Consider the following 121,896-nt stretch of genomic DNA (forward strand, 5'->3'; position numbering starts at 1 on the left):
GACGAGAGACAGAGGAGGAAGCATTTTAATCAGCAGTCAATTAAACTTCAATCATAGCTATGAAAAAAAAGGTCACACTTCACTTGGATGGTCCCGTGTGGATGATCTACGGATGAATATGTTATTAACAAACTTTCTGGTGAGGCTCAGTTGATGATCAACAACATTATAGTCAGGGTTAGGTTTAGGAACAGGTGTAGGCTTTGCTTGATGCTGGGGTCAGATTTAATAGAACCTTTCACACACAACTTCAAGTTCAGCTGCATTAAATAGACATTTGGTTGAATGATAGTTAAAGATAAACTGAGCATCGACAGTTACCATCCAAATAAAGTGCTGCCAAAAACATATAAAAGGTTTAAAAGATTGCAGAATAATAAGACAATGAATAACAAGAAATAAATCATGAAATTGTGCAATTTCATAAAATACAGAAATGTAGGAGCATTATTATGGTCATCTTTTAATGGGCACTGTCCAACAATATTTTATAGAGATATGTAAATATTATTATAGAGGGATTCACTCGAAAGAGACCCCGAATATTCTCTAATAACTCTCTGTAGGACGAAGTAATCTGAATGAAACAGGGTGCAATGTGCTCCTCAGGATATGGAGCTTCGGACAAGCCAGGATGCCCCTGAGTTGGAGTGATGAGGTAGGCGCCGGACTGCTGTCGCAACATTTAACTTCTGTTTGTAACTGTAAAGGGTGCAGACCCCCGAACCCCTTTATGTGTGAGATCACAACCAGCATCACATGTAATGCAATTGATTACACATACGTCAATGTACGTGGTTCAGATGCTTCATCCTAACAGGAGTTACAACAGAATATTCAGGGCCTCTTTTGAGTGAATCTTCCTATATAATAACACATTTGGACTGGTTTCATTTAAAGCAGCACTATATATATTTGCATGTAACATGTGCACATCAGAGCCGCTTTATAAGGAGCCTGGCCACTTCCTATTGCCCCTCCCCTCATTTCTAAAACAGGACTGGTAAACAGCAGATACTACTGTCATCATATCTTCTGGAGTGGACCTTCTTTTTGAGTCTGGCTTTACAGGGCAACTCGCAGCAGCGCACATTCACCATATTTCAGCCTGATTTTATTATCCTCACTCAGTAAGGACAGTAACAACAAAACCCAATTAAAAAAATATACCACCTTTTCATGTTGCTACACATTATAATAAATAAGTTTCCAGGTCAATTATGACAACGAGGAGCTAAATAGAGTCTGAACTGAAGAAGGTCTGAACTCACCAGGTTTGACTAGATTGTTGCAGGCTTCACACTTCGGGATGTCCTCGGAAAAGATCTTCTCTGTGGGTTAAACAGGGTCAATTTAAAGTTACATTCTGTAAAGGGAGTGTTCAGAATACAGTTACCTTCAACATTTTAGGGGAGTACTTTTAAAATAACTACCCAGTGAGTATTCTTTCAAAGAAACACCATCAGTGCATGTTATGTACCTATTTTAAAATCAGCACACAGGCTGTAAAGATTGATGATAATCAGTCATTAATCTGATAAATTAAGACTGATAAATCAATGTGATCGGTTATTAATCTCAGCGTTACTGAGCTCTGCTAAAGCCTGAGTAGACTGATAAATCAATGTGATCAGTTATTAATCTCAGTGTTACTGAGCTCTGCTAAAGCCTGAGTAGACTGATAAATCAATGTGATCAGTTATTAATCTCAGCGTTACTGAGCTCTGCTAAAGCCTGAGTAGACTGATAAATCAATGTGATCGGTTATTAATCTCAGCGTTACTGAGCTCTGCTAAAGCCTGAGTAGACTGATAAATCAATGTGATCGGTTATTAATCTCAGCGTTACTGAGCTCTGCTAAAGCCTGAGTGGACTGATAAATCAATGTGATCGGTTATTAATCTCAGCGTTACTGAGCTCTGCTAAAGCCTGAGTAGACTGATAAATCAATGTGATCAGTTATTAATCTCAGTGTTACTGAGCTCTGCTAAAGCCTGAGTAGACTGATAAATCAATGTGATCAGTTATTAATCTCAGTGTTACTGAGCTCTGCTAAAGCCTGAGTAGACTGATAAATCAATGTGATCAGTTATTAATCTCAGCGTTACTGAGCTCTGCTAATGTCTGAGTAGACTGATAAATCAATGTGATCGGTTATTAATCTCAGCGTTACTGAGCTCTGCTAAAGCCTGAGTAGACTGATAAATCAATGTGATCGGTTATTAATCTCAGTGTTACTGAGCTCTGCTAAAGCCTGAGTAGACTGATAAATCAATGTGATCGGTTATTAATCTCAGCATTACTGAGCTCTGCTAAAGCCTGAGTAGACTGATAAATCAATGTGATCGGTTATTAATCTCAGTGTTACTGAGCTCTGCTAAAGCCTGAGTAGACTGATAAATCAATGTGATCAGTTATTAATCTCAGCGTTACTGAGCTCTGCTAAAGCCTGAGTAGACTGATAAATCAATGTGATCGGTTATTAATCTCAGCGTTACTGAGCTCTGCTAAAGCCTGAGTAGACTGATAAATCAATGTGATCGGTTATTAATCTCAGCGTTACTGAGCTCTGCTAAAGCCTGAGTAGACTGATAAATCAATGTGATCAGTTATTAATCTCAGCGTTACTGAGCTCTGCTAAAGCCTGAGTAGACTGATAAATCAATGTGATCAGTTATTAATCTCAGTGTTACTGAGCTCTGCTAAAGCCTGAGTAGACTGATAAATCAATGTGATGGGTTATTAATCTCAGCGTTACTGAGCTCTGCTAAAGCCTGAGTAGACTGATAAATCAATGTGATCGGTTATTAATCTCAGTGTTACTGAGCTCTGCTAAAGCCTGAGTAGACTGATAAATCAATGTTATCAGTTATTAATCTCAGCGTTACTGAGCTCTGCTAAAGCCTGAGTAGACTGATAAATCAATGTGATCGGTTATTAATCTCAGCGTTACTGAGCTCTGCTAAAGCCTGAGTAGACTGATAAATCAATGTGATCGGTTATTAATCTCAGCGTTACTGAGCTCTGCTAAAGCCTGAGTAGACTGATAAATCAATGTGATCGGTTATTAATCTCAGTGTTACTGAGCTCTGCTAAAGCCTGAGTAGACTGATAAATCAATGTGATCAGTTATTAATCTCAGTGTTACTGAGCTCTGCTAAAGTCTGAGTAGACTGATAAATCAATGTGATCGGTTATTAATCTCAGTGTTACTGAGCTCTGCTAAAGCCTGAGTAGACTGATAAATCAATGTGATCGGTTATTAATCTCAGCGTTACTGAGCTCTGCTAAAGCCTGAGTAGACTGATAAATCAATGTGATCAGTTATTAATCTCAGCGTTACTGAGCTCTGCTAAAGCCTGAGTAGACTGATAAATCAATGTGATCAGTTATTAATCTCAGTGTTACTGAGCTCTGCTAAAGCCTGAGTAGACTGATAAATCAATGTGATCAGTTATTAATCTCAGCGTTACTGAGCTCTGCTAAAGCCTGAGTAGACTGATAAATCAATGTGATCAGTTATTAATCTGTGTTACTGAGCTCTGCTAAAGCCTGAGTAGACTGATAAATCAATGTGATCAGTTATTAATCTCAGCATTACTGAGCTCTGCTAAAGCCTGAGTAGACTGATAAATCAATGTGATCAGTTATTAATCTCAGTGTTACTGAGCTCTGCTAAAGCCTGAGTAGACTGATAAATCAATGTGATCAGTTATTAATCTCAGCGTTACTGAGCTCTGCTAAAGCCTGAGTAGACTGATAAATCAATGTGATCGGTTATTAATCTCAGTGTTACTGAGCTCTGCTAAAGCCTGAGTAGACTGATAAATCAATGTGATCGGTTATTAATCTCAGCGTTACTGAGCTCTGCTAAAGCCTGAGTAGACTGATAAATCAATGTGATTGGTTATTAATCTCAGTGTTACTGACCTCTGCTAAAGTCTGAGTAGACTGATAAATCAATGTGATCAGTTATTAATCTCAGTGTTACTGACCTCTGCTAAAGTCTGAGTAGACTGATAAATCAATGTGATCGGTTATTAATCTCAGCGTTACTGAGCTCTGCTAAAGTCTGAGTAGACTGATAAATCAATGTGATCAGTTATTAATCTCAGTGTTACTGAGCTCTGCTAAAGCCTGAGTAGACTGATAAATCAATGTGATCGGTTATTAATCTCAGCGTTACTGAGCTCTGCTAAAGTCTGAGTAGACTGATAAATCAATGTGATCAGTTATTAATCTCAGCGTTACTGAGCTCTGCTAAAGTCTGAGTAGACTGATAAATCAATGTGATCAGTTATTAATCTCAGCGTTACTGAGCTCTGCTAAAGCCTGAGTAGACTGATAAATCAATGTGATCGGTTATTAATCTCAGCGTTACTGAGCTCTGCTAAAGCCTGAGTAGACTGATAAATCAATGTGATCGGTTATTAATCTCAGTGTTACTGAGCTCTGCTAAAGCCTGAGTAGACTGATAAATCAATGTGATCAGTTATTAATCTCAGTGTTACTGAGCTCTGCTAAAGTCTGAGTAGACTGATAAATCAATGTGATCGGTTATTAATCTCAGTGTTACTGAGCTCTGCTAAAGCCTGAGTAGACTGATAAATCAATGTGATCGGTTATTAATCTCAGTGTAACTGAGCTCTGCTAAAGCCTGAGTGGACTGATAAATCAATGTGATCGGTTATTAATCTCAGTGTTACTGAGCTCTGCTAAAGTCTGAGTAGACTGATAAATCAATGTGATCGGTTATTAATCTCAGTGTTACTGAGCTCTGCTAAAGCCTGAGTAGACTGATAAATCAATGTGATTGGTTATTAATCTCAGTGTAACTGAGCTCTGCTAAAGCCTGAGTAGACTGATAAATCAATGTGATCGGTTATTAATCTCAGCGTTACTGAGCTCTGCTAAAGCCTGAGTAGACTGATAAATCAATGTGATCGGTTATTAATCTCAGCGTTACTGAGCTCTGCTAAAGCCTGAGTGGACTGATAAATCAATGTGATCGGTTATTAATCTCAGCGTTACTGAGCTCTGCTAAAGCCTGAGTAGACTGATAAATCAATGTGATCAGTTATTAATCTCAGCGTTACTGAGCTCTGCTAAAGCCTGAGTAGACTGATAAATCAATGTGATTGGTTATTAATCTCAGTGTAACTGAGCTCTGCTAAAGCCTGAGTAGACTGATAAATCAATGTTATCAGTTATTAATCTCAGCGTTACTGAGCTCTGCTAAAGTCTGAGTAGACTGATAAATCAATGTGATCGGTTATTAATCTCAGTGTTACTGAGCTCTGCTAAAGTCTGAGTAGACTGATAAATCAATGTGATCGGTTATTAATCTCAGCATTACTGAGCTCTGCTAAAGCCTGAGTAGACTGATAAATCAATGTGATCGGTTATTAATCTCAGCGTTACTGAGCTCTGCTAAAGCCTGAGTAGACTGATAAATCAATGTGATCGGTTATTAATCTCAGCGTTACTGAGCTCTGCTAAAGCCTGAGTGGACTGATAAATCAATGTGATCGGTTATTAATCTCAGCGTTACTGAGCTCTGCTAAAGCCTGAGTAGACTGATAAATCAATGTGATCGGTTATTAATCTCAGTGTAACTGAGCTCTGCTAAAGCCTGAGTGGACTGATAAATCAATGTGATCGGTTATTAATCTCAGAGTTACTGAGCTCTGCTAAATCAATCCTCCAGTCAAAAACACGCAACCCATTAACTTAATGCTGCATTCATGACCAGGAGGGGAATGTGAAGCTTCCATCCTCTAAGAGGGAAAAATCCATTTGAGAGGCCTGTCCACCTCCCAAATCCCAATGGGAAAGTCAGAATTCATCAAGAGTTCTGACTTGTCCTAGTTGCTGTTTCACATAGAATAACATCAACAGCATGTTTTCAGCTTTTTAAACCAGCTTCATCTCAGAGTTTTTGTTTGCGTATTTAATGCTTTTTGTACATGATGTTGATAAACACTGGGATTATTTAAGGTTAAGCCTTCCTGTACTTTTTCAGCACTATGTTAACAATACAGTAGTATAACAGTGGTAGCCTACATCCACTTTTTCATTCATTTGCAAACTCATTTTTTGCACATGCAGTCGCAAAACAAGAGCTACCTTATTGTGAGCCTTTTAATGACCTAAAACAGATTAAGTTTGGTTTTTTTTTTTTTTTTTACATAGGATGTAGGAGATTCCAGAATGGGAAATTCCAAGCTCCCAGCTGTTATGAATGCAGCACAAATTCCCATCACAAGTAAGAAAGCATATTGAACCTTTCATCCACTCCATGGTGTACTCCTTCCGGCAGAAGAAGCTCACACAGTGGGAGGTGTGGAAGGTGCCATGGGCTTCAACCAGGTCCTCTCCTTGCAGCCCCGCCACTCTCTCTAAAGTATCAATGTTCTAAACAGATAAAGAAACCTGGATTGGACATCGCTAGCCATTGCACGACTTCAGTGGACAGAGAAAAACTGACCTGTGAGTAGCAGCGTCTGAGCAGGCCTTTATCCTTCAGCATTCTGATGAAGTAGTGACACACTGTGGGCTATAAAAACAAAGACAACGTACAACTCAGAAGTGAAACACTAGGGTGATTTTGAAGTGAAATTCCATACATGTTTCAAAATTTATGGAAGATTAAGCAGTCAAGATGTAAACAGAGTCATTCATAGTGGTTTGGTGTGAAATGCTCTGTTCTAGAGTAACTAACAGAGTCAGAACTCTTCCTGGTGGTGGTGATAGGAACCAGACAAACTTTTCGGCCTTAAAATCCATTCACGGTGGAGGGATACATAATATGCAGGGTGCTGTGAGGCAAATTAGTTCCCTAAAAAAACGTATTATTTCACTATTTTCCTATCATAAATATTCCATATAAACTCAGAAGACCTGTCTAGGTTCACTGGTGGTTTGGGATAGCAAATAAAATGTCTATATTTGTGTTGTTGTCATGGCGACCCCTGGTCCCCATCACCACCATTGTAAAGAAATTTCTCTGCAGTTCTAAGTTAAATTCTCAAATAAAGCATAAACCAGCACTTCGGTGATTTCAGACATCTGTATATTCGAACAACCACCTATTATCTCTAGTCCAGTGCTTCCCATTCCTACCTTAAACTGTCCTGGATACAGCTCCCTGGCCAGAGCAAAGAACGGCTCCGGATGTTTCTGATGGAGAAAAGGAAGAGAACAATGACAAGTCCCCTCAAACCCAGTTGGATCAATGCTGAATGCAACTCCACTGATTAAAGGCACACCTTGAAGTAGTCGATCTGAAAGATGGCCTCAGGATAGGGCAGGTTATACTTCTGCAGGTTTGCATAGAGACCGGTTCCTGGAGAGCGGAAGTCGGGGATGCCAGCCGCTGTATGAGAGAGAGAGAAATCGGTTATTGGGCTCATATTATGTGATGATCCTGCAAACTACATGCGCTTAATGTGGACTAACTTGCTTCTTGACATGATATTATTGAGCTAATGGTGTTTAGCACTTTAGAACTTCATTATAGAGACTGTGTACTCACATGTTGATATTCCTGCACCCACCATGCAGATAATGCTCTTACCTACATACACAGTGATAAAGACAAGGTTAAAATCCTGAAAGTCTTTTATCTGAAAAGGAATTTTATTATATACAATCTGAGTTTCCAGTTGCCTTGTACCTTTTCTCATTGGCAAATTTAGAAATATCTACTATATAGATGCACTTTGTAGGTGTACAGTTATAGAATAAGGCTGCTCAATTATGGCAAAAATCATAACTGTGATTATCTGTCAATAAGTAATGATTTTGTAAAGATCATGAATTATATTTAATTTATATACACAAACACACACATACATATATATATACATATATATATACATATACATTTTATATATGTTGGAAACGTTCCTCAGAGATTCTGGTTGGTTATTTGAGTTCCTGCTGTCTTTCTATCATCTGGAACCAGTCTGCCCATTCTCCTCTGACCTCTCACATCAACAAGGCATTTTCGTCCACACAACTGACCGCTCACTGGATATTTCCTCTTTTTCTGACCGTTCTCTGTAAACCCTAGAGATGGTTGTGTGTGAAAATCCCAGCAGATCAGCAGTTTCTGAAATACTCAGACCAGCCCGTCTGGCACCAACAACCACGCCACGTTCAAAGTCCCTTAAATCCCCTTTCTTCCCCGTTCTGATGCTCGGTCTGCACTTCAGCAGGTGTGTATATATGTGTGTGTGTGTGTATATATATATATATATATATATAGTTAACATTTTATATCATTTTTATATCACAATCCAAGTTCAAAGAGTTCAAATCATAAGAGCTGCAGTTTTAATTCTGCCTTGCTTTATTTAAAATTGTATTAACAAGTTTTAGGTGGTAAAATGTAAGCTAATAATGCAGAGCTCCTTAACTGCCAGTCTGCTGCACTACATTCAGCAAGAAAGTCCAAAAAAAGATATTTTTATATTTAAAAAAAAATATTTCCCTCAAAGTCATTCAATTCTAGAAAGAAGGGACAGCAAGTACATAAGTATATGATAAATACACAATTTTAAGTTACTCCTTTACAGAGAACGTACTACTGCACATTTTAATGCACCATTACAGTTTATTTACCAAAAACAACATATTGGGGGAAAAAATAAATAAAACTAACTGTGGGGTGCGTTAAATTCTAGCCTTTTACAGATTTTTTTCCAATTTGTTAAACTCAACTACTAAACACAAACCCTGCAGTAAAGCATATAGACCATCATTCAGCATCTTCTCTGCAGAGGATGTGATCACTTTTGTGAGGATGTGTTCATTTATACTTTCGCAAATGGCTGCATACACACGTGCACATCTTATGCGTACAGCCCTCCACTGACACTGTGACATTAGCCTCTGTGGTGAGCTTCTGTGCGGTTCTACAGAATTTCTCTGAATCAGCATGTCTTCTTAATACAGCCACAGAGTGTAGAAAAACACCATCAGCTACAAAGGACAACGTCTAATACCTACATTTACCGCTCTGCATGTAGCGGGCAACCCCCTCGAGGCTCAGCTCATCAAGAACTTTCTCTCCAGGACTCAGGCCAAGAGTCCGAGAGAAGAGATTGCGCAGGAAATCCACTAAAGAGGAGGAAAGGACAGGATGAAATCGGGTTGAAAGCTACACATTTGCTATGTACACACTAAAAAATGTTTCTTTAGTAAAGGGAATGGCTCAATTCTATACAGAACCCTTGTCAACCCATTTTCGCCTGAAACGGTGTACCTAAAGTACAGGGGGTGCTGTGCCCACATACTCTGGGCTACTGTCAACATCTTGGCCTCATCAGAAAGGAAACACTCTCAGGTATTTTTCCCCCATCAGTCAGAATAACTGTCCGAAATACTGACTCAGAGTAACAGAGTCTAGAAAGGAGTTTGTCAGGCGTTTATGTCCTCCTGACACAAAGATCTCTAAACTGATCTCTGACTCTTGCCGTGTTATCAGACCACATGTTTTGGATTATGGTGTCTCTGTGGAGGCGGTGAGGCTCTGAAGGTGAGGACAGACCAGGACCAGATTTCCTGGTGTTTGCTCATTTGGTGCTGATGCTGCAAATGAGATGATTACACCTGCTGGAATCAAACCCTTAGATTTCTAGCTTTTTAACAGTATCACTGTTTAATCACAGTATTATCATTTAATGCATAAAAATGATGTAAAATAGAAATGCAAGGGAACACAAGAAAGGGTTCCAGTACCAGTGCAGTGAACTAGATAAGGTTAAATTGTTCTTTGCCTTGTGAAATCATTCTTCAGAATGATGGAGAATGTGCTGCATATGGTCCTACATAGAACCTTTTTTTGAAAATGATTTCATACAGCAGCAAATATCTATAGTTATGTGCCTGACAAACTTTTTGGTGCTTTTTAGAACCACACTTAACACACTCTCCATCCATCTGAAGAACTATTTCAGCATGACATGGTTGTATATAGAAGTTTTGTTTGTAAAAAGAACCACCGCATTTACTAAAAAGCCTTGAAGAGCCATGTTTCTAAGTGTTTAGGCTGCTGTAATCAGAAGCAACACCTACTTTCACTGTCTCCACAGGCTTCACCCTCGTCACTGCTGTCGTCCGACTCACCCTGCAGAGTCAAGAAAGAAATGAAGAAAATAAAACAATACACGTATCAATCCACAGAGATATGTAGGAAATATACTAAACTTTATTACTGCCCAGGAAGCCCATCCACAGAGTTGGACAGCAAACTTGAATTGATGATTTATGCCTCACTACATGGCCAAAGGTATGTGGACACATACAAACCAAATATCGCATATATAAGTCGCCATGACTACAACACAGATATAGACATTTTATTTACTATCCCAAACCACCAGTGAACCTACATGAGTCTTCTGAGTTTTTACATGTAATGCTAATGATGGTAAAACAGTATACAATCTTAAATATAAAGGTGCCATAACATTTTGAAAGGATTAAAGACGGTTTATACTCAAAATCTCAATTACATAAATCCAATGATAGGTTTTTTAAGAGTGTATGTTTGCCTTGGTGACTATTCTACATGTACTCCTTCGCCATGAATGGATTTTAAAATTACTATCGTAAATTTAAATCGTAAATAGCGGTGCAATTTCACCACTTCAGAGATCTTAGGCTTGTACGCAGCTGCTTGGCCATGGAGACCAAGTTCATAAAGCTCCCAAAGCCTAGTTCTTGTGCTGATGTTGCTTACAGAGGTAGTTTTTTAACTCTGTAGTGAGTGGTACAACAGAGGGTAAGTGATTTTTCTGTGCTTTGTGCTTCAACACTCTGCGCTGCTTTGAGAGATTGTGTGGTCTACCGCTTCATGGCTGAGCTGTTGTTGCTGCTAGACATACATTTCATAACAGCACTTACAGTTGGCCGGGGCAGATCTAGCGGGGCAGATCTAGCAAGGCAGAAATGCCACAAACTGACTTGTGGCAAAGTTGGCATCCTATGACAGTGCCCTGTTTAAATCACTCAGCTCTTCATTCTCTTCCCATTCTACTGCCAGTGTTTGTCTAAAGAGGCTGCACGGCTGTGTGCTTGAATTTACAAACCCTAGAACTCAAAAATTAGGAAGGTGTCCACATATTTTTGGCCATATGGTGCATGTGGGATGACGGAAGCTGTCATGGGCTTGGCTGAAGTCTCCTAACAGGGACTTTGCCGAAACAGTATTAACTGGATATTAATGTGGATGGTAAAATATACTCTATACCTGCAGATCTGGTGTATCAGTCTCCTCTTCTGCTCTTTTAGCCTGTTCTATAACGGAGGGCAAACATCAGGACCAATATCACAAACAACACCAGGAACCATATTCGGCCTGGCTACTCGCTGTCTTGGCAACAATCGCTAGGAGACACTTTAATTTACAGTTTTATCATTTGCGGCTAATTCTGACCGACAGTGAAACGTTACAGTAAACATTACCTTGAGACTCAGACATCTATCCGTCTTCTCTAGGCCCGAAAATAATATTAAGCTTGATTTACAGGTTTTTATTGATGTTAAATCCTTAAAAACGGTCTCCTTCTTTAAAGGGACTGCTGCTGCTTTGTTGTTGTGCGTCCGAGTAACCCGCCGGGTGGAAACACAGAGCGCTGATCAAAACCAGGACACGCAGTCGAAGGGAAGCTGTCCGCTCATTTGAGGTAGAATCATAATCATTTTCCCGCAGATTGAGCTAAACAGACCCAGTCTTTTAACTCTCGGTCTTTATGCAAAATGACATCCTGTATAAATAAAAATAATGCGTGGCCACGATTTGGTAAAGCGTGGGAACGAGATCCTAATGCGTGGCTACGACTTAGTAAGCCGCGATCTCGTTCTTACTAAGTCGTTAGTATTATTTTTTTTAATTTATATTATATTTATTTTATTTATACATGATGTCACCAGTGGGGCTCCGGTTACAGCACAACTTGGAACGACGTTCTCGGATACCGAGCCCCGCTGATCACATCTTGTATAAATAAAAATAATGCATGAGAACGAGATCCTAATGCGTGGCCACGACTTAGTTAGTCGTTATTACCTTAGGTTCCCATTCCCACACTTTACTAAGTCATGACCACGACTTAATCATCTCGTTCCCACACCTTAGTAAGTCGTGGCCACACATTATTTTTATTTATATAGAATGTCACCAGCGGGCTCCGTACTCGATGATTTGGATTCGAGCACTTCTGATCTGTTTGAATACTCAAACAGGAAAACTGTTATATTTGTCATGTATATATAAAGTAATATTCTTGGGAAGACCTACAAAAATGATTAGTAACCAAACCGGCCATCGTAAAAGGGGAAATCCCCCTATAATTGGGTGTGTAAACAGATGTCTTTACAATGGTGATGATGGGAACCAGGGGTCGCCATGACTACAACACAAATATACATTTTATTTACTATCCAGAACCACCAGAGAACCTACACGAGTTTTCCGAGTTTATATGGAATGTTGATGGTAAAATCATCTGAAATAATGTTTTCTTTGCCTCACAATGTCCTGCATGTGTCCACCCACAATGGATTTACAAATACTCATGTATTCATAACCATTTTATGTAATAACTTTCTGTGAAGGAGCTCTTAGAGGTGGACGTCTGGTCCCTATCACCACCACTGTGAACAGTTTCTGTAGAACGCAGCATTTCAGACCAAACCACTCTAAATGAGCCTGTTTACATCCTAAATACTTAATTAATCACTTCGTATCTTCGCTATATTTTGGTAATGTTGGAGAAGTGCCCAAACACCCTAAGCCCCCGCACCCAAAAATTAATTTGGGACTGCAAAGAAAAACCTCTACCTCGTCTACGAGCCGTTATTCCTCATTTCCCGCATCATGGTCTGCCTGGCACCAGATCCAACATTCACACACTTCCATAATGAGGATTATAGGATTTACCACACTCTCCTAATTAGATCTGACACCTGCACAGACTTCATACAACCAGACCAAAGCAGAGGAGGCCCCTACCTGTACTCTTGATACTTCTTCAGTAAAGGGAATGGTTCTATTTATATGTACATACATTTATTTATATGTAAATACATGTACATGATTCTATAAAGCACCATAAAGGGTTCTGTTACTGCTACAGGCTTTACAGTGTAAGAACAGTCTCCAGTGTTTTGGCACTATTAAGAACTATGCACATGTATTTGGTTCTATACAGTACCAAAGAGGGCTCTGCTATTGTTACAAGCTCAACATCATAACAATAGAACCCTTCTGGTACTATATAGAACCAAATACATGTAAATGTCTTAATATAGCACTACAATGGGTTCGGTTTACAGCTACAAGCTTGACATTGTAACAACTGGAGAACCTTTTTTTGACCCTACAAAGAACCACATGTCAAATCCAACAATGCACACTGTAGGTACATTTTAAATAGCTATTTTTAAATCACAAATAATGTCACAAAGAAAGGTGTGCAGGTGTTCAATTGAGCAACAGATCACAGAGGGAGTGTGTTATTGCAAAATAACATCACGGCTGTGATTTGGTCGCCGTAGATCATCCCAGCCGTGATGTTATTGGTGATAACTCCCTCCTTGAGTGTTCTACTGCTTTAATACAACAGTTAAATAAATAATAAATAGTATGTATAAATAAAGAGTGAGAAATGAATAAACTGGCCGTTTAATGTTTTAATGTTCAGTTCCTTCCTCCAAATTATAGCTCCTTAACGAGCAGCAACTCCACCCACTCGCAGCACAGCCGGCAGTTTGTTCTCCAGCTCTACAGACCAATTTAGTGTCATCTCATATTCAGAGTCTGACCAAATCGGTCTAATGTGATCTTAAAAGTGTCCGTTTTCTGTTTCTGGAAAAGTAAGAAGTAAAAATGTTCAAATGGCCTGAGCGTCTCCTACAACTGTCAAAATCGTTGCTTAGCAACGGCGTCTCAGCGGAGTGATACAGTGTTTGTGAAAAGCCTGTGATGTTATGGGGAAATACCAGCACAGTTAGAACGCCTCATAACTCTTAGCTTGCATGGCCGGAACTTTTGTATAATGCGCAATACACTTCAGTTAAAGACACAGAATAACATCAGCTCCTAAAATGCACATTCAATGCTATTGCACTCCGTTTTCATCAGACTGCAGGAATACAGAACATTCTAAAATGCTTAAAGCTTAATGTGGACTGATGTATGAAAACAATGACAAAACAACATCAAATGTATCTCACATCCTAATAGCCATAAACACTGTCTCATGCCAAATAAACACAACTGTTATCCCAAAACAAAGTGATGAATTTTGCTTCCAAGATCTCCAACAAAACCCAATATATCAAAACAGCAGTGCAGCTAAATGTATATAAATGAACTACACATATCAAATTTCTATCACGTTATTGGTCATAGATTCTGCCTACTGCTATATGACCTCTTAACACAGTTAGAGCTTTTGAATATTAATATGTTACTGTTTCTTTACAGTGGATTTTAATGGAGAAGAAAAAGCTTCAAAGCTCTGTCATCCTTTGGCCAGCAGACAGTGATGATGAGCAGTAAGGTCACCGTTTTACTACATTTAAGGGCTCATATCATGGAAAACCCATATTTTATCACTTTTTTTAAAAGAAATGTTTTGATGTGGCATGTAATCATTGCTAAAAATAAACACTGCTGGAAACTAAACAGCAAAATCAGCTCATTTTGAATTCACTGTATTTTTGATGTCATAAAAACACACATACTGCATTTTCACATGTCCTCCCATTCAGCTTACAGCCATTTAGCCCCACCCTTTCAGGCTACAGCAGTTTACCCTACCGTTTCAGGCTACAGCCGTTTAGCCCCACCCATCCAGCTGACAGTAGTTTAGCCCCACCCATTCAGCCGACAGCCGTTTAGCCCCACCCATTCAGCCTACAGCCGTTTAGCCCCACCCATTCAGCCTACAGCCGTTTAGCCCCACCCATTCAGCCTACAGCCGTTTAGCCCCACCCATTCAGCCTACAGTCGTTTAGCCCCACCCATTCAGGCTTCAGCCGTTTAGCCCCACCCATTCAGGCTTCAGCCGTTTAGCCCCACCCATTCAGGCTTCAGCCGTTTAGCCCCACCCATTCAGGCTACAGTCGTTTAGCCCCACCCATTCAGGCTACAGCCGTTTAGCCCCACCCATTCAGGCTACAGTCGTTTAGCCCCACCCATTCAGGCTACAGCCGTTTAGCCCCACCCATACAGCCTTCAGCAGTTTAGCCCCACCCATACAGCCTACAGCAGTTTAGCCCCACCCATTCAGCCTACAACAGTTTAGCCCCACCCACACAACAGTTTAGCCCCACCTATACAGACTACAGCAGTTTGGCCAGACCCATACAGCCTACAGGAGTTTAGCCCCACCCATACAGCCTACAGCAGTTTAGCCCCACCCATTCAGCCTACAACAGTTTAGCCCCACCCACACAACAGTTTAGCCCCACCTATACAGACTACAGCAGTTTGGCCAGACCCATACAGCCTACAGGAGTTTAGCCCCACCCATACAGCCTACAGCAGTTTAGCCCCACCCATTCAGCCTACAACAGTTTAGCCCCACCCACACAACAGTTTAGCCCACCCATTCAGCCTACAGCAGTTTAGCCCCACCCATTCAGCCTACAGTAGTTTAGCCCCACCCATACAGCCTACAGCAGTTTAGCCCCACCCATACAGCTAACAGGAGATTAGCCCTAGTTTTAAGCCAGAGTGACCCTTTAAAAGACCCTTTGACCCACATTAAGCAGTAAAAAGACTAAAGTAAAAACAACTGCTTTGTCTGTGGATTGCAGTTTTGTTCTTTTGGCATGAGAGAATTTTTATGGCCAGTAAATGTGAGAAGTTTGGTTTCCTGCATGATTGTTTTAGCATATTAAGCCACGTTAAGCACTTCAGACTGTCCCCGAAATGTGATTAACTGTCAACTGCTTGATTTCATAAAGTAGGTTGTATATCCACAGGGAGAGGACGTGATTTACAGTGTCCACAGTCCCATCACCACATTTGGATTTTTCTGTTTGAGGCAACTATTTGTGCCTCACTGGCTCAGCTTCCTCTACGTTGTCGGTGAGGATAAGTCCCTGTTCATAATCTGCTCCAATGACCTCGCAGTGGGGCAGCATCTCCTCCAGAAGGATGCGCACCAAACCAGGGTTCTGCAGTCGTGGGAGGGAGGAGACGTCCAGCCGTCGCAGCTTCCTGAAGATTGAAATGTTTGAAATGTTTTCACAACACAACGCTGAGCTTAGATAAAGAGAGTCCTTTAAATAACAAACATTACTCATCACCGCTTCTGCACTAAATCCTATGTAGTATCATTTCTAGTTTACATGTCTGTAATGTAGCCAGGTCAGGTTACCGGAGGTGCTGCAGTGCAGCCAGGCCGCCTACAGTGATGTGAGGACAGTGGGACAGGTCTAACCACTGCAGGCTCTCCCCAAACACATGCAAGCGAGCGAGGAACCAGTCATCCACCTCCGGACAGCCCTGCAGAGAGAGGGAGCGCAGCTCGTTCTGACTCACTGCAGAAAGGAAAACAGAGGCCAAGGAAACTGGTCATGACTCTAAAGGACACAAGGTCATTTCAAACTGAAAAAGTCCCTTAACCTCAACTTGCTTCAGGGTGAACATGACTGGAGCATCGCTATGGCTCGCATGGAAAAAGCAACGTCATCTAAAAACAACTAAAACCAAAAAACAACCAAGTAAAACTGGAAATTAACTGCACAGAAAAAAAAAATCATCACACCCAGGCAACACCAGTGGTGGACAGTAACTAAGAAAATGTAATTGTTTTCTGTACTTAAGTAGTTTTTTGGTATCTGTACTGAAGTTTTTCCGTTCTGGGCGACTTTTTCCTTTCACTCCACTACATTTCAGAGTCTAATATCCGACTTTTTCCTCCTACATTTTGAGAAATCTGTGGTTCCTTTTGGTTTCTGTGTGTATAAAAACATAACATGTCAAAACGAAAGAAGCGCAAAGCCAGAGCACCAATCAGGGCCCAGCGGTCACTTTGTTTAGAGCTGGTTTTGACCTGTTGGTCAGACCGACCCAGTGCAGCACGCGGTTCAACGTCAGCGCAGCAGCGTAAAACTTTGGGAGAGTCTGTTCAACATAAATGATGAACTAACCTAACTTTGTGTAAATAGAGCTCAATATAGAAATATGTCCACATATGCAGTCGAGACTGACGCGGCTTTTTTCTGAATTTCTACAAACACCATTTCATTTTATAGTAAATGAGTTTGGGCTGGTTTATGTTTATGAACAGACGCCTACAGATCAACATAGTAAAGGAGCTCATCTGTGATCCTGAGTTTAAAGCCAGTTTTTATTCAACTTAAACTTGGAACTAAGTTGTAAATAAATCTGAAACTGAAACTTTGCTTGTGTGTAAAAAGTGATTTCAGAGCCACTCGGTTCTCCCTGATGGAAACTGTTTACCTTCAGTGTTTTGTGCTTCTGATCATTTTAATAGACGTCAGCGTCACTAATTAATGACGTTCTATTAAAAGACTGGTTTACCAAGAGAGACGCTGGAGGACTTTCACCTGAAATGAGTTCATGAAGCCAGTCTGGTTATAAAAATGATAACAGGACATCAGAGCCAGAATTCCTCTTTTAGTACTTTTACTTTATACTTAAGTACATTTGAAGGGGAATACTTTAGTACTTTTACTCAAGTGGAGGTCTAAAGGGAGGAACTTCTACTTTTACTGGAGGAATATTTTACCTTGGGGGTCTCGACTTTAACTCAACTACATGATTTGTGTACTTCGTCCACCACTGGGCAGTGCACTGCTACCATACCGCACTGTTGCAGCTGAGAAGACCAGGCTTGACGTCCCTCCAGCGTATTGTAAACTTCATAAAAATTACGACAAACACGTCTTCTGAAGATTTGTTTATGTATTGTGTTGTTATCCCATTGTCTTGTGTTGTAGTCCCATAGACAGTTGTTTACAGCATTACATTGCAGTGCATGCTGGGGATTGTAGTGCAGCACATTGTGAAACAGGCCAATATTAATAGAAAATCAAAATAATTTAGTATTTAGTAGTATTTAGTTTTTTGCTCATTGCTGCAATTATATGCTGTTATATTTAGGACACCCTATATGCTTAAAAAAAGATGGTTCTTCAAGGGTTATTTAATAAAGGCAATGGTTCTATTTAGAACCTCTATATAGAAGTTCTTTGATTGATGGATAATGTGTTGTATGTGGTTCTATAGCACCAAAAATCCTTCTTGTACAAGCTTGACATAACAGCAGAACCCGTTTTATGCTACCATGTACAACACATTCTCCATCCATTTCAAAGAACCATTTAAATATTAAATTGTTTATTACATGCTACTCAGATTTGTAATGATTTGAGATGTAGATGCAAACAGAATTTTGATATCTTGAAGAATTTGGTCACTGCCTTATATTTTTTTGTATGGTAAGTGAGCTGCGTGCATCTTCCACTGTGTGACGTCAGGCTTACCAATGTTTTCCAGTCCAGCGTGGTTAATGAGCGTCCTGCTTAGGTCGATCTCCTCAATAGTCGAGTTGGGTGTGTTGAGGAAGTCGTAGCTAAATTTCCCCCTCGAGTCAGGTCGAAACCAATCCGAGTGACCTGCAAATCTGCAGACCACAGGGTCGTGGAAAACAACAGTCATAACGTCCCATCAAACGTGTTCGCATCAGCATCAAGTGACAGTCCTGGAACCACTGCAGTGGCTTTCGGGGGAATTAATGATGATCTTAAATAATAACTTTATATATGTGGCACCTTTCATACATTAAAAATGCAGCTCAGTGCACTTCACAATTCAAAGCAGAGAAAAAGAATCAAAAACAAAACACAAATAATAAAAACGCAACAAATAAAAGCAATAGAAAAAAAGGGGGGGGTATATTAATAATGATTAAATTCAGATGCACAAGATAAAAGTATAAATAAAAATACAACTAGCAAGTAACATTATAGTAAAAAAAAGGTAATATTCAAGTAAAAACAAGGCAAACAAAAAGGTTTCTTAGTTAAATGTTAACGTAATCTATTTTTAACTGTTTTTTTTCTTTTAAAAACGGATGAATGTTTATTGGTAACATGTTCTCCTGCATTTTGCTCAAGTTGTTTGTTGTTCTTAAAGGACATCCTATGAAAAAAAGCATTACAGCAGTCAAGTTGAGAAAAAAAAGGTATGGATGGAAATTGACACCAATTTTTCACATTTTCTACCCCAATCCAGTGAGTGAGATGTAAACATAGTGGTTGAGATGTCTTTACAGTGGTGGTGATAGGAACCAGGGGTCGCCATGACTACAACACAGATATAGACATTTTATTTACTATCCAGAACCACCAGAGAACCTACACGAGTCTTCTGAGTTTATATGGAATGTTGATGATGGAAAATAGTGGAAAACCTGAAATAGTAAGTTTTGTTTGGGGACTATTTTGCCTCACAGCGCCCTGCATATAATATATCCCTCCACCATGAATGGAGTTTAAGGTCAAAATCTTCTCAAATCTATCATAAAACAGCGTCTCAGTCTTCAGGCAGTGAATTCATAGCCATTTCATGTAGGAACTTTCTGTGAGGGAGCTTTTAGAGGTGGACGTCTGGTTCCTATCATCACCACTGTGAATTATTCTGACTGTAAGTTTGTCTAGAACAGAGCGTTTCACACCAAACCGCTCCAAATGACTCTGTTTACATCTTAACCATCTAATTACACAGGATTGTAGATCACCCTTTAACAAGTGCACTGTATAAGCAGCCCAATGTGTGATATAATTAATATATTAAAATATATTATGTGATATTTTACAGTAATGTTCAATACATCAGAATATAGCTTTGTTGTAAGAGTCACTGTACCTGAAGCCTCCTCCCAGACCCAGGATATAATAAGCTGCTGCCACGTTGACTCCAAACCTCTTCTGCGTGTAGCCATAGAACCTGCAATAGAGAGAACATCACTAAACACAACGGAGCAAAAAGCTCCACAGATCTAAATCCATCATTTGATAATGAAGCGAGATCCTCTTTAAACACTACCAGGCAAAATGAAGTTACCTACACTAAATGGCCATTTTATCAGAAACAGTCACCATATTAGGTGCATAGTTACAGACTGTAGCTTATCTGATACTGCAGTTTATGAGCCACCCCACTACCCCACACCCCAGGACCACCAGGACCACCACTGACCAGATATTACTTAGGTGATGGACCACTGTTACAGCAGTGATGCTGATAGGGTGGGTGCTGTGTTGGTCTGAGCGTATTTTTAAATACCTCTGTGGCTGCGAAGCTAAACACAGTCCGCTAACCAACGCTGTCCAGCCAGCAGTGATCCTGTGGTCAGAAACTGACCATTAAAAAAGGTCTAGACAAAGGCTAACACAAACCATACATCAGCAGATGAGCTACAGACTCTAATTACACACCAGGAAGGTGGTTCTACAAGGAAGGGGTTTCTGATAAAGTGGCCGGTAAGTAAGTAGTGGCCACTGTATTGCTACTGGCAGCAGTGTGTCAAACTATTGACTTAGTGTCTCAAAATAATGCCGTTTTCTTAAAATACTGACATAATATCTCAAAAATAATGGCCTGTTGTCTCAAAATATCAACTTTGTATCTCACGATAATTATTTGTTTTTGCAAAATAATTATTTATTAATAGTCATTAATAGACTTAATTAATTAATTAGACTTAATACTGACTAATTTTTCCAAAAACAATGACTTCTCAAATTACTGATTAAAAAAAAAAATACTAACATCTTTTCTCAAAATATTCACTTATCTCCAAATATTTACTTTTTCTAGAAAGACATTATGACATTGATATTAAATCAATATTTTGAGAAAATAACTTCAGCAATTATTTCAGTATCTCAAATTTTTGACTTACTGTTGCCAGAAATGGAATCGTACGTGATGTTAGGCTTCCATAAATCTTATATTACTAGGCGATAACAGAAAATAATATCTGAGAACTGCAACACTTACACGTTCTTACGTCTAACCACTCGGTTCCTCAGCCAGCTGCTCCAGTTGATGAGATGTTCTACATCATGGAAGTGCTGGTTGAGCTGGAAAAGGAACCTGCTGAAGAGAGAGGGAGGAGACGGAGGACTGGAAGCGTATTCTCTTCTGACCACAGAGAGGTACGCCACGACTGGACACCGCCGTCTCATCTGGCACTGACAGGACAGATGGACAGAGGGAAGAGACAAATTAAAGCCATAGTTTGGAAACTAATTGAATTTCCCCAGTTTTCCCCTCTGACACCAAAAACCAAATACAGTTGATCGGCTGAGACAGTGTTCGATGTCTGCTTCCTCTGTTTTATACTGGAGCTATAAAGCTAATGTAGCTAACAAGTCATGTAGCCTATAGCCCACCAATTAGCACTGTGCTACCAGCATATCTATTACCCCATCTACCGCACTGTTACTATGGACTGAAGTACATTAGCATAAAGTTAAAAAATGAGCAGCTTCTTTCTGAGACTGAATTTTTATTTGAGATTTCAGATCAGATTATTAAGTGTAAACACACTGAACCAGTAACTGACACAATCTGATTTACTGCAGTTATCAGATTATTAAGTGTAAACACGCTGAACCAGTAACTGACACAGTCTGATTTTCTGCTGTTATCAGATTATTAAGTGTAAACACACTGAACCAGTTACTGACACAGTCTGATTTTCTGCAGTTATCAGATTATTAAGTGTAAACACACTGAACCAGTTACTGACACAGTCTGATTTTCTGCAGTTATCAGATTATTAAGTGTAAACACACTGAACCAGTTACTGACACAATCAGATTTTCTGCAGTTATCAGATTATTAAGTGTAAACACGCTGAACCCGTTACTGACACAGTCTGATTTTCTGCAGTTATCAGATTATTAAGTGTAAACACACTGAACCAGTTACTGCCACAATCTGATTTTCTGCAGTTATCAGATTATTAAGTGTAAACACTGAACCAGTTACTGACACAATCTGATTTTCTGCAGTTATCAGATTATTAAGAGTAAACACACTGAACCAGTTACTGCCACAATCTGATTTTCTGCAGTTATCAGATTATTAAGTGTAAACACACTGAACCAGTTACTGACACAATCTGATTTTCTGCAGTTATCAGATTATTAAGTGTAAACACGCTGAACCCGTTACTGACACAGTCTGATTTTCTGCAGTTATCAGATTATTAAGTGTAAACACACTGAACCAGTTACTGACAGAGTCTGATTTTCTGCAGTTATCAGATTATTAAGTGTAAACACACTGAACCAGTTACTGACAGAGTCTGATTTTCTGCAGTTATCAGATTATTAAGTGTAAACACACTGAACCAGTTACTGACAGAGTCTGATTTTCTGCAGTTATCAGATTATTAAGTGTAAACACACTGAACCAGTTACTGACACAATCTGATTTTCTGCAGTTATCAGATTATTAAGTGTAAACACACTGAACCAGTTACTGACACAATCTGATTTTCTGCAGTTATCAGATTATTAAGTGTAAACACACTGAACCCGTTACTGACACAGTCTGATTTTCTGCAGTTATCAGATTAAGTGCACGTAAACACACTCAGTAACTCATATTTACAGCGTCCAAATTCACTGATTCTGTTACAGAACATTCATACAATTGAAATAATCACCAACAGCTGCAACTTATCCAGTTTAGATTTTATTTACTGTGATAAATTCCTTAAATAATCAGAATGAACACTTCATACAGAATCAATTTCTTTATTTTTAATTTATTTGAAGCAGCTGATCAGAGAGAGAGAGAGAGAGAGAGAGAGAGAGAGAGAGAGAGAGAGAGAGAGAGAGAGAGAAAGAGAATAGACAGAGTTCTGCGATACTATGACAAAATAAAAGTCCCTGATTCTGTAGTAAATGGCATCATCTGGCGAGATCGAGGAATAAATGTGTATCCGTTAATTTTGTTAATGCATTTTTAAGTAAATTTACACAACAGATGCAGAATCTTCTAATGTTCTTTTCACTTGATAATTAGAGCATTTTATTAATGAGAATTTCAGCGTTTAATGCTAAGCTACTTCTTTCATGAACGAAGCTGAAATATCGTCTCGTCTAAATTTGGAAAATATCGCGATACTGAATTTCCTGAATCAGCCCGAAACAGCTCCTCGCCCAGTCGCTGCTCTGGTTTAACAGTTAAAGCCTGCGATTGAGCTCAGCTCTAACACAGCCACTGTAATAAATAGAGGCGCTAAAGCTGAGAACAGAAAGAAAAACGATGGAAGAATGAAGAACTCACTCACCAACACGGGGGCAGCCATTCTGAACCACTACCACAGCTGTGGAGGGACAAACTACATCTCCTCACGCGTTTCTGTGTCCTTCTCGGAATGAAGCTGCAGGGGGCGCCAGAGTAACGCGGAATGACTGAGGCACTGCGGCGTGTTTAGGCCTGACCGTGGAATAGAGGCTGCTTGACACCACCAGCAGGGATTCCTTTATTTATTTAGATTCAGGGCCATTTCTGAACATCTGGCTTCTATAATCATAACATTTTGTATACCAGAAATAATAAATAATTCATATTTAATTAATTTAATCAGGATAGAAGTTTAGCAAATACCATCAAAGCATGAATGAAGCACATACAGGGGAAATAGACGAGGCAAACAAATAATATGTCAGTGTAAATATCATTAATTCATTCATCGTATAAGCTGCTTATCCTCCTGAGATAATTTATCTATATAAATAAAAACATATTAGTAAAATAAATTCAAATGTGCAGTTAAGTGGCATAATTACTGCAGCTATATATATATTTTTATCAGCAAAGTCAACGACATGTTCATAGAGATTTGTTTTCTGATGCAAATGATAAACATAAAGATGGATGTAAACACACACACTTCACTGTATAAATGTACTAAGTTTCTACAGTGGTTTTAAGCTCCGATTGTGAACCTTAAATCAGTTTTTCCAGGTGAAAAGTTTGTATTTGTTCCTTTCCATAACCGAATGTTTTAAAACAGAACAGTAGAGTAAAAGCCTGGAGGCGAGGCGGGGCGGGGTGTGTGGAGTCAGTCCAGCTTAGAACAGATCATTTCAGTGAATTATGGTTCAGTTATGTTCCCTGACTAAAGGTACTTAGATGGAGCCTTGAGGATCCCACCCCAGTGACAAGAGGGGAATTGACCCAGAGACAGTTTAGCACCTTTATTTCTGAGAGTGAACGATCAAAGCTGTCATTATTGATTATATCAGTAACCTACTATTTACTTTGAGTACATTCCAAAAAACTATTTGGGAAAACATTTACTTGGAAAGCTTTAAAACATACAAAACCACTGGGCCGAGAAAGAAATGCATATAAATGGGTGTTTCTATCACATGAAGGTTCAATACTTCTTCTCTCAAAGAAATCTGGTGTTGAAGCCATTAGATATTCCATGAGAGCAGGAACCACCAGCATCCAGAGTCCGATCAATTTCCTGATTCATATCCGCTCAGGCGTGTCTCTCTCTAATTGAAAAGGAGAATGAGGTCAGAAACCCCAGAAAATGGACACAAACAAAGAGATGCAGCATCTCAAACTGAAGGTGGTGAAAACAGGACGTCAGGTGGACACACACTTTTAATCACTTTTCATTCACTCTGGTCTGATATACATTATATTTCCAGAAGTATTCAGTGACCCATCCACATCACTGAATCCAGGTGTTCCAGTCACTTCCATGGCCACAGGTGTATAAAGCCGAGCCCCTCGGCCTGCAGACTGCTTCTACAGACATTAGTGAAAGAATGGGTCGCTCTCAGGAGCTCAGTGAATTCCAGCGTGGTACCCTGATCGGACGCCACCTGTGCAGCAAGTCCAGTCGTGAAATTTCCTCACTACTAAATATTCCACAGTGAACTGTCAGCGGATGCTGAGGGGCATAGTGCGCAGAGGTCAGCAACGTTCTGCAGAGTCGATCACTACAGACCTCCAAACTTCATGTGGCCTTCAGATCAGCTCAAGAACAGCGTAGAGAGCTTCATGGAATGGGTTTCCATGGCCGAGCAGCTGCATCCAAGCCTTACATCACCAAGCGCAATGCAAAGCGTGGAATGCAGTGGAGTAAAGTGCCGCCGCTGGACTCTAGAGCAGTGGACACGAGTTCTCTGGAATGACCAATCACGCTTCTGAGTCTGGGTTTTGGCGGTTGCCAGGAGACGGTGCTTGTCTGACTGCATTGTGCCAAGTGTAAAGTTTGGTGGAGGGGGGATCATGATGTGGGGGTGTTTTTCAGGAGTTGGGCTCGACCCCTTAGTTCCAGTGAAAGGAACTCTTAAAGCTTCAGCACCAAGAGATTTTGGACAATTTCACGCTCCCAACTTTGTGGGAACAGTTTGGGGACGGCCCCTTCCTGTTCCAACATGACTGCACACCAGTGCACAAAGCAGGTCCATAAAGACGTGGATGAGCGAGTTTGGAGTGGAAGAACTTGACTGGCCTGCACAGAGTCCTGACCTCAACCCCATAGAACACCTTTGGGATGAATTAGAGCGGAGACTGTGAGCCAGGCCTTCTCGTCCAACATCAGTGTCTGACCTCACAAATGCGCTTCTGGAAGAACGGTCAGAAATTCCCATAAACACTCCTAACCCTTGTGGAAAGCCTTCCCAGAAGAGTTGAAGCTGTTATAGCTGCAAAGGGTGGGCTGACATCATATTAAACCCTATGGATTAAGAATGGGATGTCACTCAGGTTCATATGCGTGTGAAGCCAGATGAGCAAATGCCAATTTTGGAATATAATGTATGTACAGACCCTAGAACAGGTTTCCCAGGCATTTCCTTATACTTTTAAAAGAGATGGTTCTTTAGCAAAAATTAATGGTTCTGTATTCTATATCCAGCAGCCAATCCCCAGTTAAATTGTTCTCTGCAAGGTAAAATCGTTCTTCAGATTGATGGCGAAGGGGTTGTATTTGGATCCATATAGAACCTTTTTGAAAATGGTTCTATACAGCACCAAAAACGGTCCCTGTATTGTTAAAGGCTTGACATCGTAACAACAGCAGAACCCTTTTGGTGCATATACAACACACTCTCCATCAATCTGAAGAACCATCACAGAGGACCATTTAGGCATAACATGGTTCTATATTGAACTCTTGGTTCTAAATAGAGCCACTCCTTTCACTCGGCACAGAGAACATCTGCTCAGTCGATGGCAAGGGTAAAGAGTCAGAATGTATGGGAATATATTACAGTAGTAATATTAAAAGTTTATATTTTTTCCCATTTGTCACTCATCACTTTTTAGAAATAAAGTCACTCAGTAAAAGGGGCCTCATAAGTGATTAAGTCTAGCAGCTCAGGCAGGGATTGAGGAAGAGATACATTCACCACTAAAGATTCAGTGGCTGTATGAGCCCATAATTCATATTCATATTCATGTTAAATATTTTGGCAGTGAAAAGATCCATGGCTACAGACAAAAGCCCTGTGGCTGCAGCCAAATATCCAGACCCTAAACTCACCCCTGAGCAGCTCCAGATCTGGACAGACAGACACGCTGCTATCAGGATATGTGTATGTCGTATATGGAGGCTGAAAAAGTGACGTAGATTAAAGTGATGCTCTCTTTGTGGATCTCATGGTGGCTACATTCAAGAAGATTGTATGACCATTCAAATCAGAGCCGCCTGATCACCTGGTAGGCGTTTCAGTTCCGTAACTCCAACCCTACTTTAACCCCTGGGTGACCTTGTGTCCTGAAAAGGCGTTTGTGGTGATGTTGTGGACTCTCTGGACACTTGCAAGCTTCTGGTGGTGTTTTACACAGCAGTGCTCTGTAAAACTAGGCAAGAGAGTGGTAGGAGTGGTCAGTAGAGAGCAGCAGCCCCCTCTGCTGGCCACGATACGCCTGCCTGTCTGCTCTGCTGCAGGTCTTTCTTAGGACCGCTGTGTTTTCCCAGTAAAAATGGGGACGCTTCCGGGGACAGCTCCAGCCGGGAACAGGCCACCAAAAACAGGGAGTCCCCCAATTAAGAACAGGTGCTTTCCAGTGCATCCAGTGAACATTTTCTCCAAAAGAAATTGGTGAAGGATGGCGACGCGCATGTTCTGCTTTACTCTGACATACATGCTAAACAAACTAGATTAAACCCATTGCCGGTTGTTTTTAGCTCTACATTAATGCCTATTTCTATTTGTCTGAGGGTTTTACTGCAGGTTTAGTGACATGGCATAAACATTTAATGTGCAGTACAATGTCCTATAGAGAAACGCCACTAGAAATTAGCATGCAATGCTTTCGTTAAATATTCATACCAAATAAAGATGTTTGGCTTGAAGAAATACAGCAAACAACACAGCATTACCATCTAATCTGCATATGTTTGTCAGAGACGTTATTAATTAATGCACACATTTGAATATGCGTTTCATTTTATCTTACTTTGTGTGTTTCGTGTGCCAGCTCATATCCCAACAATCAGGCTGCTGCTACTGTTTTTAGCTTTACGCTAACGTACTTCAGTCCATGTTTATAGATAACAGGGTATCATGCAGCGTCAGAAGCCACATGATCAAGTCCATTAGAGACACTGAACATCTCCATGTGCTTTGAGGCAAATGAGTGCTGACATAGGCCTGATGTTAGCAGCATGCTAACTGTTAAAGCTCTTTATTTGTAAGCCAAAGTTCCAGTGATAATGCTAAAGAGCCTTCAGACACCAAAAGTGTCCACACAGACATTCTGATGGGTCAGTTCAGCTACTTTAAGATTCCCTACTGCTGACACAGCTTGTATAGTCTCCATAGAAAAGCAATGACTAATAGAATGGGATGCTCTGAAGCAGCCTAAGGTCACAAGGTGAGCTTAATGCCCAATGCCAAGTGTAGGCTAGAGGGGTATAAAGCCCTCCAGCATTGGGCTGTGTTCTCTGGAGTGATGGAGCTCCATCCAGTACCTTTGGGATGAGTTGGAGTGATCCGGAACTGACCATCCAACATCAGTGCCTGACCTTACTAACGCTCAGTCAGATGCTCACAGCAATGTTCCAACATCTAGTGTAAAGCCTTCCCAGAAGAGTAGAGGCTGTTACTGCAGCACAGACTCACTATTAACACCCTATGATTCACCTTTGAAGAAACGTCACTGCAGACGTTCCGAACACAGTCAGAATCAGCAAAAATAGGTTTTTGAGTTTCGTGTTGCAGCATTATTACAAGAAATAAGCACTGCACTCCCTCAGGCTCTGTTCTAGTTAAGAGTTGCCAAATTGCATCCTGGCCTTCACAGAGTGGATGCCTGGCAACAACACATGTGGTGGCCTCGAGGGGAATTGGTGGGCCGTTTCTAACCCGTCCCACCAGCTGTGTTCCAGCAGTGAGTGACTGATGGTAATTCAGGTCACCACAGGGCTGCACAACGACAGTCATTCTTACCTCGCTGTGAGAAGCAGTCTGTCTTTGGTTCCAGAGGACCAGCGAGCTGGACGGTCACTCAGTCATTTTAAACCTTTACTCTCTAACCACCTCCACTCTGCCTGCATTATATATTCATTTTTTTCCTTCATTATTTTATTATTTATTTGTGAATACTCTTATTCTCATTTTAATTATGATTATTTTATTGTTGCTTTAGTCATTTTAATTCATTTTTAGTTCAATTTTTGATCTCATCCTCCTTTTATTTTATTTTGATTTAATTTGATTTAATTAACTTTTACATTTTAGCTACATTTTAATTATCGTTTTATATTTTCTGCTGTATTTTTATTATTAATGTTGAACTGAATTTACTTTCACTATTTGATATGTTCTCACACGTCATCAATCCCTTTACCTGTATCAGCTATGCAACATAGTGCATGAGGGTTACCCTCAATGTTCTCTGAGGTTAAATAAAGGTTGATTGATTGATTGATTAAAAATAAAGGGGCTGTTTAAAGCATCATATCTTCCAGAAGGTCTAGAGTGACTTTTTTTCTCTTAAAAATGGACCCACCCACTTTACATTAAACTGATTGGATGATTCCACTGACCTCCTAATTATGTTAATGGACAATTTGTCACTTTAGGCCTTCAGTTCAGCTTCTGCAGCCACAACCAATGGGAGAGTTCACTTTGCTGGATCTATTTGAGCAATAAAAATCCTGATTGGATCATTTTCTGTTGGGTGTTTAACTCTTGTGTTTCCAGCTAAAGCTTAACAATGAAATTACTACAGCATTAAACTGCTTGCAGAAGTCAAAAACAGCAAGCATTACTAAATTGAACTAAAGATTACATACATGTATTTTTATATAATTCACATAAATCAGTAAAAGGCCCTGTATTGTATTGTAGTGTAGTGTATTATATTTTATTGTAGTGTATTGTATTGTATTGTATTGTAGTGTATTGTAGTGTAGTATAGTGTAGTGTAGTGTATTGCATTGTATTGTATTATAGTGTAGTGTATTATATTTTATTGTAGTGTATTGTAGTGTATTGTAGTGTAGTATAGTGTAGTGTAGTGTATTGCATTGTATTGTATTATAGTGCATTGTAGTGTATCGTGGTGTAGTGTACTGTATTGTATTGTAGTGTATTGTATTTTATTGTAGTGTAGTGTATTGTATTGTATTGTATTGTATTGTATTGTAGTGTATTGTAGTGTAGTGTAGTGTAATGTATTGCATTGTATTGTATTATAGTGCATTGTAGTGTATCGTGGTGTAGTGTACTGTATTGTATTGTAGTGTATTGTATTTTATTGTAGTGTAGTGTATTGTAGTGTATTGTATTGTATTGTATTGTAGTGTAGTATAGTGTAGTGTAGTGTAGTGTATTGCATTGTATTGTATTATAGTGCATTGTAGTGTATCGTGGTGTAGTGTAGTGTATTGTAGCGTAGTGTATTGTATTGTAGTGTATTGTATTATATTGTAGTGTATTGTATTGTAGTGCATTGTAGTGTAGTGTATTGTATTTTATTGTAGTGTAGTGTATTGCATTGTATTGTATTGTAGTGTACTGTATTGTATTGTAGTGTACTGTATTGTATTGTAGTGTATTGTATTGTAGTGTATTGTATTATATTGTAGTGTATTGTATTGTAGTGCATTGTAGTGTATTGTATTGTATTGTATTGTAGTGTACTGTATTGTATTGTATTGTATTGTAGTGTACTGTATTGTATTGTATTGTATTGTATTGTAGTGTACTGTATTGTGTTCAACTCTGTTATATAATACTTCAGTATTCCTTCTCTGGTGTTTTTTCCAGGAGCAGTACAAATGGTGTAAAGAGTCAAATGTTATTTTTAAAATGTAGTTCAAAATATACAATTACTAAGCTGAACCCAAAATAAATACTTCAGTAGAAAATATGATCTCTACCTTATTTTTATGGATCTTCAGTCACCTTGTATGGGTGGTGAGCACAAATACACTATATGCTCTTTAGCTAATTTCTTGTTCCTTGGAAAATGTATTTGTTAGGCTTTGAAAAAAACTTTTATTATGGCGTTTGTGGGTCATTGATGTCTCTTGGAGAACTGGAGTATTGGAGAATGTGTAGAATATGATTCAGCCATAACGTTATGAGCACCTCCTCGTTCCTGTGCTCACTGTCCATCTTATCAGCTCCACCATGACCGTATAGCTGCACTCTGTAGTTCTACAGTTACAGACTGTAGTCCATCTGTTTCTCTGATACTCTGTTACCCTGTTCTTCAGTGGTCAGGACCCCCATGGACCTGTCGGGACCAAAGAGCTCCCCGTTCTCCGCTCCGAAGTTCCCGACGATGTGGAAAAATGTTACTAATTAATTAAAGTTAAATCAAAGTTTTACTTTGAATTTAATCTCATTTAAATTAGTTTTCTAATTTAAAAAGAGTAGCAAAAGAATTGAGAAAGCGTTTTTGCAAAAGTTAAAGAAAAGTGAAGAGTCGATCTTGCAAAAAAGTCAAAGTCAGATGAAAAAAAACCAAACTTCAGCCGCAGGTTCGGTTTGAAGGGAAGAAAAGGCGTCTTTATTAGTTCCAATGTGACCAAATGGCGCCCGAAAGCCAAAATGTGCAGACAATACAAACACATTACATCTTATACCCAAAGATGAGCAACCTTATCACCCCTCCAGGGGGTGAGATCATCACTCCACCCATTTTTGATACATCCTGAAATCACCTTGGATACCAATGGAACTGTTTTTTCTAGCTTTCTTAGGAAGCCTTATTTCTCACCCCACTCAAGATGTTTTTTTAATGAATTTTCTCTGCCTTGTTTTGTCAGGCCTCCCTGTCCTCCCTGTGTCCCTTGTTTGTAACACTTTCTCATTAATTTGGCTCAAAGACCAGTTCTTACCAACCCTTATCAGCTGACCTTCCTATTCCCAGCTAACTTCTACTGTAAAAACAGTTTCTCACTCTTTCTGACTTTTGATGGGTTTTTCCCACCACAATGGCTCCTTTCATTACACTACCCTACTTTGTGTCTGGAATAGAGTTCACGTTATCCCATATATGGAAATATTGGGCCTACTTTTCCCAGTCCCTGTCTGCCTGCCTCAGTTAAATGCCTATAGGCCTGTCTGTCTCAGTTTAGTGTTTATAACTCTGTCTTTAATCATTTCTAAGTTAATGATTATTACAAACTTTTATTAAAAGGTGCTTTCAGGACATATTTCTTCAAAAACCCCGACACACCCTCACAGAGCAGGTACTATTTGGGCAGTGGATCATTCTCAGCGCTGCAGCGTCACTGCACACACGTGGTGGTGGTGTGTTAGTGTGTGTTGCGCTGGTGCGAGTGGATCAGACACAGCAGTGGTGGAGTTTTTAAACACTTTGTCCACTCACTGTACACTCTATTAGACACCTTCTTCTTTGTGATAAAATCTCAGTAGCTCACTGCCTCTCGTGGCTTATTGCTTTATTATTATATTTTTAGCTTATACAAGCACATTAGCACATACTGAGACATACTTACAGCCAAGTTACACTGATAAAATGGACACAAAATATGTGGACATGAAACACTTCTAACATCAGGGTTGCTGACCCCTGGTACAGGTCTACTTATTCCTAAAGCAACAGATGGATCAGACGGGTGGGAGGATTGTAGTGGCAGCACTGGTGTTTCAGGTGTGACTATATAGTAACTGTAAGGTGTCCATGACTCTTGGTTTAGGTAGGAGGACCCCTTTGTTGATTTTTGCTTATGGCCCCACGGCGGTCAGGCCCGGCTCTGCTCATGGGACTTGAGGCAAGTCGGTATCGCTGCAGGCTCAGAGCGAAGCTCTCATGCTTGGTTGTTTATTTTTTTGACTCGGACAGATTGTTTTCTGAGTAGATCATCTCGAATAAAGCCTTACACGGCCAAGGTCCCAAAATAACACACCAAGCATGACTTTTTAAAAGCATTCATATATTTATTCCTTCTTTACACTATGGTTTCTTTCAACTGTAAAATGACTTCGGAAATGCTGCTTGTTGAGGGAGAGACAATAAAGAGAGGGCATGAATTATGAATTTAAAATGAAGTCAGACTGGAAGCAGTAGAATACAGGCACTGCGGAGCCATTGGGCAGTGTGTTCTCTGATTCTGTGACCTGTAAGCACATAACTGTAAGTTTTGTTTTCTGTTGTTGGTCCGTGTTCAGACTGCAGGCAAATCGATTACGTTTCTCAAATCAGACCGTCTGAGATTACCGCCTGCTGTTATTTGCAAGTGATCAGATTGGATTTGTGTGTCCATACATCGCCAGTCTATCTGAAAGGGTTGCCATGGTAACAACGTAGGCGTCAGCAAATGTATAGCTATGCTGGTGATGTGGATTTCAAACGTGGCTACGGGAGAGACGGGTGAGCATCATGTTGTCCTCCAAACTCTTCAGGATTCTCTTCATAATCATGAATCTGTGGAGCTTTTCTTGAATCCCAGCACTTCGTCACTCTGGGTTTGAGATCGTGGTTGTTTGTCGCATTGCGAGTGGCACTAAAGACACCTTGGAACTCGATTTGAGTGCCCAGACTGAGACACATCTGTAGGGATACGACAGAGGCCATTTTTAAAAATTCTATTTGTTTGGAATCGTGTTTCAAATCACCTCCATGGGTGGTTTTGGATTTGATTGTGATTCGGATTTTATGTGTCATGTGTTTTTTTTGCTGGCCAGATAATCAAAAATCCATCTGGATACAATCTGGATATGAAAATATCAGATTTGGGCTAATAGTCACAAGAACAAGTCCTCTATCTCTCCCCTTCACAGGTGTGCCTGCTTTCTGCCATCCATCATGTGGAAAGATCTCTGACTAAACAGAATCCTGGCTGGAGCAATTTGGGAGTAGAAGCCTAAGGCTTAAAAGGAAGCCTTCAAGATGGCCAAAGGGAGTGAGGCCTGCTACCACATGTGTGCTGTGTTTTAGTTTGTGTTTCGGATCTCTTGTGCTTTTATTTTAGGTATTTTACCAGCACTTCATTCAACTTAATGTACAAGTGCTCATCTCTTGTGTTGGGGGGGGGTACTTTGGGGTTTTTTATTCTTTCAACTCACCCTGCCCTTACAGGGACATTACCTTTTCTTTTTCATTTCACTAATAAAATCACACAAATGGTCATTTGTTCATGGTCATATACTGTATGTGGTACCACATCACTTTATATCAGTGAACCCCCCAAATTTCCTTGACCCACAGCATCCCCTGCCCACCCGCCAACCTATAGAAATGAAAGGAAAGAGACATGAATGGCTTTGAAGTCAGAAATTTGACCCACATTTACCAGCACATACCAAAATAATCTACAGTGACTTCATGTTGTTCACAGTCTAGATGTTCCTGTAATTCTCAGTAAGGATTTATTGTCTTTGCAGAGATAAAAATACGTTTGGTTGTGTGCAAGAACTTGAACACCCCCTGTCAAATTCTGTGTTTTGATTTTCTAAGTGGAAATAAGTTAAAACGGCCTCTACAGTGAACACACCTCTGCACATCTGAATGTCTATATGCCAAATTTAACAAATTGAGGAAAAAATAAAATATAGGAAACAAAACAGACAGCATTTTCTGCAGGTATTAGGGCACAATTTTTATTATTTAACATAATGCAGAAAAAAACATACAACCCCAATTCCAGTGAAGTTGGGACGTTGTGTAAAACATAAATAAAAACAGAAGACGATGATTTGCAAATCCTTTTCAACCGATATTCAATTGAATACACTACAAAGACGAGATATTTAATGTTCAAACAGATGAACTTTATTGTTTTTTGCAAATATTCACTCATTTTGAATTTGATGCCTGCAACATGTTCCAAAGAAGTTGGGACAGGGGCAACAAAAGACTGGGAAAGTTGAGGAATGCTCAGAAAACACCTGTTTGGAACGTTCCACGGGTGAACAGGTTAATTGGAAACAGGTGAGTGTCATGATTGGGTATAAAGGAGCATCCCTGAAAGGCTCAGTCGTTCACAAGAGAGGACGGGTGAGGTTCACCACTTAGTGAACAGCTGCGTGAGCAAATAGTCCAACAGTTTAAGAACAACGTTTCTCAACGTGCAACTGCAGGAATTTAGGGATTTAATCATCTACAGTCCATAATATCATCAGAAGATTCAGAGAATCTGGAGAAATCTCTGCAGGTAAGCAGCAAAGCAGAAAACCAACACTGAATGCCCGTGACCTTCGACCCCTCAGGCGGCGCTGCATTAAAAACCCACATCATTCTGTAATGGATATTCCCACATGAGCTCAGGAACACCACTGTCATGCAAAGCGAAAGCCACATATCAACACCACCCAGAAACGCTGCCCACTTCTCTGGGCCCGAGCTCATCTGAGATGGACTGAGGCAAAGTGGAAAAGTCCACGTTTCAAACTGTTTTTGGAAATCATGGACATCGTGTCCACCTACAAAGCTTCAACAATTAGTGTCCTCAGTTCCTAAATGCTTATTGAGTGTTAAAGGAAAGGTGATGTAACACAGTGGTAAACATGCCCCTGTCCCAACTTCTCTGGAACGTGTTGCAGGCATCAAATTTAAAAGGAGTGAATATTTGCAAAAAACAATAAAGTTTATCCGTTTGAACATTAAATATCTCGTCTTTGTAGTGTATTCAATTGAATATAGATTGAAAAGGGTTTGCAAATCATCGTATTCTGTTTTTATGTTTTACACAATGTCCCAACATCATTGGAATTGGGGTTGTAAACAAAGGCAACGTTTCATGGTTTATTTTTTCCCCAATATGTTCAATTCAGTAAACAAATATTCAAATGTGCAGAATTGTGTTCCCTGTAGAGGATATGCTACTTATTTTCACTTAGAAAATCAACGCAATGTTCCATCCAGCGTTCGGAGGGGGGATTTCCAGTGAAAGGAACTCTTAAAGCTTCAGCACAAAGAGATTTTGGACAATTTCATGCTCCCAACTTTGTGGGAACAGTTTGGGGACGGCCCCTTCCTGCTCCAACATGACTGAGCACCAGTTCACAAAGCAGGTCCACTCAAGAGGTCACATATGGGTGTGAAGCCAGGTGAGCGAATACTTTTGGAAGTATATTGTATGAGGTGGTTGCACAAAAAGGAAGCATGCTGCATCAACACACAACACAAAGTTTACTTATTTTGACAATTATTTACTATTTATTATTATTTATTATATATTATTACTATTTATATAATACATTTTATTCATTTTAATTGGAAGCATCATTTCTTCCTCGTCTACAAACACAGTGGCTTTATAACTGAATATTCTCCTTTGGTTTTTTTAAACTCCACTGTGAATGTCACTCCTCACCTCTGGCGCCTCCGTCATATTCTCTCTCTCTCTCTCTCTCTCGCTCTCTCTCTCTCTCTTTCTCTCTCTCTCTCTCTCTTTCTCTCTCTCTCTCTCTCTCTCTCTCTCTTTCTCTCTCTCTCTCTCTCTCTCTCTCTCTCTCTCGCTCTCTCTCTCTCGCTCTCTCTCTCTCTCTCTCTCTTTCTCTCTCTCTCTCTCTCTCTCTCTCTCTCTCTCTCTCCCTTCCGTCTCTCTTTACACTTTCTCCCTACAATCTCTCTCTCTGTCTTACTCTCTCTCCATGCTTCTCTCTCTTTTCTCCCCTCTATTCTTTCTTTCCATTACTCTCTTTCCTCATTCTTTCTGACTGCTTTTTTCTTTCTCTTTTCTTATCTTTTCTTTCTCTCTCTCTCTGTTCCCTCTCTGTCTCTCTCTTTCTCTTCTTTCTCTCTTTCTATCACTCTCTACACTCTCTTTCTGTGCTCTCTCTCACCCTCTCTATCTCTTTCTCTTCCCTTCTCTCTTCCTTCCATCTGTCTTTACATTCTCTCTCTCTACAGTTTCTTCCCCTCTCTCTCTGTCTCTCTCTCTCTCTCTCTCTCTCTCTCTCTCTCTCTCTCGTCCTCTCCCCAGTATCGTCTCTCTCTCTTGTTCTCTCCCCAGCCTTCTCTCTCTCTCTCTCTCTCTCTCTCTCTCTCTTTATCTCAGTTTCCCCCAGAGACAGCGGTCATTACTCCAGCTGAAGGTTGGTTATGCTGGCAGTGCAGTGGTGATGGGTTTTAAAGGCTGTGTGTTTTATGTGTTTTATGTGCTTGTGCTGCTCATCAGTCAGCCGCCGTCACCCATTCAGCACCCAGGCTGTAGCTGTGGAAGACGATGTGAGAAAAGCACGAAGCTTATTTCCATCTGGCGAGGGATCATGATGTTTCTTCAGTGCTGCAGACAGACATAGAGGGTATACTGACTACCTGAGCTGATCTTCTAGCCTAGCTAGCACATCATAACATAACTAAAACACTCGCATAAACAAATACAGATCCACAAACGTCACATTCGTAGTGCAATTTTACTTATTGTTTTTTCCGCATCACATAAAAACAAATACATTTCTTAATTCAATGTAGATTTATGTTGTAATTCTTCATTCGCCATATAGTTCAATAAACAAATTCCAACATTATTCACAAGAACATAATGCTAATTCTGCATTTCTACACTAGCAATATATCACAGGCTGTTCTGATTTATGTTACCTAGATGTGCAACACGTGATAGACGAGATTACTAGAACTGCTGCTTTGTCTAAATTCAGTGAGAGGAACTTTATCTATTCCTTTTTTATTTGGCTAATGCATCCATAGTTATATGCCATCAGCATAGCAAGGAAAGCAACCACAGATTGCTGCACAGATAGGACAATTTTAGTGGTCCTAAAACAGAGCCTTGTGGGACACCACACTATACCATTATTAAGTTCAATTAAGGCAAGGCAAGTTTATTTATATGCATTTCTTACACAAAGGCAACCAAATGTGCTTTACATAGATAAAAGCAAAGGGAACGTGAAAAGGAAAAATAAAGAGTGATTATGAATGAAATAAAATCAATATAAAAAGAAAAACATAATTAAAAGAAATTGCAACGTACATACATTAGAATGCACTGTGACCAGAGTGCATATAAAAAGTGAAATTTTAATTTAAACTGGATTGAAAAATCACTACATTTGTGGCTCAGCTAAGACCTTTTGGCAGCTAAATGTTGTTTAGTCTGGACTCGACTAGCTGTCCTGAAGCCACAGATCTAAGAGATTTGTTTGCTTTATACTCTTTAAACATATTAGAGTTTCATTCTGGGCTGAAACCAGAGATCTGTAGACTTGTTCAGTAAAAAATGAACCAGCAGGTTTGTTTGAATTGCAAACTGAAAATAAATCAGCATTAAATAAATGAATTGTTATGTTTAAGTGACAGAAATTACATTTCAGTGAATGAGAACTGTTTATGCTGTTCTAAACAAAATTGAGTTCCAATGAAACCCAAATAATTTGGCCTGAATGTTTCGATTCTGTCCCATCAACTATTTAGCTCCGTTCTGAGGAAATAAAATCTGAGCACACGGACTGACTCAGTCTGACTGACTGGAAATGTGTTGAATAATTGAATTAAGTTCATGCAGCAGTTTATCTGAGTGAGTGTAGCAGCTCTCAGTCAGTGTAGAGATTTTAGAGCCACAGTGATGTTCTCGGTTCTCCTGGTCCTGCGTGAAACTCCAGCGGTAGCTTTCTGAATGAGCTGCAGCTGTTTAATGGTCTTTTGGGGAGGCCAATCAGGAGACCATTACAGTAGTCCAGCCTGCTGGTGATAAAACATGGATGAGCCTCTCTAAAGTCTTAAAAAAAGAGGGTTCTTCAAAGGTTCTTTGGTTAAAGCAGTGGCTTTACTTTGAAGTTCTAAATAGACCTGTTTCATGCTTCTTTGCTTCTTTGCATGGTGAAATGGTTCTTTAGATTGATGGAGAATGTGTTGTATATGATTCTATATAGCACCAAAAAGTGTTCTTCTATTGTCAAGACTTTTTCGTGCTATATACAGTAGAACCATCTTCAAAAAGGTTCTATTGGTAATGGACTATTCTGGTTTAATGATTCAGAAAACCTTTTGTATACAGAAGCTTCTGTCGGAGAACCAGACGAGTACCAGTCTTCTGATACAAACAATAACAAGGATGGTTCTTTAGTAAAGACAATGGTTCTATATGGAACCTTGAACACTCAAAGAACAATTTGCATGCTAAAAAGGTTCTCTGTATGGTGAAATGGTTCCTCTGTAGTACCAAAAAGGGTACTGTTATTGATACGACATGAGCTTCTAACAATAGCAGAACCCTTTTTGGTGCTCTATAGAACCCCTTTCAAAAGGGTTCTATATAGTACCATATACAACACATTCTCTATCCATCCGATGAACCATTTCACCATGAAAAGAATACTTCAATCATTCAAAGGGTTCAGATCTTCATGGTTCTATTTAGAACCACTTTCTTTACTAAAGAACCATCTTTTTAAGTGTGTATGCAATTAAAGTGCACTTTTTGTTGTTATATAGAACCATTTTCAAACGGGTTCTATGCAGAACCATATACGGCACATTCTCCATCAACCTGAAGAGCACTTTCACAAAGCAAAGAACACTTTAATCATGCAAAGGGTTTATGGTTATTGTCTTTACAAAAGAAACTTTGAGGAACCATCTTTTAAAGGGTGTATATAATAGAAGAACCCTTTTGGTTGGTATATAGAACCAAGCGCTAGGAGGATAAACGCCAGCACAGGCTTCCTCCTGTGAAGCACCGCCGCATCTTTTCGGGAACGCTGCTCACGCAACGGACAGCCAACAATCTGAAGAGCCCTTTCATGAAGCAAAGAACACTGTAATCGTGCAAGGGTTCTTTCAGTGTGCTCCTTCTTTACTAAGGAACCTTTGAAGAAAATGGCTGGAAAGCCAGGAAAATGGCTGGAGAAACTGCTCTGGATGGGGTTAATGCCTGAATGAATCCTCTAATCTGGTCATGAGATGGTCATCATCATCCAAGTTTGACTCCTCTTCCTTATATTCAGCTCATGCAGGGTTTCTGCCGATGGATTTAAGCTCAATGGTGGGTAGCGTTTCTCCTTAGTGTCCCTCATTCCACTGGGAATCTGTAATGGCACATATTGTTCAGTATTAGTCATTCAGATATTTCGAGATGTTCATCGTTGTTCTTTAATAAATCTGTTGACTGCAATTCACCATGTAAGGACTTAGCCAAATGCTACTGGCGGAAGCTCAAAAATGCTATAAATGTAAATCAGACATGTCGCACTGCATTAACTATGGCCTTGACCAAAGCAAGAGCTCATGACTTCTATGCACATTAAAACCATTAATGGTAGCACTTTACTGTGGGTCAGTGTTCATGAAGCCACACCAGCTCATCGTAAACCTATGTAAACATTTAACTGCTGTTGGAACAAAACCTCGTATCTCCAAAACGGTAACTTTACAGGAGAAGAAAAAAAAATACTTTTAATGTAAGTCAGTGGAACCAGAATTTTTTCCAAGTCATTTTGGGACATTTCTCTTGGCCCATCTTTCATGAAATTTACACACAGTGTAAAGGAGAAGGCGTATTTTCAAATTGTGTCAAAAACTGAAAAACGACAAAAATGGAGATACAAGGTTTTGTTCTGACAACAGCAAATTATAGGTTCATTCCAATAGGCATAGTTTGCCTTAAAGGCTGTTTTTATCAGGTTGTCCGTATCAAATGACATGTTGGGTTGTCATTGCACTTTTCCAGGTAAAATGACTTTGCGCATTATAACGACTTCCTTTATCTTTGTGCTTATCACAGTGATGATGTGACTTAAAGATCCTGAGAACATAAATCTATATTTCACCATATTGCTCTCCTCTCTATGTAAACTGGGCGGTCCTAATTGTGGGTAACGCCTCAGGAAGCATTCCCCTGACCAATCACAAGAGTGCATCTCTTGCCCCGCCCACACAAAACAGTTTCAGAGGCAGAGAAGCTTAGCGAGCTAAAGCCAACCCAGAAAAACCAAAAGGTAGCATGGTACATCACCTGTCTGTAGCTGCCCGGTCTCTCGTTCATTTGTTTATCCAACATCAACGTTGTTCCTTCATTTGCGCTGGGCTTCATCTGTTTGCTTGGTCACCCGTTCATCCGTGACAAACCTTGAGCTCAGATCTGTTTTCTGGCCTAATCCGTGACCTGATCTGACTGAACACGGACAAAACATCAATTTAAATCTGCAGAGTGATATGAATCTATAGCTTTTATGTTTGTCAAATCTAAACACTTCCCACACACACAGTCTAAGCCGCTTCTCTTTCTGGGTCGTGGGGGGAGCCGGAGCCTATCCCAGCGGTCATCGGGCGGAAGGCAGGATACCCTGGACATGTCGCCAGTTCATCGCAGGGCAGGCAGACATACACTTTCACTCACACCTACGGGCAATTTACCATGACCCTGTCCAATTAGCCTGTCTGCCTGTCTTTGGACTGTCGGACAAAGTCCACGCAGACATGGGGAGAACATGCAAACTCCACACAGAGAGGACCCTGGTCGCCCGGCCGGGGAATAGAACCCAGGCCCTTCTTGCTGTGAGGCAACAGCGCTACCCACCATCTACACTTCAGCTGCTATGAAATGATCTTGTTCAGTTGGAACGTTAGTAAAATTGTGTTAGCAAATCTACAGAAATGTCTGCACATTTTAATTGTTACTAAAACTTTCCCTCAATATCTTGCTGAGTGATAATGCTACCGAAAACGTTAGCATCCTCCAAACCTGCTCACAGGTTTATCTGTGCAAATCTGCACAGCGTTGCAGATTTAGGCACAAAAATCTTGTGCAGTTAGCCAAAAAGTGTCAGCATGCTCTGCTCGCTAAAGCGTGGGCGGACCCTTGGACCCTCGGACGGAGGAGATGTGAATAAACCCCGTCGTAGGAGAACGCTGAGCCAGGCCCGGACTCAAGGCCAACTTCATCAGCACACACTGTGAGCAGAGTGATTACGTAACTCGGCCGTATGTGAGTGGAGTCCTCCCGTTAGCCACGCCGGTGTTTCCTGTCTGATGGTCAGGATGCTTTTGTTGAGGGTTCAGGTGGAAGAAGACGAGTGTGAATGAGTGCTGGCTCTGTGCCAAGCACGCTGCAGCCTGTGTGTGTGTAAGGAAGGCTGTGGCATGGTGTCGTGCCTTGATCCTGGTGCCAAACGCTCGGCGTGAGGCAGAGAGGGCGAGGGTGCCGTGCCAGGCTGGTGGCTGATTGGTGAGCGCCGCGAAATCTGCTACAACCGATTAGCGCACGCTTCACTGAACCGCAGCCAGCCTGCAGCTATCACCCGTCTGTCGCCACTGCAGTCTCTCTCTCTATCTCTCTCTGTCTCTATATCTCTTTCTCATTACGTCTCGTCCTTTTTTTCTTCATTTTTCTGTTTTATGGCTCCATTTATGGCTCCATTTATCAGTTCCGTTTTCAGTGAAAATGTGAAAAATGTGCTGAATTTTCCTGATTTGTAACAATTAAAATGTTGTTAATATGTTCACTTTATGTACCCGGTCAGGGACTTTGTTGCCTCAAAAGGTTTTAGAGGGCAGTGATGAGTAACATTTGTTTATGTTATGTTTGTTGATGATGTCTTTAGAGGGCGACAGTGAGTAATGTTTGTTTATTTGATGTTTGTTAATGACGCCTTTAGAGGGCGACAGTGAGTTATGTTTGTTTACTTGATGTTTGTTAATGAGGCCTTTAGAGGGCGACAGTGAGTAATGTTTGTTTATTTGATGTTTGTTAATGATGCCTTTAGAGGGCGACAGTGAGTAATGTTTGTTTAATTGATGTTTGTTAATGAGGCCTTTAGAGGGCAGCAGTGCATGATGTTTGTTTATCTGAAGTTGTTTAATAACGCCTTTAGAGGGCGACAGTGAGTAATGTTTGTTTATTTGATGTTTGTTAATGACGCCTTTAGAGGACGACAGTGAGTAATGTTTGTTTATATGATGTTTGTTAATAACGCCTTTAGAGGGCGACAGTGAGTAATGTTTGTTTATTTGATGTTTGTTAATGAGGCCTTTAGAGGGTGACAGTGAGTAATGTTTGTTTATTTGATGTTTGTTAATAACGCCTTTAGAGGGCGACAGTGAGTTATGTTTGTTTATTTGATGTTTGTTAATGATGCCTTTAGAGGGCGACAGTGAGTTATGTTTGTTTAATTGATGTTTGTTAATGAGGCCTTTAGAGGGTGACAGTGAGTAATGTTTGTTTATTTGATGTTTGTTAATAACGCCTTTAGAGGGCGACAGCGAGTTATGTTTGTTTATTTGATGTTTGTTAATGACGCCTTTAGAGGGCGACAGTGAGTAATGTTTGTTTATTTGATGTTTGTTAATGATGCCTTTAGAGGACGACAGTAAGTGATGTTTGTTTATTTGATGTTTGTTAATAACGCCTTTAGAGGGCGACAGTGAGTAATGTTTGTTTATTTGATGTTTGTTAATGAGGCCTTTAGAGGGTGACAGTGAGTAATGTTTGTTTATTTGATGTTTGTTAATAACGCCTTTAGAGGGCGACAGTGAGTTATGTTTGTTTATTTGATGTTTGTTAATGATGCCTTTAGAGGGCGACAGTGAGTTATGTTTGTTTAATTGATGTTTGTTAATGAGGCCTTTAGAGGGTGACAGTGAGTAATGTTTGTTTATTTGATGTTTGTTAATAACGCCTTTAGAGGGCAGCGGTGAGTGATGTTTGTTTATTTGATGTTTGTTAATGACGCCTTTAGAGGGCGGCGGTGAGGGATGTTTGTTTATTTGATGTTTGTTAATGACGCCTTTAGAGGGCGACGGTGAGCGATGTTTGTTTATTTGATGTTTGTTAATAACGCCTTTAGAGGGCGACAGTGAGTTATGTTTGTTTATTTGATGTTTGTTAATGATGCCTTTAGAGGGCGACAGTGAGTTATGTTTGTTTAATTGATGTTTGTTAATGATGCCTTTAGAGGGCGGCGGTGAGCGATGTTTGTTTATTTGATGTTTGTTAATAACGCCTTTAGAGGGCAGCGGTGAGTAATGTTTGTTTATTTGATGTTTGTTAATGACGCCTTTAGAGGGCGACAGTGAGTAATGTTTGTTTATTTGATGTTTGTTAATGAGGCCTTTAGAGGGTGACAGTGAGTAATGTTTGTTTATTTGATGTTTGTTAATAACGCCTTTAGAGGGCGACAGTGAGTTATGTTTGTTTATTTGATGTTTGTTAATGATGCCTTTAGAGGGCGACAGTGAGTTATGTTTGTTTAATTGATGTTTGTTAATGAGGCCTTTAGAGGGTGACAGTGAGTAATGTTTGTTTATTTGATGTTTGTTAATAACGCCTTTAGAGGGCAGCGGTGAGTGATGTTTGTTTATTTGATGTTTGTTAATGACGCCTTTAGAGGGCGGCGGTGAGGGATGTTTGTTTATTTGATGTTTGTTAATGACGCCTTTAGAGGGCGACGGTGAGCGATGTTTGTTTATTTGATGTTTGTTAATAACGCCTTTAGAGGGCGACAGTGAGTAATGTTTGTTTATTTGATGTTTGTTAATGATGCCTTTAGAGGGCGACAGTGAGTTATGTTTGTTTAATTGATGTTTGTTAATGATGCCTTTAGAGGGCGGCGGTGAGCGATGTTTGTTTATTTGATGTTTGTTAATAACGCCTTTAGAGGGCAGCGGTGAGTAATGTTTGTTTATTTGATGTTTGTTAATGACGCCTTTAGAGGGCGACAGTGAGTAATGTTTGTTTATTTGATGTTTGTTAATGATGCCTTTAGAGGGCGACAGTGAGTTATGTTTGTTTACTTGATGTTTGTTAATGACGCCTTTAGAGGGCGACGGTGAGCGATGTTTGTTTATTTGATGTTTGTTAATGACGCCTTTAGAGGGCGACAGTGAGTTATGTTTGTTTATTTGATGTTTGTTAATGATGCCTTTAGAGGGCGACAGTGAGTTATGTTTGTTTACTTGATGTTTGTTAATGACGCCTTTAGAGGGCGACGGTGAGCGATGTTTGTTTATTTGATGTTTGTTAATGATGCCTTTAGAGGGCAGCGGTGAGTAATGTTTGTTTATTTGATGTTTGTTAATGACGCCTTTAGAGGGCGACAGTGAGTAATGTTTGTTTATTTGATGTTTGTTAATAACGCCTTTAGAGGGCGGCGGTGAGTAATGTTTGTTTATTTGATGTTTGTTAATGACGCCTTTAGAGGGCGACAGTGAGTAATGTTTGTTTATTTGATGTTTGTTAATGATGCCTTTAGAGGACGACAGTAAGTGATGTTTGTTTATTTGATGTTTGTTAATGATGCCTTTAGAGGGCGACAGTGAGTAATGTTTGTTTACTTGATGTTTGTTAATGACGCCTTTAGAGGGCGACAGTGAGTTATGTTTGTTTACTTGATGTTTGTTAATGACGCCTTTAGAGGGCGACGGTGAGTAATGTTTGTTTATTTGATGTTTGTTAATGACGCCTTTAGAGGGCGACGGTGAGCGATGTTTGTTTATTTGATGTTTGTTAATAACGCCTTTAGAGGGCGGCGGTGAGTAATGTTTGTTTATTTGATGTTTGTTAATAACGCCTTTAGAGGGCGACAGTGAGTAATGTTTGTTTATTTGATGTTTGTTAATGATGCCTTTAGAGGGCGACAGTGAGTGATGTTTGTTTATTTGATGTTTGTTAATGATGCCTTTAGAGGGCGACAGTGAGTTATGTTTGTTTAATTGATGTTTGTTAATAACGCCTTTAGAGGGCGACACTGAGTAATGTTTGTTTATTTGATGTTTGTTAATAACGCCTTTAGAGGGCGGCGGTGAGTGATGTTTGTTTATCTGATGTTTGTTAATGATGCCTTTAGAGGGCAGCGGTGAGTGATGTTTGTTTATTTGATGTTTGTTAATGATGCCTTTAGAGGGCGACACTGAGTGATGTTTGTTTATTTGATGTTTGTTAATGACGCCTTTAGAGGGAGACACTGAGTTATGTTTGTTTATTTGATGTTTGTTAATGATGCCTTTAGAGGGCGACACTGAGTTATGTTTGTTTATTTGATGTTTGTTAATGATGCCTTTAGAGGGCGACAGTGAGTAATGTTTGTTTATTTGATGTTTGTTAATGACGCCTTTATAGGGCGGCAGTGAGTAATGTTTGTTTATTTGATGTTTGTTAATGATGCCTTTAGAGGGCGACAGTGCATGATGTTTGTTTATTTGATGTTTGTTAATGAGGCCTTTAGAGGGCGACAGTGTATGATGTTTGTTTATTTGATGTTTGTTAATGATGCCTTTAGAGGGCGACAGTGAGTTATGTTTGTTTACTTGATGTTTGTTAATGACGCCTTTAGAGGGCGGCGGTGAGCGATGTTTGTTTATTTGATGTTTGTTAATGACGCCTTTAGAGGACGACAGTGAGTAATGTTTGTTTATATGATGTTTGTTAATAACGCCTTTAGAGGGCGACAGTGAGTTATGTTTGTTTATTTGATGTTTGTTAATGATGCCTTTAGAGGGCGACAGTGAGTTATGTTTGTTTAATTGATGTTTGTTAATGAGGCCTTTAGAGGGTGACAGTGAGTAATGTTTGTTTATTTGATGTTTGTTAATAACGCCTTTAGAGGGCGACAGTGAGTAATGTTTGTTTATTTGATGTTTGTTAATGATGCCTTTAGAGGACGACAGTAAGTGATGTTTGTTTATTTGATGTTTGTTAATAACGCCTTTAGAGGGCGACAGTGAGTAATGTTTGTTTATTTGATGTTTGTTAATGAGGCCTTTAGAGGGTGACAGTGAGTAATGTTTGTTTATTTGATGTTTGTTAATAACGCCTTTAGAGGGCGACAGTGAGTTATGTTTGTTTATTTGATGTTTGTTAATGATGCCTTTAGAGGGCGACAGTGAGTTATGTTTGTTTAATTGATGTTTGTTAATGAGGCCTTTAGAGGGTGACAGTGAGTAATGTTTGTTTATTTGATGTTTGTTAATAACGCCTTTAGAGGGCGACAGTGAGTTATGTTTGTTTATTTGATGTTTGTTAATGATGCCTTTAGAGGGCGACAGTGAGTAATGTTTGTTTATTTGATGTTTGTTAATGATGCCTTTAGAGGGCGACAGTGAGTAATGTTTGTTTATTTGATGTTTGTTAATGATGCCTTTAGAGGGCGACAGTGAGTTATGTTTGTTTATTTGATGTTTGTTAATGACGCCTTTAGAGGGCGACAGTGAGTAATGTTTGTTTATTTGATGTTTGTTAATGATGCCTTTAGAGGGCGACAGTGAGTTATGTTTGTTTACTTGATGTTTGTTAATGACGCCTTTAGAGGGCGACGGTGAGCGATGTTTGTTTATTTGATGTTTGTTAATGACGCCTTTAGAGGGCGACAGTGAGTTATGTTTGTTTATTTGATGTTTGTTAATGATGCCTTTAGAGGGCGACAGTGAGTTATGTTTGTTTACTTGATGTTTGTTAATGACGCCTTTAGAGGGCGACGGTGAGCGATGTTTGTTTATTTGATGTTTGTTAATAACGCCTTTAGAGGGCGGCGGTGAGTAATGTTTGTTTATTTGATGTTTGTTAATGACGCCTTTAGAGGGCGACAGTGAGTAATGTTTGTTTATTTGATGTTTGTTAATAACGCCTTTAGAGGGCGGCGGTGAGTAATGTTTGTTTATTTGATGTTTGTTAATGACGCCTTTAGAGGGCAGCGGTGAGTAATGTTTGTTTATTTGATGTTTGTTAATGACGCCTTTAGAGGGCGACAGTGAGTAATGTTTGTTTATTTGATGTTTGTTAATAACGCCTTTAGAGGGCGGCGGTGAGTAATGTTTGTTTATTTGATGTTTGTTAATGACGCCTTTAGAGGGCGACAGTGAGTAATGTTTGTTTATTTGATGTTTGTTAATGATGCCTTTAGAGGACGACAGTAAGTGATGTTTGTTTATTTGATGTTTGTTAATGATGCCTTTAGAGGGCGACAGTGAGTAATGTTTGTTTACTTGATGTTTGTTAATGAGGCCTTTAGAGGGCGACAGTGAGTTATGTTTGTTTACTTGATGTTTGTTAATGACGCCTTTAGAGGGCGACGGTGAGTAATGTTTGTTTATTTGATGTTTGTTAATGACGCCTTTAGAGGGCGACGGTGAGCGATGTTTGTTTATTTGATGTTTGTTAATAACGCCTTTAGAGGGCGGCGGTGAGTAATGTTTGTTTATTTGATGTTTGTTAATGACGCCTTTAGAGGGCGACAGTGAGTAATGTTTGTTTATTTGATGTTTGTTAATGATGCCTTTAGAGGGCGACAGTGAGTGATGTTTGTTTATTTGATGTTTGTTAATGAGGCCTTTAGAGGGCGACAGTGAGTTATGTTTGTTTAATTGATGTTTGTTAATAACGCCTTTAGAGGGCGACACTGAGTTATGTTTGTTTATTTGATGTTTGTTAATAACGCCTTTAGAGGGCGGCGGTGAGTGATGTTTGTTTATCTGATGTTTGTTAATGATGCCTTTAGAGGGCAGCGGTGAGTGATGTTTGTTTATTTGATGTTTGTTAATGACGCCTTTAGAGGGCGACACTGAGTTATGTTTGTTTATTTGATGTTTGTTAATGATGCCTTTAGAGGGCGACACTGAGTTATGTTTGTTTATTTGATGTTTGTTAATGATGCCTTTAGAGGGCGACGGTGAGTAATGTTTGTTTATTTGATGTTTGTTAATGAGGCCTTTAGAGGGCAGCGGTGAGTGATGTTTGTTTATTTGATGTTTGTTAATGACGCCTTTATAGGGCGGCAGTGAGTAATGTTTGTTTATTTGATGTTTGTTAATGATGCCTTTAGACGGCGACAGTGCATGATGTTTGTTTATTTGATGTTTGTTAATGACTCCTTTAGAGGGCGACAGTGTATGATGTTTGTTTATTTGATGTTTGTTAATGACGCCTTTAGAGGGTGACAGTGAGTTATGTTTGTTTACTTGATGTTTGTTAATGACGCCTTTAGAGGGCGACAGCGAGTTATGTTTGTTTATTTGATGTTTGTTAATGACGCCTTTAGAGGGCGACAGTGAGTAATGTTTGTTTATTTGATGTTTGTTAATGATGCCTTTAGAGGGCGACAGTGAGTAATGTTTGTTTATTTGATGTTTGTTAATGAGGCCTTTAGAGGGCGACAGTGAGTAATGTTTGTTTATTTGATGTTTGTTAATGATGCCTTTAGAGGGCGGCGGTGAGTGATGTTTGTTTATTTGATGTTTGTTAATGACGCCTTTAGAGGGCGGCAGTGAGGGATGTTTGTTTACTTGATGTTTGTTAATAACGCCTTTAGAGGGCGGCGGTGAGGGATGTTTGTTTACTTGATGTTTGTTAATAACGCCTTTAGAGGGCGACAGTGAGTTATGTTTGTTTATTTGATGTTTGTTAATGATGCCTTTAGAGGGCGACAGTGAGTGATGTTTGTTTATTTGATGTTTGTTAATGACGCCTTTAGAGGGCGGCAGTGAGGGATGTTTGTTTACTTGATGTTTGTTAATAACGCCTTTAGAGGGCGACAGTGAGGGATGTTTGTTTACTTGATGTTTGTTAATAACGCCTTTAGAGGGCGACAGTGAGTAATGTTTGTTTATTTGATGTTTGTTAATGAGGCCTTTAGAGGGCGACAGTGAGTAATGTTTGTTTACTTGATGTTTGTTAATGAGGCCTTTAGAGGGCGACAGTGAGTAATGTTTGTTTACTTGATGTTTGTTAATGATGCCTTTAGAGGGCGACAGTGAGTTATGTTTGTTTATTTGATGTTTGTTAATGATGCCTTTAGAGGGCGACAGTGAGTAATGTTTGTTTACTTGATGTTTGTTAATGATGCCTTTAGAGGGCGACAGTGAGTAATGTTTGTTTATTTGATGTTTGTTAATGATGCCTTTAGAGGGCAGCGGTGAGTGATGTTTGTTTATTTGATGTTTGTTAATGAGGCCTTTAGAGGGCAGCGGTGAGTAATGTTTGTTTACTTGATGTTTGTTAATGACGCCTTTAGAGGGCGACAGTGAGTAATGTTTGTTTATTTGATGTTTGTTAATGACGCCTTTAGAGGGCAGCGGTGAGTGATGTTTGTTTACTTGATGTTTGTTAATGACGCCTTTAGAGGGCGACAGTGAGTAATGTTTGTTTATTTGATGTTTGTTAATGACGCCTTTAGAGGGCGACAGTGAGGGATGTTTGTTTACTTGCTGTTTGTTAATAACGCCTTTAGAGGGCGACAGTGAGTAATGTTTGTTTATTTGATGTTTGTTAATGACGCCTTTAGAGGGCGACAGTGAGTAATGTTTGTTTATTTGATGTTTGTTAATGATGCCTTTAGAGGGCGACAGTGAGTGATGTTTGTTTATTTGATGTTTGTTAATGACGCCTTTAGAGGGCGACAGTGAGTAATGTTTGTTTATTTGATGTTTGTTAATGACGCCTTTAGAGGGCGACAGTGAGTTATGTTTGTTTACTTGATGTTTGTTAATGATGCCTTTAGAGGGAAGCAGTGAGTAATGTTTGTTTACTTGATGTTTGTTAATGAGGCCTTTAGAGGGCGACAGTGAGTGAGGTTTGTTTATTTGATGTTTGTTGATGATATTTTTTAGTGACCTTTGCTTATTTTAGCTTAAGCAGCTGGAATTAGCCAGACGTCTGTGGTCAGTTTCAAGCTCCTGAGTATCGACAGCTGGGAAGTGAGAGAAAATAATCGGATCCTCTTTTGGGGCTCCACAGCAAACTCGTCACATCGAGTCTTTATGGATCTGCTTTGTGCTCGGGGCCTCAGTCCTGCTTGAACAGGACAGGATCTTCCCCAAACTGTTGACACAAAGCTGGAAGTATATAATTGGGTAAAATGTCGTTGTGCTGTAGCATCAGCATCACCCTTCGCTGGAACTGAGTGTCCCAAACCCTGAAAAGCAGCCTCAGCCTATCCAAACCCATTATTTTTACCATATAGGGTATTTTATTTATGAGCAACTGATAACATCTTTGAATCACATCCATCCTATTCAGCACTTTGGATCACACTGTTGTCTGTCTCTGTTGTTGGTGTTACATTAGGCCGGTTTCTCTCTTGCATCCAGCACCAGCTACAAATCCACACACTACATTGTATTCATTGCCTTTGTTCACTGGTGTACAGGAGCACTCAAGACTAGACACTCAGGAAAAACATGCTGTTTGCAATTAAGTCATTTTCATAATTTCATACATACAAAGCACTGACATGCGGGCTGTACAGCACAACACAACAATATTGTGTTAGGAGAACATAATCCTGTGCGAATGCGGCCCACTATTATTCATAATCAGATATTCAGGAACTTTATGCAAAATTCACAGGGCTCAAGACAGAAGAGTAGACAAGGAAGATCTCAGTTAATGTGAGGAAGAGGGCAGACAGAGACTTTACAGAAGAAGAAAAATATTTTGGTGCCATTGAAGCTTCGGCGCCGCTATGGTGAGTGAGCTGCCAGACAACACTGGAGTAGCCAGCCAACAAAGGACCCTCTGAATGCCAGGGGGGGATTTCACATGATGACATCCAACATTGTCCCACCGCACAAGCTACCTGCTCATGTATGTGAGCTGTGACACAGATTCAGGTCTTGTGTTTAGGGCAGTTGTAGTCCATCAGGTAATACGAACACTAGAGGGCACGTCTGGATGTTTGTAAATAAAGGGTCTCACAACGACAAAATGCCCAGAAGTTGTTAAGTTGTTGGGGCTGTAAAGTCAGCAATGATTTAAGATCTTCCTGTTTGCCTGCTGAAAGAATAACTCCCCCTAAATGTGTCTCTCTAATCGAAAGCTGTGGCGCCCCCTACAGTTCTTGCTGACTTTACTATGTTTAGCCTACACCAGGGGTCGGCAATCCAAACCCTTTCAGCAAAAATCGAAACACTTTGGGAGCCACAACATGTTATGTCCATTTTACCGTCTGGGCTGTAAATGTGTCTCAGTATGTGCTGCTGTTCTAGTATAGGATGAATATCTAATATAAATGAAAACACACACTTACAAGCTTCAGCTCAGCTACAGCTGCTTTTCTCACATCTCCAGCTGGAAACTTTTCCTCAGAAGTAGAACAGTTTCTTGTAAAATGTCTCTCAGCATTCTCCTGTCCCACCTTAAAGGGGGCCTTAGGTGCCAGCATGTAACTTCTGCACAATTTAAGGTATAACGGGACAATTCAAACAAGGACCTGGTGAATGAGAAGCGACTTAAGCTTCACATCCTTTTATGGTTTGTCAGTTTCTCAATTCATCTCTAAATTATCAATGCTCATCTTAAATAGCTAATAGATAGGCGAGATTGTTGTAAAGAGATCGTCAATACCCTGGCCTAGACGCTACCATTATGGTGAATTAATTAAAAGTCTTGTTTTAATTACAGTAAAGCTTCCCTTTAGGTAAAGTTAACCCATTTTGTAATTTATGAGCCCAACCATACATGCATTCCTGCTGGTGTGGCTTGCTTCATGCTCAAAGATGCAGAATAACACTACTTGAGGACTAATAGCTTGCCCTTGTGGGAATCTCAGTCTTTGAATTATTGAATTATTTGTACATTTCAGAACATGAACCTTAAAATAGAAACTTTTACACACTGCTTCTATTTTTTACTGTTAAATTAATGTCGTTCCCTTATTGGTATCAAGACTCTTTAAAAGCCTTTTGTGGAAACGTTCACATTCTCTGTTTTACACACACCCAAACAGAACAAAACTAATTCCATCTTCCTGCCTTTTTCCCAATAAACTTCCACCCACTTGTCTGTTCTTTGAGAGTTCATGGTTCTGTACAGAACCAATGTCTTTACTAAAGAACCTTTTAAGACCCACCAGGTTCTGTTTCCGTTACAATAGTACTGCATGTTCCTCCCTGGGTTTCTCCACCTGTTTGAAAGTACACTTGCATCTCAGAACTTACCTGCTGATTGGATAAGGTGCACAAAGCCCCCCCAGCGACCCTTCAGCTAATTAGCACTGATTTTCCAATGAGGGACTGTATTGTAATGCAGTAAAGAGACCAGTTATGAATCAAGTATGGCCAAAATAATGAGAACATACTTTGAAGGCTATAGTAATTGATTTTAATCAGTTCTGATCAGACCGATCAGTGCTAGCAGAGATGTAGCGAAGATCTCCGCGCTGCTGTTTGGCTCTGTGGTTAATGGTGCTGATGAATGTGAGGTGGCGTGTTCAGGCCTGCAGGTGGTGACAGTAGTGATCTTGCTCTTGTTGGAGGGGGTAAAAGGCCCGTGATCCCTGCCTCCATCTCCGGAAGTGACGCGCTGCCCTGGCCATCTGTCTGCACAATAATCCCTGCAGCGCTTAGCGATATTACCAACTGGCTTATCGCCGTGGCAACAGGCCTTCGATCCCAACTCGCCGCAGCCCCCACGTGACTGGGAGAGGGCGCTTGGGTGGGGGGGGTGAGTTAAATGTGAGCGCACACACATACATGCACATATATATATGTGCCCATTCACCTTTTCTCTGGCTGGCTGTGACGACTGTAGACTATGACAGAAGGGCCGTGCACTCGTTCTTCTCACTGAGATCCGTATCATTTATAATCCTCAGCTCGAGACCGGCGATTCCATTAGCCTGGACTTCTCATTATCACTCTGGTGATTGCTATTGGCTCCTGGCAGCTCTATTAGGATAAATGACCACCAACAGTCTGTAAAGCAACCTGGCTTGTATCACAAACTCACTGCATTGGGCTGTTTTTCTATATTTGTCTTTGATATTCCTTCGATATCTTATTATATACCAACAAAACCTCAACTCCAAAATGGTAATTATGTAAAAAGAGGGCTTAACTTAAATGTATGTTAAGCCCTTAAATGGTTAGGGTTAGAATATTCGTCGTGCATACAGTTAGTTCCAGCCAGGCTGAGGTTTTTTTTTTTACAAACAATGCATCACTCCGCTGAGACGCTGTTGCTAAGCAACGACTTTGACAGCTGTAGGAGACGCTCAAGCCATTTGAACAACCTGGAATCAGCCAGAAATGAACCCATTCGCCAAACTATGGTTCTGTAAGAAGATTTACAGACTGGCTGTAACAAAACAACACTAATACTGTATTCTAATAAAAATCGACAAAACTGAGCTGAACTTGATATTGCGGCAGTTTTATGACTTTTATGACTTTTATGAGTTTTTAAACACGTCAATGTTGCTGCTGGACTGAGAACTGTCCACTAACCAAAAATATCCAGCCAACAGCGTCCTGTGGGCAGCGTCATGTGACCACTGATGAAGGACTAGAGGATGACCAACACAAACTGTGCAGCAGCAGATGAGCTATCGTCTTTGACTTTACATCTACAAGGTGGATGGACCAGGTAGGTGTGTCTAATAGAGTGGACAGTGAGTGGACACAGTGTTTAAAAACTCCAGCAGCACTGCTGTGTATGATCCACTCCTACCAGCACAACACACACTAACACACCACCACCACGTCAGCGTTACTGCAGTGCTGAGAATGATCCACCACCCAAACAGTACCTGCTCTGTGAGGGTCCATGGGGGTCCTGACCACTGAAGAACAGGGTAACAGAGTATCAGAGAAACAGATGGACTACAGTCTGTAACTGTAGAACTACAGAGTGCAGCTATACGGTCAGTGGAGCTGATAAAGTGGACAGTGAGCGTAGAAACAAGGAGGTGGTCAGAACGTTACGCCTGATAGGTGTACATATATGTACACTGCCAGTCTCCAGACAATCCAACTAAATTCTGTCCAATTTGGTAGTAAACTGTCAAATCTGGCAACATTGATCTTAATCTCAGAAACAAAAAAGGAACATTTTTTGCCATTTTTAATGTCAAATATGTAACTTTTGTGAAAACAAAACAAAAAAGTAAAGACTCTCTTGTTGGTCCCAAAATTGCAGGTTATTTCTCTTGATTTTTTCCTTAAAGTGTACAAAACAAACACACACACACACACACACACACACACACACACACACACACACACACACAAACGTACATAGTGGAGAGTCTGCGCTCGTACAACATTCAAGGTGTTTAATTCAGTCATCATGTACAGTACACAAGTCAGAAACATACAGAAACCAAACCTTCAAAAAAGGCCAGATATATAAAAAAAAACAGCTCCAAACAGCAGATTTTCTTTTAAAAATCACAAACAAGTAGTTTTTTTTCCTTGAAGAAACCCAGCAAAGACGGTCAGAGGGAGGTGGTGAACCCCTCTGGTCTGAAGAGGAAGAGTGAGGCTCAGCAGAACGTGTCCCTGAACACTCTTAGATGTGTGACAACATGTCGAGAGCTGTGTGTACATTAACGAGCGGAGCAGATGGTCTCAGTGTCGCAGCCGTCAGTGAGAACTTTCGCCTTCTCTGCTAAGGATAGAGCCTCACACACTTATTTTAGCAGACACAGTAGAAGACTACGGCTGTGATGTTCTCAGAGACCTGGTTTGAGGTGAACGGATTGCACACTGAGGTGTCGCGCGACATCGTCTGCATCACCTCGACGGGAAAAAAAAGATAAGAATGCATAAAAAAGCTCCAAAACCAACAATCCCATGCACTTCTTTTAATAAGATGATGTCATTACTCTATTGATATCGTGATATTGTGGATTAAAGGGTTGCAGATTGACCTTGTAGAAGCTAAATGTGCCTGTTCCCGAGTAGGCCCTGGTTCCAGCGTGGAGTTTTAACCAGGAGAGTGGACGATGCACGGTGTGGTTTCTCTATAGACGGCAGTACAATGCCAGTGCAATACGTTGCATATAAAAAACACCAGCTAGTTCCTAATATGGCTTTTAGATGCGAGTCCAACTTCTAGATTCTTAAACGATCATGTCTTCTTTCTTAAAAGGCCCTTAAGATGCGCCATGGCTTTGGGTATAGTTTATATTGTGACAAATTTGAGATTATACTGCAAAATATGATATAACGCCAAGTGAAAACACCTTAAATTTACTCAGCATGTCTAATATTTCTCATTTTGAGACTCATATGTCTCGTAAATTATTGTTATATATTATTATTATATATATATATTATTATATTATTTTGCTTGTTTCAAGACAGAGCGGCAGTAGAATAAGTCTAGAAATACTAGAAATACTCTTATGACAACCTTAAAGTTAGAAATATTCAACATATCAACTGGGTTTAAGATGCTTTCACTCGCCAAGAGGTCATTTTGTCGCATTACAGGCTTGGATTTGACTTGTAAAAGCAGCAATTTCAAGCTGAATGGCCCTAAATTACATCTGGATTAAGCTAGATGGTGTCACACCAAATAAGCTCCCCTTTCCCTTGATGAATTTCAGTGAGGTAATCCATTAAAGGATCAGCAGCCCAAAGGGACCGAGTTCAAAACGAGCAGAAGCTCCATCCATTCTGCGTCAGCACATTCTGGGGTTGGTTTAATTGAGCAGTTTAAATCGTTTTGCGATCTGAACCAAGATGTCATCCAGCCAGAACTCGCACTGCTGCTAAAAAGGTTAGAATCAGTGTCTTCAGTGATATAAAATATGTATAAAATGATTGTTTTCTGCTCCTCCTGAGCGGCTTCACAGGTTTCAGATCATCAGTAGGACTCTAGGAGGTTTGCTGAAGAGTCTAAAATGATTGTAGAACATCGAAATGAGCTTCCAACAAAAATAACATCCAGAATTCCTCACATTTCGAGAGAAGTGACCAAATATCAAGCTGGAAAATTTGCCAGTTTGAATGTTTAGACTGTATTATTATTATTATTAATAAAAATCTGAATAAAACATCTTGAAATACTAGTTTGCAGTCTATAAATCTGCATTAGACCGGGTTGTCCTGTATGAAATAACGAAAACCTTAAATGTGAACCGTCACTTTTTTTTGATCCGCAGTGTATTAAAGTGAGGATCAGCCTTCATGATTCGTCCTTAAGGTCTTTTATCGGCGTAATAACTTCACAGCAGTGTGATCCCGACATGTGATCTAATAAAATATCTGCAACTTAGTTGCGAAGGTAGTGCTGTTACCCTGGTTACCAGAACATACCCTGACTTCCTGCGCTGCGCTCCCTGTGCAATAAAACGTTTTAATAATAATAATAATAATAATAATAATAGAATAAACATAAATCATCACTGTCATATCAAAACAAAGCTTGTTTGTTGTTGTTGTTATTTTTGTTTTTGCCAGCTGGGTGAACATTTCTTAACCAATGGACCAACAAAAAATGCTCCAGAAATATTTGGACTGAAATGTCTGAAATGCACAGCTAGCATTTTGTTACGACAGTGGTGATGTGTGCAGATCGTGACTTGCTGGCTCGTGTGTTGGTGTTATCAGATCTCCTGGAAGGATGGGCTGATTATTCTTTGCCAAATTGTGAACCGGTGTCTATGCAGGTATGTGAGTTTTTGTGAGTTATTAGGATTCGGAAGTCTTAGTTTTGACTAGTGCACTCAACGGCTGGTAGGAGGCGACCTTTAGTGCTGATCTATGGCCAGTTTTAACCAGAACTTGGAGATTGGAAAACTGGCCTCAGATCATTTCGAAAGAGCTCCAGAGCTCCAGACATAAACGATTCAAAAACTCTCCAACTTCTGGGTCTTTTCTAGTCTTCGTATCTAATATTTCTCACTGTGAGTTTGTTGTGTGAAGATTAAATGATTATTCAACCTGTTTTTAAAAAAAAATTATACCTGTAATTTTATCTACAACCTTAAAAGGGGATCTTCTAAGGCCCAGTCCCATTTCACCCCCGGCCCCTGCCGCTCAGCCCTTAGCCCTCCGTTTTGCACGTTCAAATCTAGGGGTAGGGTGTGCCAATTTGTGTTGAGATAGAGGAGTAGAGTGAAGTGTTAGGGCTACATGACCCTCCAAACGAAGACTCCAAGCAGAGTGTTGTGAGAAAAACAGAAAAACCGGAAAGACGGCTGAGCGAGTGACCAAAGAAACCCACAGATGTGAGAATGTGAAAATTAATTAAATTAATTAAATAGTCTGACAGTATTGATGCCTGAAGCTTGAAAACAAGGGGTAGGGGTAAAAAAAGAAAGAAATGGGACTGGCCTAAGCTTTTGACAACTCCAAGAACCATCTGAACGTTTAAATGGTTCTTCTCTCTTTTTTGACAATTTTATGAATGGACCAATGAAAATGTTCCAGAATGAACTGGAAAAAGTTCTGCGCCTGTAAAGTTCTGTTTTTTTTATTTTGGGCAGCTACGATGTGATTCTTTCATCAACCTTTTACTATGTGCAGAAAAGGGTTCCCAAATCAACCAACCTTTTATGGTAGAACCAACCAACCAAATCAACCAACCTTTTACGGTATTCTGTAGAACCTTTGCTGAGAGTGTAGTAAAATTGATTCCATTGCTGTTTTCTTCGGAAATTTGTCCCCTGAAACCAACAAATTTCAGTGGATAAAGTGACTTAAAACGAGTAAAAATGGCTCGAAATCAGAATCATCGTTATATATTTTTACATCAATCGCATTCTGAGAAATATCAGACATATTTACTAGATCCAGGATTATTTCACCTATTAAAATGTCAAGAGTGGAGGGGAACGAAAGGGACCCAGAGCTGCTGAGGGTGAGTACACTAGGACCTGGCAGGCACCGAGAGAGCACATTAGGACACGGCAATGGCTCTTTTAAAGGGATTAATGCGTGGCATCGTAATCCGAGATTCTGCACTAGTTAGCTTTGAGTGCCTATTAAACACTGTCCTTTCTACACGTCCAACTAAAGTCTAAATCCACATCGGTGTTCCTTGGCTCGGTCGAGGAGTACGAGACAAGCAGGACATTTCTTTGATCACGAAACAGTAGCTCCTCTTCAGATATGAATAAATGCTGCACAACACAGACGCTACGAGTTTTACAATTGGTCAGAAAGTTTATAAAACGAGGGCAGACTCCCAAATGGCTTTTTTTAAATACTAACAGTACTAATTGTAGAAACAGTAGAAACAAGGACACTCCAAATAGTCAGGTAAAAAACTTCGACATACCTGAGACATGTTTTGCATGTGCGGTAGACATGAGCGCTGGTCCACTACCTTCTCTGAGGGCTTCGTTGACATTATGACCTTCGGGAAATATACGTATAGAAAACTAATCCTCACCGAAGAGTGAAAGATTAGACCAGTGGCAGTGAACAAGGTCTTACTGTCAGCGAAAGCTCAGACGATGCCTACACACATATCAATTATGTCTCCAAACGTTTTGAGGAAACAATGGGCCTCGTTCACCAACCTTAAAACCCACTTATGCAGTTTTCCAAAGGTGAGAACAGTTCTGCGCGTTAACAACTTCCTTAGAAGAATTTCCTTAGAACCTTTCTCAAGAACACACTTAAGAACAAACTTAGGAAGATACTGGAGAATGAATCTCATATAAAAACCCTATGGCAGTGACAGGCCGTATGCACGGTTGCACAAATCCTCCACATTTTCAAAAGCAATAATCCATAAATAAAATACTAAAAATGAAAACAAAAAGCTCTGTGCAGTAGATCAGGCGGTGCACACATTTAGTTTCAAATGCTAACATTGCACTTGTTAATCTTAAAAAAGATGGTTCTTTTGCAAAGACAATGGTTCTAATAAGAGCCGTCCATTTAATGCCTAAGGGTTTCTAAATTGCAACAAAAAAATGGTTCTGCTACTGGTAAGATTGTCACAATAGCACAACATTTTTCTGCAATTTTAACTGCAATAATCTAAACATGACTATGGAATATATAAATTAACTGACACAAAGGAAACAAATTGCAAATAAATATTATGAAATATAAAATGAAAGTTCCCCAGGAGTCGTGTCACTGGTGTGACCGCATAACAAAAATCTCTTATTTCGGAATAAAAGTCACACGGATGTCACTCGACTTCATTTGACCTGTTTTCTGAGGATCTATGGAGAAAAGCTCATGGTGAGTCCACTGCGTCTTTCAGTTACCAGAGATCTTCTCATTCAGCTCATGATCTCATATGAAGCTTTTAGCTGACGTCACTGGTGTGACCGACTTTACTCTGAGGTCATTGTGAAAACATAGAGCACAAATAGATTCAATTCCATATTGTAGGGGATGTTCTGTGATAGACAGCCTGTGGTTTGATGTTCTGTAGCAGCCGTTTAGTAAAATGTATTTTCCATTAAAAATGTCTCTGGTGTTACCTTTATTATGGGTGACGCCAATGACTGACTCCTTTGGCGAAATAGAAAACTGGGTGTTTCAGTAAAATGATCCTGCTCTGTAGAACTATATACATATTCACCATCAATCTGAAGAAGCATTTCACCGTGCAAAGTTCTTTAAGAGTTCATAACTCGATTTAGAACCATTCCCTTACAAAAGAAAACCCGGAAAACCATCTTTTTTAAGACTGAGTAAAGATGAAGTAGCATTACTTTCGAATTTCAATTGTGTTTCCTTTGGGCTAACTAAGAGTCCAGGTTGCTGTTAAGCACCATATAAGGATGAAAGTCCATTTTTGGGGGGAAATTCTACAGCTAAGCTCACTTTTGCCAGGTTTTTCCTTATTTTTCCTCAAATGTATACAAAAGAAAGTAGAAAACATGCTTATTCCAACAATGTAGTATAACGCATGCAGGCCTATTAGCTTCTTTGAGAACCCAATTCACTCACAAAGTTGCATATTACAGTACTTTGGCAAGGGAGCTGCTCCCCAGGCAAATTACCCTCTTTTACGTAATGCAAATGCCCCAAAACGTCATGTTACAGCACTGTACAGAAAAAAGAAAAGAAAGAGTGACACAAAAAACGCACAAGCCAAAGGAAAAAAAACAAAAATAGTCCTTGCATAACTTCTGTTTAAATGTTAAGAGGTTCATACTGTAGAAGAGACTGGGGAGAAGAGTGGGCTACCATCACTATCAGCTGAAGAAAAGCTCACTTAGGGAAGCAGCTGTTTATAGCCTTTCTAAAAATGCTAATCGTTTCTAAAAGTTAATCTCGCCGAGATAAATTCAGGTCATGCAGACAGACCCTGCTTTCATGTTTAGGGTGGAGACGGTGCGGCTCGAGAACTGAGAGAGAACTGAAGTCGTTAACAGGCTCAGGATAGATGATACCTGCTTCCCCCTCACAGCTTTAGGCCTTTCCTTAGGGTTACGCCACCCAAGGTAACAGGAACAGTAGGTCCTGACCTCAATCACCAGCATCTGCACCTCTTCTTTGAGCGAACTGGTTGAAAGCAACACTCTTCAGTCAACAGTATCACCTCGAAAAACACAGCACCAAATCAGGTGGTCAAAGTAGGATCATCACGTTTGAGAGATATAAAGATCATTTGATTCCTGAATTGTTTGCAGAGCAGTCAAACAGCTTTGTTCCAGTTTGGTGTTGGTTTTTGTGTTTTAGAAATGCTAATCCTGCTAAAAAAATGGTTTGGAGGTCATTCAGCTGGTCATCCATCTGGGTGACCCGTGTATCAGCATCCCAAATACAACATCTATTGGTTTTGATGTTTTTCCAGCAGGGATGTCTTAGCTTGGCTGTTGTGGAGGAACGTTGAACGTAGAATTTCTGTATGTTGAAAAAAATGTCTTTTCCTCAACATGTTCTCCTATAAGCTACACTCTACACTCAAGATGGTTCTGTGAAGGTTCTTCGGTGAAGAAAATGGTTCTATATATAACCACTAACACTTAGAGAACCCTTTGCACGAATACAGGGTTCTTCACATGGTGAAAGGGTTCATGCGTGCTGTATATGGTATGTGCTGTAAATGGTTCTCCTTTTTGAACATAGTTCTGAAGTCCAGATAGTAACAACAGAAGAACCCTTTTTGGTGCACTAGAGTACCCTTTTAAAGAGGTTCTATATAGAACCATCTACATTACATTCTCCATCAGTCTGAACCTTTCACTATGCAAAGAACAATTTACTTATGCAGTTGGTCCTCAAACTGTTCATGGTTCTAAATAGAACTATTTTCTTTTCTAACAAAAAATTGTATAACACCAAAAAGGGTACTGCTGTTGTTACGATGTCAAGCTTGTAACAAAACATGAACCATTTTGGTGCCATATAGAACTAGTTTCAAATAGGTTCTATAAAGAACCATCTACAGCACATTCTCCATCAATCTGTTCCCTTTTCACCCTGAGGGAGCCTTTAGGGTCCCACCCCAGTGACAAGAGGGGCATTGCCTCCATGACAGTTTACTACCTTTATTTCTGATAATGTGTAGAACTGTTTCCTTTACTAAAGAACCCTTGAGGAACCATCTTTTTAATATCCTATCTGGGACTCGGCTGCAGTATTTGTCGATCCAAACCTAAACAGTTCCTCTCCACGAAGCACTCTGTGTTCGAGACAAGCCAGAGAAAGAACACGTGCCTGTCTGAATGTCTCTCTCTCTCTCTCTCTCTCTCTCTCTCTCTCTCTCTCTCTCTCTCTCTCTCTCTCTCTCTCTCTCTCCCTCTCTCTCTCTCTCTCTCTCTCTCTCTCTCTCTCTCTCCCTCTCTCTCTCTCTCTCTCTCTCCCTCTCCCTCTCCCTCTCTCTCTCTCTCTCTCTCTCTCTCTCTCTCTCTCCCTCTCCCTCTCCCTCTCTCTCTCTCTCTCTATCCGTCTCTCCTGGCAGTATTTTTCTCTCGGCCTGTGGTTTGTCTGAGGGCCTGTCCACACTAGTTGCACTGGCTTGTCTCTGCGCTCTTTCATTGGTGTCTGTCACTGCTCTTCTCTGCACTTGGAGAGCGAGTCGGAGTGGGGGGGGGTTGTTTGTTTGGGGGGAGGGGGGGCAATTGAGAGTGCTGGCTCAAGCACTTCTGCTCAAGTGTGTCTAAGGCAGGGCTAATTGTGTCTGAATGGAACAGTAGCTCCAAGAGTTTGAGACCTTGTGCCCTGCTTTAACCTGTGGCACACAGGGGACTGATGAGGTATCACAGCCCACCTGGACAGGAATCTAAATGAGATTAAACCTGGAGAAATTGGCAGTTTTAGGAATCTTGTTTTTCTCTACCAACCCTGAAAGCGAATGAGTGATGGCCCACATGACGGCGCTGGCTTCTTCTAAATCTGGGCGCTGTAAAGTTCACTTAGTATGACGTTTTCAGTTGTCGCAAGCCGAATGTGATTTAAATTGATTAAGCTACAATTTAAGGCTGGTTTCCACTTTGGTGTGTTTGCATATTTGTGAGCATGGCATGCTCAGACTTTCGCATAGGTGTCCGCCAAAATACTTGCACATGTCCACTAGGGGGCAGTGCACAAACCAGCAAAATGATACAGAACACGGAAAGTCTCAAATTTTTTCCTCTCTCTGTGAAGGACGAATACTTACGCCACAGTTTATGTAATACTTTGAATTCTCTCCCAGCTGATTCTCGAACTGCTGCATTTGATTCTGCTCCCATACACCCGCTCTCTATTCTCTCTGCAAAGACACTAAGCAGTGGAGTGGTATACTGAGTACCGTCACTCATTTAAACCAAATTTTTCCACTAAAGGCCAAAAAAAGACTTTCTTCTAAGAGGTTGAGCTTGTGCGTGTCACTTCTTGTTGAATAACACTGAAGGCTGCTTCTAAGTCCTCTATTCTCTGTCTGCTTGGCCAGTGGACTACGATGTGCCTCGCTACAAGAGTGAGCCCTTCCCACGGTGAGTCCCCCCAGTCTCTCTCATAAACAAAGTGCAGCGCATACATGCATACATACGCGTATCCCTCCCCGACATCTTTTCTTTTCTCTTCTCATAAAGGCATGCGGACCAACACGACGGACGAAGAAAGCGAGCTCATAAAAATGGAATTGAAAACACGCTAAAGTCTCTCTTCACTCACGATAAACAACACGTTTCCATAGTGCTTTGTAAACATGCCTTTTCAAATACCTTTACGTCTCCTTTTTTTCTTATAAAATCAGTGTCGGTAGAAAGAAAAGCTTTGAAACAATAATCATTTGTATATATGAAATCTCTGAATAAATAATAGTCTTGAGCATTTCCCCCATAAAGATAAATGAATCTACTTAGATAGTGATTTGGTAACTAAATATGATATATAATCGAAACAGAAAAGTCATTTAAAATGATGGCACCGAGTCATGTCACAAAAAGTATAATAATATAACAAGAGTTCTTCGTTCAATTCTCTAACATTCCTGCTCTCTTGCTTGCACAAAGGGAAGGTGGAGGGTTGCTAGATCGAAATGGAGACAGCGAGGGTCTTCTGGAAGGGCACTGTCAAGCTGAGGTATAGTCCTGTGTGCCACTGTGGAGTCTACAGAGAAGATAGGGGAGTCAAAGTGGAGCTGCTGCCAGCGCTATAATGTTTAGATCCATCCTCATTGTTTTCTTTAGCACGATTCATTGACAAGAGACCAAGCATAAACAGTAATTTTCCTCTGGCACCAGTTCCATGGTGGTGATTCATGGCAGGAACGGCTGTGACGCTCTCCCATTCCCTCCCCCTCTATACCTCTCCAGAAACGAAGAGGAGCTGTTCCAAGAACTTGTTGTTCCTTCAGCACGTTGCCGTGGATATCCATCACGTTGCCCTGATGGCCCTTCCGCTCTTCTGTCCTCTCCTGGCCCTATTTTACTTGATATTTTCCAGGACCAAGAATCCAGGTCTTCTCAACTCTCCTCAATCGTCCCCCTTCATTCAACAGCCCAACACCGCACTCATTTCCTTCTCATTCTCAGTCAGAGGGAGGGAGTGGCTTGTGGAAATGGGGTGTGGCTTAGTAGAGCCACTCCCTCTCCCTTACTTTGACCATTCATACATTCCGCCCACAGTTGCCCAAGCGATGGGTATAGGGAGGATCAGACGTATGCAGATTCGCTAGACTGGGTCCTGCCCAGGTTGGGTGGCTGTGACAGGTGAGCCATGTCCTTCTTGCGGATCTCGCAGATGGACTTCCGGCGTGCCTGCACGCCGCGGATCGCTGCCTTGATCTTCCTCCAGCCAAGGTGGTTGAGCTCGGCAAGGTTGAGCACTACACAGATGCCGCTCACAGCGAACATGAACACCAGGAAAACCGTCTTTTCAGTGGGGCGCGACACGTAGCATTCCACCTCCTTCAAGCAAGGGTAGCGGTCACATTCAAAGATGCCCGGCACACTGAAACCATACAGAAAGTATTGCCCCGCAAGGAAGCCGATCTCCAGGGCATTGCGAAACACCACCTGGATGATGTAGAAGCGGGAGATACCTTCTTGCCGGCGTACCTTCGAGCTCTTGCCATGGGTCAGGCCTCGTGGTGCGTTGGGAATCTCTTTGACCTCCAGACAGTCGGGCTCCTCCTTGCCTCCGCCACTGTCTGGGTGCTGCACCAGGATGCCATTGATGTTGCGCAGCTTCCGGGTGCCTTCGCGGCTGTAGTCCTTCTCCAGCATTGGGTACAGGAAAGAGTAGCGGCGGTCACGCTGCTTGGCCGACTGGTGCACGGAATAGGTGATGAAGCACAGGCTAGGGGTGCACACTAGGATGATCTGGAAGACCCAGTAGCGGATGTGCGAGATGGGGAAGGCCTTGTCGTAGCAGGCCTGGTTGCAGCCCGGCTGAAGGGTGTTACATATGAACATGGTCTGCTCGTCCTCGTACACTGTCTCGCCCACGATAGCTACGATTAGGATCCGGAAGATCACAACCACTGTCAGCAGGATTCTGGAAGAAAGACAGAGATAAAGAGAGTTACGAAAGCAAAATAAAAAAGTCTCCTTTGACGTAATCTTTTCACTGTTAGTGATTGAGAGCATGCTAATTAGCCATTTTTTCCCTATTTATATGAGCCTTTATTCCTCACTCCCTTCTCTGCTCGTTTAATGAAGTGGTCTAATTTGAAAGTGAGAGCTGATGTAGCTGCTCAGGCTCTAATTTTAGCAGCTCCTTCCGTGCTATTAAACAGTGTTAACACGGTAACCTTCGGTGCTGATGTTTCACTCATTATTTTGCTAAGCACATGATCGCAGTCATGCCACTTTCTGCTCTCTCACTATGGCAACAGGCTGTGCAGCACACCTTGATCGCTAAGCTTGCATTGCTATTTCAAGAGGAGTGTTGGATTGAAAGGTGAGAGAGTGAAAGAATCAAAGGATTGTGAGTGCCGTCAGTGGTTTTCGCGGTTATTGTAGAACAGACAGACCTATAACGATTGAATTCAGCTGCTTTAAGGTGTTCAATTTCCCTAGAAAAAGCACAGACCAATAGAATGGGATGCTCTAGAGCAGCTGCACATGAGCATAAGGTCTCTATGCCCAGTGCCAAGCATGGGATATAGGGGTAGAAAGCCCTCCAGCATTGGACTGTGGAGCAGTGTAACTGTGTTCTCTGGAGTGATGGAGCTCCATCCAGTACCTTTGGGATGAGTTGGAGTGACCCAGAACTGACCATCCAACATTAGTACCTGACCTCACTAATGCTCAATCAGATCCTCACAGCAATGTTCCAACATCTAGTGTAAAGCCTTCCCAGGTGAATAGAGGGGGGATGAACTTCTGAATAGTACTAATGATTCACAAAACTCAATTTGGGTACAAAACATTTTTAGTTTGTTCAACATTATAAAAGAACAATAAAACAGTTTTACAGTGTCCCAATCTAACACTCAATGCCCAAGCTAATATGTTAGACCCAAACTAATACACTAACCACATCCTAGCATGCTGGTTGATAATATATAATATATTAATTCAAAACAATAGACGCAAATACAAATCAACATAATGGGTCATTCTACAGAAATGCACGTTTTTGAGCCCCTAGTGTTTACAGATGTATTACACTTGAAAAACAGGTCAGTCATTTCAACAATTACACCTTCTTGGGCCTCAATTTAGCAATATTGGTTTTCAAATCAATCATATTGAATTCCAAGCACCACAGAAGAGCTCGTCCTCACAGTCATGCATAAAGGCTGAGGTCATATTTTGAGGTAAAAAAACATGTTTTTTCTGCAATTTTAACTGCAATAATCTAAACATGACTATGAAATGTATGACTTAAATGACAAAGAAAACAAATGCCAAATAAATATTATAAAATATATAATGAAAGATCCCCAGGAGTCGTGTCACTGGTGTTACCGCGTAACAGAAAATCTCTTATTTTGAAATAAAAGTCACACGGATGACGTCACTCGACTTCCTTTTCTCTGTTTTCTGAGGATCTATGAAGTAAAGCACATGGTGAGTCCACTGCGTCTTTCAGCTATCAGAGATTCTCTCATGCAGCTCATGATCTCATATGAAGCTTTTAGCTGAAGTCACTGGTGTGACCGACTTTATTCTGAGGTCACTGTGAAAAAATAGAACACAAATGGATTAAAATGCATATTTTAGTGGATGTTCCATGACTGACAGCCTGTGGTTTGATGCTCTGTAGCCGTTATTTTGTAAAATGCATTTTTCATTAAAAACGTCTCTGGTGTTTCCTTTATTATGTGTAACACCAATGAGGATCGGTAACACCACTGACTCCTATGGAGAGACAGAAAAGTGGACGTTTCTGTAGAAGTTATTGAAAATAACAGAAGGTTATTGTCTATAAATTCTGAACCTATGAATATCGTACTGGGACTGGATATTATCACTGCCTTCTCTGATCCAGTGCAGCAGAATGAATGAAGCATTTAGTTTGGAACAAATGATGATGTTATCGTTTTGCTAGCAGTCCCTGTTCGGAAACAGTTTCTCTGGATTTCTTCTCTTCCCTGTGCGGCCCTGTCTGACTGCAACAAAGTCGCTTCCCTCATTTCATTCATTTTTAAAACGGACACAAAGGCAGCGTTTGAGCACGCTACACCGCCCAGGCTTCGCCTGAAGCAGTCTGCAGCACTGAAGCTAAAGCACGTTCACATAGAGGAGCATTTACTGCACATGTATGGAGCTTCAACCACCACAATTAACCATCTGGGCACTGAGGCCACCTGTTCATATAGACATCATGAGAATCAGGCTAATGCAGAATCTGTTATAGTTGTGGTTATGAATATTCAGTCATATCCAAAAGTTTTAACATCTATACAACCATATGCATGTGAGAAATCAACCCAGCATGAAAGTCTGGAACTGGAATATTTTCAAGAAGCGAGAGTTACATTACATTAAATGTAACTCCTCTGACCTCTCACATCAACAAGGCATTTTCGTCCACACAACTGACCGCTCACTGGATATTTCCTCTTTTTCGGACCGTTCTCTGTAAACCCTAGAGATGGTTGAGCGTGAAAATCCCAGCAGATCAGCAGTTTCTGAAATACTCAGACCAGCCCGTCTGGCACCAACAACCACGCCACGTTCAAAGTCCCTTAAATCCCCTTTCTTCCCCGTTCTGATGCTCGGTCTGCACTTCAGCAAGTTGTCTTGACCACCTCTACAGGCCTGAATGCAGTGAGTTGCAGCCGTGTGATTGGCTGATCAGCTATTTGTGTTAACAAGCAATTGAACAACCACTTATTATACTGTAGGGAATACTCAGGGCTTTCTGGGCATTCAGAGGTGTTATACTTTTTTTTTTCTTTTTTTGTGAATTCAAAGAAAATCTGTTTGTAATTTTTTGTTTTTATATAATCATCATGGTTCTTCTGTTTAATCTGTGGGAGTATTGCAGTAACACTCTCATCCCTTTGGTAAGTTCTGGTTGGAAACAAAAGGGTTCAACATTTGAAACATCCAAAAAAAATGATCCATGCAGGATTGTTCTATATTGAACCACTTCATGCTTAAATGCTTCTTCACCTGGTCAAATGGTTCTTCAGCTTGATGGAAAATGCGTTGCATATGATTCTGTACAAAACTTTCTTCTGTTGTCAGCAAGCTTGACATCGTTACAATCGCAGAACGCTTTCTGGTGCTATAAGAGTGATAAGAGGAGGAGCTGGAGGAGGTTCAGACTGAGACCTTGTACAATTACATAATAAACTTTATGCTCATTTAAACCATTTACAGTTCACTGCATTGATCTGTAACGATTTACATTTGAAAGAAATCATTTTGAAATCGGATTAATTTTTTTTAAATCACCCTGTGTCAGATTTATAGTTGAATTGCTGCATTGATGAGTCAGATTTATCGCTGCAACACTTACAAAGCACATTCAACGCTTAAATTCTGTAACGTTACTGATCTATCTGACCAACAGCCACTGGCCCGTGCAAAGGTGTCAGGCCGGATAAAATTTTGCATGCGTTTAGACAAATTCCACCACCTTTCGTTTCTAATCTAAATCGAAATGGATTTGTGCGCCTGGCTCGTGCTCCAGCTGTGGGGTCAGGAGGGCCCGGATTTAATCTGCACCAAATCAGCCACAGCAACCCGTCCTGCTGTGGTGGGCAAAACGAGAAAGCCACCTGTAATCTGGATTCAATCCAAGCCAAAAAATGAAAATGCATTTTGCCCTTGTGAGGACTCGAGGAACCCGTCCGTGTTCTGTGGGTTTGTTTACCAGTAAAACTGCAGGAGAGGAAAGTGTGGCGAGGGACAGATACGTACACATAACAAAGAAAAACAGTACATTTTCTCTAAATGATATTAAAAAAATGCCAATATGGAAAAAAAGCAATGTAAAATAAAATTAAAAAAAAAGAAAATCTCATCAGAGAATGAATTATATAATGGCTTCCACACGCAAAACCCTCAACCTTTAATCTGTACTGCAGCCAATAGAGGGATTCTTGCATTAGTAGTTTTTTAATGCCATCCAATAGCTTTAGATTATCCATGGCCCCAACCCCCACCTACTCCTCCTCTACACGAGCTCCCTCTCTCTCTCTCTCTCTCTCTCTGTCTCTCTCTCTCTCTCTCCCTCTCTCTCTCTCTCTCTGTTTTCCCCTACGGCGCTGTAATAAAGTGTGCTCCTAAAAGAGATTATTTTATGGGGCTTTTCTCAACCCCTTGTCTAGAGAACATGTTAAACACTACATTAAATCTCCTTTGTCTTCAATCTTTCATCCCGTAGGGGCTAATCAGTCCATCAGATCCAATCGAAATGTATCTTGTTTGTTCATAATTTACAGAAATTAATTTGTGGTGTGTTTTTATACAGGCTTTAGTTAAAGGCTGGTGCTTTGATCCTTCGGTTTAGTCTTTAAATGAGACTGCGTTATGGGGTGACAGTTGAGCTCTTCATTGTTTTTCTTTCTCACGATGTTCTGAAAATAGTTCTGGCATTGTCAGCTTCTCACATGCAACACTGTAAATGTTAAAAGCTGATGCTAAAACAAGCTGACACTGTACAAAAGTTTATTTCAAGCTACTACAGTTGTAGCTCTATACTACAGTCTCAATGTTTAGCCAGGCAGCCTGCTGGTTAGTACCAGAGAAGAGGGCCACAACGTGTAGATACAAGGTTGGGGTACCTAATAAACTGCTTTGTGTAGAGTCTTAATATTGTGTATTATTATTATTTTACTTTGCTGCAACGCACAGATAAGACTGAGACGTCTGCCAAGGTGCAGCAAGGCTAGACCAACAAATCACTAGCAAAACTAGCAAATCACTGCTATCAAAAGAAAATCTTTTATTGATTTATGCTTTATATGCTTTACTTTTAATGTAAGTCAATGGAACCAGACTTCCGGGTCATTTTGGTCCATTTATCATGAAATTCGCACAAAGTGTAAAGGGCAACAGGCATTTTCAAATTATGTCAAAAAATGAGAAATTGGGATGACGTGTTTTGGACACTGGTCAACCTGAGCTTAAGCAAAGCTTAAGCTCATTATGTTTGCATCATAATGCAACTCATTTGCAGGGGAACGCAACATCATTAACAGCGGCCCCTAGGGGCTCCACAGATTCCACGTATGTGTGTGTTTTTTGGTCATAATTTATAGCAATTAATTTATGGGTCAGATGTAACGCCACACAGGCTACTGCGAGACTAGTCTTCTCTAATTTTAATACTGTCAACTATTTTTATTACAACAGAATTTCTAGAACTGCATCCTGGTTTAAACTGAACTGTCCAAAGCAAATACTCCGCTGTCATGATGATCTTACCAGGTGAAATGACCCTAAAAATGTTCATTCTTTGAATAAAAGCAAGAGACAAAGCCTTACACTGTACATGTAAATGAATCAAGAAAGTGAAACTTGTGTGGTTTTGAATAATAGTGTTCCTGTGTCAGCTCTGCAGACTGCTTCCAACCGCATCTGACATCAAGAACTATTACCCTTTACAATATATAGACTATAATGAAAGGTATAAAGTGACATTAAATGCAGATGACATATATAACGTTTCTCATTATGGCCTGCTATATTTTTCAACCTATTTATACTTATTTTTCTTATTATATTTTATATATTATATAGTGTATTATTACTATATATTAAATATTTATTTTTAAAAAAAAATTTTCTGAACTGCTCTCAAAATATTTTTGTTAATTAAGCAGTAGAGTCTGAGAGGGAGTGTGTTATCGTGAAATAACATCACGGCTGTGATCTGGTGGCCGTAGATCATCACAGCCGTGATGTTATTGGTGATAACTCCCTCCTCGAGTGTCTCTACTGCTTTAATACAGCAGGTAAATAAATACAGTAAGAATTGAATAAACTGGCCGTGAACGCGGCTTTAATATGTTTTAATGTTCAGCTCCTTCCTCCTAATTAAAGCTCCTTAACGAGCAGCTTGTTGCTACGTCAGAGTAACGAGCTCCGCCCACTCGCTGCTCAGCCGGCAGTTCGTTCTCCAGCTCCTTACACTAAATTCCCAGACTGTCGTCTCCACTGAGCAGCTTTTCAGTCGGCAGCTGTGACAGAAGAACAGCTGAACAACCTGGAATCAGCCAGAAATGAACCCAACACCATTCGCCAGACGGGTCTGATCTTCAGAGTCGGACCAAATCAGACTGAGCTATAAAACTGCTGCAATATCAGGTTCAGCTCAGTTTGGTCAGTTTGTCCAGATCAGTATTAATGTTGTTTTGCTCCAGCCGGTCTGCAAAGCTGTAAAGCAAATTGGTGTTGGGTTCATTTCTGGCTGATTCCAGGTTGTTCAGCTGTTCTTCTGTCACAGCTGCCGACTGAAAAGCTGCTCAGTGGCGACGACAGTTTGGGAATTTAGTGTCGTCTCGTCTTCAGAGTCTAAGTAAATCGGCTGTCAGTCAAATGTGATCTTAAAAGTGTCCGTTTTCTGTTTGTGGTACAGTAAGATGTAAAATTGTTCAAATGGCTTGAGCATCTCCTACAGCTGTCAGAGTCGTTGCTTAGCAACAGCATCTCAGTGGAGTGAGACATCGTTTCTAAAAAAACTTTTAATATTATGGTGAAATAACAGCACAGTTAGACAACTTCTCAACCAATCAGCTTGATTGGCTGTTACTAACTGTTATATAATATTAAATAACAAGAATAGCAAAGTTTCAAGTAACATGGTACAGAAGAGCAGTGCTTATATTATGTTGATGTTTGTTGGATTAAGGCTTATTTATGTCAGTGGTCATGAAAAGCTTGTATAGATGTCATAGAAATGCTGCCATTTAAATTAAGTGTTACTGAATTAGGTTATGAATTAAGACACATATTTTGAATGCATGATCATAGTGTATAATGCAATACCACTATATTTATAGTTCATAAAGACTAATGACAGTGCGAAAACACCAGCTTTTGACCACAGCTGTACCAAAACAAGCTGCAAATTAATTTCTGTACAACTAACTGCAACAGTAGGTCATTTTACGTCTTTAGATAATAATATTTTAAAGAATGAATTGTTAAGATCAACCAATTTTACATAAAAAAATCACCTTACATTGGCAAAAATGACCAGAAATGTGTTGAAGATGCCAGCAGATCATTTTTTGCTGAAGTGGATGGAGGAGAGAGAAAGAAAAAAGGGGGAGAGGGAGCAGTCTTTTTACCCACAGCACCCTCTCCCTCCTCCTCATGCCTAGCTCTGTCTCTCTCGCACCCATCTTCCTGCGCCTGTTACCACGGCAACAGCACAGGGGCAGAAAGAGAGCAGGAGAAAGAGGGAGGAGGGAGGCTGACTGTGCGCTGGAGCAGTTACTGTATGAGATAACGAACAGCTTCACAAAGACCTGCAGCTTTTCCGCCATTAACCGCCTTCTGGAAAGATTTTTCACACCTGCTGTAGCTGCAGATTTACATATGCAGGCCGTGGGTTTTGGTGAAAGCACAACTACTGAATGTACAGCCTGTTAAAAAAGAACACACGTGAATGCCTCCTCCTCAGTGAAGTGGCCCGTGAAATTGAATTCTGTTCAGTGAGATCCTTCGCCACCTTCTGAATGCAAAAAAAAGACTGTAGAAAAAATGTTTAGATAAAATAACTAAGATCAAATAAATAAGACTAAAGAGAAGATGACCAAAAAAGTGAGACAATGAGAAAATTACCAAAAAGAAAATGGCTAGAGAGAAGAGCTGAATAGAAGAGCTAAAGAGAAGAGTTAAAAAGAAGATGGCTAAAGAGTAGAGCTTAAGAGCAGATGGTTAAAGAGAAGAGCTAAATAGAAGAGCTAAAGAGAAGATGGTTAAAGAGAAGAGCTAAAGAGAAGCGCTGAAGAGAAGATGGTTAAAGAGAATAGCTAAAGAGAAGAACTGAGAAGAGCTAAATAGAAGATGGTTAAAGAGAAGAGCTAAAGAGAAGATGGTTAAAGAGAAGAGCTAAAGAGAAGATGGTTAAAGAGAAGAGCTAAAGAGAAGATGGTTAAAGAGAAGAGCTAAAGAGAAGATGGTTAAAGAGAAGAGCTAAAGAGAAGATGGTTAAAGAGAAGAGCTAAAGAGAAGATGGTTAAAGAGAAGAGCTAAAGAGAAGATGGTTAAAGAGAAGAGCCAAAGAGAAGATGGTTAAAGAGAAGAGCTAAAGAGAATATGGTTAAAGTGAAGAGCTGAAGAGAAGATGACCAAATAGAGAAGAGCTACAGATGATGGCTGTTCTGCTAGAAACACCAGCATACACCAGCATGTCCAGTCACCAGCAAAACAAGCATATGCTGTGTTTTGGATGCTGACACGCTGACCAGCTAAACCAGCACTGGACCAGTACAATCCAGTTTAGACTAGCAAGGAATAAGTGATGGTCTGTGCTGTGTTTTCATGCTAAAAAGAAAATAGCCGAAGAGAACGTCACTAAAAAGAAGATGGATGAAGATAAGATTAGCTAAAGAGGAGACAGGAGAGGAGATGTAAAACTGTATATCCGATGAAGAGAAAGGGAGGATTAGAACCTGAAAGGCTCCAACTGAAAGCTGACGTTTGGATTCTGGTGAAGCTGCAGCCTGTGGCGCTCTCAGCCAAAGCTATTCTGCCCATGACAGCCTGTGGCCTGTGATTTTCATTTACTACACCGTGCAAATCCAAACCCCTTTGAGAATCTATAAAACCGGTATGGACAGATTCCCGGCTCTGAATAAATTAATTACCCACAGAGCAATTTATTTCTCTGTTATGCTAATTTTGCCTCTCTTTTGCTCTATGGACTACTCTGTCTTACCTTTTCCCTTTTGGCCTTGCATATAATAACACCAGGCCCAGATTCAGGAAGGCTTTGTGTCTGTATTGTTTCTGAGTCCTGGTTTTGGGGTTTAATAAGCAGCATATGCTGATACAACATCACAGTACTGGTGCAGAATTAGAGCAACAGGAGAAGAAACTGTGAACATCAGGGGCCAAGAGCACCAGGTATGCTTAAGTTCAAACGTAGGCTACACTCTTAAAAAGATGGTTCTTCAAAGGTTCTTAAGTAAAGACCTTGGTTCTATGTAGGAACGTGAGCACTTAAAGAAACATGTACATGCTTAAATGATTCCCTGCATGGTGAAATTGTTCTTCAGACTGACGGAGAATGTGATGTATACGGTTCTGTATAGTACCGAAAAGGAATCTAACATCATAACAACATCATAACAATGACAGAAACCTTTTTGAAAAGCTTCTATTCAGAACCGTATACAACGATTTCACTATGCAGGGAACCATTTAAGCATGCAAACAGTTCTTTGAGTGTTCATGGCTCTATGTAGAAACAAGAGAATTAGAATGAGGTCCACTGTCTTTGCTAAAGAACCCTTGAAGAACCTTCTTTTTTTTAAAGAGTGTAGTTGTAATGTAACTGTTTGCTAATTTTTGGCTTACGCATCAAAACTGATTTCACCAAACAAACTAGTTTTTACTTTGAGCTTAATAGTTACTAAATACAACCCCAATTCCAATGAAGTTGGGACGCTGTGTAAAACGCTGTGTAAAACAAGTAAAAACAGAATACAATGATCTGCAAATCCTTTCAATTGAAGTCACTTGAATACACTACAAAGACAAGATGTTTAATGTTCAAACAGATAAACTTTATTGTTTCTTGCAAATATTCACTCGTTTTGAATTTGCTGCCTGCAACACGTTCCAAAGAAGTTGGGACAGGGGCAACAAAAGACTGGGAAAGTTGAGGAATGCTCAAAAAACAACTGCAAGGAATTTAGGGATTTCATCATCTACAGTCCATAATATCATCAAAAGATTCAGAGAATCTGGAGAAATCTCTGCAGGTAAGCGGCGAGGCAGAAAACCAACATTGAATGCCCGTGACCTTCGACCCCTCAGGCGGCACTGCATTAAAAACCCACATCATTCTGTAACGGATATTCCCACATGGGCTCAGGAACACTTCGGAAAACCACTGTCAGTGAACTCAGTTCGTCGCTCCATCTACAAGTGCAAGTTAAAACTCTGCCATGCAAAGCGAAGCCACATATCAACACCACCCAGAAACGCCGCCGGCTTCTCTGGGCCGAGCTCATCTGAGATGGACTGACGCAGAGTGGAAAAGTGTCCTGTGGTCTGACGCGTCCACATTTCACACTGTTTCTGGAAATCATGGACGTCGTGTCCTCCGGGCCAAAGAGGAAAAGGACTGTCCGGATTGTTACCAGCGCAAAGTTCAAAAGCCAGCATCTCTGATGGTGTGGGGGGGGCTGTTAGTGCCCATGGCAGGGGTAACATGCACATCTGTGAAGGCCCATTAATGCTGAAAGGTCCATACAGGTTTAGGAGCAACATCTGCTGCCATCCAAGCAGCGTCTTTTTCAGGGACGTCCTGCTTATTTCAGCAAGACGATGCCGAGCCACATTCTGCACGTGTTCCAACAGCGTGGCTTCGTAGTAAAAGAGTGCGGGTACTAGACTGGCCTGCCTGCAGTCCAGACCGTCTCCCATTGAAAATGTGTGGCGCATTATGAAGCTCAAAATACGACAGCGGAGCCCCCGGACTGCTGAGCAGCTGAAGCTGGACATCAAGCAGGAATGGGAAAGAATTCCACCTACAAAGCTTCAACAATCAGTGTCCTCAGTTCCCAAACGCTTATTGAGTGTTAAAGGAAAGGTGATGTAACACAGTGGGAAACACGCCCCTGTCCCAACTTCTCTGGAACGTGCTGCAGGCATCAAATTCAAAATAAGTGAATATTTGCAAAAAACAATAAAGTTTATCCATTTGAACATTAAATATCTTGTCTTTGTAGTGGATTCAATAGAATATAAGTTGATATATAATCTAAGGGGCAGGTATTCTGTTGTTAGGTTTCGTCACACTGCCTCAAATAGGCTTCATTTCATTTATGGTGTCCCACAGGGCTCTGTAACTGGTCCAGTTTTGTTTTCTTTACATGCTTGTTAAACTTTTAGGCATCTGTAAAGCAGGGTGACACCTCATGTTCTAAATTTAATGGCAGACTGCATGGCTACATTAGTGAATGTTGAAAAGAAAAAAATATATCCTTATTACCACAACAAAATATAATGAAAGGTAAATTTCAGCCCTGAAATGTTACTTGACTCTGATTCTAGTATCCATTACTTTTCTGCTTGTGTGTATTCTGTACACTAAATACTAAGACAACGTGTAATTGGTCAAATCAAACTGAGAAGATGGGGCTTATCTGAAGTTTTTTTTACAAATTCACAGCTAATTTTAGGTATAGGTGAAACCTGTACAGTTGATTCTTTCAGAGATGGGACTAGTTTTTCAAAGGGACACATTTGTGGTGATTTGCTACCAGCATAATGGTGCAGATGGAGTTTTAAGGCTCAGCCTAATCACCATGGGTATCAGAATCCCTCAGGAAAAGTATAATTAAGCGTAATTGTTTTATTGTGATTCTCCAGCATTAGAATGTGGGATAAAACATCGTTAAAAGCTTTGGTAAGAAACACCTGAACTGCTGGAACAGCAATAGTTGTGATAGACTAGTGATAGAATTTGCATTATATATGGTAGCTTTACAGAAGGAAAAAGCATACTCTATTTTTAATGTAAGTCAATGGAACCAGATTTTTTCCAAGTCATTTTGGGTCATTTCCTTCGGTCCATTTATCATGAAATGACAAAAATGAAGATACAAGTTTTTTTTCTGACACCAGCGCTAAGCTTGTCATGACAACTGACATAGGCCTACATAAATGTTTATAAATACTGATTTCAGTAGGTGTCATATGTTATGAAGGCTACTTAGCTAACTTTGATCAAAACTGGCAAATGGAACCTTCATAGGTTTTATGTCTAATGGACTAAGCATTTATAAACATTTATGTGGGGTTAAGCCAGTTGTCATGGCAACCTTATGTGGGTGTTATATAGCCTTAACATAAATTGGAATTCAGAGCCAATTGACTTCTATTACAAGTGAGTTTTGAGTCAACAGGTTTTCTGTTCTTTTAGTAAGAATGGGTAGCGGGCATTATTGTCTGAGATAGTAAACCATTACTGAAGCAGTAGCTTCTGAGATATTCCTTAAATGAATATGACACGTCAGTACATCTATTGACTTAGTATCATGGCATCATACTCAGCAACAACATATCGCTGTTATCAGACCAAAACCTCGTTTCTCCAAAATGGTAACTTTACAGGAGAAGGAAAAATCTTATTTTACTTTTAATGTAAGTCAATGGAACCAGAATTTTTTCCAAGTCATTTTGGGTCATTTCTTTTGGTCCATTCATCATGAAATGTACACACAGTATAAAGGACAGTACGTATTTTCAAATTATGTGAAAAACTGGAAAATGTCAAAAATGGAGATACAAGGTTTTGTTCCAACAGCAGCGATATATATTTCATATCATCTTTCTCAGATGAACAGAAGGAAGTGAGGAGACAGGCAGACCCTCAGGCACATTATATAACTGCCTGTACTGTATGCAGGAAAAGTCCTGATCTCTTTATTGTTTCATTCTGGAATTTCATCGCAGATTAAACGGTTGTCCTGAAAGAAGAGCTACAGAGGCAAGTTGATTTATGATCATTTAATGTTTATTAAAAGATCTCATTAAGATTGCTCATCTTATTGAATGAACTTGTTCTACATGTACCCCCTTTAAACAGTTCTCTTCAGCATAATAAACTTGTGGACTCGCGTGCAAATTAAAATGTGATGGTTGTCTAATGTCTACACAGATAAGCTGGTTCTGCTTCAATAGCATGATTTATTAAAGCTGTTGTTGCATTGATTTTGATGAGTAAGGGACGTGAAAGCTGAAAAATGGGAAATAAATGAGCTCACCCGACAAAAAATGAGTCACGTGTGACTGAACTGTACCTAATAGTGTGTAACACCTACACAAGCACGAATAACAGCTGTGATTTGATTGGGACAGGACTGGACAAGTTTCTGTCTCTTGAATCACAGAATTGTGCAGTTCAGACAGATTTCATGGAGCCTTCTTCTGGCATCTTCCTTGTTGTTCAATTCAAACCTGGGGATTTTGTGGGCCAGTCTAGATGCTCCTCAATGTTTATCATGCCAAACAGTCACATTTGCAGCCCTAGGAATGCGAGAACTATCATCTTGGAATACTGGGATAGGAATGTTATGGTCCTGTAAGATGATGAGCAAATGGCAAAATCTGGTTATCCAGCAGCTCAATGTTGACACTGTGGATCAAATTTACTGTCACCTCAACCGAAGGACCCATTTCTGTGTCATTAAAACCCCCCTAGAACAGCACAGAGCCCCTCCAGCTTGAACCAACCTGCACACAGTCCTCACTGAAGCCTTCCTGAGGTCTACAATGAATACGACACCAAGCATCATTCACTCAGGCAAAAACCTTCAGAAATTGGTTGTGAAGAACCTGCATTGACTTCTAGAAGCAATTTCTGCCTGTAAGTGAAGCAATTTTTATACACAAGCCATGAAACATGCCAGCAGTCACTGTCCGTCAGTTTTGTCTTTTGGCCACAATTCTGACAAGAATTTCCTGAAGGCCTTGATTTTTGCCACTGCTGGTCGACCCGTATGACCATACGCTTTGATACACCTGCACATTCAGCTACTTCCTTTACACTGTGGTCTCTGGTGCCCAAATGCAATCACTCCTTTTAGCCAATCATTAATATCTGCTTTGCGACCCATTTTCTACACATCGAATAAAACATCCATCGCACTGTACTCCCTTTTCTCAATCTATGAATCCCGCCACACACCCTGCAGGTATATATATAGGACAATCATTCTCGTGCAACAGCATCTGCAGGAATCTGGAGTTACTACCACCTTAAACACACAAGGTGACAAATTTTTTGTGGAGCTTATGAAAATACTTCACACTTCAGTGCCCTTGCATTGTTTCCATAGCGATGGAAACTGTGTTCTGAATGTTGCAGTGCATCCAATAAAGGGAGCAGCTTCCTTTATACAGCGATAGGAATTTACAGTAATTTACAGAAAGCTCCAATTCTACATGCTGATCCGTTTTACTGACCAATATGGATATGCACACTCACCAACCTATACAGCAAGAGGATAGAGGACCACTGTTCTCTAGCATTTTCTGGGTAGCCCACCAGTCGTTAAGCAGTGTGGAGAAAATATCACTTTTCATCCACTCACAGTCCAGTTTACTGATTTTTCCTTTCTTTCTTTCATTGTTATCCTTTGTAAGTTAGTGAAATAAATTATTTTAATAGCAGTATCATAAATAAAGCTGGTAATACAGCTGTAGCCAATCTTGCACAGTGTCAGCAACATTTTCAACTAAATCATTTTACATCAGGTCTAGACATTTTTTTCTAGCTTTTTTTCTCTCTTTTCCAAAATAAAAGTCTGTGTGCATTAATTCAGCTTGCTACCTGGGAACAACTGAAATTTTAGGGTTAATTGATCTCGTAAATGTCAACAGTGTAAAAAACAGTCATTCTATTTGTTTGTATCCATATATTTTTATTAGTATATTTCTTTGTATATTTTTGAGTCTCAATCCTTGTCGTGTTTGGTTAAGCCTCAGTCAGTCTTGCTCTTAACAGTTTAAGTAAAGCCTATATTATTTATACAGAATGCACTGCAGCGCACAGTGAGTAACAGCACAGCCTTTGGCCTGGAGTAGCCCTGACAGCCGTTTTCAAAACATATATGAACTAAAAGCAGGAAAATTACTGCTCTGAGGTATGGGCCAGCCAAGGGGGTCAGTGCTCTCTTTAACATGTGTGTATTCCTGCTCTGTCATGGTAAAAGGAAGAAAATGTTGACCTCTGTATGAAGACGTCTTTAATACACTCAATTTAAAAGGCTAAGTTCTTGTTTTCCTGTAATCTTCCATCACTGCACACCAGCAGACGGCACAAATATAATATTAACCAATGATATGATGTTTCAGCCATTGCTTTAGAGAAAGAGACAGATGCTAATGGTAAGTAAACTGATACCGAGCACGAGGAGAGATCTCATCATGATGAGGCCTCACTGGCGAGAGGCCACCCAGGTGCTAGTGCAGTCTCTTATCATGTCGAGGCTTGATAACTGCAACTTGCTCTTGGCTGGTCTTCCTATGCAGTCCATCAAGCCTCTGAAACTCATCCAGAATGCGGCAGCATGGCTTGTCTTCAATCTTCCTAAGTTGAGTCACATCCCACTGCTGCGCTCCCTTCACTGGCTTCCTGTGGCTGCACGCATCAGATTTAAAACCCTGATGCCAAAAACCAGGCTCTCCCTACTTCATGGCAATGGTCAAAACTCAAACTGGACCACGAGCGCTTTGAGTACAGTTCGGCTTGACCCGCCATCTTTCAAGATGTGTTGAAGACAAGCATCAAGACTGTTCTCTGTACTCTGGCCCCCAAGTGGTGGAACGACCTCCCACTGGCTGTCCGAACAGCAGGGTCTCTCTTTTGTTTCTAGCAGTATCTGAGCTCAGGACCAGCTTTCTCTTTAACCTACTGGAAACCAGCAAAGATACTTTCTCTAGATAGACAAAGCACCTTTGTAAGTTGCTGTGGGTAAGAGCATCTGCTAATGCTGTAAATGTAAATGAGTAATGCTAAAAGCTTTATTTCATTTCATTTTTATGAGTGGACTGTAAAAATGAACTTTAACCTGGTTATTTTTGGCTCTGCGTGCATTCAATAGCACCGCTCTTCTACGTGATGCTACACTACACAATGGGTGGCCTTAGCACAACGTCACTGGACAGCTCAACGTGTTTGGGTAACTACTCATGGTAGACCAAACTCATGGTATGATAACAGGACCAACACTCAGACAGCTGCGCAGCTCTAGAGACAGTATTATTCATATAAGCAGTTGCTGTTTTGGTAAAACTGCCCTGTGGCTCCTTCACTGCTCTCAGATGTGCTGGATGAACATGGTGGTTTGCTGATGCTCCATCAGCCCGAGTTTTGAGGGGGAAAGAGCAGCAGGTCCAGGAGAATGGAAGGGCGCCCGTAATCCAGATTAAAGCCGCTGCTCTGGACAATCCCACCCGCCCCGCATCCCACTGCTGGCCCGCCAAAATCTCACATGCCAATCCGAGGGGGAGGACGACTGAATGCCAAACGCCATACTCTTAATCACCCTCCAATCAAACGAATGAAGAATGCAATCACATGATGGTCACTCTGAAAGTCGGCTATGTACTGACCTGTTTATTTTAGAAATTACTGGAAATGCTGATAGCCTGACCGCATGGGTGTTGCAGCTATTGCCTGAATCACGTTTGCACATGTTTGGAGTTTTGCTTCTTTAGTTTTAGCACAGATGATATGAAAGTAATTTAGCCAACAAGCAATGGAAGCTTCCATCAATGTGTTAGCATGGTGCTAACACATGAACACACAGTCAGAATGGGATCATACCCAGGGAGCAATATAAACATCCTCCACTTGCATCAATATTTCATTCCTCTTGGAACAAAACCTCACATCTCCATTTTTATTGTTTTTCAGTTTTTGTTATAAACTGAAAAAACGTGTTCTGTTTTATGTTGTGTGAATATTTCATGATGAATAGACAAACAAAAACAGCCCAAAATGATTTGGACAAGAAGTCTGCTTCCATTGACTTACATTAAAAGTAAAGTATGTTTTTTCATTCTCCTGTAAAGTCACCATTTTGGAGATACGACATATAGAGATATATAATGATATACTTCATTAAACATCATTTGTTTTTATGAAACCACCACAATGGGTCACTCTCAGGAGCTCAGTGAATTCCAGCGTGGTACCGTGATCAGACGCCACCTGTGCAACAAGTCCAGTCGTGAAATTTCCTCACTACTAAATATTCCACAGTCAATGGTCAGTGGGATTATAACAAAGTGGAAGCGATTGGGAACGACAGCAACTCAGCCACAAAGTGGTCGGCCACGTAAAATGACAGAGCGGTCAGCGGATGCTGAGGGGCATATTGCGCAGAGGTCACCAACTTTCTGCAGAGTCAATCACTACAGACCTCCAAACTTCATGTGGCCTTCAGATCAGCTCAAGAACAGCGTAGAGAGCTTCATGGAATGGGTTTCCATGGCCGAGCAGCTGCATCCAAGCCTTACATCACCAAGCGCAATGCAGAGCGTGGAATGCAGTGGTGTAAAGCGCCGCCACTGGACTCTAGAGCAGTGGAGACGTGTTCTCTGGAGTGACCAATCACGCTTCTCCGTCTGGCAATCCGATGGACGAGTCTGGGTTTGGTGGTTGCCAGGAGACGGTACTTGTCTGACTGCATAGTGCCGAGTGTAAAGTTTGGTGGAGGGGGGATCATGGTGTGGGGTTGTTTTCAGGAGTTGGGCTCGGCCCCTTAGTTCCAGTGACAGGAACTCTTAAAGCTTCAGCACCAAGAGATTTTGGACAATTTCATACTTCCAACTTTGTGGGAACAGTTTGGGGACGGCCCCTTCCTGCTCCAACATGACTGCACACCAGTGCACAAAGCAGGTCCATAAAGACGTGGATGAGTGAGTTTGGTGTGGAAGAACTTGACTGGTCTGCACAGAGTCCTGACCTCAACCCCATAGAACACCTTTGGGATGAATTAGAGCGGAGACTGTGAGCCAGGCCTTCTCGTCCAACATCAGTGTCTGACCTCACAAATGCGTTTTTGGAAGAACGGTCAAAAATTCCCGTAAACACTCCTAACCCTTGTGGAAGGCCTACCCAGAATAGTTGAAGCTGTTATAGCTGCAAAGGGTGGGCCGACATCATATTAAACCCTATGGATTAAGAACGGGATATCACTCAAGTTCATATGCATGTGAAGCCAGACGAGCTAATATTTTTGGCAATATAGTGTATAGTGTATGTAAATGAGCTCTGTTCTGATTGGCTGCCCTCATTCTACTGGGAGTCTTAGCTGCACCACTCCATATGACTTTAGCAAGAATGGGCAGAGCTTATCTGAGTAGGTAGACATGTGTAAATGCATTGGTTTTCATGATGTCACGAAACCAGTATATTAAAAATGGGCTGTTTTTGCAGGACCGCTGGGCCTGTAGGGATAGAGGAGTGAACACATTACACAAACTAACCTATTTCATAAACAGTAAAGAGCTTTCGGTCAACTGTGATATGGGCCCTTTAAGAAATCTGACAATCATATCAGTCAGAAAAGCACTGATTAATTGAAATTAGGGGAGTCGGATTCATTCATTTGTTGGAATTTTCAGCTCCTTAATTTTTATGGGTTTCATAAAGTCTCGTTACAGTGAGCTGTTGGGGGCTGCTTGGCTGTGGACTGATCGCTTGGACTGATACATGTTGACGAATATTATCATCGTGTTTGTTTCTGTAAAACTGAGGATAATTGTTTAATTCAGTGTTAGTCTGTGAAGGTTGAGATGGTATTAGACTCTATGGTTCTGGTTCCAGTCCTGGCAGCTTTACACTGGACTTAAATATAGCTTCCTCACAGTTCTGGGTGTGTGGGGGGAGTATGTGTGTGTGTGGGGGGGGTGGCTGACCATCTGTCTGTTGGACTGAGGCATGTGTCTCTGCGCATATGAATGAGTCGTAAGTGTTTGTGCTGGGTGACGTGTGTGCATGTGTGTGTGTGTGTGTGTGTGTGTGTGTGTGTGAGTATGTATGTGTGCATGTGTGTGTGTGGGCTTGTGTTTGTTTTTATTACATGTTCTATCAGGGTGGCTGTGAGAGTGTGAACATGCCCCCCTTACATCCCCCACACAGAACATGTCATTACAACACAGCAGCTCCTTATGACCCAGAAACTCGAGTCAGCGAGTAAGAGTCACGTTTCACTTAGGTGGCATGTTGACTGACTCATGACTCAGACTCACCCTTAAATGGCTTGTGACTCGACTCAGACTTGCAGTTAATTGATTCACAACTCAATTCTGACTCCTCCCTAACTGATTCCCAACTCAACTCGAATCCACCCTTAACTGATTCACGACTTCACTCAGATTCACCTTTAACCGATGTACGACTCGACTCTGACTTGCCCTTAACTGACTCAGGACTAATCTCAGACTCACCCTTAACTGACTCACAACTCAAATCTGACTCACCCTCAACTGACTCAAAGCTCGACTCTGACTCACCCTAAACTGACTCACAACTCGACTCGGACTCACCTTAACTGACTCACGACTTAAGTCAGACTTGCCCTTAACTGATTTACAACTTGACACAAACTCACTTTTAACTGACTCACAACTCGACTCTCACTCATCCTTAACACTCGACTTGGAGTCACCCTTAACTGACTCATGACTCGACTTACAACTTGTGTGATCGCCCTCAACTGACATACGATTCGACTCAGAGTCACTTTAAAATGATACAAAGCTCGACTTGGACTCGCCCTCAACTGACTCATGACTCAACTCGTGTGATCGGTGTTTAATAAGTTTGCTATTGTATTTTTTTTTCTGCTTTTGTAAAACTCTCCATTACAAACTCGAGACCAAAGACTCAAACTCGCATGTGACTCGTGAATCAGAGGTCTGGCCACACAGAGAGAATTACATATATGCATGCACTGGTGTAAAATGTGTGTTTGTACAGAGCTGATTGGGTCTTGAGTTTATGTGTACATGTAGTTTATCAGTAGATGATCTGTTTAATCAACAGCCTGTTGATTATCATGTCGTCCCTCACTCTGACTCGTGTATACAGCAGCCGCTATAGCTTACAGCTTACATGTGCACACAGAGCCACATGTACAATAGGAGAATGAGCTCAGGCCTGCATGGACAATACGTGCACTTTTAATATAGCTTGATATTTATAAAACATCCTGCTTTGATGAAGCGATCATTATCAAAAGCTTTTAAAATCATGCTGCAATGTTATTGATATAACAGACAACACTAACACAGTCTACAGGTATCATTATGCTGGGCACTGGTTGCCAAGTAACGGCTCAATAATACTGTAGCTAACCATTATTAGAAATGGATTATGGCTATTTGTGGTACATAAAAGCCCACAGATGAAAGTGGGCCTAATGATATACAGGAAAAATGAGGGATACGGGCCCTTTAACTTTCATTAGACATTAGGAGAGTTAAGCATGTTATCATTTCAGTGATGAAATGCGAGTGCGCAGGGAGGGCGGGGTGGCGCTGCAGCGGTGCAGTGAGATGAGTGCATTTATAACCTGGGTAAGCCTGGTTGACTCACAGACTCAGGTCCTATTAAGAGCTTGGTGTAAGCGTGCACTCGCACCGAAGAGACAAACAAAGTCTCCAGTCACTTCAGGGCCAGGCTAATCTCCTTCACACTCGCTCTCTTTACTCTCTTGTACTCCATTCTTTAACCCTCTGTGTTCTAAAGTGTGCTCTGGATTTGTTCATCTCTTCTTAAACTCTCCTTTAAAGGCTCTTCATAGAATCATTTCACAATGCAAAGAACCATTTAAGCATGCAAAGGGTTCTTCATGGTTCTATATAGAAACATTGCCTTTACTAAAGAACCCTTCAAGAACCATCATTTTTAAGAGTGAATAGTGGCCATTATTGATCAAAGTTGTGTCAAATCTGACGATAAAATCATTTTGGTTATTGATCAGTTTCGTCTTTGGTGCATCTGTCCAATCTAACTCATATATAGTAGTGTGTAAATATAAGTGTAAACATTTAACAACCTGTAAAACATACTTGATTTGCAGTTAACTAACCAAAACTATGATCAATATCGTCTATAATTCAATAAAAGGAAAAGAAATATAAAATAAATAAATAAATAAATATAACAATAACACTAATCATTTGCAGTAGAAAGGTGGATGCCATTACTTTACATTCTCACTGATATAAACAAATGCTGCACCTGTTCCATGTTCCATTTAAAGACACATTAAATGGTGCTTTTGTGTTATTCTACTGACTCCGCCCACAAAACAAACAAAACAGAACACAGCTAGTGTCAAACAGTGCAATAATACAGCGATTTAATATGATATCATAGGTAAATAATCACATGACACACACGACTCCACCAGCTTAGAAACACTAAGATGTTTATGTCACATTTAATTTTCTCCAGTGGTTTTAGTGATTTTAGCACTAGGAAGTTTGGTCAGCAGGGGGTGCAGTACACTGGCCGTTCCACCTAACTTCACCTACAAGCACAGCTATTGGTTCATGAGCTTTCCTTTTATTCCCTCGCAAAACATCTGCATGAATTAGGGCAAGCTTCATGTAAATGATTTGTAAATGAGGTGCTGGTAGGCTGGCGCTTGATTTCACGCACCGAAGCTGATTGTGCTTAGATCTCCACTCGTCCCCAAGTTTGATGAAGTTTAAGGAATCAGACAGAGATTAGTTTGTATGCATTAAAGTACACGACTTTGATGAATTAGGGCTCATAAGAGTTTTATAAAAGTCCAGTGTCCTGTTTAGGTGTCAGTTCTCTAAACTGGGTCCTTCTTATCAGCAGGTGTTTCTGTACTTCAGTATGTCGAGCTCATTTGAAAAGAAGCTGTACACGGCGATGTAATCAGAGAGGGATGAAAGGGTGAGTAGATGCAGGGGCCGTAATTAAAGGGTATGGCAGCTGTCCTCAGACTGTGGGTCACGACGTTAATGCATGAACAGATTAATCCGTGTGAGTAAGTGAATGAAAGTGCAATGAAAGGGAATCAATGAATGACTGGAGGATTGTCTGCCTGCTCACTTGACTGAAAGGAGAGGTAGATGAATGGATAATTTCATTCTTCACAACAACACTGAGCCCTCCTGGCTCCTGGCTATGTCTATGACTGCGTACGTGCAGACTTTTCCATTTCGACAGCACAAAAGCTGTCGATACACAGTTTGTGTAAGCAATCCCTAGTCCTTTATCACTGGTCAGTTTCTGACCCCAGAGCCGCTCTTGTCTGAATAATATGTGTTGGTGGACCACTCAGAACTTATATACCAACAAGGTGAACTAATGAGGTATGCATTTCTAATAAAGTGGCCAGTCAGTGGAAGCGCAAGGTGGGTGTTTCCAATAAAGTGGCCACTTAGCGGAAGTACAAGGTAGGTGTTTCTAATAAAGTGACCAGTTAGTAGAAATTCAAGGTAGGTGTTTCTAATAAAGTGACCAGTTAGTAGAAATTCAAGGTGGGTGTTTCTAATAAAGTGACTGGTGAGTGGAAGTGCAAGGTGGGCATTTCTAATAAAGCAACTGGTGAGCAGAAGTACAAGGTAGGCGTTTCTAATAAAGTGACCAGTGAGTGGAAGCACAAGGTGTGTGTTTCTAATAAAGTGGCAAGTTTGTGGAAGCACAAGCTGGCGTTTCTAATAAAGTGGCCACTTAGTGGAAGCACAGGTATTACTTGAATACACAGGATTTACGACAGAAACACAAAATATCAACAGATACATCCTGATTCTGTGCTCCTATCAGATGTCACCTGAATACTAAATAAGCCGTGACTATATTGACTATATGACACATTGTTTTAGATACTCTTTGTATACATTCAGTCATTTTACTATGTTCAGATTTGTGGAGTAAGACTGAAGCTCGTGGTGCTGTCTGAGTGTGTGGTAGTCTGCAGTGTCTAACTCTGAAGTCTGCAGTGCCTACTTGAAACGAATTCAGATGAACGGCGTTATGCGCCAGATTTCTCTCGCAGATGATATAAAGAGCACTATGACAGCGTTCAGCGAGCATAAACTGTGCCATCAATCACACCCCGCTGTCTTACATCATTAAGGTGAGTTAAGGTCAATTTCAGAGTGCTCTGCTGATGTATACTGTCTTCAGTGATGTACGCCACAAAACACGCATATCGACAGAAACATCCATTTGGAAATGTATTCTGAATGAGAAGTAACGTTTCAGTTAAATATGATTTAGAAACCATATACATGTACATACAGCTGCACAATATGGACAAAATACTAGTGTTTATTTTGCTACGTATTGTGAGTATACAGACATCGTGTGACATGGTTTAAGACCTGTTAAGGCCTGTCTTTTTCCAACCAAAATAATTTACTTGTGTTGGGCTACATTAGCTATATGTCTAAACATACACGGTACACCTGTAGAACAGACTCGGTTTATATCACAATACCTACATTTAGAGCCAGTTATTCATTCAGTCTAATGAGAAACTGTAGAACGGACTCGGTTTATATCACAATACCTACATTTAGAGTCGGTTATTCATTCAGTCTAATGAGAAACTGTAGAACGGACTCGGTTTATATCACAATACCTACATTTAGAGTCGGTTATTCATTCAGTCTAATGAGAAACTGTAGAACGGACTCGGTTTATATCACAATACCTACATTTAGAGTCGGTTATTCATTCAGCCTAATGAGAAACTGTAGAACGGACTCGGTTTATATCACAATACCTACATTTAGAGCCGGTTATTCATTCAGTCTAATGAGAAACTGTAGAACGGACTCGGTTTATATCACAATACCTACATTTAGAGTCAGTTATTCATTCAGTCTAATGAGAAACTGTAGAACGGACTCGGTTTATATCACAATACCTACATTTAGAGCCGGTTATTCATTCAGTCTAATGAGAAACTGTAGAACGGACTCGGTTTATATCACAATACCTACATTTAGAGCCGGTTATTCATTCAGTCTAATGAGAAACTGTAGAACGGACTCGGTTTATATCACAATACCTACATTTAGAGCCGGTTATTCATTCAGTCTAATGAGAAACTGTAGAACGGACTCGGTTTATATCACAATACCTACATTTAGAGTCGGTTATTCATTCAGTCTAATGAGAAACTGTAGAACGGACTCGGTTTATATCACAATACCTACATTTAGAGCCGGTTATTCATTCAGTCTAATGAGAAACTGTAGAACGGACTCGGTTTATATCACAATACCTACATTTAGAGCCGGTTATTCATTCAGTCTAATGAGAAACTGTAGAACGGACTCGGTTTATATCACAATACCTACATTTAGAGTCGGTTATTCATTCAGTCTAATGAGAAACTGTAGAACGGACTCGGTTTATATCACAATACCTACATTTAGAGTCGGTTATTCATTCAGTCTAATGAGAAACTGTAGAACGGACTCGGTTTATATCACAATACCTACATTTAGAGTCGGTTATTCATTCAGTCTAATGAGAAACTGTAGAACGGACTCGGTTTATATCACAATACCTACATTTAGAGACGGTTATTCATTCAGTCTAATGAGAAACTGTAGAACGGACTCGGTTTATATCACAATACCTACATTTAGAGTCGGTTATTCATTCAGTCTAATGAGAAACTGTAGAACGGACTCGGTTTATATCACAATACCTACATTTAGAGCCGGTTATTCATTCAGTCTAATGAGAAACTGTAGAACGGACTCGGTTTATATCACAATACCTACATTTAGAGTCGGTTATTCATTCAGCCTAATGAGAAACTGTAGAACAGACTCGGTTTATATCACAATACCTACATTTAGAGCCGGTTATTCATTCAGTCTAATGAGAAACTGTAGAACAGACTCGGTTTATATCACAATACCTACATTTAGAGTCGGTTATTCATTCAGTCTAATGAGAAACTGTAGAACGGACTCGGTTTATATCACAATACCTACATTTAGAGTCGGTTATTCATTCAGTCTAATGAGAAACTGTAGAACGGACTCGGTTTATATCACAATACCTACATTTAGAGTCGGTTATTCATTCAGTCTAATGAGAAACTGTAGAACGGACTCGGTTTATATCACAATACCTACATTTAGAGCCGGTTATTCATTCAGTCTAATGAGAAACTGTAGAACGGACTCGGTTTATATCACAATACCTACATTTAGAGCCGGTTATTCATTCAGTCTAATGAGAAACTGTAGAACGGACTCGGTTTATATCACAATACCTACATTTAGAGCCGATTATTCATTCAGTCTAATGAGAAACTGTAGAACGGACTCGGTTTATATCACAATACCTACATTTAGAGCCGGTTATTCATTCAGTCTAATGAGAAACTGTAGAACGGACTCGGTTTATATCACAATACCTACATTTAGAGTCGGTTATTCATTCAGTCTAATGAGAAACTGTAGAACGGACTCGGTTTATATCACAATACCTACATTTAGAGCCGGTTATTCATTCAGTCTAATGAGAAACTGTAGAACGGACTCGGTTTATATCACAATACCTACATTTAGAGTCGGTTATTCATTCAGTCTAATGAGAAACTGTAGAACAGACTCGGTTTATATCACAATACCTACATTTAGAGCCGGTTATTCATTCAGTCTAATGAGAAACTGTAGAACGGACTCGGTTTATATCACAATACCTACATTTAGAGTCGGTTATTCATTCAGTCTAATGAGAAACTGTAGAACAGACTCGGTTTATATCACAATACCTACATTTAGAGTCGGTTATTCATTCAGTCTAATGAGAAACTGTAGAACAGACTCGGTTTATATCACAATACCTACATTTAGAGTCGGTTATTCATTCAGTCTAATGAGAAACTGTAGAACAGACTCGGTTTATATCACAATACCTACATTTAGAGTCGGTTATTCATTCAGTCTAATGAGAAACTGTAGAACGGACTCGGTTTATATCACAATACCTACATTTAGAGTCGGTTATTCATTCAGTCTAATGAGAAACTGTAGAACGGACTCGGTTTATATCACAATACCTACATTTAGAGTCGGTTATTCATTCAGCTTAATGAGAAACTGTAGAACGGACTCGGTTTATATCACAATACCTACATTTAGAGCCGGTTATTCATTCAGTCTAATGAGAAACTGTAGAACAGACTCGGTTTATATCACAATACCTACATTTAGAGTCGGTTATTCATTCAGCCTAATGAGAAACTGTAGAACGGACTCGGTTTATATCACAATACCTACATTTAGAGCCGGTTATTCATTCAGTCTAATGAGAAACTGTAGAACGGACTCGGTTTATATCACAATACCTACATTTAGAGTCGGTTATTCATTCAGTCTAATGAGAAACTGTAGAACGGACTCGGTTTATATCACAATACCTACATTTAGAGTCCGTTATTCATTCAGTCTAATGAGAAACTGTAGAACAGACTCGGTTTATATCACAATACCTACATTTAGAGTCGGTTATTCATTCAGCCTAATGAGAAACTGTAGAACGGACTCGGTTTATATCACAATACCTACATTTAGAGTCGGTTATTCATTCAGCCTAATGAGAAACTGATGCAGTACTTTGTGCTTCAGTTTAAAAAGACTACTTTTTGGGAAAAAGACCTACACCTTCTAATATGCTGGCTCCACTCCTGAAAGCCTGTCCAACCTTACAACAATAGCTATAAAAGAACCTATATGTGGGCACAGCATGGACTGAGGAATAGATAAGCATATAGAAATGTATAGAAATCCATAGAAGAATGGATCCCTTTATGTATGAATCCAATTGGGTAAAGATAAAATGAGGTAAGTGTTTCATCCTTTTGTTTGAAATGCTTTAAACAAAAATGCTTTTTGGAAAACAGGCTCTCAGTGCAGCAGACAGTGCACAGGAGCAAGCTATTCATTACAGACAGGTGCATATGAAAGCAGTATTGCTTGAAAGGTTTGGATCCCATCTGCAATGACTAATGGCTAAATTAAGTGCCCTCCAATAAACAAGAAATCATAAAGGGCATTTTCCATTTCAGGATTCAGTAAAAGACCTACTGTAGACTAGCCCTCATTACATAACCAATCACAAATGAAAACCACATGCTCATTTATGTAAAACTGCAGTAATACATAAATCAAAACAATTGCAAAGAAGCAGCTGATTTGAGCTGTGAGATATAAGCAGGCAAGTTCATGTCGGACTCCTGCGGCCTTGGCAACCAGATTTAATCTCGGGGCCATAAAAACAGAAATAAACGAATTCATCATCTGGACAGCTTCTTTCCACAAGCTGATTCTCTTATGAACCGGTTTCACCCTCAACTTCTTCTGAAGTCTGAGGTCATGTGCAGTTATTTGTAGACAGTGTAGTTTATGGTAGTGATGACGCATACACACTACATTCGCTCTCTCTCTCTCTCGTCCATGCATATATCATCACAGTCAGGACAAAACCTTGTTTGATGTTGCCGCTTTTCGTTTTTTGACGTAATCTGAAATTGACATCTTCTCTTAGCATTAGAACAAAGTCTGAAGACAAATGGGCCAACAGAAATGCCCTGAAATTTTTATCCATTTCTTCATTAACTTTGACATTAAATCATCAGATGAAAAGTTAAGGATGTTTCTTTTCCCATAAGGTTATCATTTATGAGGTTTTTTTTGGGCTGCGTGCATCACTGGGATGACCGACCCTTGAAGGGGGGCTGTGTGGCGCTTCCACTGAACTTCTCAGAACGTCTCCCAGAATGCCACATGCCTACGCACAGCCTGAATTTAGTTGAATTTCATGGTGTTATTTATTAGTTGTAGTATGTGTTACAGCTGGGCTCTGTTTAATCATGTCCTTTTCAGCTATTTGGCATGCTGGTAGTGTTTTGCCATCTTCATGCTGTGTGTGTCTGATGGTGACCTCCTAATCACTTGTAGTTAACTTCACTGTTAATTACACTGATATATAACTAACTACCTGGTGTCATACCTACTGGTAATTACAAAATCCAGGACCAGAAACTGAATTCAAGGCCCAGATTTGAAGATCTCTAATTTATCATGTTCATATGATCCACACAGTCGCTCTGACAGACTGTAATACACTACAGGAAGCGTAGGGGGCGATACGGCTTCTACTGTTTCATTTAAAAAGCTCTATAATGTTCATATGATCCACACAGTCGCTCTGACAGACTGTAATACACTACAGGAAGCGTAGGGGGCGATACGGCTTCTACTGTTTCATTTAAAAAGCTCTATAATGTTCATATGATCCACACAGTCGCTCTGACAGACTGTAATACACTACAGGAAGCGTAGGGGGCGATACGGCTTCTACTGTTTCATTTAAAAAGCTCTATAATGTTCATATGATCCACGCAGTCACTCTGACAGACTGTAATACACTACAGGAAGCGTAGGGGGCGATACGGCTTCTACTGTTTCATTTAAAAAGCTCTATAATGTTCATATGATCAACACAGTCGCTCTGACAGACTGTAATACACTACAGGAAGCGTAGGGGGCGATACGGCTTCTACTGTTTCATTTAAAAAGCTCTATAATGTTCATATGATCCACGCAGTCGCTCTGACAGACTGTAATACACTACAGGAAGCGTAGGGGGCGATACGGCTTCTACTGTTTCATTTAAAAAGCTCTATAATGTTCATATGATCCACACAGTCGCTCTGACAGACTGTAATACACTACAGGAAGCGTAGGGGGCGATACGGCTTCTACTGTTTCATTTAAAAAGCTCTATAATGTTCATATGATCCACACAGTCGCTCTGACAGACTGTAATACACTACAGGAAGCGTAGGGGGCGATACGGCTTCTACTGTTTCATTTAAAAAGCTCTATAATGTTCATATGATCCACACAGTCGCTCTGACAGACTGTAATACACTACAGGAAGCGTAGGGGGCGATACGGCTTCTACTGTTTCATTTAAAAAGCTCTATAATGTTCATATGATCCACACAGTCGCTCTGACAGACTGTAATACACTACAGGAAGCGTAGGGGGCGATACGGCTTCTACTGTTTCATTTAAAAAGCTCTATAATGTTCATATGATCAACACAGTCGCTCTGACAGACTGTAATACACTACAGGAAGCGTAGGGGGCGATACGGCTTCTACTGTTTCATTTAAAAAGCTCTATAATGTTCATGTGATCCACACAGTCGCTCTGACAGACTGTAATACACTACAGGAAGCGTAGGGGGCGATACGGCTTCTACTGTTTCATTTAAAAAGCTCTATAATGTTCATATGATCCACACAGTCGCTCTGACAGACTGTAATACACTACAGGAAGCGTAGGGGGCGATACGGCTTCTACTGTTTCATTTAAAAAGCTCTATAATGTTCATATGATCCACACAGTCACTCTGACAGACTGTAATACACTACAGGAAGCGTAGGGGGCGATACGGCTTCTACTGTTTCATTTAAAAAGCTCTATAATGTTCATATGATCCACACAGTCGCTCTGACAGACTGTAATACACTACAGGAAGCGTAGGGGGCGATACGGCTTCTACTGTTTCATTTAAAAAGCTCTATAATGTTCATATGATCCACACAGTCGCTCTGACAGACTGTAATACACTACAGGAAGCGTAGGGGGCGATACGGCTTCTACTGTTTCATTTAAAAAGCTCTATAATGTTCATATGATCCACACAGTCGCTCTGACAGACTGTAATACACTACAGGAAGCGTAGGGGGCGATACGGCTTCTACTGTTTCATTTAAAAAGCTCTATAATGTTCATATGATCCACACAGTCGCTCTGACAGACTGTAATACACTACAGGAAGCATAGGGGGCGATACGGCTTCTACTGTTTCATTTAAAAAGCTCTATAATGTTCATATGATCCACACAGTCGCTCTGACAGACTGTAATACACTACAGGAAGCGTAGGGGGCGATACGGCTTCTACTGCTTCATTTAAAAAGCTCTATAATGTTCATATGATCAACACAGTCGCTCTGACAGACTGTAATACACTACAGGAAGTGTAGGGGGCGATACGGCTTCTACTGCATATGATCTGTTTCATAAAAATCCATCACTGCCAGCAGAAAATCCTGCCTTGTCACACATCAATAATTTGCTGATTAAAACGAGTAAGTTTGTCTTTGAGAGTTGTTACTTTTATGCTCCTGTACTGTTCAAATATTTAATTACACAGTGAGATACACTGCTATTTTACATTCATATGACAACATCATCATATTCAAATTAAAATAACATGTCTTTTCTTATACTTATAAACACTAATGTGGTGTGGATTGAAAGGCTTGTTTCAGTGAGTCCTAAAAAATTATATAAAACTACAGCATGCTTTTTTGCTTCAGCCATTGCTGGTGGTATCTGTGACTTCTAGGGGTTAAGACATGCTCTTGCATCTCTAAATGAGACCAATCTATGCAGAAAGAACTACTTTTTAACAAACTGAGCTATAGCATGGTGGCCAAGGTCATACAGCGGTTTTCCAGGTCAGGGTCCATTCAGAACAGGCCTCAACAGGGTCGACCAAAGAAAGTCCACATGTTCAGCGTCATATCCAGGGGTTGGCTTAAAAAAAAAAAAAAGAAAACACATGAGCGCTGCCAGCATTGCTGCAGAGGTTGAAGAAGTGGGAGATCAGCTTGTTAGTGCTCAGACCTTACGCCGCACAATGCATCATTTCAGTCTGCATGGCCATCGTTCCAGAAGGAAGCCTCTTCTGAAGCTGACGCACAAGAAAGCCCGCAAACAGTTTGCTGAAGACAAGCAGTCCAAGAAAATGGATTACTGGAACCATGTCCATGTCTGATGAGACCAAGATAAACTTGGCTCAGATGGTGTCCAGCATGTGTGGTGGCGCCCTTGTGAGGAGTACCAAGACAACTGTCTCTTGCCTAAAGTCACAAGCATGGTGGTGGTAGCATCACGGTCTGGAGCTGCCGCCACTGGGGAGCTGCAGTTCATTGAGGGAAACATGAATTTCAATATGTCCTGAGACATTCTGAAGCAAACTTCGGAAACTGTGCCGCATGGCAGGTTTCCAATATGATAACGACCCCAAACACACCTCCAAGATGACCACTGCCTGGCTGAAGGTAAAGGTGATGGACTGGCCAAGTATGTCTCCAGACCTAAACCCAATTGAGCACCTGTGGGGCATCCTCAAGCAGAAGGAGGAGGAGCGCAAGGTGTCTAACATCCACCAGCTCCGTGATGTCATCATGGAGAAGTGGTAGAGGATTCCAGCAGCAGCCTGTGCAGCTCTGGTGAATTCCAGGCCCAAGAGGGTTCAGGCAGTGCTAGATAATAATGATGGTCATACTAAATATTGACACTTTGAGCCCAATCTGGACACGTCCACTGTGAGGTGGACTCACTTGTGTTGCCAGCTATTTAGACATTAATGTCTGTGTGTTGTTCTTTTCAGAGGACAGTGAATCTGCTCTGCTATACAAGCTGCACACTGACCACTTTAACTTATATCCAAGTTTATTTCTATAGTCTCGTCTCATGTAAAGATATAATAAAATATTTGCTGAATTATGAGGTGTGTACTCTCTTTTGTGAGATACTGTATATAAGTTTTATTTAATTTCTCCTCTACTTTTCAGGAAGCGGTGCATCATCATGCTCCCTGCGGAGAGGCAGAATTCCCTTTCTCGCGCATGAAGGCCATTCTGTTCTTCATTGTCCTCCTGGAGCAACACATTGACTCATTCCTGCTCTAAATAGAGCAGTCACACGGAGACTCATACTCCTAAGGCATGACATAATAATAATGTGCATGAATATGAACCAGGCCTATGAATATGAATGCATATTTTCAACAAAGCATGTAAAGGGTACTTCATTTGGATTAAAATGAAGGGGCCTCATTCACCAAAATCAATATGTGTGTTGTTAAGTGTGTTCTTGAGAAATATGCTAAGAAAAAGTCTGCGTCAGATTCATGACGTGATCTTAAAGTGCAGAACTGTTCTCACCTGTTCTCACCTTTTTATAAAAGTCATTTTTACAGAGCAGATCACTGAAGAGACGTCGTCTGTTTATAGTTTAGAGCCCAGATTTGGGGAAAAAACAGGTCGACTTTCAGTAGAAAAACAAACTGAGTTCAGCTTCTTTTATTATAAAGGTTTAAAATGACATCACCGTCTATTAGACTGGAAAGAAGAGTTACACCTTCATACAACGCCCAGCTTCTGAATGTAGCTTGTGAAATATGAAAGTTATGAAGTAAAGAATATGATGAAGTGCGTTTTGGAATCACCGGTGGTCTCAAGGAGCTTAAGAGGTTGAGAATGGTTGGTGAATGAGGCCCAAGTTTCCAAGGTATGGAAGCTACTTATGTGGAAGTACTTCAAATTTGAAATGGTCCAGGTTCTTTAGGGAACCAAACATAGTCCTTCTAAGGTGGTGCTTTAAAGGGGAACTCCAATGATTTTTCCAAATTATCTACATAATCAAATGGGTAAGATGTAAACAGAATCGATCAGAGTGGTTTGGTGTGAAATGTTAAGCTTTAGAGAAAGGCAGAACTGTTCACAGTGGTGGTGATGGGAACCACATCTGCCTCTAAAAGCTCCCTCACAGAAAGTTCCTACATGAAATGGTTATGAATTCACTGCCTGATAACTGAGACGCTGTTTTATGAGAGTTTTCAGAAGATTTTAGTTGTAAAATCCATTCATGGTGGAGGGATACATAATATGGAGGGTGTTGTGAGGCAAAATAGTCCCCAAAGAAAATTTATTATTCTAGCTTTTCACTATTTTCCATCATCAACATCCCATATAAACTCAGAAGACTCGTGTAGGTTCTCTGGTGGTTCTGGATGGTAAATAAAATGTCTATATCTGTGTTGTAGTCATGGTGACCCCTGGTTCCTATCACCACCACTGTAAAGACATCTGAACCATTTCAGACCAAACTGCCCTGAATCACTCTACATCTCAAACACTTAATTATGAAGAAAATTCTGAAATTAATGAAGATGTTGCTTCATCCAGGAGACCAGTTAGATAAAACAGAGCACGTTCTAGTACTGAGAAGCGAACGCTGTTCTCCCTATGGTCTCAGCGTCGTGTCATTCCTGTTTTACAGTAGATATGCACATTCTCACACGTTGGAGAGTGCAGATAAATTCTTCCGCATGCAGTGAGGTGTGAGTAAGCCGTGCTGGCTGCAGGGGGGCTGGTGAATGAGAGCTGTTGCAGTGGGATCATTCATAACCTATAAAGCTTGTGTACAGCTAGTGGACCACTTCAATGCTCCCAGAGCACAACCAAGGTTCTCAAATCAGTGCCATGACCACGGTGAGAGCAAGCCCCCTGCTGGGAATCTATGCTTTAACGATGGCTGGGTGGTTGAGTGGACAAAGGAAAGTGAGGTGATCGGTGCTTGTATGAGAATTTCATGAGAATCCTAGGTTGGAAGCAGCATGTTGTTTGTTTTCTATTGTGATTCTGTTATTATGCATCCAGAATTGACACAGAGGCTGGTTGAAAGGACTGTGGATAGTGTGAAGATCATTGTTTGTCTACGCTACGAAGATCCTAGTTCAGAAATAAACACGTGTTTTCGCTTCTGCTGTTTTCCATCGATTCTAATATTATATTCCTTGACTAATGCAGTGATGTTACCCGGTGGGCGACGTTACACGGTGGGTGTGCATGTTGTCATCAGTTGCACCATGGATGGCAGCAGTGACAGCCTGCTCTTTTGTTTGTGTTGAAAGAAAGGACTTTAGTAACCGTTCTGGCGTAAATTAACATCATATTCCAGTGAAGAAGTGTTAAAGGATTCAGTGGTAGGTTAGCGCTTTGTTCTGTTGTCTTATTATTGACTATAAATCTACAAAATAACAACCTATTTTGGATTTTATCAGAGTTTTAATCTGTAATCAAACGCCCATGTTACATCCCAGCTATGTACTTTTTTGGAAAACCCTCCTGTGACCCCCAAAAATGTCTCATGTCATTTCAAAAGGTGGGAGGGACATGCCCCCCAGAACATACGGTGCAGCATCTAGATCTGCAACTTGATTATAATCTGATTAGCAGACTATTTGAAATATTATGGATTCATCATTCAAAGCTCCAACAATGGTGCACAAGACAGTGGGAGTCATATCGCCCCCTACACTTCCAGTAGTGCATCCATAATTTGGAGACGAATAGACTTACATGCATTTATAATCACTCAGCTGGTTTCCTGATACGTTTAATCTGCATTGAGAAACTGACACTAAAAAGTCGTGAAGATGAAGTCGCTTCTCGTTTGAATTCTTCCGTTCCACCTTAAATCGCGCAGCAGTACATTTTGGCACCTCAGGCACCATTTAAGGTTGAACGGGTCATTTCAAACAAGAAGCTGGTGAATGAGAAGTGGCTTCAGCCTCGGGCAATGCTCAACGTTGAGAGGCGCTTTAGAAGACATCTCTACTTTCATGGGAAAGTTTCCTGACTGAGATGCGAGAAACGTGGCTACAGCTGACTTAAAGACTAAAGCAGAGCAAAGTAAGTCTGCTTTTTGTTTTTAGCACATCAGCACATACTGACATACACTCACTGGCCACTTTATTAGGTTCAGTTCAGTTGCTTGTTAACACAAATAGATAATCAGCCAATCACACGGCCACAACTCAATGCATTTAGGCGTGTAGAGGTGGTCAAGACGACCTGCTGAAGTGCAGACCGAGCATCAGAACGGGGAAGAAAGGGGATTTAAGGGGCTTTGAACGTGGCGTGGTTGTTGGTGCCAGACGGGCTGGTCTGAGTATTTCAGAAACTGCTGATCTGCTGGGATTTTCACAAACAACCATCTCTAGGGTTTACAGAGAACGGTCCGAAAAAGAGGAAACATCCAGTGAGCGGTCAGTTGTGTGGACGAAAATGCCTTGTTGATGTGAGAGGTCAGAGGAGAACGGGCAGACTGGTTCCAGATGATAGAAAGGCAGCAGGAACTCAAATAACCAACCAGAATCTCTGAGGAACGTTTCCAACACCTTGTTGAAAGTCTGACATGAAGAATTAAGGCAGTTCTGAAGGCAAAAGGGGGTCCAGCCTTTTACTAGCAAGGTGTATCTAATAAAGTGGCCAGTGAGTGTATATTTACAGCCATGATGGTAAAATGGACATAAAATGTCATGGTTTAATTTTTGTTGAATGGACAAAATGGCTCTTCTTAATATTTTGGTTGCGACCCCTGAACTAAGCCTACTAGTAAGGGGTGATCAGCGTGTGACCATTTGCTCGAGCTGTCCACGGCTCGGTCAGCCTTGCACACTCGCCACCAGCCCAGGTAACAGCAGCGCTCTATGGTTCATATTTTGCGGTGACTGACTCAAGCCTGTAGCGAAGTTGTAGAGAAAATCTGCAGTTAGCTACAAAATATGAAAAAATCCGAGTGGTAAAAAAGAGAAGTCACCTATGTCACATGAGGTCTTTCTATCTTCCATGCCATTAGAGCAATGTCCGCCAGGCTTGAGCTGAGCCCGTGGAAGCCTATGTTTGCTTCCCTCAGCCTGCAGGATTAACTCAAAGCCCCACCAACATACGATCAGCCAGGAAGTCACTCACTCGGCCATAAGCCACCATAATGGACCGAAATCTACAATACAAATGCTTATTGTGTGAGCGCAGCTGCTCTGTGTTGCATTTTTTGAAAGGTTAGATTCTGGTGATGGCCCAACACTTTGGCTTTACCTAATATAGGCTGATGGACAGAAGACTGATGGATCTGTGCCGAGCTCAAAGAGCCTCATAATGCAGAAAACAACACATTCAGTAGTAGAACAAGCATTTAAAGGCAACAGTGAAGCCCAAACCTGCTGTTAAAACAGGGCATTCCACAGATTAGTTCAGAATTTCAGCACAATTAATTTGGTTTGTAGAGATTCTGGAGAAATTTACCAAGCAAAGAGAAAAAATAATGCTAAAAAAAAACCCCCAGAAAACAGATTTATTAAATGTATTTATTTTTTATCTCTGTTTTAGCATTATCAGTGTTACATGTGAATTTGGATAGTGCTTGGCTATTTAGTCTTGTGTCAAACATTATAATAAAAAATTGTGCATATTTTTCTATAATTGACCATTTCTTCTTCAAAATATTATGAAATATTTCTCCACATATGAAGTTCTAGCAGAATTCCACCCTAACCTCTCATACCATAGACTTACTGTTGTTATCAATCTTTAAATATTATATTTAAGATGAACTAAAGATGGATTATTCAGAATTTTGTATGATTAATCAATCACTGTGGGCCCATATATGGGCTCTGAATAAGGAATCCAGCCTTTTTTGTATTATATATGCATGTCTTCTGCAGGGATTAAATGGAACAGGTGGTCCGGAGCTTTTACGTTGCTGGGAATCTGGGAATTGAAAGACATACAGAGAGGCTTCCTTACCTTCCTATCATAGTAGAGTGCTGCTGGACAGCAGCCTCCAGGAGGCGTTCCAGGATGGTCCATTCCCCCATGGCTGGACACAGGAGGCATCCACCAAGCACCTGTTACTGACTCAAAGGACCCGTGAGGTTCTCCTCTTCTTCCTGGAGGTGGGACAGCAGCAGGAGTGGCAGGGAGAGAAAGAGAAAGAGAGGCTGCCTCTACCGCAAGTTCTTCAGCATTGAGAACATGTGCCCGTGTTCATCATGCTCATCCTTAGCCTGGCCAGTTCCTCTGAATCTTCAGCCTGGCTGGTTCCTCTGAGTCTTCAGCCTCGCCAGTTCTTCTGAATCCTTAGCCTGGCCGGCTCTTCTATCCTGATGAAACCACAAGGAAGAGAGGGATGTGGAGGGAAACGGACCCTGTCTCGTGCTGCCTTGTCCCAGGATGCCCCTCCACGTGATTTTCCTCGAGCGCTTCACCTAGGCGACCACAGGCTGACCTTGCCCTCGTTCTATGGCCCTTCCGGACCCTCCATTCAGCTGTCCACTCAAATGCTGACCCCTGGCTCCCTCCCTTTCTCTTCACGCACCGTTCTCCTCTCTTCTTTATCTGTTATAATCCTCCAGGCACGTTCACCAGGCAGCACCAGCAGAGCACAGTCAGCCGCGCTCAGGACTCGGCCAGCACACTGTCAATTATGCATTGTACACACATCTGCACGATTCCTCTCTCTCTCTCTCTCTCTCTCTCTCTCTCTCTCTCACCCTGAGCCACACTTCTCCTCCTCCTGTCCGTCTTCACACGTCTCTGTCCAGCCCTGGCAACCGGAGAGCCTCAGCTTTACCCCCCACCTTTTTTCTTCCCCTCCATCATCCTCTTTTGTCCGCTTTTTTCCCTTTCCTGTTCTTTTTCCCCTCCGGGTGTCCTCTCTCCTTCTTTCTCTCTCTCACTCTCTCTCTGCCTCCTTCCTTCTGACCCCGCTGTCACTACGAGCCACTCTCTCTCTCACACTCTGCCCCTCCTTCTCTCCTCCACTCCACTCGCGCTTTCTGTCACTGTGTCTTTACTCACTCTCCCTCCCTCCCTCTCTTCCTCTCTCCCTCCCTCTCTCTCTCTCTGTTAAAACCAGGCTTGAATTGTTCATCGGAGAAGCTCCTAGTCTCACTTTCTCTATCTCTTTCTTTCTCTTCTATACCTCTTCCCTTCTTTGTCTTTCTTTCTCTCTCATCCTTCATTCTCTCTTCCTCTTCAGTGGTCAGTACATCATTCAGCTTCTTTGATGTGTCCGTCTCCTTTTCTCAATGAGATTCTTCTTGATCAGCTACACATTCTTTCAGACCCACAGCGCTGAGTTGTCTGCTGTAGTATAAGTGGGTGGGATTAAACTGCTATAAGCTGAATGGACAGGGCTTAACTGCTATAGGCTGAATGGGCGGGGCTTAACTGCTGTAAGATGCATGGCTGGGGCTAAACTGCTGTAGGAAGAACGGGTGGGGTTAAATTACTGTAGGCTGAGTGGGCGGGGCTAAACTGCTGTCATTATTAGTATCTTTCAGATGTCGGTATTTTGGTTTTATATAAGCATATTGATGAAATTGACTAACAGCTGATAAAGCTGTAGTTATTCAGAAACAATGTTCCATATTTTACTGATGTGTAATGTTTTATGATTGTTTAGTCTATATTTGGTATATATTTGGTCTATATTTTAGTGTTCTATTTTAAAACATTAGGTGTGAAAAGGTACAAATACACTATAATTCCAACAGTAGTCACTTGTCTGTCATATGTGTCTTCACACACATATGAATTTGAGTGACATCCCATTCTTAATCCATAGGGTTTAATATGATGTCGGCTCACCCTTTGCAGCTATAACAGCTTCAACTCTTCTGGGAAGGCTTTCCACAAGGGTTAGGAGTGTTTATGGGAATTTTTGACCGTTCTTCCAGAAGCACCCTTGTGAGGTCAGGCACTGATGTTGGATGAGAAGGCCTACTTTTTGCACTGGTGGTCAGTCATGTTGGAGCAGGAAGGGGCCGTCCCCAAACTGTTCCCACAAAGTTGGGAGCATGAAATTGTCCAAAATCTCTTGGCGCTGAAGCATTAAGAGTTCCTATCACTGGAACTAAGGGGCCGAGCCCAACTCCTGAAAAACAACCCCACACCATAATCCCACCTCCACCAAACTTTACACTTGGCACAATGCAGTCAAACCAGACGGAGAAGCGTGATTGGTCACTCCAGAGAACTCGTCTCCACTGCTCTAGAGTCCAGTGGCGGTGCTTTGCACCACTGCATTCCATGCTTTCCATTGCGCTTGGTGATGTAAAGCTTGGATGCAGCTGTTTGGCCATGGAAACCCATTCCATGAAGCTCTCATCGCTGTTCTTGAGGTACACAGTTGGACCTAATCTCCTCACCACTATATGTTGAAAAATTAACGACTTACTGTTTTGACTGGAAATTATAAAAAAAGAGGGTTTCTGAATTTTGAGAGGTGCTGATTCTAATGCTGTATTATAGACAACACTACTCAGTCTCTAAACCCCCACAGAGTGGCACTCTGTCAATAGAAGTTTATTTACAACCACATCATGAAGATGGACATCTGCTTTTATCTTTTCCACCTGTCTCTCTCTCTCTATCTCATGCATGTGTACAGAGGATTAAGCGAGAGGAATCGCTGCTCTACACCTCCCTCCATCTCTCGGTTTATCCCCTCCCCTCTCTTCCCCGCTCCTCTCATCCAAACACCATCTAAAGCTCTCCGTCCTTTTTCATCTCCTGTCCTGCTCTCATCTCCTATCTGCCTTCTATCTTTGTGGTTCTGTTTTTGAGCACCGTGTGGTCCTGGAGAAGCTTGTGCTGTGTTATCACATCGCTGGTGATGGATTTCACCATTTGTGCCTTTTATCCCGTCCGGGATGGCTCCACTGTTATCTTCTAGACTGCAAATAAGTCCATAATTTTCCAAGCAGGGCCGCACTAGAGACAGCGCATGTGTACACAATCACCCTGCACAGGTACACAGAGCCAAACACGGACAGAGGAGTCTAGTCCTTCTACTGAGTGCCTTCAACTACTTTAAGGTCACTTGTTGCTCACACGGCCTGCATAATCTCCATAGAAAAGCACTGACCAATAGAAAAAGCACTGACCAATACTCTGGAGCAACCTGAGGTCATATGAGCATATGGTCACCATGCCCAATGCCAAGTGTGGGCTAGAGGGGTATAAAGCTCCCAGCATTGGGCTGTGAAGCAGTGGAGCTGTGTTCTCTGGGGTGATGGAGCTCCATCCAGTACCTTTGGGATGAATTGGAGTGACCCAGAACTGACCAGTACCTGACCTCACTAATGCTCAATCAGAACCTCACAGCAATGTGCCTTGCCAGACGAGGAAAGGCTGTTACTGTAGCACAAAGTCATTATTAATACCCTTGATGCCTGAAGAAATGCAGATGCTGTGTCCCAATTGTACAAAGAAATATAGAATGTTTACAGTATATAAACTTTAGACCCATACTTTGCACACTGTAAGATTTACAGGTATGACTGTGTGTGTGTGTCTGAGTGAGTGAGGGTAGGAATGCATGTATATATACATGTGCCAAGGTTTTAGCCAATCTAAGGAACCATTTAAGCATGCAAATCATTCTTTGAGTGTTAGAGAACTGTTGTCTTTACTAAAGAACCCTTGGAGAGTGACCCACGTTTTCAACCCAACCATATGAATGTAGCATTAGATGCTTTGGAGTACTGTATGTAAACTCCTGGGTAAATAAAATTAAAGTATTAAGCTTTTAATTATCTTAACAACACAACATTTCATTAATAAAGTACAGTGCTGTGTAAAAGTATTTGGTTCTTCTATTTTTGCTAATTTTTCACCTGTTTCAGATCAACCAATTTTAATTGATCATTCCACTTGTTGAAGATAAAGATTTATTCAAAACCTATATCAACAACTTACATTTGCCAGCATGTTGTCTTTTACATTGCTGTGGAGGAGTTTTGTCCCATTCTACTTTGCAGAATTGTTTTAATTTGGCTACATTGGAGGGTTTTCGAGCATGAACTGTCTGTTTGAGGTCTTGCCACAGTATCTCAATGGATTCAGGTCAGGACTTGAGTGCTTCAGATCATTGTCCTGCTGAATAACCCAGCTGCACTTGAGCTTTAGGTCATGAACATGACGGGCAGACATTCTCCTGTAGCATTTTGTGATAGAAAGTGGAATTCATAGTTCTATCAATTATGATCAGTTATCCAGGTCCTGCAGAAGCAAAGCAGCTCTAGACCATCACACTACCACCACCATGTTTCACTGTTGGTATGATGTTCTTATGGTCTGATGTGGTGTTAACTTTAGTCCAGATGTAACATGACCCATGTCTTCCACAAAGTTCCATCTTTGACTCATTAGTGCACAGAATACTAATGAAAAAGTCTAGAGGTCTCTTGGATGTTCTTTAGCAAAGGTGAGACAAACCTTCGTGTTCTTTTTGGTCAGTAGTGGTTTGCACCTTGCAACTCTGCCATGGATGCCATTTGTTCCCCAGTGTTATTGTGTAATTGTGTACATTGAACTTAACTAAGGCGTATGAGGCTTGAAGTTTTTTAGACGTTAGTCTGGGTTCTTTTGTGACCACCTGGATGAGTTGTCGATGCACCCTTGGTGAAATTTTGGTAGGCTGGCCACTCCTGGGAAGGTTTACCACTTTTCCAAGTTTTCTCCATTTGTGTGGATAATGGCTCTCACCTTGGTTCACTGGAGTCCCAGAGCCTTAGCAATGACTGTGTACCCCTTTTCCAGACCAGTAGATCTCAGTGACTTTGTTTTGCGTCTATATTTGAATCTCTTTAGAACGGGGCATCATGTGCTGCTTTTTGAGACCTTCTAGCCTGCTTCCCGTTGCCAAACAGGTTCTATTTAAGTTATGTTTTGATTCAGCAGGTCTGGCAGTGATCATGACTGGGTGTGGTCAGTGAAACTGAACCTAATAGTCAGTTGAATTTGTTTGGTTGGTTTAGTAGCTAAGGGGGCAATTACTTTTTCACACAGGGCCAGGAAGGGCCGATCAGCATTTTTCCTTCAATAAATTAAATCATCATTTAAAAACAGTATTTTTGTTTATTTAGGTCACATTTGTCTAATATTTAGAGTAGTTTGATGATCTGAAGCATCCAAGCTTGACAAATATACAAAAAATAGAAGTAATTGGGAAGGGGGTCAATACTTTTTCACAGCCCTGTAAGCTCATTTCTTTAAATGTTGAAGTTTAGTGTTTAAACGTGCAGACAGTCTTTTACAGAAAGAAGAGTCATTGTTGATCCACTCAGCACTGAGGGCTAGTTTGTGTTTAATCATCATCGTCATCATCATCGTTACCCGCTTAGTCCAGATAGGGTCGCGACCGGGAGCAGTCGGGAGAGAATAGAATCCCAGATTCTGTCCCGCACAACTTCTTCCAGCTCATTCCCGGGGACCCCAAGCTGCTCCCAGGCCAACTTGGAGATGTAATCCCTCTAGCGGGTCCTAGGACGACCCAAGGGTCTTACCAGGGCTGTGCCTGGTACACCCACGCCGAGAGGCTTTGAGGGGGCATCCTGATCAGATGCCCGAACCACCTCAGCTGGCTCCTCTCAATGCGGAGGAGTAGTGGCTCTACTCCGAGCTCCTCCCGGATGACCAAGCTCCTCACCCTATCAAGCAGAGTGTAGCTCTAAGAATCATGAGCTCCGGCTGGTATTCAACCGCTTCACTTCAGATGTCACACAGAACACATACAGAGCATCTAACAGTATGTATGTTTAGTGTACAGTTGGAACGCAGCCCAGCGTATGGAATGATGTGCTGTATAGAGATAGCGGAACATCCTGATGGCTGGAGATTTAGAGCTATTGTTTCAGTGCATCACAGCTTTCACAAGCATGCTCCTAGCTGGAATTAGAGCGAGTCGAAAGGAGATGGGAGTCACACGGAATGCAGTTTGTGTACATTACTCATGCCTGTTCATCATCCAGTGCGACGCCAGCGCTGACCGTCACCGTCAGAGCCCGGAGCAAACGGCCTCCTCATGGCCTGCTCGTTTCTTCAGGCAGAATTATGAGATGGTGCTGGGTAGCGTGCGGTTAAACCTTCTTATTTCACACTTTGGATTTTCTGTGTCATACTGGTGGACCACTTTTTAATAGGCTACAGCAGCATGGCAAGTAATACAGCAGGACTAACCTGCTCCAGGGCTGGCTGCATTCTTGACCAATCAGGGCCGAGCACCTGGCGGAGGTGGATCTCTCTTTTCTTCTACAGGCCAGGGCTTCATGTATGATGCAGAGATGATCACATTTGCTATCAATATAATCAATTCTGATTGTTTTAATAGCATTTTTGTAAGGAAATATCATGCTAATTTGTTTTATCTATTGCCCAGACATGGCTCAGAGTCACACATTCTTCAAACAAAGTGGAAACCTGGCTGCAAATCAGCCAAATGTGTTTTGCACACAGAGGAATTACACCTCTGCATTTAAGCCATCCTTGCAGTGAAGCAAACACATACATGCACACTAGTGAACATACACTAGGGGGCAGTGAGCACACATGCTCAGAGCAGTGGGCAGCCCTATCCACAGTGCCCAGGGAGCAGTTGGGGGTTAGGTGTCTTGCTCAAGGGCACCTCAGTCATGTACTGTCAGCTTAGGGACTTGAACCGGTGACCTTCTGGTCACAAGGCTGATTCCCTCACCTTAATTGCAGTGTTTTATAGTTAATATAAATACTGAGAGAAGAATGGTAACAACAACCGAGGCAGGCCTTCATGACGGTTTGCATGGTGAAATGGTTCTTCCGATTGATAGAGAACGTGTTGTGTGTACCTCTATATAGAACCTTTTTGAAAGGATTCATCTATAGCACTGCTGTGTCTGATCCACGCATACCAGCGCAACACACACTAACACACCACCACCACGTCAGTGTCACTGCAATGCCGAGAACGACCCACCACCCAAATGCTACCTGGTCTATGGTGGTCCTGACCATTGAGGATCAGGGTAAAGTATCAGAGAAACAGATGGACTACAGTCTGTAACTGTAGAACTACAGAGTGCAGCTATACGGTCAGTGGAGCTGATAAGATGGACAGTGAATGTAGAAGTACCATGCTATGGCTGATTGGTGCATGTGGTGTAACTCTGTTCACTGTTCGACAAGCATTGTTTATCTTAAGCCATCAAATCTGAAAAGCTGAATAAAGAAGGGAGATATTTCTGACAGCGTAGTAAGAGACTTGGATTAGCAGACGGCTGGAATCTGCGGTGGACAGTGGGTGGGTGAGGGACACTCTTTAGGTAAAAGATTAAATCCCCCCGATTACATGATAATCAGCTTTGCCTACTCTCACTGTCGCCATGGGGAATGGGCTGCAGGGCGCTCACACACGCGCAAAGGTAATTACCGCTTAAGCTAATGGCTTGGAATCAATTTCCAATTTCTTACTTGAAGAAAACCCCCTTCTTCATGCTGCGTGATTGGCAGTGGAGGCCAGTAGCCAAAAGTGCAAAGGGCCCATAACCTGCCGTTTTGGGTGTTTATTTTTTCCATGGCAACATGTGACATTTGTGTGGGTTTATGTACCAAAAGCAGCCATAATCCATATTTTTAAAACTTTATCGTTTATGATTAAACAGGCTGTTTTTGTTACCGTACCTTACGAAGATGCAGGAATATGCATATACATATAAGTGAGGACGCATCAGGTCATTTCCTCGATGGCATCTGTCACATGCAGCTCCAGATGGAGCGCGTTCACCTCCGCCACTACTCTGCCAGATAATTGAATATTGATCTCTAGGTGCAATGAGGTGGTGAGAGGAGGGGGCGGGGCTACAGCTTTGACAGGATGATGGTCTCACTGTATTTTAGACCTTGCATGTTCCTCTGCTTTGTGTTATGGCTCCAGTGATATATTACTGGTAATGATCATAATCACTATTTTTCTTGGACGTGACATTAGGACTCAGACTGGCGATCTCCCAGTGATGACGTGAAACTGTAAACAGTCAACCATAAATCAGTTTGTAAGTGGTGCCAAGGTGCTGCTAAGGCATCCAACGTGGTTACTAGGGTGCAGCGAACCATAGCTCTGGTAGCAACACTACAGCAAGCATGTTGGATATCTTAGCAGCACCTAGGCACCACCTACAAAACCCTAGCACTCACCTGGAATGCCATAGCAATCCGAACAGATGCCATAGCAACCGGTTAGCAACACACTATGGTATTCCAGGTGATGGCTAGGGTTTTGTAGGCAGTGCAAGGTGCTTCTAAGGTATCCAAAATGGTTGCTATAGTTTCTCAGGAGGTTGCTCGGGTGTTGCTAACCATTGCTATATCTTTTATGATTGCTAGGGTTTTGTAGGTGGTGCCTAGATTCTGCTAAAGTATCCAACATGGTTGCTAACCATGGTCTCAGGTGGTTGCAAACCGCTGTTGTAATATCTTTTAAGATTGCTGTTATTCCAGGTGATTGCTAGGGTTTTTTAGGCGGTGCAAGGTGTTTCTAAGGTATCCAAAATGGTTGCTAGGATGTTGCTAACTGTTGCTATGGTAATGTTAAGGTACATCCCAGGTTGTTGCTAAGGTGTCTAACCTTTCACATAAGAAAAACATTATCTAAGAAGCACAGAACTGATGAATAAAATAGAAAAATGCATTTCCTGAAGAAAATGCAGACAGATTTTGCAGCTTAAGCACTTCCCAGGCAGTTGCTAGGGTGTTGCCAGTTACTACGATATTTTATTTGGTTGCAAAGGTGTTAAATAGTTGTTGTGGTGTCATGACTGGTTGCTTGGGTGTTGCTAGTTGATTGCTATGGATCCCCATACGGTTAATAGGGTGTTGCTAATGGACTTCAACCAAAAATGAGCAGAAACCAAAACCGTAAACAAAAGTGGGCAGCACCACCTCCAACTGAACCACATCAGTCAGTAAAGCACGGTGGAGCTAAAACTAGTGCAGTCTAATATTAAAACCTCAAATTACATCTGGGAAAACTACTGGTCATCAGTTTTTGCCCCTTAAAATCAGCATCAGCTTAAAGTCTGACTCACATATACACTCACTGGCCACTTTATTAGGTACACCTTGCTAGTAAAAGGTTGGACCCCCTTTTGCCTTCAGAACTGCTTTAATTCTTCATGGCAGACTTTCAACAAGGTGTTGGAAACGTTCCTCAGAGATTCTGGTTGGTTATTTGAGTTCCTGCTGCCTTTCTATCATCTGGAACCAGTCTGCCCGTTCTCCTCTGACCTCTCACATCAACAAGGCATTTTCATCCACACAACTGACCGCTCACTGGATATTTCCTCTTTTTCGGACCGTTCTCTGTGAACCCTAGAGATGGTTGTGTGTGAAAATCCCAGCAGATCAGCAGTTTCTGAAATACTCAGACCAGCCCGTCTGGCACCAACAACGACGCCACGTTCAAAGCCCCTTAAATCCCCTTTCTTCCCCGTTCTGATGCTCGGTCTGCACTTCAGCAAGTTGTCTTGACCACCTCTACATGCCTAAATGCAGTGAGTTGCGGCCGTGTGATTGGCTGATCAGCTATTTGTGTTAACAAGCAACTGAAGGTGTAGTAGCCAGTGAGTGTATATGCCATTATTTGTGAAATCCATCCATCCACTTTCTAAGCCGCTTCTCCGTCAGGGTCGCGGGGGAATGCTGGAGATTATTTGTGAAATGCACACCAAAAAAAAAAAAAGAATCCAAATGGGACTGAAATGTATACATATTTAAATCACTCTTCAAAAGAATGTGAGTACAATCACAGAAACAACTCCCAGGGGAGTCCAAATCCTGACATACAGTATTAAATATTAGACTGTAATCGCCTCACGTATTGTGGTGGGCCCTTTCGGCTCTGATGTTAAGCCTGGCTGTTTGGCAGGCAGGAGCCTTGCATTAAGCCACGCTTGGAGGAGGGGGGGGAGCCACAATCTGCAGCTTTTACTGAAAAGTATCAAAGCAGACAGGCTTCTACAGCCGCTGCTTTACCGTTTTAACCCAGGCTTTTAAGTTGAAAAGCAGTACAGGAACATTTATTCCCGGCTCTTCATATGCAATATATTTACATACAAGGATTCACATCTAAGGAAATATGCTGAGAGGAACCTGGAAGGGAGGAGAGATTTTCTTATTTGTAGTCCGTTTCCCCCAAATGATGCACCACAAGGCAACTGAGCATTCATTCATTATCCACTGTTCTGACATCAGCTCCTGAAACACAAAAGGCAGCGCTGGAGCCATGATCACTTTATCTCTCTGAAGGCCCTCTTCTCCACATATTTCAGCTTGTGTTTCCTCTTGAATCTGCAAAGCAACACGAGAAGAAATCATTTTATAAGGAAACTCCAACCCTAATAATAAATTACAGTGAAAATGTGCCATCATGCACCGGCATCAATATAAAGAACAATAAAATAAGAGCATTCAAGGCAAAATGAGATCAGCTTTGATAAGAAATGAAGGAATCTCACTTTGCTCTCTCTCTGGGCTCGATCAGGTTCCTCTTCTGCAGACTCTTAAAGCGGTCTTTGAGGATGCTGCCCTCTGGCTGCAGAACAAAAAAACAAGTTTATTAGCAGAGTATAAACAGCAGCGTGTAAAGGAGGATATAATCTTCAATTTATCACATTTTCCATCTTGTATATACAGACGTGCATATATGTCCCCCTGCAGAGGATGGTCAAAACTGCTCAGCACATCACCGCAGCTGTCCTTCCACCCATAGAGGACATGTATGACAAGCGATGTGAGAGGAAAGCCACCAACACGTCCGCGGACCCCACACATCCCAGCCACGCCTTGTTCCAACCTCTGCCATCCGGAAAGAGGTACCAGAATATCCGAGCCAGAACCACCAGGTTCAAGAACAGTTTCTATCCCTGAGCTGTCAAACGGATCACACCGGCAGCATCGACCTGAGCTTAACAACGGCACTATAGTCTGTTACTGACCAGCCTGACCACCCAGCTCACTACACACTGATCTCCACCAGCTCACTACGGACCACCCAGCACGCTACACGCAGAGCTCCACCAGCTCACTACGGACCACCCAGCACGCTACACGCCGAGCTCCACCAGCTCACTACGGACCACCCAGCACGCTACACGCCGAGCTCCACCAGCTCACTACCGACCACCCAGCACGCTACACGCCGAGCTCCACCAGCTCACTACCGACCACCCAGCACGCTACACGCCGAGCTCCACCAGCTCACTACCGACCACCCAGCACGCTACACGCCGAGCTCCACCAGCTCACTACCGACCACCCAGCACGCTACACGCCGAGCTACACCAGCTCACTACCGACCACCCAGCACGCTACACGCCGAGCTCCACCAGCTCACTACCGACCACCCAGCACGCTACACGCCGAGCTCCACCAGCTCACTACCGACCACCCAGCACGCTACACGCCAAGCTCCACCAGCTCACTACCAACCACCCAGCACACTACACACTGAGCTCCACCAGCTCACTACTGACCACCCAGCACGCTACACACTGAGCTCCACCAGCTCACTACTGACCACCCAGCACGCTACACGCTGAGCTCCACCAGCTCACTACTGACCACCCAGCTCGCTACACGCTGAGCTCCACCAGCTCACTACACACTGAGCTCCACCAGCTCACTACCGACCACCCAGCACGCTACACGCTGAGCTCCACCAGCTCACTACTGAACACCCAGCACACTACACACTGAGCTCCACCAGCTCACTACCGACCACCCAGCACACTACACACTGAGCTCCACCAGCTCACTACCGACCACCCAGCACGCTACACGCTGAGCTCCACCAGCTCACTACTGACCACCCAGCACACTACACACTGAGCTCCACCAGCTCACTACCGACCACCCAGCTCACTACACACTGAGCTCCACCAGCTCACTACTGACCACCCAGCACACTACACACTGAGCTCCACCAGCTCACTACCGACCACCCAGCACGCTACACGCTGAGCTCCACCAGCTCACTACCGACCACCCAGCACACTACACACTGAGCTCCACCAGCTCAGAGGACTGTATGCTGTGCACCTCATCTCTGGCTAAGCCTTATTTCTAGTATATTTATATATATTTATACTGTAACTGTTTATTTAAGATGTTACCTGAACATTATGCTGCTACTCTCTACCTGCACTCTACACTTTATATACAGATCACTGTTTACATCACTTTTTGCACTAGTACTTCTGCATTTACTGCACTGCAGTTCACCAGCACATTTCTGTCTATATATGATACACTTGAATATCTGACTATGCACATACTGTCTATATGTCCAATATACCTGTTATAACCTTTGCCTATGAGGACTGAGATAAAATTCAGTATCACGACAGAAAGCATTTAAATTAGCATTACTAAAATCACACCATAAGGAATCTTAAATATTATAAACAGATTATAAATAAAACGATAGATTGTAAACTGCTCTATTAAAGTCATTATCTATTAGATGCTGCTAAAATGAAACGGTGGCACCGTAAACCCTCTGGTTCTCTGCATCAAGGTGCATATTGCGCATCACAAAAAGTCTTGATGCAGGGTGATCCAATATTCTTATTAATATTACTATTAATATTGTCCACCCCATGTTGGAGAGATGTTTAGACTCAGTAGATGTACTTTACTAGAAAATACACACTCAGCTGTCACTTTATTAGGTACACCTTGCTAGTAAAACAGTTGGGCCCCCTTTTGCCTTCAGAACTGCCTTAATGCTTCATGGCATACTTTCAACAAGGTGTTCTTCCCTGTTCTGATGCTCGGTCTGCACTTCAGCAAGTCGTCTTGACCACCTCTACACGCCTAAATGCAGTGAGCTGCGGCCGTGTGATTGGCTGATTAGCTGTTTGTGTTGTACCTAATAAAGTGGCCGATGAGTGTATACTTGTGCTCCATATATTGATGCATTCCTAGTTACAACCTTCTAATTGTTGTACCTCCCACACTCAGTGTTAGGTGTACATGTCTCTGACCTTCAGTGTTCGGAGGGACCCTGGAATCTCATCACTCAGCTGTATGTCCAGATCAGGGGCCTGAAACCTGCAAAGATAACAAAATCAGGTGAGGACACGAAGAACACAGCCACAGTCGGTGACTCTGGGGGTGAAGGGGGAAAAAAAGGTAGCTAAATGAAGATAATCATAAATGTAGTGAATACATCTGATATGTCTTCATATGAGACACTGCAAGTGTCAAGTGCAACTGTTTTTGTGCTGCAACAATATTTCATAACAAAGCTTATTTTATGCTTGATGCCACCATCTAAAGTTGTCCATTTCACCTAAAACACCACAATTAACACTACAGCTCCTTGGTCAGAAGAAAGGATCCAGTCACCTGATGTTCATTTATATCAAAAGTGAATATCATTTGGCAAACTTTATAATAAGGATATAAAAGGGGAATTCCTACAATTTTCTAAATTTCCTCCACAACAGAGAGATTCAGAGGGTTTGGTGTGAAATGGTTCAGACGTCTTTACAGTGGTGGTGATGGGAACCAGGGGTCACCATGACTACAACACAAATATAGACGTTTTATTTACTATCCAGAACCACCAGAGAACCTACATGAGTCTTCTGAGTTTATATGGAACGTTGATGGTAAGTTTCTCCAGAACATCTTAACCATTTAATTACGCCAAAATTTTGGAAAAGCTGTGGAGTTCCCCTTTAAAGAGAAGGAGCACTGGGGTACTGACTTCAGCTTGCCCAGACGGCGCGGCAGCGATTTCTGGGCCTCTTGCCGGGCTTTGCGCTGCACCCGTCTCCTTCTGGTCCTCTGCGCCATCTCCTTCACATCTGCACTGATGGAGCGCAGCTTGAAAAGTTGCTGCCGGCTGTCAATCATCTTTCGCTCCGCCTTCTTCTGCAGCTCCTGTTACAGGAATGACCACAAACACGACATTCAGATTAAGGGATGATGGATAGACGTTGTCTGTGGGCTCTTTTTGCCTTGTTACCTTCATCCGTTCCGCTTTCTCCTTCTTCCTCTGCTTCTCGGTTTTCTTCTCCCGCTGTGCCGCAGAACCGACACTTTCGTCGACGGCATCTGCCACCTGCTCCGCCTCTGGATTTGGCTCCTCCTCTTCCTCCACCAGCCCTTCAATCTGTTCTTTAAACGTGCTCATCTGCACGGAAACAAAGAAGAGTTACAGCCTCATACGACACCCACCTTCTGAATGTAGCTTATGAAATATAAAAGCTATGACGAAGTGTGTTTTGTACACTGGTGGTCTCAAGGAGCTTAAGAGGCCAATTTTCTTCTGTTTATTTGATTTTAAGAAGCATGAACACTGAGACCTGACGTCAGCAGGTAAAAGATGTTTAAACATACAAATAAAATTATATAAGCAAACATTTAAGTCCCTTATAATCAGCATCAGCAAGTGGTGGGCAGTGCCGTTTTATCATTATCGTGATAAATTTTGCTATTGTAATAGACGATAAGCTTTCCTGAGCACCTTGTGGAAAGCGTTAGTACTTCAAGAACACTGATAAAATGCGCTTGATTAAATGGAAATAATTATGCTTTCTTTTTTTAATGCTGTACAGCATGAGGTGAATAAATGAATAGCAAAGTTTGTTTTTAATATATATATATACATACACACACACACACTTCTCTCAGGATCACAATATATTTTTGCCATATTGCCCACCCCTAATATCAGCCACAAAACGTAGTTCATCCGAGGATGTAGCAAAAGTTTGCTATGGTAAAAATGTAAGTGCTGAACAAATACAGCCTCTGACTGGACACTTTCTAAAGATATAGTGAATATTGGCGATATTGGTTGATTAATACTGTACCTCAGTAGCAACATCTGCCTTATTTATTGCTAGTTTTCGCTGCAGTCGCTCTTCTGCCTTCAGTTTCTGCACCTCAACCTCATGAGCCTCCAGCAGCAAAGCCTAGGAGCACAAACATGCACATTAAACACATTAATAAAAATAAACAACAACAGAATTAGCCACAATACTTCCAGGAATACGCAAGCCTAAACAAAATGTTTAACACCTACTGATCTTGCATTCCTGCATTTCCCAAAGGGCCTGGATCAAATAAACGTGATATTTCTCTGTAATACTGATCCAAGTCTCTCGGTTTCTTCATGTATCAGCAAACAGTTAAAAATAAACCAAACGCATATAAAAATGGTGCATGCTGGCTTAAAAAACATTCTTTGCTAATATGAAAAGAAACCAATACATTTTTAAATCAATTATAATAAAAACGCATCTGCTGAATAAATGAAACCTATGAGAATAACAGTCGTGTGACTGATCAGGTGTTTAACCACAAAACATGACCGAAGGTCCCTGAAATGAAAAGGCTCTCAAAGAAAAACGCTCAGCTGTGATTAGACTGTCATCAGACAGAAGAAGCTGCAGACTGAGGGACGTTTCCTGAGCTGTGTTGTTAGTCAGCGCGTTTTCTCTTTGTGCTGTAGAAACAGCCAAAAATTAAACAACAGAAACGAGATTTTCCTCTTTCCTCACTTCAGAAGTGCTTCTCTGAGCTTTTTAGCCACCTAATTCACTTTAAATCTGTGCAATATTTTAGTTTTTGCTTCATGGTGGCCTGTAAGGAAGGTGGCAGCATTTACCTGGTGAGAAAAGAAGTCAGGATTGTAGGAGCCGCCTGGAGCAATGACTTCAACAGCAGGGAGAACTGAAGGCTTCTCATTCAGCTTCTCTGGTCTCTGCAGGAGAACACAGTTTTACAGATGACGTCGCTCGTGGTTTTATTGGGGTAAAATAACTCAGGAGCCAGAGTCGACTCTGACAGCGACCATCACTCTCACCTTAACCAGCTTCTTCTTGGTCTGTTCGAGGTAGTAGAGATCTGCCGTCTCAGGACCTGAAACACACAGATGCTGTTAAAGCTCAGCTTCGGCTCTGTGATGCCAGGAGGGTGTATTACAAAGTGTTTATAAGAGATGCAAATACAGACCAGCAAAAGTTAGAGGTTTAAACATCTTTTCAGAAACTGAGTTGAAAAGAAAACTGATCTTGATTTTTTCTATTGTTTATTACAATAAAAACTGTTTGGCATAAACGGATTTTTATTGATTACTTTTGAAATCAGACTGATCTCAAATGCTTTTACCCCCTGATCTCAATTGCATTTATTTTTCAGTCAAATTGGCAGATTTTTGGCTATTTTTCCCCCTGATGCTCACATTGTGTGGGCTACATTAACACCTGAAGCACACCAGCACATTTTCAGCATATTTCGTTAGGCCACCCTGCAATATTTACAATATTATTTGCTCTTAAATGGGCCAAACTGCCAAATACTGTGTACCTTTTCATGTACTACAGGCCAATTTTTTTATTTTCAACTTTAAATTGCCTATTTAATTTTAGGATGCCTATTAAAACAAACTTTATACCTTTATAAAACAAAAATTATGCCACAACTGATGACGATTTTCTGCTTCGAGCAAAAAAAAAACCCTGCAGATCAGATCAGACTGTGCGTCCCCAGTTCAAAACCCCCAAATTATCCAGCAGTCAGGCCGTCCACAGTGCAGGCTCAAAAACAGCAGCAGGAAAGAGGAGCGTGACACGAGCCGACCCAGAACCAAACAGCTAAACAGAACAGCATCCATCGCCCTCAGATCCTGAAGAACCGTTCACACAACAATCCTCCAGGTCCCAAAAGGTTGTCATCACATTCCCAAAGAAATACTGGGAGCGCAAGGATGATCTCCTCACAGGGCAGGACTGTTCTTCCCAAACGGATGTGTGGCAGAACGTTTAAGGTCATTTGCAAACAGAAATAAATAAAAATGAAGAACCTGAAGACTCACAGGGTCACAGGTTCATAGATTCTTTAGTAAAGATAATGAGTTTTCTATTAGAACAATTAGTATGCTTAAATGGTTCCATGGTGAAATAGTTCTGCACACTGATTGAGGTCTATATGGTTCCTCTGCAGTGCATAAATATGACATAACTATAGCAGAACGCTTTTGGTGCTACGATGCACCATTTGCAAAAATATACACGTTCTACATCAACCTGAAGAATAATTTCACCATGTAAAGAACCATTTAAGCATGAAATGGTTCTCTGTAGAACTCATGGTTACTAAAGAACCGTCTTTTAGAAGGACAGATAAGGAAGGCCCACTGTACTCACCGCCTGCACTCCAGAGGTCGTAGAAGTTCCTCTCCGGGTCTTTGCTGGTTACAGGCTTCTCCTTAACGGATGGTGCTGCTGGAGGTCTGCGGAGAAGCTTCTGTCGCCGTGGCAACACACCCATGGCAGCCAGCTTCTCTGCCTTCTGGGCAATGCGACGCTCCTTCTTGGCATTGGGACGCTGGTGGGCCAAAACACTACGCAGGACAGAGGAGAGAACAAAGGATTTAAAGTCGGACCAAAACAAAACACACAAGACAGCGTCCTCTACAAGCCCGCTCTGACAAAGGGGCACTTCCAAGGAGAATTCAGTTTTCTATATTTTCTCATTCAGTTTAGAGAGGCTGGATAAGTTGGAAGAGAAAATATTGCCATATTTAAATAATTACTAAAAAGAAAAAAAAAAATACACTATATTTCCAAAAGTATTCAGTCACCCATTCAAATCACTGAACTCAGGTGTTCCAGTCACTTCCGTGGCCACAGGTGTATAAAGCCGAGCCCCTAGGCCTGCAGACTGCTTCTACAGACATTAGTGAAAGAATGGGTCGCTCTCAGGAGCTCAGAGAATTCCAGCGTGGTGCCGTGATCGGACGCCACCTGTGCAGCAAGTCCAGTCGTGAAATTTCCTCACTACTAAATATTCCACAGTCAACTGTAAGTGGGAGTCCTGACCTCAACCCGATAAAACACCCGAATTAGAGCAGAGACTGTGAGCCAGACCTTCTCTTCCAACATCAGTGTCTGACCTCACAAATGTGCTTCTGGAAGAACGGTCAGAAATTCCCATAAACACTCCTAACCCTTGTGGAAAGCCTTCCGAGAAGCTGTTATAGCTGCAAAGGGTGGGACGACATCATATTAAACCCTATGGATTAAGAATGGGATGTCACTCAAGTTCACATGCGTGTGAAGCCAGACGAGCGAATACTTCTGGAAATATAGTGTATTTATCATTTTGACAAATTATGCCACAAACTTTCTTTTTGCCACATCAGCAACTTAATCTAATTAAACAGGACTAATTATGCTCTTTGTATTGAAACAATGCAGTTGTTCTGTGTCCTTTATATGCTGAAGGTATAACGTAATGTTACTTATCACAAATGATTACACACTCGGACATTAAACAGCAGCAGGAACACAGGCTGTCCTAGAACACACAAGAGTAACCAAACAGCTAAACAGAACAGCATCCATCGCCCTCAGATCCTGAAGAACCGTTCACACAACAGTCCTCCAGGTCCCAAAAGGTTGTCTTCACATTCCCAAGGAAATACTGGGAGCGCAAGGATGGTCTCCTCACAGGGCAGGACTGTTCTCTATAGACATATAGAAGGATTTCCCAAAATGTCTGCATAATTAAGTGGCCAACATGAAGTAATTCAGAGCAGTTTGGTGTGAAACGCTGTGTTCTAGAGAAACTTACCGAGTCAGAACTGTTCACAGTGGTGGTGATAGGAACCAGACATCCACCATTAAAAGCTCCCTCACAAAGTTTCTACATGAAATGGTTATGAATTCACTGCCTGATGCCTGAGACGCTGTTTTATGAAGATTTCAGAAGATTTTGGCCTTAAACTCCATTCACAGTAGAGAGATACAGGGTGTTGTGAGGCAAAATAGCTTTTTTTTAAATTCACTTTCCCCCACTAATTTACTAATTTCACTAACATTCCTTATAAACAATCAGACTCATTGAGGTTCTGGATGGTAAATAAACAGGTCTATATCTGTGTTGTAGTCATGGTGACCCCTGGTTCCTATCACCACCACTGTAAATACATCTGAACCATTTCACACCAAACCACTCGGAATCACTCTGTTTACACTTCACACACTCAACTATATGAGGATTTTGGAAAATTAAAGTAAATCAGCTTTAATATAATTCGCTAATAAAGTGGTTTACAGTGAAAGGTAAGGCATGAAAGCTGCTTTACTCTTTAGGTGGTGCAATACGAGAATCTGGCTGTAGAATTAAATCTATCCGGAGTGGCTTTGAGTTTCTGCCCTTCTTTCCAACACCACCTACAAACAGAAGATCAGAGAAGGCAGCCAGTTAGAGAGAGGCCGGAAATCACGGCAAAGAGCACATCAGAGTTATTCTGGACGCTTACCGGGCTCAGGAACGCTCTTCTGGTTCCCAGTATCTACAAAGAAGAGGCTGTCGTCTGGTTTGTCAGCTATCAGCCCTCTGAGGAAAGGAGTGCAGAACAACATTAAAGATTACAGCTTCCAGTTCTTCCAGACATCATTATTATCAATCATCATTAGTAGTAATAGTAATAATAGTATTAGCTCTGTATAGCATTTTTCATAGATATAATTCAATACAAAATGCTTAAGATTAGATTCAAACAAATGCTAAATGAAATATAGTCGAATAAGAAATATGAAAGGAACAGAAACAACCCCAATAAAAAAAAGTAAATTAACAACAACGTTGTTCGCTTGTTACACGGGCTCCACCCCAAATCACTCTCTGCTCCCTAAGTAGGGCACTACCACTAAGGAGGCTTTTAAAGGCTTTAGGTAGGCCTTTAAAAACGTCCTTCGCACCCAAACAGTGCAGGATGTTTCTACAACCGCCTGAGATTCAGCCACGTGTGCATAATTCCCTAAAGGACATACAGCGCACGATCTGGGTGGCAAACAACTCGTAACTCACGTAGTGCACTACGTAGGGCATATTGAGACACAGCCTAAAGCCACGTGACCAGCATCCCTGTGAAGCACGTGGCACAAACCGCGCATATTCACGCTTTGGGGGGCTTTAACGGCTGTTTAAACACTTTAACTCAAACTGTGTCCATATTTTTGACTGTATCATTAAAATAACACCATAAGTCCGCCTGTCGAGCTCAGCTGAGAGGGAGAGAGCTGCTCACCCCGCTGCCCTCTCCTGGAGTCTCACGTCGTCCAGAAACTCCTCCACATCCTGAATGTCGCTGTATTTGTTCCAGTTCTTCTTCTTATTTTTGTTGACGCGCTTTCTGCGTCCAGTGGTCTGTCCGCTGCCGTCCAGGTCCGCCTTTAAGGGCAAAAATCCAGGCTGTGAAGCCGCCACGAGTCTGTGTCTCCTCGCCGCCGCCATGTTCCCAACAGGCGATGAGGCGGGGCTACAGCTGGGGTGGGTGGACACGCGTGGTTTATGCCCCGCCCACTCAGGAAACGTATCGTCAAATGCTTTGTTAGTCGTTTTCAGTGTTGCTGAACTTTACCCTCCTCTGCTTTCACTGAAGTCAGGCCGGGTCAATGTCCTCCGGTTTTCTCAGACACTAGAGGGCGCTCCCGAGCAAGTCCAAAATTAATGTGTTGATATGGAGCGTTTGAGCAAAATCACAGTTTATAAATGCTGAAACATTTTAATGTAAAAGAATTCAATCATTTCCTGAACAGCACAAACTCGAGCTATAGGAGTTTGAAACGGCGCCTCATGTGCGGTCATGACGTCAGTTAGCACGAACAGCCAATGAGCTGCTCCGCTCGCCCATCAATCATCCTGCTCTAGCAGTAAAGCCCGCCTCCTGC

General features: G+C 41.2%; 4 protein-coding genes and 1 long non-coding RNA gene across 7 annotated transcripts in view; 1 reads left to right on the forward strand and 4 right to left on the reverse strand.

The window, feature by feature from the left end:
* Positions 1–12,899, reverse strand: part of sirt2 (sirtuin 2 (silent mating type information regulation 2, homolog) 2 (S. cerevisiae)) — a 20,074-nt gene extending 7,175 nt beyond the window's left edge. Inside the window, exons 1-10 of one of the 2 annotated variants that reach the window (XM_017723520.2) lie at positions 12,851–12,899; positions 11,258–11,304; positions 10,081–10,132; positions 9,013–9,123; positions 7,535–7,576; positions 7,269–7,375; positions 7,123–7,179; positions 6,488–6,556; positions 6,285–6,414; positions 1,272–1,331 (exon numbers count right to left, since the gene is read on the reverse strand). In XM_017723520.2, coding sequence (XP_017579009.1) covers positions 1,272–1,331; positions 6,285–6,414; positions 6,488–6,556; positions 7,123–7,179; positions 7,269–7,375; positions 7,535–7,576; positions 9,013–9,123; position 10,081 — 577 coding nt within the window. In that variant the 5' untranslated portion in view covers positions 10,082–10,132; positions 11,258–11,304; positions 12,851–12,899. Of the gene's footprint in view, positions 1–1,271; positions 1,332–6,284; positions 6,415–6,487; positions 6,557–7,122; positions 7,180–7,268; positions 7,376–7,534; positions 7,577–9,012; positions 9,124–10,080; positions 10,133–11,257; positions 11,305–11,472; positions 11,624–12,850 lie in introns of those variants that run through there. The other variant, XM_017723519.2, reaches the window with a different exon arrangement.
* On the forward strand, positions 11,561–16,139 carry LOC119261601. 2 transcript variants are annotated; one of them, XR_005129098.1, is made up of 3 exons: positions 11,561–11,693; positions 14,498–14,568; positions 16,003–16,139. It is a non-coding gene; the product is annotated as an uncharacterized LOC119261601 (long non-coding RNA). The 2 variants fall into 2 exon arrangements; XR_005129099.1 differs by having other exon boundaries at positions 11,574–11,693; positions 14,498–14,573; positions 16,003–16,109.
* On the reverse strand, positions 15,283–23,400 carry si:ch1073-228b5.2 (distal membrane arm assembly complex 2). Its single transcript, XM_017723521.2, has 6 exons — positions 23,364–23,400; positions 21,056–21,249; positions 19,919–19,999; positions 18,535–18,674; positions 16,401–16,563; positions 15,283–16,240 (listed from the first exon to the last, which is right to left on the reverse strand). The coding sequence occupies exons 1-6, from the start codon at positions 23,379–23,381 to the stop codon at positions 16,069–16,071; spliced, it is 768 nt and encodes a 255-aa protein (XP_017579010.1). The 5' UTR covers positions 23,382–23,400; the 3' UTR covers positions 15,283–16,068.
* Positions 23,401–61,939: 38,539 nt separating this feature from the next.
* Positions 61,940–102,134, reverse strand: LOC108443093 (gap junction delta-2 protein). Its single transcript, XM_017723516.2, has 2 exons — positions 101,132–102,134; positions 61,940–65,047 (listed from the first exon to the last, which is right to left on the reverse strand). Exons 1-2 carry the CDS (start codon positions 101,200–101,202, stop codon positions 64,204–64,206), a joined length of 915 nt encoding a protein of 304 aa, XP_017579005.1. The 5' UTR covers positions 101,203–102,134; the 3' UTR covers positions 61,940–64,203.
* An 8,757-nt stretch (positions 102,135–110,891) lies between these two features.
* On the reverse strand, positions 110,892–121,525 carry nop53 (NOP53 ribosome biogenesis factor). The gene is made up of 12 exons (XM_017723518.2): positions 121,254–121,525; positions 120,483–120,559; positions 120,306–120,393; positions 118,363–118,559; positions 117,021–117,076; positions 116,823–116,918; positions 116,026–116,127; positions 115,176–115,343; positions 114,915–115,090; positions 114,187–114,253; positions 111,658–111,734; positions 110,892–111,490 (listed from the first exon to the last, which is right to left on the reverse strand). The coding sequence occupies exons 1-12, from the start codon at positions 121,457–121,459 to the stop codon at positions 111,430–111,432; spliced, it is 1,371 nt and encodes a 456-aa protein (XP_017579007.1). The 5' UTR covers positions 121,460–121,525; the 3' UTR covers positions 110,892–111,429.
* Between the last annotated feature and the right edge of the window lie 371 nt (positions 121,526–121,896).

The sequence above is a fragment of the Pygocentrus nattereri genome, chromosome 19, assembly GCF_015220715.1.
Source record: "Pygocentrus nattereri isolate fPygNat1 chromosome 19, fPygNat1.pri, whole genome shotgun sequence".
In the NCBI taxonomy this organism is placed as follows: Eukaryota; Metazoa; Chordata; class Actinopteri; order Characiformes; family Serrasalmidae; genus Pygocentrus; species Pygocentrus nattereri.

Coding starts and splice junctions, on each gene's coding strand:
- si:ch1073-228b5.2 (XM_017723521.2), bottom strand. Junction 20,000..21,055: donor GTGGTTAGACGTAAGAACGT/GTAAGTGTTGCA, acceptor TCTCTATTGCAG/GTTCTATGGCTACACGCAGA. Junction 16,241..16,400: donor GCTGCACTGCAGCACCTCCG/GTAACCTGACCT, acceptor TTCAATCTTCAG/GAAGCTGCGACGGCTGGACG.
- LOC108443093 (XM_017723516.2), bottom strand. CDS start 101,202: ATGGGGGAATGGACCATCCTGGAACGCCTCCTGGAGGCTGCTGTCCAG. Junction 65,048..101,131: donor CACTCTACTATGATAGGAAG/GTAAGGAAGCCT, acceptor TCTTTCTTCCAG/AATCCTGCTGACAGTGGTTG.
- nop53 (XM_017723518.2), bottom strand. CDS start 121,459: ATGGCGGCGGCGAGGAGACACAGACTCGTGGCGGCTTCACAGCCTGGA. Junction 120,394..120,482: donor GAAGAGCGTTCCTGAGCCCG/GTAAGCGTCCAG, acceptor TTCTGTTTGTAG/GTGGTGTTGGAAAGAAGGGC. Junction 116,128..116,822: donor CTGACTTCTTTTCTCACCAG/GTAAATGCTGCC, acceptor TTGTGCTCCTAG/GCTTTGCTGCTGGAGGCTCA.